The sequence below is a fragment of the Gymnoscopelus microlampas genome (assembly GCF_963454915.1).
Source record: "Gymnoscopelus microlampas genome assembly, chromosome: 24".
Classification (NCBI taxonomy): Eukaryota; Metazoa; Chordata; class Actinopteri; order Myctophiformes; family Myctophidae; genus Gymnoscopelus; species Gymnoscopelus microlampas.
In genome coordinates this window covers 36010297-36154475 of record NC_139961.1, presented here as the reverse complement: position 1 = coordinate 36154475, position 144179 = coordinate 36010297, and the positions used below count along the sequence as shown (strand labels likewise).

At 41.5% G+C, this 144179-nt stretch overlaps 8 protein-coding genes across 8 annotated transcripts in view; 4 read left to right on the top strand and 4 right to left on the bottom strand.

Moving 5' to 3' along the window:
• Window positions 1-10970: 10970 nt before the first annotated feature.
• LOC311040678 (elastase-1-like) lies at window positions 10971-17349 on the bottom strand (the record flags this gene model as incomplete). Its single annotated transcript, XM_084051008.1, has 8 exons — window positions 10971-10982; window positions 11432-11578; window positions 12450-12592; window positions 13379-13521; window positions 13884-14009; window positions 15689-15798; window positions 16888-17033; window positions 17307-17349. 8 exons carry the CDS (start codon window positions 17347-17349, stop codon window positions 10971-10973), a joined length of 870 nt encoding a protein of 289 aa, XP_083907134.1.
• A 15451-nt stretch (window positions 17350-32800) lies between these two features.
• On the top strand, window positions 32801-39089 carry LOC311040677 (uncharacterized protein; the record flags this gene model as incomplete). The annotated part of the gene is made up of 5 exons (XM_084051007.1): window positions 32801-32872; window positions 32922-33005; window positions 33644-33898; window positions 36358-36554; window positions 39051-39089. Exons 2-5 carry the CDS (start codon window positions 32939-32941, stop codon window positions 39087-39089), a joined length of 558 nt encoding a protein of 185 aa, XP_083907133.1. The 5' UTR covers window positions 32801-32872; window positions 32922-32938.
• Window positions 39090-39158: 69 nt separating this feature from the next.
• Window positions 39159-46037, bottom strand: LOC311040676 (E3 ubiquitin-protein ligase TRIM39-like; the record flags this gene model as incomplete). The annotated part of the gene is made up of 2 exons (XM_084051006.1): window positions 39159-40825; window positions 45899-46037. 2 exons carry the CDS (start codon window positions 46035-46037, stop codon window positions 39159-39161), a joined length of 1806 nt encoding a protein of 601 aa, XP_083907132.1.
• A 2092-nt stretch (window positions 46038-48129) lies between these two features.
• LOC311040675 (E3 ubiquitin-protein ligase TRIM39-like) lies at window positions 48130-49794 on the bottom strand (the record flags this gene model as incomplete). Its single annotated transcript, XM_084051005.1, has 1 exon — window positions 48130-49794. One exon carries the CDS (start codon window positions 49792-49794, stop codon window positions 48130-48132), a length of 1665 nt encoding a protein of 554 aa, XP_083907131.1.
• Window positions 49795-72356: 22562 nt separating this feature from the next.
• Window positions 72357-77272, top strand: LOC311040709 (SMH class II histocompatibility antigen, beta-1 chain-like). The gene is made up of 6 exons (XM_084051049.1): window positions 72357-72387; window positions 73284-73503; window positions 74480-74547; window positions 75827-75940; window positions 76019-76078; window positions 76990-77272. The coding sequence occupies exons 2-5, from the start codon at window positions 73346-73348 to the stop codon at window positions 76057-76059; spliced, it is 381 nt and encodes a 126-aa protein (XP_083907175.1). The 5' UTR covers window positions 72357-72387; window positions 73284-73345; the 3' UTR covers window positions 76060-76078; window positions 76990-77272.
• Window positions 77273-102890: 25618 nt separating this feature from the next.
• Window positions 102891-128029, top strand: LOC311040674 (zinc finger protein 513-like; the record flags this gene model as incomplete). Its single annotated transcript, XM_084051004.1, has 9 exons — window positions 102891-103005; window positions 104123-104432; window positions 107587-107709; window positions 110398-110532; window positions 111192-111818; window positions 115653-115897; window positions 117044-117739; window positions 126330-126426; window positions 127986-128029. Exons 2-9 carry the CDS (start codon window positions 104393-104395, stop codon window positions 128027-128029), a joined length of 2007 nt encoding a protein of 668 aa, XP_083907130.1. The 5' UTR covers window positions 102891-103005; window positions 104123-104392.
• A 12-nt stretch (window positions 128030-128041) lies between these two features.
• plaat1l (phospholipase A and acyltransferase 1-like) lies at window positions 128042-133062 on the top strand (the record flags this gene model as incomplete). The annotated part of the gene is made up of 5 exons (XM_084051003.1): window positions 128042-128050; window positions 128716-128848; window positions 129726-129814; window positions 132138-132302; window positions 132844-133062. 5 exons carry the CDS (start codon window positions 128042-128044, stop codon window positions 132907-132909), a joined length of 462 nt encoding a protein of 153 aa, XP_083907129.1. The 3' UTR covers window positions 132910-133062.
• Window positions 133063-143651: 10589 nt separating this feature from the next.
• The window catches only part of LOC311040672 (kelch repeat and BTB domain-containing protein 8-like), a gene marked incomplete at its 3' end in the record, with an annotated part of 1831 nt that continues 1303 nt past the window's right edge, over window positions 143652-144179 (bottom strand). The window contains exon 5 of the mRNA XM_084051002.1: window positions 143652-143702. Coding sequence (XP_083907128.1) covers window positions 143652-143702 — 51 coding nt within the window. The remainder of the gene's footprint in view (window positions 143703-144179) is intronic.

Here is a 144179-nt window from a genome sequence, read left to right as displayed (position 1 = left end):
AGTACAATTTTGAGGTATTTTCACTTTACTTGAGTATTTCCAATTTTCAGTACTTTTACTTCTACTCCACTGCATCTCAGAGGCAAATATTTTACTTTTACTCCACTACAATTATTTTAAAACTTTAGTTACTAGTTACTTTGTCGATTTTTAGTATTATTACAAAACATACAGTAACCACTTCAGCCCTATATATATTTCGGCCCTTTGATATTTCGGCTCACAATGCGTCGCGATGCGACGCATTGTGAGCTTGTACATCGGCTATTTTCCAAAGGTTTTTTATACATTTTATACTTTTGAAAACTTGTGAAATGGGACATTCTGCATAAGGAGTACTTTAAGTGTATTTTGATACCAATACTTTTGAACTTTTACTCAAGTAAATGTTGAATTCTGGACAGTTACTTTTATTTTACTTAAGTAAAAGTATCAATACCACAATGTAGAAGTAGGCTACTCCATTACAAGTAAAAGGCCTGTGTTCAAAATGTTATTTGGGTAAAAGTACAAAAGCATTGGCATCAAAATATACTTAAAGTACCAAAAGTAAAAGTATTAAAATGTTTGAAAATAGCTGCTCTACAAGCTCACAACACGTCGCGGTGCGACGCGTTGTGAGCTTGTAGATCTGCTATTTTCAAATAGCCTATGTATAAAATAGGGCTAAAGTGGTTGATGTGTGTTTTATAATGTAATGATTTCTATCTGCAAAGTAACTAGTAACTAAAGTTTTCAAATAATCGTAGTGTAGTAGAGTAAAAGTGCAATATATGCCTTTGAGATGTAGTGGAGTAGAAGTAAAAGTATTGGAAATTGGAAATAGTCAAGTAATGTACAAATACCTCAACATTTTACTTAAAGGAATAGTTCACCCCCAAAAATTACTTATTTTCTATCAATTACACACCCCATGAAGCCTTGAATTCATGGAGATTTTTTTGTTTTTGTCGCATTCCTAAGCCAATAATTTGATGACCGTGTGTATTTCCGGTAGGAGACACAAAGAGTATCCTTTGAGTATCCTTTGTGTCTCCTACCGCCCGGATACGTTAGCCGGTAGGAGACAGTTATCAAATTATTGGCTAAGGAATGCAACAAAAAAAAAAAATCCACAAATTCAATGCTTCATGGGGTGTGTAATTGATAGAAAATAAGACATTTTTTGGGTGAACTACTCCTTTAAGTACAGTACTTAAGTAAATGTACTTAGTTACTTTCCACCGCTGATGGTAACAAGGTATATACACAGGTACGCGAGGTTGAGAGAAAGAAAGAAAAAAGAGAAGGAATCACGAGACCTGGCCGCTAAAGCCTTAAGCAGTAACTGGATAACCTTTGTGACATGTTGCTATCTATCTGTAACGAAAACCTCAATCACTTGTCATGTAGATAGAATCACACCTGGCTGGCAGTCAGTTTAAACAACACTGAATAATGACAGTGAAACAGAGCCTTGCTCGCAAAGCTATAATACCACAAGTGGAGGAGGAGAAAAAAAGAGGTTTTCAGACCATGGTTGTCTGTTCGGGTCAAATTGTAAGTGTGTGTGTGTGTGTGTGTGTGTGTGTGTGTGTGTGTGTGTGTGTGTGTGTGTGTGTGTGTGTGTGTGTGTGTGTGTGTGTGTGTGTGTGTGTGTGTGTGTGTGTGTGTGTGTGTGTGTGTGTGTGTGTGTGTGTGTGTGTGTGTGTGTGTGTGTGTGTGTGTGTGTGTGGAGGGGGGGGTAGCAATACCAGGCCTGTAGAGCTGCAAGTATAGTCTATATTTAGCCCCCGCAGCGACAGCTGCCCCAAGACACAGATCAGGCAATGAGTGGTTGCAACAGTCTGAAAAACACACGAATGGAGGCCGCAAAACAGCACCGAAAAGGGACACATATAGACCCCCTGAAATCAGGCAACAAGCTGCCAAAAACATCACACGAATAAAACACACGTAACTCTCAATCTGTCCGTCCCTACCTGTTTTTGTGTCCGGTTAAGTCTGTCAGGGCCTTTAGCGAAGAAGGAGGGTTTGTCCGCGTTGACGTCGGTGGCACTGAGACAAGGGACCTAAAGTTAGAGCAGAGCAGCCACCGGCCCGTCACCTACCATGCTCCCCCGCCTCCCACTGACTAGACCCCCACCCCCATATTCCCCGCCCTCATCCCTGCATCCCCACCCACTTTCTGGAAGCCTCCCCCCATGGCAATTTACACCCCTGTGGTGTCAAAAGCTGACTCACGCAAATGTTGTCACCCAACGTTATGACTAGTTTTCTTTATTTTGTGATACTGCCGTTGATCCTTCAGCAGAAATTTGCCTTTTTAAATATGACCTCTGTTAACCACCTTCACTCTGGCGTCCCTATTTTCGGTGAAAAGTGTCAAACAGTGTCAAAAGACTTTCCAAAATAGCTGATCTACAAGCTCGACAAGCTCACAAAGTGTCACAATTTGTACTTTGAAAATGTAAGCGTTCAGTCAATTTAGAATATAGGGCTTAAGTGTTGCTTTATGTGTAGTCACGTACAAAAAAACAACAGTGGAATACTTCCAAGCTAGTATCAAATCTCTCTTTGATGAGACGATGAGCTAAATATGGTGAGCTAGATTTGAAATATCTTATTAAGTTGTATGGAAGGCTTTCTCCAAACAAAAATAAAACAAAAAAGTTTCATGTACACAATGTGATATATGTTATGTGTCCTTAATTGCTCCGTCTCTCTCTCTCAGCTAAGGGGTCCTTGCCTTAAAAACGTTGAAGACCCCTGATTTAATCCAGTTACAGGGCTTAAAGTGTTTAATCGATTTAGATTAGGGATTAAAGGTAGGGTAAGTGATATGTTTTGGTTAAAACAAAAAGTATTTTGTTAAAAGGTTAAAGCACTATATTCTGATAGTAATCATTGCTATAGAGTGTTTGTTCAGTAACATGAGTCTCCCCGTCTCTCCAGCTCTTTAATAAACAGAAAATACATTTTCCGGTAGGTGTCAAAATCTCAGCCAATCAGGAGAAAGTACCAATTTTTAAGCTTCATTTTTATAGTGTTCCAGTTCCAATTTTGCCTGCTCATTTCTTAGTGTCATCACTTCCAATTTCACTTGTTTAATCTATATCCTGATTGAGTTCTGAACTGAAACTGAAACGAAAATGCATTTTCCGTTTTATAAAGAGCTGGAGAGACAAGGAGACTCCTTTTACTGAACAAACACTCTATAGCAATGAGTACTATCAGAATATAGAGCTATTTAATACTTATTTTAACCAAAGAAAATCACTTACCCTACCTTTAAGTGTTTGATAAACACGACGGGACGCGCAATAACCCCACGTTTGCAACTACTTTCGCCTGTGCACTTCACCGGGTATGGACTAGTAATTTTAATACTAGTCATTAAGCTAGTAATATAGACTGAAGCAATTAAAGCGGGCCATGTTTGCATGTTTGGAATTGTAACAGTTGAAATCAATAATATATCAGTATTCCGATATTAACCTGCGAGCCGCATTAAGTGAAGGTGGGGGCCGCATGTGGCCCCCGGGCCGCCAGTTGCCCATGTATGGTCTATACAGAACTCATTTGACATCAAAATGAATTAAAACAATTTGACTTCTGACGGGAGGATTAGGATTTTGACCCATTATCTTAATGACAGATTAAAATGCCATTCCCTGATATAGATTTTTAAACGAACGCCTGATGAAGCCGTGAAACGATGAACGTGTTCAGCAGCCGTGATGAAACGACTGGTCCGCCAACGCCGTGGTTCTCAAGGTGTGGTCCAGGGAACCCTTAGGGGTCCTTGAGGGGGTTCCAGGCGGTCCCCAGCTAAATCAGTCAATACAATATCAAAATCTGTTCAACCACTTTAACCCTATAGATCGACTATTTGAAAATAGCCGATCTACAAGCTCGCAATGCGACGTGTGGTGAGCTTGTAGATCTGCTATTTTCAATGTCCATATCTTTGCCTGCATGTGTGCATCCATGAGCAGATCACACACTCAAGTGAAACTATTGCTAGACACGTATATTTGTAAGATTTTGTTGTTGGACAGTGGTGGAAAAAGTACTCAAATGTTTTACTTACTGTAAGAAAAAGTATCAATACTGCAATGTAGATGTACTCTGTTACAAGTAAAAGTCTGGAATGCAACATTGACTTGAGTAAAAGTACAAAAGTGTTGGTATAAAAATGTACTTAAAGTACCAAAAGTAAAAGCACTACTTTTTCTAATAGCCTAGGTATAACATAGGGCTAAAGTGGTTAATGTATTTATATCTGCAAAGTAACTAGTAACTCAAGTTTTCAAATAATTGTAGTGGAGTAAAAGTACAATATTTGCCTCTGAGATGTAGTGGAGTAGAAGTTAAAAGTACAGAAAATTGGAAATACTCCAGTAAAGTAAAAATACCGCAACATTGTACTTAAGTACAGTACTTGAGTAAATGTACTTAGTTACTTTTCACCACTGGTGGTGTATACCCACCTTTTATCTCCTCAAGGCATCCTGAGGGTCCCCGGACCCCACACTCTGAAGACCACTGACTGGCTGCCCCAAAACAGAGAGGCCTCGCGTCCGTCCTGTGAACTTTGGCGCCCCCCGCAGGGGGGCTCAGACCCCAGGTTGGAAAACACTGACCTACATTATGATCAACACACCAAGTCTCTGTGTGTGTGTGTGTGTGTGTGTGTGTGTGTGTGTGTGTGTGTGTGTGTGTGTGTGTGTGTGTGTGTGTGTGTGTGTGTGTGTGTGTGTGTGTGTGTGTGTGTGTGTGTGAGAAGGAGAGAGAGAGAAAGGGAGGGAGGGAGGGCTGTGAAACATGTGTACACAATGATAGCACAAATTATCTTCAGCTCACAATGGATTTGTCTATTTATAAATAGAGAATGCAGCCACAGGAACACACACACACACACACACACACACACACACACACACACACACACACACACACACACACACACACACACACACACACACACACACACACACACACACACACACACACACAGTGTATTATGCGTTAGCAGCATGCACAGACCGTTACCAAACTGTCAAGTCACTTAGATTCATAAAACCGTGTTTTAAAAAAGTGCCGTAGCCTGCATACCTATACATCTCTATAAGTTGGCAGGTACTGAATACTCAATAATAATAATGATAACTTCTGTAGCAGATAAAACTATTTGTATATCCCTTTTCTGTACACAGTCAACATGCATTAATACACACTGGTGACTGAATAGAAGACAAATTACACATTCCAATTTTGTTTCTTTTAGGAATTCACTTGCAACCTGGAGAATTTCACAAATAAGTGGAGACCCTTTTATCTAATGGAGATTTGTGTAACGATTACCATCCTATTGGACTGCAGAAACTTTTACAAGAGTAAAAAAAAGGATTGTGATGCGTGACACGCTTCTTAAGCCAGATTCAAATTTATTAAATTGTGATTATGAGCTCAGATTAATAAACCTGACTGGTGAATTACTCATTTGAAATATCGTTTTTATTTATGCAGGGACAATTCAGTCATTGTCTGGCCCCCAACATTCGCAAGTTCAGCTACTTTCCAGACTATGTGGACCAGAATCTCGAGCTGTTCAAAGACAGGAAGGTTCTCATGTACTGCACCGGGGGAATCCGCTGTGAGCGTGCCTCAGCTTACCTCCGCTCCAAAGTGAGTTTACCTGTCTCCATTTCACATTGGGTTTACATTCACTACTAGTACAGGGGTCTTCAACAGGGGGTCCGGGACCCCTAGGGGGTCCTCAGTTACTACAGGGGGTCCGCCTAATCTTTGTGTGATAGGATTTTTTCCTTTTACATTAGCCACTTGAACCCTAGCATCCCTTTTCTGAGGAGAACTTTAGCCAAAAATAGCAGATCTACAAGCTCACAACGCATTGTGACGCATTGTGAGCTTGTACAGTAGATCGGCTATTTTCAAATGGCCGAAATGTTTATAGGGCTGAAGTGGTTAATGTATGTTTTGTAATTATAATCCAAATCTACAAAGTACTAACAAGTGACTAAAGTTTTCAAATAATTGTAGTGGAGTAAAAGTACAATATTTGCCTCTCAGATGTAGTGGAGTAGAAGTAAAAGTACTTACATTGGAAATACTCCACAAAAGTAAAAACAAATACCTCAAAATTGTGCTTAAGTACAGTACTTGAGTAAATGTACTTAGTTACTTTACACCACTGATACAAGGCACAACGCGATGAGCCTTCCTCCACTCCACAGCAGAAACAGGAGTGTGAGGACTCTGGGTTCCTCAGGAGGTCATGTGATGCAGTGTCATCATCTCTGAGACCATGTTTGTACAGACTGATTTTTTTCAGCCCTCCGGCTTCCAGTAAAGCATCAATGAAGAGGTTTGCCAATCACTGAAATGATGATATTGTGGAAAAACCATCCCTTTCAATACAGTTCGTACAGGTTTACACACCAACAACAGGTCATAAGTACTACAGTAGGCTACAAGTGTCCACGCTGAATGAAACTGTATCAAAATAAACAATACACCAGCACTCACAGATCAATAGTCTTCTATTTATCGAGGGCAGCAATGGACACGTCTCTTCTGAAAAAGACATCTTCAGTGTAATCAAAACCAGCAGAATGGAGAAAGTGCATTTTTATAGAAAATGCAAGGTCCAAACGCCAATTGGCAAAGAGAATGCATAATACATAATATGGTACATCTATCAATATCAGTCAGCTTATATCTTAAATAAAGACAACTCAGATCAGATGATCTGTGTGCTCTCCTTTGTAATAAATACTCGTAATGAGAAGAGTATATGGGACAGGGATTTATTTTTATATAGCCTACATATTGAAAGAGACGTAATGCAATATTATGACTGACTGTCAGCTGTTGTAAATGCTGCTGTAAATGTCTACAAACTGAAATCTAGAACAGGGGTCTTCAACAGGGGGTCCGGGACCCCTAGGGGGTCCTCAGAGTTACTACAGGGGGTCCGACAAATCTTTGTGTGATAGGATTTTTTATTTTACATGAACCACTTGAACCCTAGCATCCCTTTTCTGATGAGAACTTTAGCCAAAAATAGCAGATCTACAAGCTCTACAAGATCTGCGAGGCGTTGTGAGATCGTTGTGAGTATAGGTGTAGAGGGAAAAAAAGAGCAGACCACGTAAACAAAAAATGTTGAATCTGGAACACAATTTTATACAATATAGAGGGGGTCCCTGCTTCATCTCTCTCTCAGCTAGGGGGTCCTTAGCCTGAAAACGTTGAAGACCCCTGATCTAGAAAACTGATTTATACTGTAGATGTGCTGGTGTACCCATATTATATTCATAATTTTCTTTTGTCCTGTTGAATAAGCTGACAGCTAATAAACACCACAAAGCTTCGTTGGCAAATTCTTTGACAATATAGTCGTGTTTTGAGCTTGTAGATCTACTATTTTTGAAAATAATTAGTGAAAGTGGTTACGTGTATCTGTGGGTTTTATTAATATTGAACCAATGAAACGTATTATCGAGCTTGTAGAGTCTTTGTCCACCGGCCACTGCTGCCGCGACCACACAGAATGTCAGGAAAGTGCCCCATCTTGTGACAAAGCACAGGTACTACACATGTATGGCAGTTACACCGTGTTTATTGTCTCCGCCAGGCCGTAAGGCATGGCGAGAGAGTATGTTTTACCCTCCGTCCGTGTGTCCGTCCGTGTGTCCGTGTGTCCGTCCGTCCGTCCGTGTGTTACCACCAAATCTCCGGCACCGTTGGCCCGGTCGCTGCGAAACTGTGCACACACACTCCCTGGATGCCAATTCAGAACCTCTGCCTCAAATTTTTCACATGGGCCTGTTATAGCGCCACCAGGAGGCCGATTTGTGCAAAACCCATTTTTTCACATTATTCCTACAGTTTTTAACCAAACGTCATGCAAATCGGTACACAGTATCTCTATAGTCATGTGATCAACCCTGATCTGTCCAATTTCCCATATTCCATCCTTATTGGTTAAGGTTGCCATCCAAAGTTTGCAGGATTGGTCCGTTTTGAACAAACTGCCTCAAACCATGAACGCAGCTTGCGATTTCCGTGAAATTTCACACGCACATTCCCACTAGGCCGAGGAAGAAATGCCACCCTTTTCACATTGGCCTGTTATAGCGCCACCAGCAGGTCTAATTTAGCAAAACACATTTTTGGAACAAAATGCTTCAAATCATGAATGCAGTGTCCGATTGCCGTGAACGACCTAAGAATAAATGGCACCCTTTTCACATTGGCCTATTATAGCGCCACCAGGAGGCCACAATAACGTATCTGACCTGGCGGAGACCTGTGCTCCGAGGAGCACTTTATCTAGTTTGACACTGATTCCAACAGAAAAATAACTGCATTCTGCATGTGTTTAATAGAAGAGTGATGACGGGGGGTTGGTTCGCTGCACACCTTATATGTTGTCGCAGTTGTTTCATTGTGGGACATGTATAGCAGCATTGTGTCCACTGTTGCATACTGTAAGATCTCCCGAATTTAGTATGCATTTCACATACTATTGAGTAGCTATTTTACAGTCTATGGTAGCTACTAAGCTTTCCTAAAAGAAAATGTCCCACATACTGATTTGAGATACTAGATAGTATTACGGAATTCTTTCATTAATTAACAATTTCATACTCCATGGGGTTTACACTGAGGATGTTTACATTTGAAAGACCCCTGGGTTCAGAAGGTGTTGCCCATAGACTGCTTGTACGAAAATAGTCCACTCCATAGTTCTCAAAGTGGGGTCTGGGGACCGACCATGGAACCCCCTTAAGGGGCCCTGGGGAGCCCAAAAAAATGTATTAACATCAAGATCAATTTAACCACTTTAACCCTATATACACTGGCTATTTGAAAATAGCCAATCTACAAGCTCAAATTACGCCACGACACAGTGAGCTTGTAGATCGTCAGTTCCCACATTTTTCAGATTAAATTGTGTTATTTTCAGTAAACCATAAAGTATGAATTAGGCTGTGAACTGATTTTGCATGCAGTGTCTCCCATTAAATGTTGGTGCTGAAAGTGATGAAACTCAACTTGACACTCTTCAATTATAAATGGAACATTCAGTGAAAATAGATCTGCAAATGAGCTTGTAGATCTGCTACTTTCTTTATTTGAAAGAGTGGTTAATTCATAATGTACTTTTCCCCCTTTCCAGAAATGTAGTGCAGTCAATTTGACAATTTGAATTTGACAAATGCTTGAGTGAATTCAAATAATAAAACAAAACAAATCTTATTTTAGGTGTATTTATTTTTCAGCCAAGCAGTGCAGTGTCCACTCCATAAACATACAGAAAAAGTACAAAAATACTTCCTGTTATTAGGCCTGTCACAATTATTACATAATCGTCTATTCACAATTATTTGAGATCATCGCAATTATTTTGCGTAATCGTCATAATCGTTTCCATGTTGAAAGATTTTCACACATTTCCAAATATTAAAAAAAAATGAAATGGCAGATCTACAAGCTTACAGCGCGTCACAAAGCTTAGATCGCGTAGATCAGCTATTTCTATGTCTGCTACAGTGTGTAATTATTAAATATATCAATATTATGTAATATGTACCTTGTCTCTGATTGTCATAACCTGGAGAAAGTGGTCAGACAAACATCTAGGACAGTGGTGCTCAAATTGGGGTCAGGGTTCCTTGAGGGGGTTGTAAAATGGACCTTTGCAAGTCTGTATCTCTGAGAGTTGGGGGGGGGTCCTTGAAATGGCTCATGACGTTGTGGGTACTTGGATTTCAGTTACACAACTCTAATCAACCTCTTCTGAGCTGCTTAACTGATGTTAGGGAGGAAATTCATTTATTTTACCTCCTATATATATCATGTACATATACACCAGTATATATATATACTTCCCCTCGAACTTTACGGTATGGTTCTCACTGACTAGTCAAAGGATTAGTTAGGGCTGAAAATCGTGAAGGAACGAATGAATGGCATGTGAAAAATGACACTGAATGAGTATATTTGTCAGAGAGTGAGCCTAACTAGTAGCTTTCTGTCCGTTCTGTGGTTGTTGACGCTGGGCAGTGGATGTCGTCACAAGGGCCGTGCCAGTGGAGGAAACCTGGAGACTTTTCACTGTTTTTAGGAGTCTGGGAAACCCTGTCTTTTCAAGCCTGATTATCAGACTGAAGCAAAGTCTACTTAGTGGAGTGAGCGGGGTCGATGGTCTGGAGCCAGGCTATGTCTTTTCAGCTTTTTGTTGGTTTAGTAAAGACATTTGCTTCTATAACTGTCCTGGTCTTCTGTGTAGAACTGTGACACATTCATCATAATTATTATGGGATCATTGTCCACAAAGGAACAGATTCCATGAGAAAGTACATTGCCAGATATAAAGATTCAAAAATTGCTCTGTTACAAATGACCTAATTCAGAAAAGGCAAGATAGCAGTACAGAAAAACACAGCTGTGCAACACAGTATAACTTCAGTTAGATCATGCGGATGCTAGACTCATTTTATCTTTTACAATGGTTAATATACATTGTAAATTATAAATGTGGGTTTCGAGGGCAGTTTTGAAGGATCGAAGGGCGGGGCCTATTTGATGTGCTTAGGGAGTGCACTCTAAAAACAGCAACTGAAAATGTTTTATCACCTAAGGTTTGGTCCTTGGTCCCCGGGATTTTCAGTTGGTTGCCTGGCATCACCGGCTCTAGCTGAATGAGTGTGTGGGGACATGCTGGCGGAGGGAGTTGGATAGGAGAGTGTGTGTGTGTGCACGCGCGCACGCGTGTGTGTGTGTGTGTGGGGGGGGTGTAGGTGCTGAGGAGAATTCTTTGCTTGACCATAAGTAGATTTCTTTGCTTGACCGGAAGCCAGTGAAGGTCTGGAAGGCCTGGTGTGATGTGATCTCTGAGTTCTGAACATACTGGAGTTGCAGTCGAGCCGGTTTTGGTGATCTGATTCTGCTCCTCCTTAGTTCATGATCTGGAAACAGATGAACAAGAGAAAGACCATATATGTAATAATCCAATAGACCATCATTTATTCCATGACAATTTAAACTGAACACATTGGAAAATGTTGAGACCATGAAAGATGTTTGAGATTTAAGAGGTTACACTGAGTGGCACGGAATGTTTGAGTCCACAAACCATCATGTAGGTTTCAGTACATACAGTATGACCGTGGTTCAACAAAGTGGGGTCCGGGGACCCCCAGGGGTCCTTGAGGGGGTTCCAGGGGGTCCGCAGCAAAATGGGTTAATATAGCATCAAAATCAGTTTAACAACTTTAACCCCCATCGTCTACTAAAAAACAAAATTGGGACAATTGTTTTCAGATGTGGGGTCTGCGGCCAATACATAATACATGAAAACGTTTGAGAACCAGCTGAGATAATTTTTCTATAAATCAGTTATGGGTCTCATACTGACCGAGTTGAACCACTCGATGAGGTCAGAGACACGTGTGTAGACAGTGGGCTTCTTGGGGCTATTGCACCCCCCGCCCTCCCAGCTGACGACACCATGGACGACGTAGATGCCATTCACCTCACAGTTCAGAGGGCTACCGATGTCTCCCTGCATGTAGATAGGCAGAAAGGGAAGATTTGTACTCATTCACAAGGGTCCAATGACTGATAAAGTAACAGCATGTGATTATAAAGCAAGTTTCTGTTATTTTAACTCACAACGCATCGCGATGCGACGCACTGGGAACATGTGAATCGGCTATTTTTTTGTGATTTCTTTTAATAGGCAAGGCAAGGCAATTTTATTTGTGTAGCGCATTTGAACAACAAGGCAATTCAATGTTGTTGAAATAAATAGTGGAAGTGAAAGTGGTTAAGTCTGTCTGTGAGGTTTTATAAATATTTAACCTTGTGACTAAATAATAACACTGGATCCATTGAAATACAGGTTCCTTTTTCTCTCCATGTCCTGAAAAGCAACGGTTTTCCACCCAACACAGCGACGTTATCTCAGTACACTCACCATCCTCAGTGGTGTAAAGTAACTAAGTACATTTACTCAAGTACTGTACTTAAGTACAATTTTGAGATATTTGTACTTTACTTGAGTGTTTCCAATTTCCAATACTTCTACTTCTACTCCACTACATCTCGGAGGCAAATATTGTACTTTCACTCCACTACAATTATTTGAAAAGTTTAGTTACTAGTTACTTTGCAGATATAAATTGTTACATTATAAACCTAGGCTAAAATGTAGTCGCATCGCGACGCGTTGTGAGCTTGTAGATCTGCTATTTTCAAACATGTTTGTACTTTTACTTTTGGAACTTTAAGTACATTTTGATACCAATACATTTGTACTTTTACTCAAGTAAATTTTGAATTCTGGACTTTTACTTGTAACAGAGTACTTCTACATTGCAGTATTGATACTTCTTACTAAAGTAAAACATTTGAGTACTTTTTCCACCACTGACCATCCTGTTCCCCAGTGAACAGTCAACGTCCACACCATTCCCTCCAGCACACATCATGCTGGTCTTCACATAGTGTCCCCTCCAGTCTGGTCTGGAACAGGTCTTATGGTCGACCACGTGATGGAAGGCTTGATGAAGCCTTGCTGAAAAGGGGAAATAGACAGTGGTGTAAAGTAACTAAGTACATTTACTTAAGTATTGTACTTTTGAGGTATTTGTACTTTACTTGAGTATTTCCAATTTCCAATTCTTTTACTTCTACTCCACTACATCTCAGAGGCAAATATTGTACTTTTACTCCACTACAATTATTTGAAAACTTACTAGTTACTTTGCAGATATAAATGATTATTATAAAACACACATTAACCACTTTAGCTCTATTTTATACCTAGGCTATTTGAAAATAGCCGATCTACAAGCTTGCAACGACACATTCCAGTACTTCTACTTTTTGTACTTTAAGTATATTTTGATGCCAATACTTTTGTACTTTTACTCAAGTAAATTTTGAATTCCGGACTTTTACTTGTAACAGAGTACTTCTACATTGCAGTATTGATACTTTTACTTAAGTAAAACATTTGAGTACTTTTTACACCACTGTAAATAGATAGATCGAATATTTGATTGGCAACGATTGGCAACGATTCAATTAAAAGCGGCAAATGGATTGAACACAAAAACATACTACACAACAGACTATTCAAATCACCATACAAAAACGCAATAATAAATACTAGTTAGTACATTTGGGGCAAAAGGTTGATTTATTTTTAGCATGCATTGATTTGATACAGTATATAAAACTTTTAAGACGTTAAAACAATTAACACATGCGCAATCACTAGGAAAATAGGATGGGTAAATGTATCCTTTTCGTTTTATTTCTATCTTTTTGTTTTCCTTCTTTGTTTAATCCAATTTACCAGAAAACCTCTCAAGCTGCCATCCGGTGATCTTGCAGGTGTAGTTGTGAGGCAGAATCTGTCCAGCAGGAGGCAGTGCAGCAGGCTGGACGAACTGGTTCAGAGTGACCTCAGAGTCAAATTCCAGCAGGGCGACGTCATACCTAAAAAAGACAGTTAAGGACATTCATAGGTGTTTGGTTGAGTGTGATAAAGACAACAGACTAATGGCTGCCAGTTTGACTATGTCATGCCTGATTTATAGGTCAAATTTAAGTATAAACCAGGTAAAATGCAACAAATAGACCTTGATACAAAATCTGACAAGCACATGGGCCATCCTGTGTGTGCCAGTGAAAACATTTAATTTGGACATTTTCCTTCTCACATAGGCCTACAGTAGATTCGGCAGCATAACATTTGTTGGTAGCAAAAAACAACAGCAGCAACAACAACAACAACAACCATCAAATAGGCAACAACAACATTAGGACTCTATCTATGATAAATAATATGATCCACCCACCCGTTGGACAGAATCCCATTCCACAGGGGGTGGAAGTGCACCTTAGAGATGTGCACCACCTGCTCTCTGCCACTCTCAATGTTCAAATCGTGTTCCCCGAAAACCGCACGAAATGTCTCTGGGTGTCTTTGTTGTTGTAAAAGATAGACAGAGATATCGTTAGCATCAGATCATGCATTTATGCATTTATGCACTCTTTTTTTCTCCTTCTTCTTTTTTACTGTATGTCATTCACAGCTTGCATTAAATCCGTAAAAATGCAGTCAAAAAGGTTGGCATTGTATTTGACAGTAATAACGTAGTTCAAATGATTAAATCACCAGTCAGTGATAGATGTTTGACATGAACGTTTAGAGTCTAAAAAGATCAAAGTAGCTGCACACTCATAGCTTACGTGCCAACCAGTTTATTTAGGATTAGAGAGAAACAATGTTTCGACAGCTTTATGCTGCCTTCCTCAGGGGGGGAATAATTAATGTTTTGAGTGCCACAGACTCTATGTCGGGTCCGGGGACCACCAGGAGTCTAAATGGACCTATAACTCTGAGAGTGTACAAATGGAACCAAATGGACTGTTACGGGTCCATTTGGTTCCATTTGTAAACTCCCAGAGTTAAATGAACACTGAGGATTTTATAGTATAAATTTGGGTCCCAGGGATAAAAAAGAAGAAGCATTAAATGGGGTCTGTGGTCTAATCTAATGCATATCAAACTGGGGGTCCTTGAAATTACAATAAGTGGAGAACTACTGCTTCAGTCCAGTATGTAGGCTACAAAGTGTTTTATACAGGAATGTGAGACAGCACCTGGTCCCGATTGCTCTTAGCACTGCAGGGACATCTCTCATTAGAACCCGTGTTTCTTGAGATCCATGTGATTGGTTGTATGACTATCTCAGGCACCATAATGTATGTGTGACTTGCGATGTGTTCTGTATACCCTGAAGAAGGCAGATACCTGCCGAAACGTTGTTTTTGTCTCCGCCAGGCCGAAAGGCATGGCGAGAGAGTATGTTTTACCCTCCGTCCGTCCGTCCGTCCGTCCGTCCGTCCGTGTGTGTCCGTGTGTCTGTGTGTGTGTCCGTCTGTGAACAGCTAATCTCTGGCACCGTCTGCCCGGTCGCTGCGAAACTGTGCACACACACACTCCCTGGATGCCAATTCAGAACCTCTGCCTCAAATTTTTCACATGGGCCTGTTATAGCGCCACCTGGAGTTTAGGTTATTTTTTTACATTACTCCTACAGATTTTATCCAAACGTCATGCAAATCGGTACACAGTATCTCTATAGTCATGTGATCAACACGGATCTGTCCGATTTCCCATATTCCATCCTCATTGGCTAAGGTTCGCTTCCACAATTTGCAGGATTGGTCCGTTTTGAACAAAATGCCTCAAATCATGAACGCAGCTTGCGATTTCCGTGAAATTTCACAAACACATTCCCACTAGGCCAAGGAAGAAATGCCACCCTTTTTCACATTGGCCTGTTATAGCGCCACCAGCAGGTCTAATTTAGCAAAACACATTTTTGGAACAAAATGCCTCAAATCATGAATGCAGTGTCCGATTGCCGTGAACGACCTAAGAATAAATGGCACCCTTTTCACATTGGCCTATTATAGCGCCACCAGGAGGCCACAATAACCTACCTGACCTGGCGGAGACCTGTGCTCTGAGGAGCACTTTTTCTAGTTTTTACTCTGCGTCCTAAAATAAAATGTTGGCACTTTGGCTACCAGTGTGTGAGGCCACCTTCTTGTCTCTTGAAGACCACTATTTACATTATTTAGTTTATGTTACCTCCATCTCCTGTCCACACAGTGAGCCGCAGTCATCGCCCAGCGTGTCCCAAGCAGCACTGCTCCACAGTCGTGGTAGTATTCGCCTTGCCACGGATGCTGAAGAGACACCTGACACAAACACAAATATATGTCATTTAAAGGAGAATTTTGGACTATGGTTTTCTTACCTTTTCTATGATGTTATGATATCTTAGGATGAATGGTACAGTAGAACATAGTCATAACTCCAACCCAGGTCCGCCACAGCTTAAAACGTGCGCGGATAGGCCTTGCGTTAGATCGCATAGTCTATTTTATGACGTTCATAGTGACAGAACACTGTCAAAAAACAAAAAAAGGAAAACAAAAAACAGAAGTCTCGCTAGATGAGATTGAAATCTCGAGATTTCAATTTCGTCTAGCGAGACTTAGGTTTTTCTTTTTTCTTTTTCTTTTTTGGTTGGATAATGTTCTGTCAGATCTTACCAAACGTCAGATCTCAAAAAAAAAAAAAAAAGAGTTATGACATTTTTCTACTGTACCATTCATCCTAAGATATCATAACATCATAGAAAAGGTAAGAAAACCTTAGTCCAAAATTCTCCTTTAAGCTTAGTAAATAACGACCTGTCATTAACAGAGCTCCAAAACATCTAGCTGTCGGGCACTGTCTGTGCTGTGTGGCATGGCCAGTATCTATCTTACACATATTTTATGTGTGTGTGTGTGTGTGTGTGCGTGCGTGCGTGCGTGCGTGCGTGCGTGCGTGCGTGCGTGCGTGCGTGGCTGTGCGTGTGTGTTGGGATGGAATGTACACTGTAGCACATTGGTTCTCAAAGTGGGGTCCGGGGACCCCCAGGGGTCCTTGAGGGGGTTCCAGGGGGTACCCAGCAAAATGTGTAAATATAGCATCAGAATAATTATGACCTTTTATACTTTGGCTATTGAAAAATAGCAGATATACAAGCTCATAGTGCGGCACCGAGTGCCGCGCTATGAGCTTGTAGATCTGCTATTTTTAAAAAATCTAGATTTTTGGGGAAATCTTAGAATATATGTTTTTCAAAGCGAACATGTGTAACTCAAATCTTTGCTTCTGGGGTGTCCCTGGAACAAACTATTTTTAGATGGGGGTCCGTTTGAGAACCACTGCTAGCATCATCGGTGATAATCTAACTCAGAGAGTGCACAAATAGAACCAAACTGAAAAAATCTTACCTGCCAAGGCCAGGCGTTGGGTTTGGCCTCCTCCACCCCGACAATGTTCCCTGGAAGAATGTCCTCCGGAAAGATCGTTGGTGCTCCAGTTGGTGGTCCTACAATGGCTGGCACCGAGGTACGAGCACGGCGCAGAAACACCACGGCTAGGATGGTAGTGAAGCCAGCCAGGGTGACACCATAGGGAGTCCATTTGCTACGTGTAAATGGACGGACCCATTTGAACCAGACAGGAGGACCTAGGGAGGGAGGACACACACACACACGCACGCACGCACGCACGCACGCACGCACGCACGCACACACGCACGCACACACACACGCACACACAGTAGTGAAATCAAATATTTTAACCTAAAAGGTTAAAATGTACAGTATATATATATATATGTTTCTGTGATTTTCTTTTAATATCTTACCAGACTGAATGTCTTCAGTCAGTTCTATGCTGCTCTCAGGCATCTTCAGACCTCGAATCCCAATCACTCGCAGAGATCTGCAAGTGCATTAACCCTGCAAGACCCGCTGTTGTAATAATACAACATTTGTATTTTATGAAAAAAAAAGTGTATAAATCCTGTTCTTTTTTCAGCTAGACATCATCATTGGATCCTATTGTTTAGTCTTGCAATGTCATTGGCCAGGATATTTGCATATAAATACCCCCCACAGAGGCAGGAAACGTCAGGAAACTTGAAAATCCTTGTAGGAAGAAAAATCTCTTTTTCACTGGACAGGATTCCTCACAAAAAAGTAAGTAAAATGTCTGTAATATTTGTTTTGGTGATCATTAGAATGTCTAGAACATGTATTATGTTGTTATTGTGAAAGATATCCCCCAAATGTAAATTAGAGCATGCTTTATACTTGTTGTATTTTTACGACATTGGGTCATGGTGGTAGCAGATAGCAATGCACCTGTTCACCTGGCAGAGTGGAGTGGAGTGGAGTCTTATTAGTTTTCACAATACATTTATACAGTTATATGTGTATTTTCCCCACATTGCAGTATATATATATATATATATATATATATATATATATATATATATATATATATATATATACACACACACACACACACACACACACACACACACACACACACACACACACACACACACACACACACATATATACCATTTTGTAACCAATTGTACTCAGAGACAAATATACTGCATTAGCTTATAATATTTCATTGCCTATAATTGCCTATAAACATTTTGGTAATGTTTGTGATTAGCAATCAGTGTATGGTAATTGTTCATATGGGAGTCGCCCAGTTAAGACTCTCTCATCATTGTTCATGTGATGGGTGTTGGGGATTGCCCACTCATCCTCAATCCCTTCGTTAGGCTAAGCACCATCAGAGATGATGGTGCTTAGCCTTTGTGAGGATAAGCAAAGCACAATAGGTTGGCCAGACAGTATTGTGTGTGACTTGTGAAATGTGTACCTGCAGTGAGATGTGCTACTAATGTGCTAAAGGTATGTCTTTATTTTCATTTCAGAATGCCACAAGCAAGGAGAGAGCCTCGCTTCACTGCAAGGGATGTGTTGGATATTGTAATGAATGGAGAGAGTGATGTGGACATCGACTAAAATAAAAAAAAAATCTTAAAAATATGTCTTATTGATGTTATTATTCATAATGTACTGTTCTGAGGCCAAATATTAGTCATAATGTATACTGTTCTGAGCCCAAATAATAAACCATAACCATATAAATGAACCCTCAAGTTGTTTTAGTGAAGTATATAGACATTTGCCATGTTATTCTGACAGTGAGTAAAAATGGCCCATAGGAAATTCTGCTGTAGACCCAATGTTGTAATATTATAACATTTCAATAAAACCTTACGAATTTTTTTTTAAACATATTTTCCTCTCCAAAGAGAGGAGAACATTTTTTTTTTGCAAGTAGAAATATATCCGGGTCTTGCAGGGTTAAATCAGTGATTTTCAACCTTTTGAATTTCACAGACCAGCATTTGATACAATGTTGTTTCTCTGGGACCACAAGCTACACTGTGAATGTGTTTACTTCACTGTGTACAAATGGAACCCAATACTTGGTTCCATTCCATTTGTACACTCCCTATTCTGGGGTGAACATTCTGTGAAAGTAGCCGATCAACAAGCTCACAGTGCATCACATCGGGACGAGTAGTGAGCTTGTAGATCGTCTATTTTCGGCAAAGAGGTTTGGTGTAGAGGGGGGGAAAGGAGGGGGCCTAGTATAGACCCTAGGGGACTCCGGTCAAAGTAGTACAGTATATATGGTTTAAATGGATAATCAGCCACACTTTCCCACAAACTAATTACAGCTCCTTCTCACAAATGAATCACTAATGTGCTCATTATAAGATGACACCCTTTTCTCTGTCTACTTGCTCTGTGCCCTCAGAGGAGGGTTGGGGACAGTTTTCAGAAACCCATGTATGCAAAGACATTATTGATAAGCTAATTGAAACTGGCCTTTCTTTTCCTGTAAAGTTAGCATGCTGAAATAGAAGCCATTATTACTGCATAACAAATAAATAAGGTTTGAAATCAGGTTTCTGTACTAGCCACAACCCACCTCTGAGACACATAAGCACGTAGACAGAAATAATACCATCTTATGCGCATTAGTGAAGAAGACCAATTAAAGATAAGCAGGGATGAGCTGTAGGGGGTGGGGTGCTCAGGGGGTCGGCGACCCCTTAGCTCTGGCGCTATGGGGGCTGGGGGCTGGGGGCTCGCGCGTGCCGATGCATAGGAACCAAATGGACCCTTATGGGTCTGTAACTCTGAGAGTGTACAAATGTGCAACAGTGTACAACAAAATGGTACACTCTCAGAGTTAAATTAACATTGATTTTACAATATGAATTGGGGTCCCAGAGATATAAATGCCATTAAATGGGGGTCCGTGGCCTAGTGCATGTCAAACTGGGGTCCTTGAAATTAAAATGGTTGAGAATCACTGCTAAAGCCGTAAAAAATAATCTTCTCCTATGGGGGTCCCTGGCATATCTTTTCAAATGGGGGTCCGCGGGCTTGTAAGTGTCAATTTGGGTGTCCTTGACATGAAAAAGTTTGAGAACCACTGCCATAGAAGAACCATTCCAGAAAGAACCTATCAGACAAAGGACATGGACATGGAAAAGTTTGAGAACCATGTTTACAACACATCAGACAATATACAATCACAAAGTATGACATCTGTTGATGACTGAAGACACAACATTCCTACACAGCAGTCAAACAATATGCAGCCTTTAACAATAAAGTACTAAAATTATTAAAACAATGGCGTGAGATTTCACCAAGGACAGGGAAGTTAGTATGAAAACTCTCTTTAAAATATTCTAGGTTGTTCTGGGCATCATAGTACAGTGTTACTCAAAGTGGGGTCCCACGGTCCTTGAGGGGGTTCCAGGGGGTCCCCAGCAAGCTCACAACCGATCTACAAGCTCACAACGCCTCGCGCTGCGAGGCGTTGTGAGCTTGTAGATCGGCTATTTTTGGCAAAGAGGTATAGGTGTAGAGGTAAAAGAGAGCAGTACCAAGTAAACAAAAAAAGTTTAATCTGAAACTAAATGTATTACAATATAGAGGGGGTCCCTGCTTCATCTCTCTTTCAGCTAGGGGGTCCTTGGCCTGAAAAGGTTGAAGACCCCTGCCCTAGCTATATAGTGCAACTTACTGAGTGGGTGTTAAAATAATTATTCTTGACTATGCATGCCTTTAATCTATTTAGGACTTTGTGGGTCAGAATATGTGTTTAACCCTGTAATGAAACGTTTCAGGGACAACATTTTGTAGATGTATTGATTGATTGATTTTCAGTGTAGGCACAAGCATTTGATGGACTTATAGCTACAAATCATGTATTGAATATAGGCCTATACTAGACTAGAGGTTCACTTCTGGTCTTGAATGTGATTTATAAAGGGAATGATTATAAAACACTGTTTACAAAACCAAGAGATCATAATTCTCTGTTCTGTTGCACTATAGGTCTTTTTATCCACCTCAAAAATAGTGTGATTGATTCATTCAAAACAAAATCAATCATTATTAAAACACCAGAAGTTCTGAGAGACAGAGCTTAAAGGAGGAGTTCACCCAAAAAATTACTTATTTTCTATCAATTACACACCCCATGAAGCCTTGATTTCATGGATTTATTTTTGTTTTTGAGGCAAGACAATGATTTGATGACCGTGTGTATTTCCGGTAGGAGACACAAATAATCTACTTTGTGTCTCCTACCAGATACATTAGCTGGTAGGAGACAGGAATCAAATTATTAGCTTAGGAATGCGACAAAAACAAAAAAGAATCCATGGATTCAAGGCTTCATAGGGTGTGCAATTGATAGACAATAAGTCATTTTTTGGGTGAACTCCTCCTTTAAGACAGACCGGGAGAATACACTTCAATGGCACTCCATATGACTACTATAGGCTATTATTAGCACATAAACGAATGCACATTCTGTCAATAACATCACAAAACCCAGTATGACATTTAAAAAAAATAATCAATGCAACATGATATTGAACATGTCTAAGTGACTTTGAGATCTGTTTCATCATCTTCATCAGTATGCAATTTGTTGAGCGCCAAAGGGAGATTTTGGAATATCTGATCCACAGAGCAAAGTTATTGAAGATACCACGCCAATATTTGGAGTGTCATACCCAGTGGTGGAAAGTAACTAAGTACATGTACTTAAGTACTGTACTTAAGTACAATTTTGAGGTATTTGTACTTTACTTGAGTATTTCCAATTTCCAAAACTTTTACTTCTACTCCACTACATCTCAGAGGCAAATATTGTACTTTTGCTCCACTGCATTTATTTGAAGACTTTAGTTAATAGGCCTAGTTACTTTTCAGATATAAACTATAATATAATTAAACATACATTAACCACTTTAGCCTTATTTTATACATAGGCTATTTGAAAATAGCCGATCTACAAGCTCACAACGTGTGGCATCGCAACGCATTGTGAGCTTGTAGATCAGCTACTTTCAAATATTTAGTACTTTTACTTTCGGTACTTTAAGTACATTTTGATGCCAATACTTTTGTACTTTTACTCAAGTAAATTTTGAATTCTGGACTTTTACTTGTAACAGAGTATTTTTATATTGCAGTATTGGTACTTTTACTTAAGTAAAGAATTTGAGTAATTTTTCCACCACTGGTCATACCGTTAATCCTAATTAAAACATTTATAGCCTGCCAATATTTAATCAAATGTTCACATCAAAAATAAGTGGCAGCTGGTTTTCCATCATGAGATAATTTAGCTTAGTATATATAGAGCAACATTAAAAATTACAATACAAACTTAAAGCCTATTTATTACCTCTTTTTTTTGCTTCTTAGTTGATGCACACTTCGAAGTCTGTTCTCTGTGCCTTCCATGCAGATCAGGTGTAGTGAACTGAATGGCTTAAGACAGGGCAGTCAGCTGGCCTTATCATCTAGTGTTGCCATGTCCGCTTATTATAAGCCACTTTGGGCTTGCTTTTCTGTAAAGTTGCTTGTAAATATTGGTAGTTGCGGGTTGCAGTTTCTAAAGTGTAGTTGCTTATTTTGGACTTGTTTTCAAATGTTGTTTATGTTTTGGCTCTCAAATATTTGAATGTCAAGGACCCCCAAATTAATATGTATTCGTGCCAGGGACCCCCCTCCTCATACAATCCCAACACCAGAGGGAGCTCCACCCAGATTTGGCTCAAACAAGTGGTTACATTCGTTCTACTGCTATGCCACCAAAATGGGAATGCCCTCAACAGTCATAAAAAAGTGAATAGGCTACCTACCTATTCTTCTTAATTCAAACCCCTAGCACTTACAGGTGGCTGCAATTAGGAACTGACCCCATATATCCATCTTGGGAAAACTATGACAGGTTTTATGCACTAGATGGCACTACAACCCATGCAATGCTTATCTGAGACTCACTTCACTGGTACATAGTGACTGACTGTGCATACATTATTAACCAGATACTCACTGTTGAAGGCCTGTTGACCCCAGCGTTGCCATGTCTGCTTATTATAAGCGACCTTGGGCTTGTTTTTCTGCAAAGTCGCTTGTAAATATTGGTTGTATTTTTGGGGGCCTAAAGAGCAACATCAAATCTGTTAAATTCTTAACAGCAATTCATTGATTAACGATTAATCATTAACATCTCTAATTGGCATTTATAGGCCTATATAGTAGTGGTGTTGTAAAGTAACAAAGTAGGCTAATATAAAAATAATTGTTTTGCAAAAAGCGGCCTCCTGGTGGCGCTATTGAATTTTTTCATTTGTTCCTCACCGCAGTGCGAATATGCGGGCAAAGTTTCACCGCAATCGGACGCTGCGTTCATGATGCAGCATTTTGTTGAAAACGGGACACTAAACAGGTTCAAAACTAGCCACAAAACGGGCCACTGTTCAAAACGGACCAAAAAAACGGGCCAAACGTTTATGTTAATCTTATGGGAAGTATAAGAACGTGTCTCTTCTCTTGTATTGTGTTGTTTCTCTAGCTGACATGCAGTATAACTTTCATACCACAAGAGAGAGTACTTTACCCTTGCCACTGATTTAACACTGCAATCATATACATTGTATTTGTATTTATTATTTGTATTTTTTAAAAGCATGTGTATGCTTTTGAATAATTACGTTTTTTTTAAACGCAAGCAGGCCTACTTGTACTTTAAAAGTACAAACTTTCACTTGTAGCTGAGTAATATATTTGACCAGGACTCAGGAGTACTGGTGTTGAATACTGTGTCCACCACTGGACATACACATGCAACAATGTGCACCACACCAGACATGCACCGCACCATCACCCACACGTTCTGCACAGGGAACATGATCACCACGAAGCTCAGCATTAAAGGCATCAAAACATGGGAATTATAATAATGTGTTGCATACTGTAATTCAACTTACAATAGGCTACATGCTACTGTATGCTGTCTGGCTGTGTCTCATAATTATTGCAAATGTGTGAATGTATTCCCTTGGCGATGACAATGATACAATTAATGTCATAAAGGCATGTAAACAGAGCTATGTCACATTGCAACAACAACAACACTCAGAGTTAAATAAACACTAAAGAACAAAAAAACAAAAAAGCATTTTCCCCAGGATTTTGCAGGCACTTGGTATAAATAACAGGACCACAATGGAAACAAAACAAGACCCTTTTTGTGTTGTCAATCTTTTAAGACACAATAGTAGCCCATTATTAGAAAGAAGTACGTGGTAGGCTAGCCTATCTGTCTCTCAAGCGCTCTGCCACTAAAGGTGTGATCAGGGTGGATGTGGGTGGGGTAGAGTGATAGCAGTGTAGCCAGATAGTGAGAGAAATAAGCGACCACAGGTCTAGGAAAACAAGCCCAAAATAATTAAGCGACCACTTTAAACCTACATACATTGGCTATTTGAAAATAGCAGAGCTATACAGGCTCACATCAGATGCGACGCGTTGCAGATCAGCTATTTTCTAAACATATCTTGACATTCGTTTTGAATATTTTGGAAACATGTTTAACAACACAAATCTTGTATGGATTGATTGATTGAATACTTTTTAGCAGATTCCAAAAAAAGCAGAGGAAAGTAGCCTGCATTTCAATACAAGGTCTGCGAGAGGATTATACCCAAGAAAGCGCTATATGGCTTGTTTTCATTGGGGTACTTTGTACTCAATTCATCGAAACATTATGACAGACAGATATACAATACTTCAAAAACATTAATATTTGAAAATTTGTCAAAGTAATGTAAAGTATGTGAACATACACAGTACATCATTATCAGACTGAAATGTATCCTCCAACTTCTTGTTTATGCCCCAAAATGACTGGATATACAGGTTTTGTAGCAATTTGTAGCAATTAGAAATATTAGACCTTAATTGTCTAGGCCAAAAGAAGTGAATAAAGGCCACATGTAGCCTGACACTGAATTTTCATTTTGTTTCATTCAGGGGGTGGAGCCAGGCTAGGCCACATGAGCACTTTAAACCTATGCATCGGCTATTTGAAAGGCGGCGGGGGGGGGCAATGACTTGGTACAGTAACTGGTTCACTTGTTGTGTAGGCTATGTCAGTGGTTCTCAACCTGTGGGTCAGGGCCCCCCCTTCCCAAATGATTTTTGGGGGGGGGGGGTCCCCAGATGTGAAGTGACAATTTAAGTAACCTTTTTAATACCTAAAAAAAATAAAAGCTAAGAAAAAGACCATTACTGCCTCAAAATTAATCAACAAAAAACTGGTCAAACATTGGCCAAATTGTGAAATAATATAAGAAAGAGGCAACATTTTTGAAAATAGGCAATTTATAAGCTCACAACGCCTCGCGTGTGTGACGTTGTAGATCTGTTATTTTCACAATATTTATCTGTGGATAAATTAGTTCAGATATTGAAGACATGCATTAAAATATGTTATATAATATAAACAGTGGGAACAAGAGGCTCTATGCACAGCAGCCGTTTTGTGAAGACATTCACAGGTGTTACCAATGATACTAATGAAGGCTCTGTTCCATTTAGAGTAGCACAGTGGTTCTCAAATGTTTCAATTTCCACGACCCCCGTAATTCTGAGAGTTTACAAATGGAACCAAATGGACCCTTATGGGTCCATTTGGTTGTGGTTGTACACTCCCAGAGTTACACACCCATAAGGGGCCATTTGGAAACCCCTTAAGGAACCATGAGGGTCCCTGGACCCAAATTTTAATCCCACTGGTGTAGCAGAGTGTTCCCAGTGAGTCAACCCTGACTCTGTTTGCCCAGAATGGAACAGAGCCTTCATTGGTAGCACCTGTGAATGTCTTCACAATATGGCTGCTGTGCATAGGTGATAGAGCCCACTCTACAATGGTTAACACTGTATGCACGACTGATGTATCGTAGAGGATAATAACCCAGACAGTTCTTAAGTTGCTTGATTCAATATTTAGATATTTGATCAGACGCCCCTCCTATATTAGCCTACTGTAAGCCCATTCAACTTCAAATTCCATGCTAACAACGTTAGACTCATTGAAAACACATGTTCCTGCTTCTGGTGAGTGTGACTGATATTGTCCTATAATGAATGGGGTGTTTTTTTACGGGGCCAGAGCTCAGCTCTGGACCTGTTTTGTTATTGGCAGTATTCTGTCACTTCTTCTTCTTTTTCTTCTTCTGCCACTTTTCGCAGTTCTGGCTGAACCGTGCAGTCGCTTTTTACGAAACTCGGCCATCTCACAATCTTTCGTCCAAAGGTGGCGCTATAGCACTCAATTGAAAATGCCAACTTTGAACAGGTACAACTCATGCCCTGTTTGACCTACAGCCATGAAACTTGGATACACATATGCGTCTCCTCATGCTGAACAACTTTCACCCCTGACTTTTGACCTCTGACCTTCAGATCTCCCACCATTTTGAATTATATGAAAAACAGTCATTGGCTCCTAACTTCTGCATTTTTTCACTTATGGAAATTCCGCCGCCTAGAAGTTGTCGGCAGAGGTCCAAAGTTCAAGTGTTAAACGTTTCGTGCAGATTGCTCCAAAATCCTAGGATTCCATAGATTGTAACTATTGCAGTTTTATGAAAATTATTCATCTGCGCCTAAAACATACATGCAGACTCACATTTCTTTGAAACTTTGCAGAAATGTACAGGGTCATTCCAAATATCACTGAAACCAATCTTACTCCAATTGGCCAAAGGGGGGCGCTATAGCAATTTTTAGAAAATGCAGACTTTAAACAGGCATAAGTCATGCCTCGTTTGGCCGAAAGTCGTGAAACTTGCTTACACATGTGCCTTGACTCATGAGGAACACACGTATCGATTTGACCATTAAGCTCCGCCCTTAGATTTTCCGCAATTTTGAGCAGTTTGAAAAATACTTGTTTTTGCCAGTTCTGGCTTAACCGTGCATACGCTTTTTACGAAACTCGGCCATATGGTAGATGCTCATGAAAAACTACCAAGAAATAATTCTCACACTCATTCGTCAAAGGGTGGCGCTATAGCACTCAATTGAAAGTGCCAACTTTGAACAGGTACAACTCATGCCCTGTTTGACCTACAACCATGAAACTTCGATACACACATGCGTCTCTTCATGCCCGACAACTTTTGTGGTCTGACTTTTGACCTCTGACCTTTAGATCGCCCACCATTTTGAATTACATGAAAAACAGCCATTGGCTCCTAACTTCTGCATTTTTTCACTTATGGAAATTCCGCCGCCTAGAAGTTGTCGGCAGAGGTCCAAAGTTCAAGTGTTAAACGTTTCGTGCAGATTGCTCCAAAATCCCAGGATTCCATAGATTTTAACTATTGCAGTTTTATGAAAATTATTCATCTGCCCCTAACACACACATGCAAGACTCACATTTCTTTGAAACGTTGCAGTAATGTAGAGAGTCATTCCAAATATCACTGTAACCAATCTCACTCCAATTGGCCAAAGGGGGGCGCTATAGCAATTTTTTGAAAATGCAAACTTTAAACAGGCAAAAGTCATGCCTCGTTTGGCCGAAAGTCGTGAAACTTGCTTACACTTGTGCCTTGACTCATGAGGAACACATCTATCGCTTTGACCAGTAATCTCCGCCCTTAGATTGTCCGCAATTTTGAGCAGTTTGAAAAACACTTAAACCCAGGATTTTTCAGCTATTTGCGTGAAACTGTATCATCTGTGTGATCTCCTTTTTCACAGTTACTTGTCTGTTGGGCCAATGGCGTCTCCCTTAAATGAATGCCTCACAATCTCAAGGTCGCCAGTTCAAGCCTCACTTGATGCAGACTTAATTTAAGTTGAATTGCAAACAACATGACTGTATCAATGAATACATGTGCAAATGGTAAAGATAACCTGAAATGCTTATTTGAGAGTACGTTTTTTTCAACGTATGACATACTTCATTCTGAAAATAGCTGATCTACAATCTCACAACTTTTCATGGTTTGTGAGCTTGTAGATCGGCTACTTTCACTAGTTTTGGTTCTGAGGAAATGTACAATTTCTTCATTGGTAAATGGTTTGTGAACGAGTGATCTTAGTGTTGGCTTGGTTCATGAAAGAAGGCAAGAGTGTATGATCTTCAACAGACAATATCAGCCTGGACAAAGCTATAGCACTATAGGTAGTGTTGCAGCCTATTAGTCTGAAGGTTGAGAGTTCGAATCCTGTTAATGGCAATAGGTTGAGATGTCCAATCAAACCATTATGTTTCCATCTCTCTCTCTCTCATCAATCTATTGTTTCCATGTCACTCTCTCTCTCTTCAATCTATTCCGTTTCCATGTCTCTCTCTCTCTCTCTCTATTCACTGGCCCCGTATTATCGCTGCTTGCAGCTATATTTTTTAATTGGATTGCTGTGTTTCCTTTCTGCAAAACAAATGTACCTTCAGTTACAAAAAGAAAAGAATCCTTGAACCCTTAAGATAGAGAGTACATTACAGTAGATTACAGTAGAATACAGTAGAGTACAGTAGAGTACAGTAGATTACAGTAAATGACCCCAGTCCATCTTGATAGGCGCGGTCAGGCTCCACCATGCATGTGATCTTCTCTCCTGATCTGTAACACACACACACACACACACACACACACACACACACACACACACACACACCACACACACACACACACACACACACACACACACACACACACACACACACACACACACACACACACACGGTTTTTCTGCTGATGATCCTCTTCAAAAAGCACAGCATGTCTGTGGAGGATGCAGGGGGGACACCACGGTGCCGAGGGGACACCAAAATGAGCCATGCCGCTCATCATAATAACTAAACGATGAATTATATTTAAATGTAAGATTAAAAACACAACTACAATTAGGCACCATAGCACTAGACCGTTATAGGCAATAAGATAAGCTTATACTGATATTTTCTCCACCTAAAATAATCATGACGTGCGTGTGTCCTCAGGTTAAATGTGTCTCCATGTGGATCTGCTCAGAGCTGAAGCGGCCCCTCCTCCCCGCCCGGTCTGGCAGTGAGTGAGCAGCTGTTAATTAGCACTAACATTAGGACAGATTGTGAAAGTAGCCGATCTACACGCTGAAACGTGTCGCGATTCGACACATTGATCGGTTGATCTTTGTTGTTATTTAGTTTTTTGGAGAAAAAAAAATAGTTTGACTATTTTTGTGTAGGAGTGTGAATGCCCCGCTGGGCTCTCCTCCGCTCTAGTGTTTATTGTGTATTCCACTATTCCCTCTCCATTGCAGAAAAAATAGGAAGGCAAGAGGCAGAAGAAACTTAGTAACGAGATATGCACGTTATAGCGTATTCCTTTGTGTGTATTCATGTATACAGTAGCACACTCGCTCGCGGGTCTCTGTGTGCGTTCGTCATACGTGCACGACGACGAGCTTGCTGCGTGGTTGTGTCTGGAGTGGACTGGTGATAAACATGGTCGGGACTCGTGAGGAGGAATCTAGTGTGTGTGTGTGTGTGTGTGTGTGTGTGTGTGTGTGTGTGTGTGTGTGTGTGTGTGTGTGTGTGTGAGTGTGTGAGTGCGTGCGTGCGTGCGTGCGTGCGTGCGTGCGTGTGTGTGTGTGTGTGTGTGTGACTTAATATTAGCCTACCAATTAATGGGCCATTTTCAGCAAGTGAGTAACACTCGTTTTATTTTTAAAGAATATATGTATAGGTGTCTATAAGGTGTGTATTTCTATGTATAGGTGTCTGTTAGGTGTGTACCTGGGTGTGTACTCCAGGTAGGAGTGGTACTGGTAGTACCAGTCTCCATCAGACAGCTCGTCAGTAGAGGAGAGACCAGAGGTCAAAGGTTCTTGACCTATCCACCAGGTCACCAGGATCACTTTAGGATAGAAGTTGTAGCTGAATGGCAGCGGTGGCCTAGTGGTTAGAGGGGCGGCCTTGATACCGGAAGGTCCCTAGTTCGATTCCCCAATTCATCACATCAATCATGAATCACCGCTGAATAGCCCTTGAGCAAGGCTTCCATGCAGGGTCCGGCTGGAAACAAGTTTCGTACTTAGTCCGACACCCTGGGTAAACAACAAACTTTGCTTTGCTTTGCTTTAGCTGCTGCACCTCAGCATTTGAGTGTGTTCACCACGACGAGGGGGAGTCTCTGACTTCAGTGTCACTTTGGGCTCCACTGGAAAAAGAAGATGATGATTATTATTACCCTTATTATTATTATTATTAACCACTTTCTACCTGCTATCCATATTTTGAGCATAGAGGAAAAAATGACATGAATAAAAAAATAGTGAAAACACAAAACACACGTGAGCTTGTATATCAGCTATTTGTGGTTAACATGTGTAGTCGGGCAGAAACCTCTTATCTCCATATTTTGACTGTGTGAGTTTTTTTTGTATATTAATGTCATACTTGATCATGCAGCGTCACCCAAAAACATCAAAAGTAGCAGATCTACAAGCTTGAAACGTGGTGCGAAGCGACGCGTTTTGAGCTCGTAGATCTGCTACTTTTGAATTTGAATCCTGAAAGGTTCTGGACATATGAGGTTTACCACCTGTGTGGTATACACACCTTTAGGCTCTAATGCCATGGCAGCGATTCCCTGGTTCGATTCCCAGACCAGCTCCACCATTGCTCTTTGTCACTCCCCTACTTTCTCCCCCACCTTGACTGTCTCTACACTGACCTTTTGAAATGAAGCAGAAATGCCCGAAAAGATAAACATTTAAATTTGAATGCATTTTACTATCCGGATCCGCAGATCCAGTCCGGGTTTCTTCCTAATAAAAATAGTAAAATCAACAGGAAGTTGACATTTGTAATTAAAAAACAAACAGTACTGGCTTTGATGATGTTCCATATTGTCTGAATCAGCTTTGTTTGTGTTCGTTTACGTGGTAAAAGAGTGACTTTGAGTTGAGAGATGTTTCACCATACGTAAGTCAATGAGGAGCATGTTTTGAAGGATCAATTTCTAATCAATGGAGAATTATTTTTGATTTCTTGTCCACCTTTGGAGTTACATCATGGCAAGGTAACTACACAACCCAAACCTCTACCAAAGTGGTCTTGTCCGTTAAGTGATAGAAGCTTCTAGATCATGTGACAACTGTCTGTCTGTCTGTCTGTCTGCCTGCCTGCCTGCCTGCCTGCCTGCCTGCCTGCCTGCCTGCCTGCCTGCCTGCCTGCCTGCCTGCCTTTCCACCGCAAGAAAAAAGCTCAATAATACTGATGACTGTTTTACTTCATCATTATGTAACAACTTAACACAACTAAAACTGTATTTATAGCACATTTAACCTGCCCATTTCAACCAAAGTGCTGTAAAGACAAAAACAATACAATATAAACAGACATTAGCAAATGTAGCCAGGGCACTTAGGCCCGGAAACAGAATACCAGACTACGCCACCCTGGGAGTTTCACTTGTGTGGACATAAAAAAATTGTTAAATCTGTTTCAACTTTTACATTACATCAGATTTAAAGTGTCCTTATTGAAAGACCAACAAGAGTCAAATAAAACAAACAATAAATAATGTACAGTCTGTCAGGTTGTTGACATCAACATGTCTCTCTTGTTGACATCAACATGTCTCTCTTGTAACTGGTGATGTTTCATAAAAGAATAATTCTGATTGGCTGCTGGGTGAATCAGGAAGTGAAATTCAAGTCAGAAGCTTCAGTGGTCAACCACGCACGCACGCACGTACGCACGCACGCACGCACGCGCGCGCGCACACACACACACACACACACACACACACACACACACACACACACACACACACACACTTACACACACACTCCGGTCGTGGGTTCCGGTCGCCTGATGACGTAAAGTTATTTCCACTCCAGACCGGACCAGAAACCTGAAAATGGTATTTGATCCCAGGCTACCTTTAACCACTCTGATGCTCCAACATGTCACCTTTGACCAAGAAGATGTGGTTGAGTTAGGAGGTCAAATGTGACTCCTTTGTGTAAGAATGTAGAACACCTTAGTTTATAAATTATTAAAAGTAAATTAATAGACTAAATAGACTTTTACTGCACAGCCTTCCAATCCAACGGTCTCTGAGTTCTGTCTATATGAAGTGTTAAACACTGTGTAACACTGCTGTAGAACCATATGTGTGACATTCAGTTTATTTGGTGGGACTATTCTCTTACCAGACCTGAACAGTGTTTCTGTAAAGTTTGGTGTGGATTAAAACCCCCCACCCGTTGCCCTCCAACAGAAACTACATGGGAAACATTATTTATTTTATTCATATTTTAAATAATCTGTAATCACTTCAATCTGAAGTTATTAACTTTAACCTTTAGCCTCCCATCATGTCTCATCTGAAAGCTTTTAATTAATTACAACATTTTACTTTCTTTCTTTCTTTTGTTTCTCTTCAACAGAATCAGAATCATCTTTATTGTCACATCACAGGTTAAAGGTGTAAAGAAGTGGGTGAAACTATAAGAGAGGAGACATAAGGTGCATAAGGTACAGTATGTACATGAGGAGATACAGTATAAGGTGCATAAGGTACAGTATGCACATGAGGTTAGACATAAGGTGCATAAGGTACAGTATTACATGTGGAGATATAAGGTGCATAAGGTACAGTATGTACATGATGTTAGACATAAGGTGCATAATGTACAGTATGTACATGAGGAGACAAGGTGCATAAGGTACAGTATGTACATGAGGTTAGACATAAGGTGCATAAGATACAGTATGTACATGAGGTTAGACATAAGGTGCATAAGGTACAGTATGTACATGAGGAGACATAAGGTGCATAAGCAGCAGCTAGATACCATACATGATTATGTGCAATAATCAAGACTGTCGTCTTCTTGGAAACAAATGATGTAACATCATATCTTTAATCTGATTGGCTGATTCTTCTGAACTACAGAACGAGTCCTCCTTCATTCTCTTTCAGACTCCAGAACTTTTCTTTCAGTAAACATCTCTTTATTCTGATCTGTTTATTCTCATCTATTAAATTCAGTTCAGTTTTGATCAGTGATGATGAAGATTACAGGCACCCTCCTCATCCTCTCCTCTGTACTTCATGTCAAAGCGATCCCAGGAAGTAAGTACATTATATTTATATTATTATATAATAAATACATGTATATCTACTGTTATTATATAAAACCAAATATGAACAATGCACAATACAAACAAATTACACGCACGCACGCGCATGCACACGCGCGCACACACACACACACACACACACACACACACACACACACACACACACACACACGCGCGCGCAAACACACACACACGCTCGCGCGCGCAAACACACACACACACACACACACACACACACACACACACACACACACACACACACACACACACACACACACACACACACACACACACGCACACCCTCCTTTTACTACCTTTATGTACAATATTGAATCTTGAATATTGGTCCAAATACATAAACATTAAAACAGATGTTAGGAACTGTTGTTGTTGTGACATCATGCAATGTTTTTTTCCCGTATGAATTACTTTCATAATAAAAATATAAATGCATAAAAACATTTGAATGTGTTTCAGTGTGAATAAAACGTTTGACAGGAAGCTACTTTTAATATCCAACCTTTCACTTCATATAAGAACCAAACATGATTGTTTAATGATGATTATGTCTTATTGTCACTGTGAAGAAGTTTGTTGTTGAATTTAATGTCATCTTTGTTTTTTTTCCAGTGTTCCATGAGACGATTCAACTCCTTGGCTGTTCAGACACAGTTAAAAACTCATCTAAAGAGTGGATGTTAGGACTGGATGGTGAAGTGGTGTTCTACGCAGACTACAACAAAGGGAAGGCGGTGGAGCCTCAGCGTCCGTTTGTAGATCATATGACCTTCCCAGGAGCTTATGATGCAGCTTTGGGTCTGCAGCACGTCTGCAAAGCCAACCTGGACAACTTTCGCACTGCCTTGAAGAAACCACCAGTGAAAGGTACATACTATTAACAAAATAGTTATTAAAGACGGGGTGCCGTGATTTTCAGTGATCCCCCCCCCCCCCCTATAATCATCAGGTATTATGGTTATACTAGGAGGAAGCGCCTCCAGTTCATTAAAGGGTAAGACCACTTTGGTAGAGGTTTGGGTTGTGTAGTTACTTTGCCATGATGTAACTCCAAAAGTGGGCAAGAAATCAATAATAATTGATCCATTGATTAGAAATTGATAATTCAAAATATGCTCCTCATTGACTTACATTGTACGGTAAAACAGCTCTCAAGGCCACTCTTTTAGCACATAAATGAACCCAAACATAGCTGATTCAGACAATATAGAGCATCACCAAACCCAATACTGTTTGTTTTTTTAATAAAAATGTCAACTTCCTGTTGATTTTACTATTTGAAGATCTGGATCCGGATCCGCCGATCCAGTCCGGGTTTTCTACTTATTAAAAATGGCAAAATCAACAGGAAGTTGACATTTTTATCAACAAAAAAAACAGTACTGGGTTTGGTGATGTTCTATATTGTCTGAATCAACTTTGTTTGCGTTTATTTTCGTGCTAAAAGAGTGACTTTGAGAGCAGTTTTACCGTACAATGTAAGTCAATGAGGAGCATATTTTGAATTATCAATTTCTAATCAATTGAGCAATTATTTTTTATTTCTTGCCAACCTTTGGAGTTACATCATGGCAAGGTAACTATAAAACCCAAACCTCTACCAAAGTGGTCTTGCCCTTTAAGGGCGGATTCACACTATGGTCCCGGGTGCGCACCCTGGACCACTTGGCTGATGTTGTGATAGTGTGAACGTTGCGTATCGTTCCCCGAAACGGATCCCCGAGAACGCCTCCGGAGGTAGTCTCGGATCCAGATCATGCGTATTCGGGTACGGAACGATGCAATGTGAAGCCATCCGTACCAACAGGAGGAAGTGGACTGCTAATCATATCATTTATATATTTTTATAATGACACATTATTTTAGCTGAGTTATACCTTCTCATAGTTCTACTTGAATGTTGACAAGAAATAATAATCCCGCTAGTGTTTGAGTAGCGCGAGCCGTGAAAAATAATAAACAAAAAACACATGTGTAGCGAACGCGTATATAAGGATAGGATAAATATACTAAGGATTAGTCTGTGACGTCACTGCTAAAATACCAAGGATGCGTCCGTGACGCCAATATCATACTAACAGAGACGACGTTACATTTCGAGGTTTCAAAGACCAGTGCACACACTTCTTTGGTTGTGTATTGTTGATCTGTTGTTATTATAACTCAAGACAATGTCAGGAACACAGTCAAACTTTATTATTCACTCTAGACTCTGACAAGTGACTTTTCTACTGTGAATGACATTCTCTCTCCCAAAGCCCCATAGTCCACAGCGCCCCCATGAGGCACATATTTACCATTACTGTTAAATGAAATGGTCTCGAGCGCGGAAGAATCTTGGCCAATACTCGGGAACGGTTTGAATCAATCGGACCCAGTCTGAATCCGCCCTAAGTAAACCTGGTTCTCACCTTAGCACCTCCTCCACCACCTTAGCACCACCCACCTGTCCTAGTCCCTCCTCCTCCTCATGCCCCCCCCTGTTGTGTTATGATAATGAGGGGGAGGGTATATTTTTACTGTGTCATTAAAGCGCTGTTTTTGTATTGGCACGTTTGACCCTCAAGGTTTCAGCCTCCAGGAAGAAACTCCAAATAGTCAGAGAAGACATAAAACACCATAAAGACACCACCAGGGGGCTTAATGAAGTTCTATCAACCTCATAGACACATGAAAAACAGAAAAAGTGCAAAACAATGGCACCACCTCTTTAACTAAAACAGTTGAAAACACACAAACACACACGCACACGCACGCACGCACACACACACACACACACACACACACACACACACACACACACACACACACACACACACACACACACACACACACACACACACACACACACACACACAATGTATTCATATTGTAAACTCAAAATGTATTCATATTGTGAGGCATGTCGCTCTCAAAATAACAACCTTTATGCTATGCTACTGTTATCTCTGTTATCCTGGAAATACATGATGGGGTCTGACAAACAGACAGACAGACAGACAGACAGACAGACAGACAGACAGACAGACAGACAGACAGACAGACAGACACTAGACAGATAGACAGACAGACAGACAGACAGACAGACAGACAGACAGACAGAGTCCTTGTTTACTCAGCCGTGCTAGACATCTGGACACATAGAGAGACAAAACTTAACTGCTAGTCAATCTCATAGTATTTAAGATATTCAATATGCATTCAAAACATTTTAGACTTTATGTAGTGACATGTTTGGCTGATGGGGGACAGTTAGCCTAGTGTTGATATTATACAGATGATAATAAAACTGAACATTAATGATATTTTTAATTGTCTATTTCCAGATGGATATGTGTACTATCAGGCTAGCCGCTGTGTGTTTAACTCCAGTGAGCTGAAGGACATACAGTACATACAGTCAGCTAATTTCGATGGTGATGAGTACCTCAGGTGGGACAGTAGAGTAGATCAGTTTTTTGGATACACTGAGTATGGTGTGAAGAACGCAGAGCGCATGAATAAAGATCCTACAGAACTGGCTGTGATGAGAGCAAACCGAGAGAGATTCTGCAAATACAACATCCCACATAGCAAAAAAGACCTGGCAAAGTTATGGCCCGGATCATGCTGTTTGTCATGGCCCACTTGGAGCAATGGTCTATACCCCCTGCTCTGGCGCCAGATCGGTTTGCCAGAAGCTCAGACATACATGAACCGTATATGGGCCAGCTGTAAAGGGCCACACTGTGCTGACCCAGTGATGAGCCAGAACATAGCAAAAATGACCTGGCAAAGTTATGGCCCGGATCATGCTCTTTGTCATGGCCCACTCGGAGCAATGGTCTATACCCCCTGGTCTGGCGCCAGATCGGTTTGCCAGAAGCTCAGACATACATGAACCGTGCATGGGCCAGCTGTAAAGGGCCACACTGTGCTGACCCAGTGATGAGCCAGAACAGTGTTTCCACAGCTGGCCCAGACATGGGTCACCAGCACAGGGCCTGAATAGTGTTTCCACAGCTGGCTCAGACATGGTTGGCCAGCACAGGGCCAGAGCACTGTGTCCATACTTGGCCTAGGCATGGTTGGCCAGAACTAGCCCAGAACAATGTGTCCATAATTGGCCCAGATATGGGTCACCAGCATAGGGCCAGAACACTGTGCCCACAGCTGGCCCATACATTTGCCAGGACAGGGCCAGCTGTGGACATAATGTTCTGGCCCAAAGCTGTCAATCCTTAAAGGAGAGATCCTGACTACCAGCCCCCCCCCCCCCCCCCCAAATTAGACCTTTGTCACACCCCATATTAACTTCTACAGTTGACTTTTCATAGATGCTCCTGTTCTGAGATCTTGCCATACCTTCAACCCTAAAATGAGACAATTGCCATCAGCTATTGTGCCTATTTCTCTTTCTCCAAACTTATTTTTTTCTTCACAGATCATTTATTTACCACCTGCTGACATGTCAGGATCCGTTTTTGTCCCAACTGAACTGCCATTGATGCAGAATGGATCAGTAGAATAATCGGTGATTGAAGAAGGATCGCCCTGTAGAAAGCAGCAAATACTGATCCATTCTGCATCAATGGCAGGTATGAAGGGCCAAAAAAACAGATCCTAACATGTCAGTAAGTGGTAAATAGATGATCCATGAAGGAAAAAAAAAAAGAGATCGAGAATTAAGCACACACACTAGCGGAGGGCAAATGCCCCATTTTAGGGGTGAAGGTGTGGCAAGATCTCAGAACAGGAGCACCTATGAAAAAAGTCAACTGTAGAAGTTAAGATGGGGTGTGACAAAGGTCTTATTTAGGGGGGGTTGTGCTTTAGTCAGGCTCTCTCCTTTAATCAAGCCATACTAAATGCCATACACAGGCTATAATTGACTAAGATAAAATAAAAACAAGCATAAAAGTTTTCTGCTTTTTTATAGGATATATATTGTGCATTTCTCACAATAGCCAGCAGAGGGCAGCCAAAGCCCATCTATGCTCCATGAGTCCCCCGCACCAGAGTTGAGGGACAGGTACTTGGAATTAATTCAAGCACTTGTCTGTTTAAACTATTTCTATTTTTGATGAGAGGAATTATTATTCATATTATTATTATTAATAACATAGAGCGTGACCCAGTGATTTACTAGCATTGAGAAGCATTTTAAAGTATAATATTTGGTTCCAATATATTTTAGATTGTGTTGGTAGGACTGTCACGATTACACATTTAAGTTGACGATTAATTGTCGCTCAAATAATTGCGATTAATGATTTAATTGTGTGTTTGGCCTTTGAACATTGGAACATTATGAAGCTTTTCAAGGTTTCGTAATAAAAAATTACACAGGGCAGGTATGACACATAACTGAAATATACAAAGAAACATAATTCTATGTACAAAAAAAGCAGAAACAGCAGATTTACGAGCTTACAACGCGTCACAAAGTGACGCGTTGTAAGCTTGTAGATCTGCTGTTTCTGTTTGTTTTTTTATATTTGAAAATGTGTGGGAAAAAAAATCGAAATGGAAACGATTAAATGACGATTATGCAAAAATAATTGTGATTATTTGTTGGGTAATGTAAACTTTAAGGTAATGAATATGTCATTTTATAGAAATGGACTCAAAACCAGATGTTTTTGTATCAACGCAGTATCTTCACCGTCTGTCCTCGGCTCAGTTTAATCCATAGAACAATCATTTAATTTGAACCTCGATGCTCCAACGTTTTGATCAAATGAAGACACACAACAAGCAAAGAGAGCAGACGTTATCATTTGCATTTTTTTATTTTTATTATTAAAACAAAAAAAATAAACATGTTAAGTGTCTTGTGAAGCCTGAAAAGGGGGGGGGGGGGGGGGGGGTGGGGGTAATCACTGAACATTTATAGAAGCAATGAATGAAAACAAGACAGGATCGGCAAAAAGCATCCTATGTTTCTTCAGCTGTTTTTTTTTTTTTTTTTTTTTTTAATGTTATATTGCCCTCTTATATAAATATAATTCTATGTGTAAATACTTTACTCTTTCTGTAGATTTTAGCAGAGATGAGAGGAGGATCCTGGGGCCAATAAAGCAGGGATTCCACAGGGCCCTGGTAGATGATTGTAGATAAAGCAACTTTTTTCAACAAGACAAAGCCACTAACTTCCACCAACAGTCCTGATGATTAGAGGAGCAGGATTTACACCATCAGTATCACAGTTGGACCAGAACATTGGGTAGAGTGTCTGCTCAAATATGCCGCCTGTAAAACACTGGAGAAGAGCCTTGTTATCAACATCATAAAAAGAAACCTGGCCTCCTTTGTAATCCACAAACACCCCAATCGTCTGTGGCTCCATGCTCAGGGAGAGAGGGGTTGTTGTTTGTGTAATACAGGTATATTGGGTGTGGTTCCACTCTTCGTTTGTGTGGCATGAGTAGTTTCCTTCCTTTTCCAGCTGCAGCACGCAGTATACCGGATGATGCCTGTCACGTTTGAAGGACTCCTCAATCACTCCTAACTTCCACTCTGTGTTTCCTCTAACCTCAACCTCATAATAGATCTTAGATGAGTTGAAGCCCTTTTTGCTCAAGACACAGCGTTCCCCAAATGGGTTATCGGTCCTGGATGTTACCCTTCTGGCCCATACTCGTTTTCCATCTTCAGAGAGGATGAGACCAGACTTTGCTGTAGCAGGGTCAAGGGTCACGTCTAGTGCAAAGCGTTGTTTAGCACTCTTCAGCTTGGCTTTAGGAATCACCTCCATTTTGTCATGTAGCATCTCTTCCAGCTGAGCGACCACTGTCCACACGGTCTTCAGACTCTGAAAACCTTGGGTCTTGACCTTATTCAAATCAAGGACTTGTGGAATACTGGAAATTGACAGGAATGTCTGAAGGAGGTGGTGGTGGTCCTCAGTGTGTGAAGACAGCTCCAGCTCGGTACTTTTCCTCTGAAGCACAGTGATGTCCCGCTCCAGCTGTTTGATGAAGCTTTGAGCTTTCTCCTCAGCTGTTCTCCGCCTCTCCTCTATCTCCTCAATGAGCATAACCTGGTTGCTTTGAACAGCTGCCACCAGAGCACTGAACACCTTGATGGCGTCTCCTTTGTCTTTTGCCGCTTCTGCATTGTTCTCATCTAAGAACTGTTTGAGTTGATAAACTCTGCTCTGTCGTTGCTTTATCATCTGCTGTGCATCAGACCTGATTTTGTCAATTTTAGCTTGCTTCGTTTTGTACTCTTCCTCTAGTAGGACGGTGTCATGAGCCTTATGTTCCGTCTTCAGACATGTGACACAAATGCATTCCTGGTCGTTTCTGCAGAAGATCTCCAGCAGCTTGCCGTGGTTCTTACACATCCTCGCCTCCAGGTTCACCACAGGGTCAATCAGTTTGTGCTTCTTGCAGGTTGCAACTCTGCGATGAGGCTCCAGGTGGGGTTCACAGAACGAGGCTTGACAGACCAGGCAGGACTTCAGGGCCGTGCACTTAGCAGCATCAGGGCAGATGTCACAGGGTACCTCCCCTGGACTGACTTTGCGTTTCTGGGATCTCCCACTGACGGAAGGTTTTCTCTCCGGTGATCTCTTGTACAGGGCAGCCATCGAAGAGATCATAGTATTGACCCAGAGATCTGGTCTCCGACCATAAGGGTTTTTACACAAGGGACAGTCACAGGTGACATTGCTGTCCCAGCATTTAGTGATACAGACTTTGCAGAAGGTGTGTCCACATGGAATAGTTACAGGCTCAGTAAAAACATCCGAACAGATTGAACAGAGGACGTGTTCTTCAGGCATCATGACACCACTGACCGAGGCCATAGCTGCAGGAGAGGAGAGGTGGACAGTTAGGGAGGTGTAAGGAGACAGTCACTTTATATTATGCCACAGCCGCAAGCAACTCTTACATCCTATTTTTAATATCTGGAATCTAGAGTTGCAATAGCAATACATCCAAACAGAAAAGTCCTATCTGATTATCGAAAACGAGCGCTTCCAAACTCCAACACTTAGAAAAATAATCACCTGCACAGAATTTATTGACAGAAAGTAGCTCATATATGATGGATTTTTATGAAACAAAGAGGACAATCCAAGCTTTCCATACAGCTGCAACGTTGGTGAGTTCAACGTCATTTAATACAATCAGATCGGACTTCTCGGTTTGGATGTATGAGCTGTCAAGGGTTGGTATTGCAACTCTAGATTCCAGATGGTAAAAATAGTATCTAAAGAGTTGCTTATGGCCACATACTCTAGCCTGGCATTGCCAGATTGATCACGTGGGATCACAAACATTCACATGTTCAGTCTGGCAATGCCAGGCTATGTATCTCTTACTCCATATTCTCTTTTGATATCTTTGCATGGATCAAATTATGATTAGTTGCAACATTTTGAAAAGGTTTTTCATAAAAGGGAAAAGTGTTAGTGTGAGTGCATGGACACAGGAACAGACATAGTTACACATTTGCCATCCAATGGCATTGCTAGAATAAATCCTAAACCTAATCCACTGATTATGTGGTCAGAAAAAGGGGGATCTGATATTCATTTTCAAATAGCTAAAAGTGAGGGGCCTACAGTGCTAAGAAATTACTTTACCTCTGAGCTACTTGTAATCTGTCCCCCCCCCCTAAATAAACCATGATCAAGTTTCCATAGCTGATTGAAGACTAAATGTAAAATGTCAACAAAATACATGTTATTTTCAATAAGTCACATCATTCTACGAATCATCTAGACATTTACAGTATAATGTTAGTATAGCTAACCAGCATAAAGTTAAGTTTGTGGATACAATTACATTGACTGAACTCACCAGCAGTGGATGGTATCTCTGCTAAGTCTTGTTTATGTATGAAACTCGTAGTTATGATGTTTCAACAGAGCTAGTAGGTATATCTGCAGAAGAGACTTACTTTAGTTTCTTTTGAAAAGATGGCACTGCATTGGGCCACCTCTTCCTTCCTTCAAAGGTGTTACCAATTATACTAATTAACAGGGGTGTAAAGTATCTAAGTACATGTACTCAAGTACAATTTTGAGGTATTTGCACTTTACTGGAGTATTTCTTATTTCCAATACTTGTATTCCTTTTATGCTTAGAATAGAAGGTTGAAAACTGTAGTTTCATGCCATATTTAGCCGCGGACCCCCATCTGAAAATGTATTGTGCCAGGACCCCCATAAGCAAAGATTTGAGTGAAAAATTATCGCTTTAAAAATATGTATATACAAAGATTTGCACACATTTTCAAGATTTTTTTCAAAAATAGCAGATCTACAAGCTCTATGAGCTTGTAGATCTGCTATTTTTGAATAAGTGGTTAAAATGATTGTGTTAACTAATTTCGCTGGGGACCCCAAGGACCACTGGTGGTCCCCGGACCACTGGTTGAGAACCACTGGCTTAGAGTCTGTGCTACTGTAGTAGACTTTGGTCCACTGTTTTCTCATTATCTCCTTTTCTCTTCTATTTTCAAATAGCCTGTTTATAAAACAGGGCTAAAGTGGTTAATGTATGTTTTATGATATTAATGTATATCTGCAAAGTAACTAGTAACTTAAAGTTTCCAAATAACTGTAGTGGAGTAAAAGTACAATATTTGCCTCTTGAGATGCAGTGGAGTAGCCTGGATGTAAAAGCACTGAAAATTGGAAATACTCCAGTAAAGTAAAAGTACCTCAAAATTGTACTTAAGTAGCCTACAGCACTTGAGTAAATGTACTTAGTTGCTTTACACAACTGGTCAAGAGTGGAGATACATATATCTATTTTATGAAATCCATCATGTATTTCAGCATCGTTGTGCATTTCTCACAATAACCAGCAGAGGGCAGCCAAAGCCCATCTATGCTCCATGAGTCCCCCGCACCAGAGTTGAGGGACAGGTACTTGGAATTCAAGCACTTGTCTGTTTAAACTATTTATATTTTTGATGATAGGAATTATTATTCATATTATTATTATTATTATTATTATTATTATTATTATTATTATTATTTTTTTTTATTTTTTTTATCGACAATGAAAAATAAAATGAAGTTCCTTTTTAAGTAAATGGATATGAATTATTATTAAAAACTGAGCAAATTGTACCAGGATTCATATTAATGTGTAAATCTTTGTTGGAGTTCCAGAGGAGCACAGGAGGCGTAAGATGTTAAAATGCACACCTTACCTCTGTTGTGACCCCTCTGAAATCCACTGACCTCTGATCCCAATACGGTCTTAGGTCACCCAAAAAAATCTTTACATCAGTAATTTGGATCTGAATGGATCTCGGCTGCCTTCGGGGTACCGGTGATGCTATGAGGCATAAGAGCAGAGTAGACATGGAAAAGGTGTTATAGCAAATACTATAGGGTGGAATTTTAACATGAGGTCAAAAATGATGGTTGATCAAAGAAACAAAAGGTGGGATTCCGTTTATGCCAGAAACAATTTCCCCGTCGCCATAAATAGAATCCCCTCAGCTACCAAAACAAAATAAATACTAAACTATCCGCTAACGAGAAAGAAAAACATGAAACAGGTTTAACTTAAGACCAGACCATCAGAAACTGAACTAATGAATGTCAACTAATCAAATGGAATTAATACGCTGGGGTGCTCTGGGTGTCGTGGAGATGCAGGTGCCAAGTCCTAGTCACACATTAGGCACAGCAGAGAAGGAGAGGACAGCCGGCGCACTCCCAGCGTCATAGGGGTCATAGGTGGGTGTCTAGCCAATACCAGGGCCCCAAAACCAGCAGGGAGGAGAGACAGTAAACACAAACAAAGCAACATTAGTGAACAAAATCAACAGTGGTATGGGGTGTGCAGTGGTATGGGGTGTGCGAGCACATAATCATCAAGGACTAATTCCTTTTAAGTGTTTTTAAAAGTTACAATAGAATATAAAGTTAATTTTCTGTTAACAATTGAAAGTGGGACCCATATGAATGGGAACAAGACAACCAATGTGAGAGATTACTACTAAATGGGTTAACAATCTGAATCGTCTTTAATATAAATGTAACAGGTATGTATATGGACACATATGAACCTCTAATTTGAATTTCATGAAGTGAGTGGGCTAGGGTAGATGATTCCTGTCGCTAGTGGTGAAGGCCCAGCAGTGTAACCCGGGTGTGTTATATTACCTTGATTTAGTCGGCTTGGCCCGTGATCGTGGCGTTGTGAATTGGGTGTTACCTGTTGTTCTGGAGTGGTCACAGCCTGTGTGACAATAACTTTCAGGTCTGGCTCGGCCATGTATGAAGTAACTGTAGCTATGAGATTCCCCATGATGTGAAGTTGAACTGATAATAATACAAAATACTGTATTATACTATATTGAAACAGGAATGAAATCAAAATGTTAAAGTTTTTAAATGGAAAACAATTGAATGGTGTATCTGGATTATATGATACTATACTAATTCCCCTCTGATTGGCACATACTGAATGTATCTGTGTGTGTCAAGGTTTAAATGATCTACAAAATTAAAGTAACAGCAACTCTAAGGGAAAAATAATACAAATGTCCGATAAGTACGGGTAATGATAAAGTTAATGCAGTGTAAACTATCCCTCCTTTTTGATTTGACACAATGCAACAGAGTGTCAATCAATCACCCAAAGTAGTAAAGTGAAGTGCAGCGGGGAGAATAATCTCGGCGGGGGGGAAAAAAATAGGCCACAGAGGCTGCAGTTTACTCCAAGGTCAATTTGATAAGACCCGGGTGATGGGTGTAGTTGGATGGAGAGAGAGAGAGAGTTTATATGCACAGAACAGCTGTAATGGCACAATGTAACTCACAATTCAAGGCATAGGCCTACACACTAAAAAATAAAATGTACTCGTAGAGTAAATAACAGTAATCAATCAAAAACATAAGCTGTCAACGCAGGACCCTATACCGGAGTGTCCGCTTTGGAACCTTATGCTGTAATTGAAATTAAGATAGCCTGGCATCTATCGTGGGAACCCGCAATTTCGCTGTGTTCCATATATCAAATATAAGTGTGCAGACCCTCGCACGTCAAACAAAGCCCTCTCAAGTTGAGTATAGGGAGGTGTAGGAGGTGAGGGACACAAATATATTAATATATCATGTATAACCAGCAGCGCTACCGGTGTATACGGCCAGAATTAAAGGCTAATGGTGTGAACGTATTATACAAACACCCCTGTTCAAACACCAAGACCTCGGAGCAAAAACCCACAGGGTGAGCCACGGGGAAATGATGAAACAAATATATTTGTATAAATAAAGTATGGGTCCAGTATATGCGTGCAGGCCACACGGCAGACCAAGCCCCCACAGTTGGGGCCGAGTATGCGGTGGTGGCATGAACATATACAGAGCGGAGCATACTCTCTGTGTGCAGCACACCAAAAGCAATCAAGTACTAACTAAAACAACAAAAACAAAGACAAACAAAACATATAACAAGTACTATACTATAGCCTCCCGTGTGAGCAATACAGAACTTTCACATACCCAAAGTGTCTGGTTTCAGGGTGGCTGGTAAGAACCGTCTCACCTTGTGTAGAGAACAGATCGGCCCTCTGGAGTGTCGACTGGAGCAAGGACCCACATAGCAAAAAAGACCTGGCAAAGTTATGGCCCGGATCATGCTGTTTGTCATGGCCCACTCGGAGCAATGGTCTATACCCCCTGCTCTGGCGCCAGATCGGTTTGCCAGAAGCTCAGACATACATGAACCGTATATGGGCCAGCTGTAAAGGGCCACACTGTGCTGACCCAGTGATGAGCCAGAACATAGCAAAAAAGACCTGGCAAAGTTATGGCCCGGATCATGCTCTTTGTCATGGCCCACTCGGAGCAATGGTCTATACCCCCTGGTCTGGCGCCAGATCGGTTTGCCAGAAGCTCAGACATACATGAACCGTGCATGGGCCAGCTGTAAAGGGCCACACTGTGCTGACCCAGTGATGAGCCAGAACAGTGTTTCCACAGCTGGCCCAGACATGGGTCACCAGCACAGGGCCTGAATAGTGTTTCCACAGCTGGCTCAGACATGGTTGGCCAGCACAGGGCCAGAGCACTGTGTCCATACTTGGCCTAGGCATGGTTGGCCAGAACTAGCCCAGAACAATGTGTCCATAATTGGCCCAGATATGGGTCACCAGCATAGGGCCAGAACACTGTGCCCACAGCTGGCCCATACATTTGCCAGGACAGGGCCAGCTGTGGACATAATGTTCTGGCCCAAAGCTGTCAATCCTTAAAGGAGAGATCCTGACTACCAGCCCCCCCCCCCCCCAAATTAGACCTTTGTCACACCCCATATTAACTTCTACAGTTGACTTTTCATAGATGCTCCTGTTCTGAGATCTTGCCATACCTTCAACCCTAAAATGAGACAATTGCCATCAGCTATTGTGCCTATTTCTCTTTCTCCAAACTTATTTTTTTCTTCACAGATCATTTATTTACCACCTGCTGACATGTCAGGATCCGTTTTTGTCCCAACTGAACTGCCATTGATGCAGAATGGATCAGTAGAATAATCGGTGATTGAAGAAGGATCGCCCTGTAGAAAGCAGCAAATACTGATCCATTCTGCATCAATGGCAGGTATGAAGGGCCAAAAAAACAGATCCTAACATGTCAGTAAGTGGTAAATAGATGATCCATGAAGGAAAAAAAAAAAGAGATCGAGAATTAAGCACACACACTAGCGGAGGGCAAATGCCCCATTTTAGGGGTGAAGGTGTGGCAAGATCTCAGAACAGGAGCACCTATGAAAAAAGTCAACTGTAGAAGTTAAGATGGGGTGTGACAAAGGTCTTATTTAGGGGGGGTTGTGCTTTAGTCAGGCTCTCTCCTTTAATCAAGCCATACTAAATGCCATACACAGGCTATAATTGACTAAGATAAAATAAAAACAAGCATAAAAGTTTTCTGCTTTTTTATAGGATATATATTGTGCATTTCTCACAATAGCCAGCAGAGGGCAGCCAAAGCCCATCTATGCTCCATGAGTCCCCCGCACCAGAGTTGAGGGACAGGTACTTGGAATTAATTCAAGCACTTGTCTGTTTAAACTATTTCTATTTTTGATGAGAGGAATTATTATTCATATTATTATTATTAATAACATAGAGCGTGACCCAGTGATTTACTAGCATTGAGAAGCATTTTAAAGTATAATATTTGGTTCCAATATATTTTAGATTGTGTTGGTAGGACTGTCACGATTACACATTTAAGTTGACGATTAATTGTCGCTCAAATAATTGCGATTAATGATTTAATTGTGTGTTTGGCCTTTGAACATTGGAACATTATGAAGCTTTTCAAGGTTTCGTAATAAAAAATTGCACAGGGCAGATATGACACATAACTGAAATATACAAAGAAACATAATTCTATGTACAAAAAAAGCAGAAACAGCAGATTTACAAGCTTACAACGCGTCACAAAGTGACGCGTTGTAAGCTTGTAGATCTGCTGTTTCTGTTTGTTTTTTTATATTTGAAAATGTGTGGGAAAAAAAATCGAAATGGAAACGATTAAATGACGATTATGCAAAAATAATTGTGATTATTTGTTGGGTAATGTAAACTTTAAGGTAATGAATATGTCATTTTATAGAAATGGACTCAAAACCAGATGTTTTTGTATCAACGCAGTATCTTCACCGTCTGTCCTCGGCTCAGTTTAATCCATAGAACAATCATTTAATTTGAACCTCGATGCTCCAACGTTTTGATCAAATGAAGACACACAACAAGCAAAGAGAGCAGACGTTATCATTTGCATCTTTTTATTTTTATTATTAAAACAAAAAAAATAAACATGTTAAGTGTCTTGTGAAGCCTGAAAAGGGGGGGGGGGGGGGTGGGGGTAATCACTGAACATTTATAGAAGCAATGAATGAAAACAAGACAGGATCGGCAAAAAGCATCCTATGTTTCTTCAGCTGTTTTTTTTTTTTAATGTTATATTGCCCTCTTATATAAATATAATTCTATGTGTAAATACTTTACTCTTTCTGTAGATTTTAGCAGAGATGAGAGGAGGATCCTGGGGCCAATAAAGCAGGGATTCCACAGGGCCCTGGTAGATGATTGTAGATAAAGCAACTTTTTTCAACAAGACAAAGCCACTAACTTCCACCAACAGTCCTGATGATTAGAGGAGCAGGATTTACACCATCAGTATCACAGTTGGACCAGAACATTGGGTAGAGTGTCTGCTCAAATATGCCGCCTGTAAAACACTGGAGAAGAGCCTTGTTATCAACATCATAAAAAGAAACCTGGCCTCCTTTGTAATCCACAAACACCCCAATCGTCTGTGGCTCCATGCTCAGGGAGAGAGGGGTTGTTGTTTGTGTAATACAGGTATATTGGGTGTGGTTCCACTCTTCGTTTGTGTGGCATGAGTAGTTTCCTTCCTTTTCCAGCTGCAGCACGCAGTATACCGGATGATGCCTGTCACGTTTGAAGGACTCCTCAATCACTCCTAACTTCCACTCTGTGTTTCCTCTAACCTCAACCTCATAATAGATCTTAGATGAGTTGAAGCCCTTTTTGCTCAAGACACAGCGTTCCCCAAATGGGTTATCGGTCCTGGATGTTACCCTTCTGGCCCATACTCGTTTTCCATCTTCAGAGAGGATGAGACCAGACTTTGCTGTAGCAGGGTCAAGGGTCACGTCTAGTGCAAAGCGTTGTTTAGCACTCTTCAGCTTGGCTTTAGGAATCACCTCCATTTTGTCATGTAGCATCTCTTCCAGCTGAGCGACCGCTGTCCACACGGTCTTCAGACTCTGAAAACCTTGGGTCTTGACCTTATTCAAATCAAGGACTTGTGGAATACTGGAAATTGACAGGAATGTCTGAAGGAGGTGGTGGTGGTCCTCAGTGTGTGAAGACAGCTCCAGCTCGGTACTTTTCCTCTGAAGCACAGTGATGTCCCGCTCCAGCTGTTTGATGAAGCTTTGAGCTTTCTCCTCAGCTGTTCTCCGCCTCTCCTCTATCTCCTCAATGAGCATAACCTGGTTGCTTTGAACAGCTGCCACCAGAGCACTGAACACCTTGATGGCGTCTCCTTTGTCTTTTGCCGCTTCTGCATTGTTCTCATCTAAGAACTGTTTGAGTTGATAAACTCTGCTCTGTCGTTGCTTTATCATCTGCTGTGCATCAGACCTGATTTTGTCAATTTTAGCTTGCTTCGTTTTGTACTCTTCCTCTAGTAGGACGGTGTCATGAGCCTTATGTTCCGTCTTCAGACATGTGACACAAATGCATTCCTGGTCGTTTCTGCAGAAGATCTCCAGCAGCTTGCCGTGGTTCTTACACATCCTCGCCTCCAGGTTCACCACAGGGTCAATCAGTTTGTGCTTCTTGCAGGTTGCAACTCTGCGATGAGGCTCCAGGTGGGGTTCACAGAACGAGGCTTGACAGACCAGGCAGGACTTCAGGGCCGTGCACTTAGCAGCATCAGGGCAGATGTCACAGGGTACCTCCCCTGGACTGACTTTGCGTTTCTGGGATCTCCCACTGACGGAAGGTTTTCTCTCCGGTGATCTCTTGTACAGGGCAGCCATCGAAGAGATCATAGTATTGACCCAGAGATCTGGTCTCCGACCATAAGGGTTTTTACACAAGGGACAGTCACAGGTGACATTGCTGTCCCAGCATTTAGTGATACAGACTTTGCAGAAGGTGTGTCCACATGGAATAGTTACAGGCTCAGTAAAAACATCCGAACAGATTGAACAGAGGACGTGTTCTTCAGGCATCATGACACCACTGACCGAGGCCATAGCTGCAGGAGAGGAGAGGTGGACAGTTAGGGAGGTGTAAGGAGACAGTCACTTTATATTATGCCACAGCCGCAAGCAACTCTTACATCCTATTTTTAATATCTGGAATCTAGAGTTGCAATAGCAATACATCCAAACAGAAAAGTCCTATCTGATTATCGAAAACGAGCGCTTCCAAACTCCAACACTTAGAAAAATAATCACCTGCACAGAATTTATTGACAGAAAGTAGCTCATATATGATGGATTTTTATGAAACAAAGAGGACAATCCAAGCTTTCCATACAGCTGCAACGTTGGTGAGTTCAACGTCATTTAATACAATCAGATCGGACTTCTCGGTTTGGATGTATGAGCTGTCAAGGGTTGGTATTGCAACTCTAGATTCCAGATGGTAAAAATAGTATCTAAAGAGTTGCTTATGGCCACATACTCTAGCCTGGCATTGCCAGATTGATCACGTGGGATCACAAACATTCACATGTTCAGTCTGGCAATGCCAGGCTATGTATCTCTTACTCCATATTCTCTTTTGATATCTTTGCATGGATCAAATTATGATTAGTTGCAACATTTTGAAAAGGTTTTTCATAAAAGGGAAAAGTGTTAGTGTGAGTGCATGGACACAGGAACAGACATAGTTACACATTTGCCATCCAATGGCATTGCTAGAATAAATCCTAAACCTAATCCACTGATTATGTGGTCAGAAAAAGGGGGATCTGATATTCATTTTCAAATAGCTAAAAGTGAGGGGCCTACAGTGCTAAGAAATTACTTTACCTCTGAGCTACTTGTAATCTGTCCCCCCCCCCTAAATAAACCATGATCAAGTTTCCATAGCTGATTGAAGACTAAATGTAAAATGTCAACAAAATACATGTTATTTTCAATAAGTCACATCATTCTACGAATCATCTAGACATTTACAGTATAATGTTAGTATAGCTAACCAGCATAAAGTTAAGTTTGTGGATACAATTACATTGACTGAACTCACCAGCAGTGGATGGTATCTCTGCTAAGTCTTGTTTATGTATGAAACTCGTAGTTATGATGTTTCAACAGAGCTAGTAGGTATATCTGCAGAAGAGACTTACTTTAGTTTCTTTTGAAAAGATGGCACTGCATTGGGCCACCTCTTCCTTCCTTCAAAGGTGTTACCAATTATACTAATTAACAGGGGTGTAAAGTATCTAAGTACATGTACTCAAGTACAATTTTGAGGTATTTGCACTTTACTGGAGTATTTCTTATTTCCAATACTTGTATTCCTTTTATGCTTAGAATAGAAGGTTGAAAACTGTAGTTTCATGCCATATTTAGCCGCGGACCCCCATCTGAAAATGTATTGTGCCAGGACCCCCATAAGCAAAGATTTGAGTGAAAAATTATCGCTTTAAAAATATGTATATACAAAGATTTGCACACATTTTCAAGATTTTTTTCAAAAATAGCAGATCTACAAGCTCTATGAGCTTGTAGATCTGCTATTTTTGAATAAGTGGTTAAAATGATTGTGTTAACTAATTTCGCTGGGGACCCCAAGGACCACTGGTGGTCCCCGGACCACTGGTTGAGAACCACTGGCTTAGAGTCTGTGCTACTGTAGTAGACTTTGGTCCACTGTTTTCTCATTATCTCCTTTTCTCTTCTATTTTCAAATAGCCTGTTTATAAAACAGGGCTAAAGTGGTTAATGTATGTTTTATGATATTAATGTATATCTGCAAAGTAACTAGTAACTTAAAGTTTCCAAATAACTGTAGTGGAGTAAAAGTACAATATTTGCCTCTTGAGATGCAGTGGAGTAGCCTGGATGTAAAAGCACTGAAAATTGGAAATACTCCAGTAAAGTAAAAGTACCTCAAAATTGTACTTAAGTAGCCTACAGCACTTGAGTAAATGTACTTAGTTGCTTTACACAACTGGTCAAGAGTGGAGATACATATATCTATTTTATGAAATCCATCATGTATTTCAGCATCGTTGTGCATTTCTCACAATAACCAGCAGAGGGCAGCCAAAGCCCATCTATGCTCCATGAGTCCCCCGCACCAGAGTTGAGGGACAGGTACTTGGAATTCAAGCACTTGTCTGTTTAAACTATTTATATTTTTGATGATAGGAATTATTATTCATATTATTCATATTATTCATATTATTCATATTATTATTATTATTATTATTATTATTATTATTATTATTATTATTATTATTATTATTATTTTATTTTTTTTGGTTAAAAAGGTTAAAGTACAATATTATTATTTTTTTATTTAAATTTTTATCCCACGATTTTGTAACCCTTATTTTTTACACCCAGTGCCAATTGTCTACAGTATGTAATCCTGGGCACTACCTTCCCTCTGCCAACCTAGGGAGGCCAGGGCCGAGCTCATGCCTCCTTCAATGCATGAGAGCCAACTGACCTTCTTTATCACCTGACAGGGGAGAGTTTCCCTGGTTGGACGTAGTGCGTGGAAGGAACACGTTATTCCAACCAGTTCCTTTCCCCTCCATCAGGCGCCCCGGCTGGCCAGGGGGAGGCAGTATAGTGACCAGGATTACTGCATGTTTTTGTGAGGGTACCTACCCTAGGAGACACGGGGAGAACATGCAAACTCCACACAGAAAGGCCCTTTTGCCAACCCCACCTAGGGTATGAAAGTACAATATTCTGATAGTAATCATTGCTACAGAGTGTTTGTTCGGTCACAGGGGTCTCTCCAGCTCTTTAGTAAACAGAATATAGTACATTTTTAGGTAGGTGACACATTTTAAGCTAATCAGGAGATGGCACTGAAAATGCATGTTCGGTTTAATAAAGAGCTGGAGAGACTTGGGAGAATCCTTTAACTGAACAAACACTCTATAGCAATGAGTACTATCAGAATATAGAGCTATTTAACACTTATTTTGACATGACCGGTTGTGATTCATTTCTTGTGTACATTCATTTTGAAGCAATGCATTATATAGGTGTTGCCTGTCTTGTCTTGCGACTATATGCTGATCTTGTTTGTTCATCTGTGAACAAGCCTATATCAGTGTTGAATCCTAACTCTATTTTTTTCCCTCACATTTTTAGAGAAATACAAAACCTCAACAAGAAGTTGGATGACCTGTCAGAAAACCTGAACAACAAGATCGATGTGCTCATGGAGAAGCTCGATGCAATGGACCATGCAGCTCCTACTAATACCAAAATACCATCAGAGTTGTCGGTATGTACTTAAACTTTTTTTCTTTTCAGGCTAAGGACCTGTTATTTGAGACGGATGAAGCAGGGACTCCCACTACATATTGTATAAAATGGTGTTGCAGATTAAACTTCATAGACTTGTTTGGCAGCACCATCATCAGTGTTTGCATTGTAGGCATTACATTTAGGTTGACTCTTTTCCTCTTGTGAAATAGCCGATCTACAAGCTCAACGGCTCACAGTCGAGCTTGTAGATCGGCTATTTTTGCAACGTTTGCCGCTTTCTTAATATTTGGCCAATTTCATATTAAAAAGGTTTTGAAAGTCATTAAACTGCCACTGATAGATATGTTTTGTGGACCAGATTGATATGATCTAGAAATATCGATCTAACCAGTCAAATTAATATAGTGATGTCTTTTTGGGCCTGTACTTCAGTCTTTCAAACATGCCTTTTGTAACTCTACTATACTTTCTCTACCAAGGCCATGTAGCTGGCTCCATATTTGCTATCTGGTGCCGGCTCCATAGGTTTCCAATCAGTAAAAATATGTCTTGGTCAACACTTTGTGATTAAATGCCAGATGACCTGTATCTGTATAAGATTATCTGTATGACCGGGATATTGTCACTAATTTACTCTGTCAGCTGTCACCCTGTCACAGATAAACCTGCCACATGTCCTATGATATCGAAGGAATACGGAACTTGTTTATGTACCAAAAGTTGTACACAAGGACACTATAAGATGAACAACATCTTATTATGATGACACCCTGATGCCTGACAGCTCATCATATGATCTGACGTCTGAGGGTCTTAAAGCCAATCATAAGGATGCACCTATGTCTGATGTCATTGAAGTCCAACTGTGTATAAATACCGTTGTTTGTTAGTACAACTTTAGTGTGTGTTTGTGCGTGCAAGTGCTTGTTGTCTTATGTGTGTGTGTGTGTGTGATTGATATTCTTGTCTGTAACTTGTACTGTCTCCTGTGTGCACACTCGGGCAACTATCTACAGATAGATCATTTTTGGACGTACCAGGTGTCTGACTCTCATTTCTTTGGGTGTTGACTGGACGGGTATTGGGGGGTCTTAGTACCAAACCATCTTTTCATCTTTCTTGGGCTCATGCCTTATTCATAGGGTCCAAATTTAACCCTATCAATGGTCCTTCGATAAACGGTTAAACATTCACCCGAAATTATAATTTTTATAATTTTCTCTCGACCGGTGTGTTTAGAATCAGCTTTCAAATTGTTCTGAGTCTGGTTTTTCTTTGTCGCCTTGTATACATACTTATGTGATGTTTCGCCCTGCATAAGTATCTATAGATATGGTTGATAAGGAAAAATAACAGTCTTTATTTTTGCATTCCTTCTGGGTGACGATTCAGCGGTGAATTCAGATTCAGTTTTTTTTTTTTTATATATATACTTTTCTTTTTTTTTTTTTTTTTGGACCCCCACCTCCTTGCTCCAGTCGACACTCCAGAGGGCCGATCTGTTCTCTACACAAGGTGAGACGGTTCTTACCAGCCACCCTGAAACCAGACACTTTGGGTATGTGAAAGTTCTGTATTGCTCACACGGGAGGCTATAGTATAGTACTTGTTATATGTTTTGTTTGTCTTTGTTTTTGTTGTTTTAGTTAGTACTTGATTGCTTTTGGTGTGCTGCACACAGAGAGTATGCTCCGCTCTGTATATGTTCATGCCACCACCGCATACTCGGCCCCAACTGTGGGGGCTTGGTCTGCCGTGTGGCCTGCACGCATATACTGGACCCATACTTTATTTATACAAATATATTTGTTTCATCATTTCCCCGTGGCTCACCCTGTGGGTTTTTGCTCCGAGGTCTTGGTGTTTGAACAGGGGTGTTTGTATAATACGTTCACACCATTAGCCTTTAATTCTGGCCGTATACACCGGTAGCGCTGCTGGTTATACATGATATATTAATATATTTGTGTCCCTCACCTCCTACACCTCCCTATACTCAACTTGAGAGGGCTTTGTTTGACGTGCGAGGGTCTGCACACTTATATTTGATATATGGAACACAGCGAAATTGCGGGTTCCCACGATAGATGCCAGGCTATCTTAATTTCAATTACAGCATAAGGTTCCAAAGCGGACACTCCGGTATAGGGTCCTGCGTTGACAGCTTATGTTTTTGATTGATTACTGTTATTTACTCTACGAGTACATTTTATTTTTTAGTGTGTAGGCCTATGCCTTGAATTGTGAGTTACATTGTGCCATTACAGCTGTTCTGTGCATATAAACTCTCTCTCTCTCTCCATCCAACTACACCCATCACCCGGGTCTTATCAAATTGACCTTGGAGTAAACTGCAGCCTCTGTGGCCTATTTTTTTCCCCCCCGCCGAGATTATTCTCCCCGCTGCACTTCACTTTACTACTTTGGGTGATTGATTGACACTCTGTTGCATTGTGTCAAATCAAAAAGGAGGGATAGTTTACACTGCATTAACTTTATCATTACCCGTACTTATCGGACATTTGTATTATTTTTCCCTTAGAGTTGCTGTTACTTTAATTTTGTAGATCATTTAAACCTTGACACACACAGATACATTCAGTATGTGCCAATCAGAGGGGAATTAGTATAGTATCATATAATCCAGATACACCATTCAATTGTTTTCCATTTAAAAACTTTAACATTTTGATTTCATTCCTGTTTCAATATAGTATAATACAGTATTTTGTATTATTATCAGTTCAACTTCACATCATGGGGAATCTCATAGCTACAGTTACTTCATACATGGCCGAGCCAGACCTGAAAGTTATTGTCACACAGGCTGTGACCACTCCAGAACAACAGGTAACACCCAATTCACAACGCCACGATCACGGGCCAAGCCGACTAAATCAAGGTAATATAACACACCCGGGTTACACTGCTGGGCCTTCACCACTAGCGACAGGAATCATCTACCCTAGCCCACTCACTTCATGAAATTCAAATTAGAGGTTCATATGTGTCCATATACATACCTGTTACATTTATATTAAAGACGATTCAGATTGTTAACCCATTTAGTAGTAATCTCTCACATTGGTTGTCTTGTTCCCATTCATATGGGTCCCACTTTCAATTGTTAACAGAAAATTAACTTTATATTCTATTGTAACTTTTAAAAACACTTAAAAGGAATTAGTCCTTGATGATTATGTGCTCGCACACCCCATACCACTGCACACCCCATACCACTGTTGATTTTGTTCACTAATGTTGCTTTGTTTGTGTTTACTGTCTCTCCTCCCTGCTGGTTTTGGGGCCCTGGTATTGGCTAGACACCCACCTATGACCCCTATGACGCTGGGAGTGCGCCGGCTGTCCTCTCCTTCTCTGCTGTGCCTAATGTGTGACTAGGACTTGGCACCTGCATCTCCACGACACCCAGAGCACCCCAGCGTATTAATTCCATTTGATTAGTTGACATTCATTAGTTCAGTTTCTGATGGTCTGGTCTTAAGTTAAACCTGTTTCATGTTTTTCTTTCTCGTTAGCGGATAGTTTAGTATTTATTTTGTTTTGGTAGCTGAGGGGATTCTATTTATGGCGACGGGGAAATTGTTTCTGGCATAAACGGAATCCCACCTTTTGTTTCTTTGATCAACCATCATTTTTGACCTCATGTTAAAATTCCACCCTATAGTATTTGCTATAACACCTTTTCCATGTCTACTCTGCTCTTATGCCTCATAGCATCACCGGTACCCCGAAGGCAGCCGAGATCCATTCAGATCCAAATTACTGATGTAAAGATTTTTTTGGGTGACCTAAGACCGTATTGGGATCAGAGGTCAGTGGATTTCAGAGGGGTCACAACAGAGGTAAGGTGTGCATTTTAACATCTTACGCCTCCTGTGCTCCTCTGGAACTCCAACAAAGATTTACACATTAATATGAATCCTGGTACAATTTGCTCAGTTTTTAATAATAATTCATATCCATTTACTTAAAAAGGAACTTCATTTTATTTTTCATTGTCGATAAAAAAAATAAAAAATAATAATAATAATAATAATAATAATAATAATAATAATAATAATAATAATATGAATAATAATTCCTATCATCAAAAATATAAATAGTTTAAACAGACAAGTGCTTGAATTCCAAGTACCTGTCCCTCAACTCTGGTGCGGGGGACTCATGGAGCATAGATGGGCTTTGGCTGCCCTCTGCTGGTTATTGTGAGAAATGCACAACGATGCTGAAATACATGATGGATTTCATAAAATAGATATATGTATCTCCACTCTTGACCAGTTGTGTAAAGCAACTAAGTACATTTACTCAAGTGCTGTAGGCTACTTAAGTACAATTTTGAGGTACTTTTACTTTACTGGAGTATTTCCAATTTTCAGTGCTTTTACATCCAGGCTACTCCACTGCATCTCAAGAGGCAAATATTGTACTTTTACTCCACTACAGTTATTTGGAAACTTTAAGTTACTAGTTACTTTGCAGATATACATTAATATCATAAAACATACATTAACCACTTTAGCCCTGTTTTATAAACAGGCTATTTGAAAATAGAAGAGAAAAGGAGATAATGAGAAAACAGTGGACCAAAGTCTACTACAGTAGCACAGACTCTAAGCCAGTGGTTCTCAACCAGTGGTCCGGGGACCACCAGTGGTCCTTGGGGTCCCCAGCGAAATTAGTTAACACAATCATTTTAACCACTTATTCAAAAATAGCAGATCTACAAGCTCATAGAGCTTGTAGATCTGCTATTTTTGAAAAAAATCTTGAAAATGTGTGCAAATCTTTGTATATACATATTTTTAAAGCGATAATTTTTCACTCAAATCTTTGCTTATGGGGGTCCTGGCACAATACATTTTCAGATGGGGGTCCGCGGCTAAATATGGCATGAAACTACAGTTTTCAACCTTCTATTCTAAGCATAAAAGGAATACAAGTATTGGAAATAAGAAATACTCCAGTAAAGTGCAAATACCTCAAAATTGTACTTGAGTACATGTACTTAGATACTTTACACCCCTGTTAATTAGTATAATTGGTAACACCTTTGAAGGAAGGAAGAGGTGGCCCAATGCAGTGCCATCTTTTCAAAAGAAACTAAAGTAAGTCTCTTCTGCAGATATACCTACTAGCTCTGTTGAAACATCATAACTACGAGTTTCATACATAAACAAGACTTAGCAGAGATACCATCCACTGCTGGTGAGTTCAGTCAATGTAATTGTATCCACAAACTTAACTTTATGCTGGTTAGCTATACTAACATTATACTGTAAATGTCTAGATGATTCGTAGAATGATGTGACTTATTGAAAATAACATGTATTTTGTTGACATTTTACATTTAGTCTTCAATCAGCTATGGAAACTTGATCATGGTTTATTTAGGGGGGGGGGACAGATTACAAGTAGCTCAGAGGTAAAGTAATTTCTTAGCACTGTAGGCCCCTCACTTTTAGCTATTTGAAAATGAATATCAGATCCCCCTTTTTCTGACCACATAATCAGTGGATTAGGTTTAGGATTTATTCTAGCAATGCCATTGGATGGCAAATGTGTAACTATGTCTGTTCCTGTGTCCATGCACTCACACTAACACTTTTCCCTTTTATGAAAAACCTTTTCAAAATGTTGCAACTAATCATAATTTGATCCATGCAAAGATATCAAAAGAGAATATGGAGTAAGAGATACATAGCCTGGCATTGCCAGACTGAACATGTGAATGTTTGTGATCCCACGTGATCAATCTGGCAATGCCAGGCTAGAGTATGTGGCCATAAGCAACTCTTTAGATACTATTTTTACCATCTGGAATCTAGAGTTGCAATACCAACCCTTGACAGCTCATACATCCAAACCGAGAAGTCCGATCTGATTGTATTAAATGACGTTGAACTCACCAACGTTGCAGCTGTATGGAAAGCTTGGATTGTCCTCTTTGTTTCATAAAAATCCATCATATATGAGCTACTTTCTGTCAATAAATTCTGTGCAGGTGATTATTTTTCTAAGTGTTGGAGTTTGGAAGCGCTCGTTTTCGATAATCAGATAGGACTTTTCTGTTTGGATGTATTGCTATTGCAACTCTAGATTCCAGATATTAAAAATAGGATGTAAGAGTTGCTTGCGGCTGTGGCATAATATAAAGTGACTGTCTCCTTACACCTCCCTAACTGTCCACCTCTCCTCTCCTGCAGCTATGGCCTCGGTCAGTGGTGTCATGATGCCTGAAGAACACGTCCTCTGTTCAATCTGTTCGGATGTTTTTACTGAGCCTGTAACTATTCCATGTGGACACACCTTCTGCAAAGTCTGTATCACTAAATGCTGGGACAGCAATGTCACCTGTGACTGTCCCTTGTGTAAAAACCCTTATGGTCGGAGACCAGATCTCTGGGTCAATACTATGATCTCTTCGATGGCTGCCCTGTACAAGAGATCACCGGAGAGAAAACCTTCCGTCAGTGGGAGATCCCAGAAACGCAAAGTCAGTCCAGGGGAGGTACCCTGTGACATCTGCCCTGATGCTGCTAAGTGCACGGCCCTGAAGTCCTGCCTGGTCTGTCAAGCCTCGTTCTGTGAACCCCACCTGGAGCCTCATCGCAGAGTTGCAACCTGCAAGAAGCACAAACTGATTGACCCTGTGGTGAACCTGGAGGCGAGGATGTGTAAGAACCACGGCAAGCTGCTGGAGATCTTCTGCAGAAACGACCAGGAATGCATTTGTGTCACATGTCTGAAGACGGAACATAAGGCTCATGACACCGTCCTACTAGAGGAAGAGTACAAAACGAAGCAAGCTAAAATTGACAAAATCAGGTCTGATGCACAGCAGATGATAAAGCAACGACAGAGCAGAGTTTATCAACTCAAACAGTTCTTAGATGAGAACAATGCAGAAGCGGCAAAAGACAAAGGAGACGCCATCAAGGTGTTCAGTGCTCTGGTGGCAGCTGTTCAAAGCAACCAGGTTATGCTCATTGAGGAGATAGAGGAGAGGCGGAGAACAGCTGAGGAGAAAGCTCAAAGCTTCATCAAACAGCTGGAGCGGGACATCACTGTGCTTCAGAGGAAAAGTACCGAGCTGGAGCTGTCTTCACACACTGAGGACCACCACCACCTCCTTCAGACATTCCTGTCAATTTCCAGTATTCCACAAGTCCTTGATTTGAATAAGGTCAAGACCCAAGGTTTTCAGAGTCTGAAGACCGTGTGGACAGTGGTCGCTCAGCTGGAAGAGATGCTACATGACAAAATGGAGGTGATTCCTAAAGCCAAGCTGAAGAGTGCTAAACAACGCTTTGCACTAGACGTGACCCTTGACCCTGCTACAGCAAAGTCTGGTCTCATCCTCTCTGAAGATGGAAAACGAGTATGGGCCAGAAGGGTAACATCCAGGACCGATAACCCATTTGGGGAACGCTGTGTCTTGAGCAAAAAGGGCTTCAACTCATCTAAGATCTATTATGAGGTTGAGGTTAGAGGAAACACAGAGTGGAAGTTAGGAGTGATTGAGGAGTCCTTCAAACGTGACAGGCATCATCCGGTATACTGCGTGCTGCAGCTGGAAAAGGAAGGAAACTACTCATGCCACACAAACGAAGAGTGGAACCACACCCAATATACCTGTATTACACAAACAACAACCCCTCTCTCCCTGAGCATGGAGCCACAGACGATTGGGGTGTTTGTGGATTACAAAGGAGGCCAGGTTTCTTTTTATGATGTTGATAACAAGGCTCTTCTCCAGTGTTTTACAGGCGGCATATTTGAGCAGACACTCTACCCAATGTTCTGGTCCAACTGTGATACTGATGGTGTAAATCCTGCTCCTCTAATCATCAGGACTGTTGGTGGAAGTTAGTGGCTTTGTCTTGTTGAAAAAAGTTGCTTTATCTACAATCATCTACCAGGGCCCTGTGGAATCCCTGCTTTATTGGCCCCAGGATCCTCCTCTCATCTCTGCTAAAATCTACAGAAAGAGTAAAGTATTTACACATAGAATTATATTTATATAAGAGGGCAATATAACATTAAAAAAAAAAAAAAAAAAAAAAACAGCTGAAGAAACATAGGATGCTTTTTGCCGATCCTGTCTTGTTTTCATTCATTGCTTCTATAAATGTTCAGTGATTACCCCCACCCCCCCCCCCCCCCCCCCCTTTTCAGGCTTCACAAGACACTTAACATGTTTATTTTTTTTGTTTTAATAATAAAAATAAAAAAATGCAAATGATAACGTCTGCTCTCTTTGCTTGTTGTGTGTCTTCATTTGATCAAAACGTTGGAGCATCGAGGTTCAAATTAAATGATTGTTCTATGGATTAAACTGAGCCGAGGACAGACGGTGAAGATACTGCGTTGATACAAAAACATCTGGTTTTGAGTCCATTTCTATAAAATGACATATTCATTACCTTAAAGTTTACATTACCCAACAAATAATCACAATTATTTTTGCATAATCGTCATTTAATCGTTTCCATTTCGATTTTTTTTCCCACACATTTTCAAATATAAAAAAACAAACAGAAACAGCAGATCTACAAGCTTACAACGCGTCACTTTGTGACGCGTTGTAAGCTCGTAAATCTGCTGTTTCTGCTTTTTTTGTACATAGAATTATGTTTCTTTGTATATTTCAGTTATGTGTCATACCTGCCCTGTGTAATTTTTTATTACGAAACCTTGAAAAGCTTCATAATGTTCCAATGTTCAAAGGCCAAACACACAATTAAATCATTAATCGCAATTATTTGAGCGACAATTAATCGTCAACTTAAATGTGTAATCGTGACAGTCCTACCAACACAATCTAAAATATATTGGAACCAAATATTATACTTTAAAATGCTTCTCAATGCTAGTAAATCACTGGGTCACGCTCTATGTTATTAATAATAATAATATGAATAATAATTCCTCTCATCAAAAATAGAAATAGTTTAAACAGACAAGTGCTTGAATTAATTCCAAGTACCTGTCCCTCAACTCTGGTGCGGGGGACTCATGGAGCATAGATGGGCTTTGGCTGCCCTCTGCTGGCTATTGTGAGAAATGCACAATATATATCCTATAAAAAAGCAGAAAACTTTTATGCTTGTTTTTATTTTATCTTAGTCAATTATAGCCTGTGTATGGCATTTAGTATGGCTTGATTAAAGGAGAGAGCCTGACTAAAGCACAACCCCCCCTAAATAAGACCTTTGTCACACCCCATCTTAACTTCTACAGTTGACTTTTTTCATAGGTGCTCCTGTTCTGAGATCTTGCCACACCTTCACCCCTAAAATGGGGCATTTGCCCTCCGCTAGTGTGTGTGCTTAATTCTCGATCTCTTTTTTTTTTTCCTTCATGGATCATCTATTTACCACTTACTGACATGTTAGGATCTGTTTTTTTGGCCCTTCATACCTGCCATTGATGCAGAATGGATCAGTATTTGCTGCTTTCTACAGGGCGATCCTTCTTCAATCACCGATTATTCTACTGATCCATTCTGCATCAATGGCAGTTCAGTTGGGACAAAAACGGATCCTGACATGTCAGCAGGTGGTAAATAAATGATCTGTGAAGAAAAAAATAAGTTTGGAGAAAGAGAAATAGGCACAATAGCTGATGGCAATTGTCTCATTTTAGGGTTGAAGGTATGGCAAGATCTCAGAACAGGAGCATCTATGAAAAGTCAACTGTAGAAGTTAATATGGGGTGTGACAAAGGTCTAATTTGGGGGGGGGGGGGGGGGGCTGGTAGTCAGGATCTCTCCTTTAAGGATTGACAGCTTTGGGCCAGAACATTATGTCCACAGCTGGCCCTGTCCTGGCAAATGTATGGGCCAGCTGTGGGCACAGTGTTCTGGCCCTATGCTGGTGACCCATATCTGGGCCAATTATGGACACATTGTTCTGGGCTAGTTCTGGCCAACCATGCCTAGGCCAAGTATGGACACAGTGCTCTGGCCCTGTGCTGGCCAACCATGTCTGAGCCAGCTGTGGAAACACTATTCAGGCCCTGTGCTGGTGACCCATGTCTGGGCCAGCTGTGGAAACACTGTTCTGGCTCATCACTGGGTCAGCACAGTGTGGCCCTTTACAGCTGGCCCATGCACGGTTCATGTATGTCTGAGCTTCTGGCAAACCGATCTGGCGCCAGACCAGGGGGTATAGACCATTGCTCCGAGTGGGCCATGACAAAGAGCATGATCCGGGCCATAACTTTGCCAGGTCATTTTTGCTATGTTCTGGCTCATCACTGGGTCAGCACAGTGTGGCCCTTTACAGCTGGCCCATATACGGTTCATGTATGTCTGAGCTTCTGGCAAACCGATCTGGCGCCAGAGCAGGGGGTATAGACCATTGCTCCAAGTGGGCCATGACAAACAGCATGATCCGGGCCATAACTTTGCCAGGTCTTTTTTGCTATGTGGGGAGGTGGGGGTCCAAAAAAAAAAAAAAAAAGAAAAGTATATATATAAAAAAAAAAAAACTGAATCTGAATTCACCGCTGAATCGTCACCCAGAAGGAATGCAAAAATAAAGACTGTTATTTTTCCTTATCAACCATATCTATAGATACTTATGCAGGGCGAAACATCACATAAGTATGTATACAAGGCGACAAAGAAAAACCAGACTCAGAACAATTTGAAAGCTGATTCTAAACACACCGGTCGAGAGAAAATTATAAAAATTATAATTTCGGGTGAATGTTTAACCGTTTATCGAAGGACCATTGATAGGGTTAAATTTGGACCCTATGAATAAGGCATGAGCCCAAGAAAGATGAAAAGATGGTTTGGTACTAAGACCCCCCAATACCCGTCCAGTCAACACCCAAAGAAATGAGAGTCAGACACCTGGTACGTCCAAAAATGATCTATCTGTAGATAGTTGCCCGAGTGTGCACACAGGAGACAGTACAAGTTACAGACAAGAATATCAATCACACACACACACACACATAAGACAACAAGCACTTGCACGCACAAACACACACTAAAGTTGTACTAACAAACAACGGTATTTATACACAGTTGGACTTCAATGACATCAGACATAGGTGCATCCTTATGATTGGCTTTAAGACCCTCAGACGTCAGATCATATGATGAGCTGTCAGGCATCAGGGTGTCATCATAATAAGATGTTGTTCATCTTATAGTGTCCTTGTGTACAACTTTTGGTACATAAACAAGTTCCGTATTCCTTCGATATCATAGGACATGTGGCAGGTTTATCTGTGACAGGGTGACAGCTGACAGAGTAAATTAGTGACAATATCCCGGTCATACAGATAATCTTATACAGATACAGGTCATCTGGCATTTAATCACAAAGTGTTGACCAAGACATATTTTTACTGATTGGAAACCTATGGAGCCGGCACCAGATAGCAAATATGGAGCCAGCTACATGGCCTTGGTAGAGAAAGTATAGTAGAGTTACAAAAGGCATGTTTGAAAGACTGAAGTACAGGCCCAAAAAGACATCACTATATTAATTTGACTGGTTAGATCGATATTTCTAGATCATATCAATCTGGTCCACAAAACATATCTATCAGTGGCAGTTTAATGACTTTCAAAACCTTTTTAATATGAAATTGGCCAAATATTAAGAAAGCGGCAAACGTTGCAAAAATAGCCGATCTACAAGCTCGACTGTGAGCCGTTGAGCTTGTAGATCGGCTATTTCACAAGAGGAAAAGAGTCAACCTAAATGTAATGCCTACAATGCAAACACTGATGATGGTGCTGCCAAACAAGTCTATGAAGTTTAATCTGCAACACCATTTTATACAATATGTAGTGGGAGTCCCTGCTTCATCCGTCTCAAATAACAGGTCCTTAGCCTGAAAAGAAAAAAAGTTTAAGTACATACCGACAACTCTGATGGTATTTTGGTATTAGTAGGAGCTGCATGGTCCATTGCATCGAGCTTCTCCATGAGCACATCGATCTTGTTGTTCAGGTTTTCTGACAGGTCATCCAACTTCTTGTTGAGGTTTTGTATTTCTCTAAAAATGTGAGGGAAAAAAATAGAGTTAGGATTCAACACTGATATAGGCTTGTTCACAGATGAACAAACAAGATCAGCATATAGTCGCAAGACAAGACAGGCAACACCTATATAATGCATTGCTTCAAAATGAATGTACACAAGAAATGAATCACAACCGGTCATGTCAAAATAAGTGTTAAATAGCTCTATATTCTGATAGTACTCATTGCTATAGAGTGTTTGTTCAGTTAAAGGATTCTCCCAAGTCTCTCCAGCTCTTTATTAAACCGAACATGCATTTTCAGTGCCATCTCCTGATTAGCTTAAAATGTGTCACCTACCTAAAAATGTACTATATTCTGTTTACTAAAGAGCTGGAGAGACCCCTGTGACCGAACAAACACTCTGTAGCAATGATTACTATCAGAATATTGTACTTTCATACCCTAGGTGGGGTTGGCAAAAGGGCCTTTCTGTGTGGAGTTTGCATGTTCTCCCCGTGTCTCCTAGGGTAGGTACCCTCACAAAAACATGCAGTAATCCTGGTCACTATACTGCCTCCCCCTGGCCAGCCGGGGCGCCTGATGGAGGGGAAAGGAACTGGTTGGAATAACGTGTTCCTTCCACGCACTACGTCCAACCAGGGAAACTCTCCCCTGTCAGGTGATAAAGAAGGTCAGTTGGCTCTCATGCATTGAAGGAGGCATGAGCTCGGCCCTGGCCTCCCTAGGTTGGCAGAGGGAAGGTAGTGCCCAGGATTACATACTGTAGACAATTGGCACTGGGTGTAAAAAATAAGGGTTACAAAATCGTGGGATAAAAATTTAAATAAAAAAATAATAATATTGTACTTTAACCTTTTTAACCAAAAAAAATAAAATAATAATAATAATAATAATAATAATAATAATAATAATAATAATAATAATAATAATAATATGAATAATATGAATAATATGAATAATATGAATAATAATTCCTATCATCAAAAATATAAATAGTTTAAACAGACAAGTGCTTGAATTCCAAGTACCTGTCCCTCAACTCTGGTGCGGGGGACTCATGGAGCATAGATGGGCTTTGGCTGCCCTCTGCTGGTTATTGTGAGAAATGCACAACGATGCTGAAATACATGATGGATTTCATAAAATAGATATATGTATCTCCACTCTTGACCAGTTGTGTAAAGCAACTAAGTACATTTACTCAAGTGCTGTAGGCTACTTAAGTACAATTTTGAGGTACTTTTACTTTACTGGAGTATTTCCAATTTTCAGTGCTTTTACATCCAGGCTACTCCACTGCATCTCAAGAGGCAAATATTGTACTTTTACTCCACTACAGTTATTTGGAAACTTTAAGTTACTAGTTACTTTGCAGATATACATTAATATCATAAAACATACATTAACCACTTTAGCCCTGTTTTATAAACAGGCTATTTGAAAATAGAAGAGAAAAGGAGATAATGAGAAAACAGTGGACCAAAGTCTACTACAGTAGCACAGACTCTAAGCCAGTGGTTCTCAACCAGTGGTCCGGGGACCACCAGTGGTCCTTGGGGTCCCCAGCGAAATTAGTTAACACAATCATTTTAACCACTTATTCAAAAATAGCAGATCTACAAGCTCATAGAGCTTGTAGATCTGCTATTTTTGAAAAAAATCTTGAAAATGTGTGCAAATCTTTGTATATACATATTTTTAAAGCGATAATTTTTCACTCAAATCTTTGCTTATGGGGGTCCTGGCACAATACATTTTCAGATGGGGGTCCGCGGCTAAATATGGCATGAAACTACAGTTTTCAACCTTCTATTCTAAGCATAAAAGGAATACAAGTATTGGAAATAAGAAATACTCCAGTAAAGTGCAAATACCTCAAAATTGTACTTGAGTACATGTACTTAGATACTTTACACCCCTGTTAATTAGTATAATTGGTAACACCTTTGAAGGAAGGAAGAGGTGGCCCAATGCAGTGCCATCTTTTCAAAAGAAACTAAAGTAAGTCTCTTCTGCAGATATACCTACTAGCTCTGTTGAAACATCATAACTACGAGTTTCATACATAAACAAGACTTAGCAGAGATACCATCCACTGCTGGTGAGTTCAGTCAATGTAATTGTATCCACAAACTTAACTTTATGCTGGTTAGCTATACTAACATTATACTGTAAATGTCTAGATGATTCGTAGAATGATGTGACTTATTGAAAATAACATGTATTTTGTTGACATTTTACATTTAGTCTTCAATCAGCTATGGAAACTTGATCATGGTTTATTTAGGGGGGGGGGACAGATTACAAGTAGCTCAGAGGTAAAGTAATTTCTTAGCACTGTAGGCCCCTCACTTTTAGCTATTTGAAAATGAATATCAGATCCCCCTTTTTCTGACCACATAATCAGTGGATTAGGTTTAGGATTTATTCTAGCAATGCCATTGGATGGCAAATGTGTAACTATGTCTGTTCCTGTGTCCATGCACTCACACTAACACTTTTCCCTTTTATGAAAAACCTTTTCAAAATGTTGCAACTAATCATAATTTGATCCATGCAAAGATATCAAAAGAGAATATGGAGTAAGAGATACATAGCCTGGCATTGCCAGACTGAACATGTGAATGTTTGTGATCCCACGTGATCAATCTGGCAATGCCAGGCTAGAGTATGTGGCCATAAGCAACTCTTTAGATACTATTTTTACCATCTGGAATCTAGAGTTGCAATACCAACCCTTGACAGCTCATACATCCAAACCGAGAAGTCCGATCTGATTGTATTAAATGACGTTGAACTCACCAACGTTGCAGCTGTATGGAAAGCTTGGATTGTCCTCTTTGTTTCATAAAAATCCATCATATATGAGCTACTTTCTGTCAATAAATTCTGTGCAGGTGATTATTTTTCTAAGTGTTGGAGTTTGGAAGCGCTCGTTTTCGATAATCAGATAGGACTTTTCTGTTTGGATGTATTGCTATTGCAACTCTAGATTCCAGATATTAAAAATAGGATGTAAGAGTTGCTTGCGGCTGTGGCATAATATAAAGTGACTGTCTCCTTACACCTCCCTAACTGTCCACCTCTCCTCTCCTGCAGCTATGGCCTCGGTCAGTGGTGTCATGATGCCTGAAGAACACGTCCTCTGTTCAATCTGTTCGGATGTTTTTACTGAGCCTGTAACTATTCCATGTGGACACACCTTCTGCAAAGTCTGTATCACTAAATGCTGGGACAGCAATGTCACCTGTGACTGTCCCTTGTGTAAAAACCCTTATGGTCGGAGACCAGATCTCTGGGTCAATACTATGATCTCTTCGATGGCTGCCCTGTACAAGAGATCACCGGAGAGAAAACCTTCCGTCAGTGGGAGATCCCAGAAACGCAAAGTCAGTCCAGGGGAGGTACCCTGTGACATCTGCCCTGATGCTGCTAAGTGCACGGCCCTGAAGTCCTGCCTGGTCTGTCAAGCCTCGTTCTGTGAACCCCACCTGGAGCCTCATCGCAGAGTTGCAACCTGCAAGAAGCACAAACTGATTGACCCTGTGGTGAACCTGGAGGCGAGGATGTGTAAGAACCACGGCAAGCTGCTGGAGATCTTCTGCAGAAACGACCAGGAATGCATTTGTGTCACATGTCTGAAGACGGAACATAAGGCTCATGACACCGTCCTACTAGAGGAAGAGTACAAAACGAAGCAAGCTAAAATTGACAAAATCAGGTCTGATGCACAGCAGATGATAAAGCAACGACAGAGCAGAGTTTATCAACTCAAACAGTTCTTAGATGAGAACAATGCAGAAGCGGCAAAAGACAAAGGAGACGCCATCAAGGTGTTCAGTGCTCTGGTGGCAGCTGTTCAAAGCAACCAGGTTATGCTCATTGAGGAGATAGAGGAGAGGCGGAGAACAGCTGAGGAGAAAGCTCAAAGCTTCATCAAACAGCTGGAGCGGGACATCACTGTGCTTCAGAGGAAAAGTACCGAGCTGGAGCTGTCTTCACACACTGAGGACCACCACCACCTCCTTCAGACATTCCTGTCAATTTCCAGTATTCCACAAGTCCTTGATTTGAATAAGGTCAAGACCCAAGGTTTTCAGAGTCTGAAGACCGTGTGGACAGCGGTCGCTCAGCTGGAAGAGATGCTACATGACAAAATGGAGGTGATTCCTAAAGCCAAGCTGAAGAGTGCTAAACAACGCTTTGCACTAGACGTGACCCTTGACCCTGCTACAGCAAAGTCTGGTCTCATCCTCTCTGAAGATGGAAAACGAGTATGGGCCAGAAGGGTAACATCCAGGACCGATAACCCATTTGGGGAACGCTGTGTCTTGAGCAAAAAGGGCTTCAACTCATCTAAGATCTATTATGAGGTTGAGGTTAGAGGAAACACAGAGTGGAAGTTAGGAGTGATTGAGGAGTCCTTCAAACGTGACAGGCATCATCCGGTATACTGCGTGCTGCAGCTGGAAAAGGAAGGAAACTACTCATGCCACACAAACGAAGAGTGGAACCACACCCAATATACCTGTATTACACAAACAACAACCCCTCTCTCCCTGAGCATGGAGCCACAGACGATTGGGGTGTTTGTGGATTACAAAGGAGGCCAGGTTTCTTTTTATGATGTTGATAACAAGGCTCTTCTCCAGTGTTTTACAGGCGGCATATTTGAGCAGACACTCTACCCAATGTTCTGGTCCAACTGTGATACTGATGGTGTAAATCCTGCTCCTCTAATCATCAGGACTGTTGGTGGAAGTTAGTGGCTTTGTCTTGTTGAAAAAAGTTGCTTTATCTACAATCATCTACCAGGGCCCTGTGGAATCCCTGCTTTATTGGCCCCAGGATCCTCCTCTCATCTCTGCTAAAATCTACAGAAAGAGTAAAGTATTTACACATAGAATTATATTTATATAAGAGGGCAATATAACATTAAAAAAAAAAAACAGCTGAAGAAACATAGGATGCTTTTTGCCGATCCTGTCTTGTTTTCATTCATTGCTTCTATAAATGTTCAGTGATTACCCCCACCCCCCCCCCCCCCCTTTTCAGGCTTCACAAGACACTTAACATGTTTATTTTTTTTGTTTTAATAATAAAAATAAAAAGATGCAAATGATAACGTCTGCTCTCTTTGCTTGTTGTGTGTCTTCATTTGATCAAAACGTTGGAGCATCGAGGTTCAAATTAAATGATTGTTCTATGGATTAAACTGAGCCGAGGACAGACGGTGAAGATACTGCGTTGATACAAAAACATCTGGTTTTGAGTCCATTTCTATAAAATGACATATTCATTACCTTAAAGTTTACATTACCCAACAAATAATCACAATTATTTTTGCATAATCGTCATTTAATCGTTTCCATTTCGATTTTTTTTCCCACACATTTTCAAATATAAAAAAACAAACAGAAACAGCAGATCTACAAGCTTACAACGCGTCACTTTGTGACGCGTTGTAAGCTTGTAAATCTGCTGTTTCTGCTTTTTTTGTACATAGAATTATGTTTCTTTGTATATTTCAGTTATGTGTCATATCTGCCCTGTGCAATTTTTTATTACGAAACCTTGAAAAGCTTCATAATGTTCCAATGTTCAAAGGCCAAACACACAATTAAATCATTAATCGCAATTATTTGAGCGACAATTAATCGTCAACTTAAATGTGTAATCGTGACAGTCCTACCAACACAATCTAAAATATATTGGAACCAAATATTATACTTTAAAATGCTTCTCAATGCTAGTAAATCACTGGGTCACGCTCTATGTTATTAATAATAATAATATGAATAATAATTCCTCTCATCAAAAATAGAAATAGTTTAAACAGACAAGTGCTTGAATTAATTCCAAGTACCTGTCCCTCAACTCTGGTGCGGGGGACTCATGGAGCATAGATGGGCTTTGGCTGCCCTCTGCTGGCTATTGTGAGAAATGCACAATATATATCCTATAAAAAAGCAGAAAACTTTTATGCTTGTTTTTATTTTATCTTAGTCAATTATAGCCTGTGTATGGCATTTAGTATGGCTTGATTAAAGGAGAGAGCCTGACTAAAGCACAACCCCCCCTAAATAAGACCTTTGTCACACCCCATCTTAACTTCTACAGTTGACTTTTTTCATAGGTGCTCCTGTTCTGAGATCTTGCCACACCTTCACCCCTAAAATGGGGCATTTGCCCTCCGCTAGTGTGTGTGCTTAATTCTCGATCTCTTTTTTTTTTTCCTTCATGGATCATCTATTTACCACTTACTGACATGTTAGGATCTGTTTTTTTGGCCCTTCATACCTGCCATTGATGCAGAATGGATCAGTATTTGCTGCTTTCTACAGGGCGATCCTTCTTCAATCACCGATTATTCTACTGATCCATTCTGCATCAATGGCAGTTCAGTTGGGACAAAAACGGATCCTGACATGTCAGCAGGTGGTAAATAAATGATCTGTGAAGAAAAAAATAAGTTTGGAGAAAGAGAAATAGGCACAATAGCTGATGGCAATTGTCTCATTTTAGGGTTGAAGGTATGGCAAGATCTCAGAACAGGAGCATCTATGAAAAGTCAACTGTAGAAGTTAATATGGGGTGTGACAAAGGTCTAATTTGGGGGGGGGGGGGGCTGGTAGTCAGGATCTCTCCTTTAAGGATTGACAGCTTTGGGCCAGAACATTATGTCCACAGCTGGCCCTGTCCTGGCAAATGTATGGGCCAGCTGTGGGCACAGTGTTCTGGCCCTATGCTGGTGACCCATATCTGGGCCAATTATGGACACATTGTTCTGGGCTAGTTCTGGCCAACCATGCCTAGGCCAAGTATGGACACAGTGCTCTGGCCCTGTGCTGGCCAACCATGTCTGAGCCAGCTGTGGAAACACTATTCAGGCCCTGTGCTGGTGACCCATGTCTGGGCCAGCTGTGGAAACACTGTTCTGGCTCATCACTGGGTCAGCACAGTGTGGCCCTTTACAGCTGGCCCATGCACGGTTCATGTATGTCTGAGCTTCTGGCAAACCGATCTGGCGCCAGACCAGGGGGTATAGACCATTGCTCCGAGTGGGCCATGACAAAGAGCATGATCCGGGCCATAACTTTGCCAGGTCTTTTTTGCTATGTTCTGGCTCATCACTGGGTCAGCACAGTGTGGCCCTTTACAGCTGGCCCATATACGGTTCATGTATGTCTGAGCTTCTGGCAAACCGATCTGGCGCCAGAGCAGGGGGTATAGACCATTGCTCCGAGTGGGCCATGACAAACAGCATGATCCGGGCCATAACTTTGCCAGGTCTTTTTTGCTATGTGGGATTGAGATCTTCTACTCCAATGTTCTGAACAAGAGAGGTGAGCTGATCTCAGAGCAGCACTCAACACTCATCACCTCATAAACTATAACAAGACATCACATGATTCTATTCAGAGATGATTAATGGTGTTAATATTGATCATATAATAAGATAAGTATTACATATTTCTTTATCTGCTGAGAAACATTTCAGATCCTCTTGATTTATACTGTATCCTAACAGGCTGTCACTCAGTGGAAATAGCAGATCTACAAGCTCACAACATGTCGTGTCACCATCATACACCGAGTATAAATGAAACATATAGATCTATTTCTGAGTCTTTTCACCATCATATAATGACCTGCCTAAAACAGAGACACCAGGATTAATGATTTTAAATTAACTTTAAAAAGAACCATGCAGGCTAAAACACACATCTATACACTTCATTTCACCACCTGATTTTATATTTTAATTTTTGTCTTTACTAATTTGTTTTGTATGTTTTTAATCACTTTATTAATATTTTACAGGATTATGTGTATTGTTTTGTTTGTTTCTGCTCTTATTCATTTGAGCTATTTTCAGGGTGTTTTAGAGAAGGGAGAAGAGTCTAGGACGTGTGGAGGGTGAGGGGTTGTAGGGTTGGATCAGGTTTGAAGATATGGGGATGTCATACCTTTGGTTGCTTTGTAGACCAACATCAGTGTTTTGTACTCTGTGAGGGCAGCAACTGGGAGCCAATGGAGGGAGAGGAGAACGGGGGAGAGCCGGGAAACGTGAACATTCTGGCTGGTTGAGTGTGTGTTGCAGATCATTTGGATCTCATTTGGATGATATACAATTAATAATGATAATGAAATGTTCCTATTACAATGTGTTATATAATAAGGATAATAATAATAATAATAATAATAAGGGTAATAATAATAATAATAATCTTTTTTTTAGGAGTGGAGCCCAAAGTGAGACTGAAGTCAGAGACTCCCCCTCGTCGTGGTGAACACACTCACATGCTGAGGTGCAGCAGCTACGACTTCTATCCTAAAGTGATCCTGGTGACCTGGTGGATAGGTCAAGAACCTTTGACCTCTGGTCTCTCCTCTACTGACGAGCTGTCTGATGGAGACTGGTACTACCAGTACCACTCCTACCTGGAGTACACACCCAGGTACACACCTAACAGACACCTATACATAAAAATACACACCTTATAGACACCTATACATATATTCTTTGAAAATAAAACAAGTGTTACTCACTTGCTGAAAATGGCCCATTAATTGGTAGGCTAATATTAAGTCACACACACACACACACACACACACACACACACACACACACACACACACACACACACACACACACACACACACACACACACACACACACACACACACACACACACACACACACACACACACACAAACACACACACACGAGTCTCCCGAGTCCCATGTTTATCACCAGTCTACTCCAGACACAACTACGCAGCAAGGTCGTCGTCGTGCAAGCATGACGAACGCACACAGAGACCCGCGAGCGAGTGTGTTATACATGAATACACACACAGGAATACGCTATAACGTGCGTATCTCGTTACTAAGTTTCTTCTGCCTCTTGCCTTCGTATTTTTTCTGCAATGGGGAGGGAATAATGGAATACACAATAAACACTAGAGCGGAGGAGAGCCCAGCGGGGCATTCACGCTCCTACACAAAAATAGTCAAACCTTTTTTTTTCTCCAAAAACTAAATAATAACAAAGATCAACGGATCAATGTGTTGAATCGCGGCGCGTTTCAGCGTGTAGATGGGCTACTTTCAAAATCTGTCCTAATGTTAGTGCTAATTAACAGCTGCTCACTCACTGCCAGACCGGGCGGGGAGGAGGGGCCACTTCAGCTCTGAGCAGATACACATGGACGCGCATTCAACTTGAGGACGCACGCACGTCATGATTATTTTAGGTGGAGAAAATATCAGTATAAGCTTATCTTATTGCCTATAACGGTCTAATGCTATGGTGACTAATTGTAGTTGGTGTGTGCGTGTGTGTGTGTGTGTGTGTGTGTGTGTGTGTGTGTGTGTGTGTGTGTGTGTGTGTGTGTGTGTGTGTGTGTGTGTGTGTGTGTGTGTGTGTTACAGATCAGGAGAGAAGATCACATGCATGGTGGAACATCCCAGCCTGACCGCGCCTATCAAGATGGACTGGGGTCAGTTACTGTAATCTATTGCATTCTACTGCATTCTACTGTGCTCTACTGTAATCTACTGTAATGTGTTAGACTACACTCTATTTTAAGGGTTCAAGGATTCTTCTCTTTTTGTAACTGAAGGTACATGCAGAAAGGACAGCAATCCAATTAAAAACAAGACACAATAATAATACAGACACCAGAAATAAAAATCAATACAAATACATTAAATCATCCTAAAAAAGTTACCATTCTAATAAGAAGGTCATGACAGGAGCCTCACCTACTTAAAGTGTCTTCTCTAGATGAGGTACATCATCTTAGTTTACCAATGGCTGCAGATACAAAGACATTTATAGAATTTATAGAATTTCTACCTCAGGGTCAGAAGCTGCTGGAGTGAACAGTCCTGAGAGATGGAACTAGTCTTATATAAATGCTGAATTAATATAATCAATAATAATCAATGGTAATGGTCTAGTGGTTAGAGTGTCTGCCCTAAGATTGAGAGATTGGGGTTTGATCCCCGGCCGGGTCATACCAAAGACTATCAAAGTGGGACCCAATGCCTCCCTGCTTGGCACTCAGCATCAAGGGTTGGGTTGGGGGGGTAAGTCTCTGTGACTAGAGTCACATCAAGGGTTGGGTTGGGGTGGTAAGTCTCTGTGACTAGAGTCACATCAAGGGTTGGGTTGGGGGGGTAAGTCTCGGTGACTAGAGTCACATCAAGGGTTGGGTTGGGTTGGGGGTAAGTCTCTGTGACTAGAGTCACATCAAGGGTTGGGTTGGGGGGGGGTAAGTCTCTGTGACTAGAGTCACATCAAGCCGCCTCACGCTACAGAATGAGGAGATAGGCTCCTCCCCCTATGGGCAACATGGCTCGGCAAGGCTTACTTACTTAACCCATTCAATCCAGGAACACATCTGTGTCATTTTAGATTTGAGCTATAACCATTATTTTATACTTTGGGATATTCAAAAATAGCAGATCTCCAAGCTCATAGTGCGGCACCGAGATCTACAAGCTACGAGCTTGTAGATCTGCTATTTCTGAAAAATGTTTGCAAATCTTTTAATATATATATATCTAAAACGAACATTTGTAACTGTCAAATGTCTCAACAAATGTCTCTGTTTAAAAAATAGCAGATCTGCTATTTTTGAAGAGCCTAAGTTTAAAATAATAGTTATAGCTCAAATCTAAAATGACACAGAGGATTCCATGCCAGAGTCAGTGAAGAAAAAGGTGTTTTAATCTACTGTAATAATATAATTAATATAATATTTGTATTGTCAGATGACTCCATGCCAGAGACAGTGAAGAACAAGGTGGCCATGGGAGCATCAGGTCTGGTTCTGGGTCTGGTCTTGTTCCTGTCTGGATTCATCTACTTCCAGTGGAAGAAACGAGGTGATTAACATGTTTAATTAACACGTTTAATTAACATGCAACATGTTGTTTTAACTGTCTCTCTTCTTCTTCTATCAGGTCGTATTCTGGTGTCGACAACCAATGATGAGAATCTTTAGACTCCTCCCACACACACAGGTTCACTTACTCTTTCTTTTTACTAAACTTTTTTATACATACATTCATACAGTTTTAATGTATAAAAGAGTATACAACTAGAAAACATACACAAAACAACGTGCTTGTGTAAGAAGTGAAACAACTAGCCTGGTAAACCATCCCGGTCGTGTGAATTCTGCTTAATTTCTTATAATAATGAATCTAATATTCAAATTTAATAATCAAATGATTTGTTGTATCAGACAACACTGATGTCAATGTGGTCAGATGGAGGGGGGGGGGGCCCTCTTGGTGAACTGTGTAGTTTGGAGTGGACCATTCATCATCAATTAAATATAAACATGTTTTACATGACGCAGGAGTTTAGATCCCATAGCCTGAGAGGACGTTCAGGTGATTCAGTCAGGAAGTGAAGAGACGACACAATGCAGCCAAACTCTGAACCAATCATTTGAACACAACATTTCAGTGAACTGTACCAATGATTCAGTACATTTAAAACACTGATCATTCCATCACTAGCAGGATCAAAGACAGAACCTTGTGGTCCAAAGGAGAGTGTTTTACCAACTGAGCTGCCCTTCCTACTAAGATACACTATTGACAAAGTATTGGTCAAATGTTGTTTGAATGGACTGAGTTGTTTCTACTTTGATGGTTACTAGTTGCAGGGAAGGTGCTGGGAGGTTAGATGTTTTAGTAGTTTACTAATAACTTGTTCATGATCTATTAACTATTTATAGCATAGTTTTATAAATAATTGTTAAAGCATTAACCATTAACACACATTTAACAAGTTAAAAATAACACATTAACTAATAATTTGGGAATGATTAATTTAATATCATAAGGGAAGGTTATTCTAAAGTGTTAACATGTTCACACGGTTAATACATTCTGATTCTTATTGGTTTATTGTCTTTTCACAGAACACCTGGGTGTGTTTTCAGAGAAGCAGAGAGGCATCGCTGCCCCTGGTGGAGAGAGGAGTAAATATATGTGTGTCCATTCAGCTTTTAAATACTAATAACAGCAGCACAATGATGACATCATCAACCTTTTCCACAAATGTGTCCTTTGCTTTAAACAATTAAAAATGCTAATTAGCTAGCCAAGGCTAACGATAATTAGTGTGCGGACTCTGTCTTTTCCCGGTGTTTCGCCCAGTTCGACGTGGTTTTGAGGTTAGATTATGGTTAAGGTTAGGTTTATAAACATTATTATAATATTTCAGTTCTACACTATATTGAAATATTATATTTAATATTATATTAAATAAATGATCACACACACAATCAGAGTTCTTCATAACATTAATATTAATATCCATCTAAATGGAAGTCAGTCAGCCATGTTTGGTTTGGTTTGGTTTGGTTTTATTATTTTATAATTGACCATAAGTCATTTATTATGCAATCATTTAATTAATGTGTTAAGATCATTATGACATCACTGTTTCCCTGTGATGGGTGGACCTGAACCCTATAGGCTGGTCTGGGGTGATGGGTCCACCCAAATTAGACAACATCGGGCCACCACAGTCTATGAAATGAATGGGAAACACTGATGTCATGTGCCTCATATTGTGTGTTTTTTAACCCTCTGAGTGTTGTCAGTGCCCCGTTTGGTAATTGGAGGGTGGAGTGGAGATTGGAGGAGTGGCGTGGTGTCTGGAGACACACCTGGGCTTCATCCTCAATCAGCCCAGCCAGCATAAAAGCCTGGGAGAAGCTTCTTTTCAGTCATGTTACCCTCCGTCACCTCCATGTGCAGAACCCTTTCTGTTAGTTAGTTGGTGTTTACTACTGTAGGTCTATATAGGCTGTGTGCCATATACCTTTTTCTGTATAGTGTGTAAAGGTAACTTTGATACTGTTTGTTTAAAGTGCAGACACTTATTAGATAGGAAACTTCACTTCATTATGTTCCAAACCTTCACCTAAGTGTAATAGAGAAGGGAAGCTTGGTAGGGGTGTGCCGCCATTTGTTTTGTTCCCCGTTTTGAGCCTGTTTTGTTTAGTTAGGGAGCCTAGACTAGTGGTTCTCAAACTTTTTCATGGCAAGGACCCCCAAAATGATATGTATTTGACCGCGGACCCCTATCTCGAAATATTTTGTTCCAGGGACCCCCGGAAGCCAAGATTTGTGTTAAAATGTTTCGCTTTGAAAATATATATATTCAAAGATGTTCCACTCATTTTCATGTTTTTTTCAAAAATAGCAGATCTACAAGCTCATAGCACAGAGTGCCGCGCTATGTAGATCTATGTAGCGCTTTGTAGATCTGCTTTTTTTTGAATGGCCAAAGTATAAAAGGTTGAAGTGATTAAAATGACTGTGATGCTATATTAACACATTTTGCTGGGGACCCCCTGGAACCCCTCCAAGGACCCCGCATGTGGCCCGGGGGCCACATGCGGCCCCCACCTTTACTTAATGCGGCCCGCAGGTTAATATTGGAATACTGATATATTATTTATTTCAGCTGTTACAATTCCAAACATGCAAACATGACCCGCTTTGATTACTTCAGTCTGTAGCTTTATGACTAGCATTACAATTCCATTGTCATTTTTTATGTCCAATGTATTTGTATTTAAGTTAATAACTTTAACATAAATGTAACTAAATGGATTTGAAATTAAATAAAAATTCCAATAAAAATAGCAAAAATACCAGATCTACAAGCTCAAAACGCGACCCGTTTTGAGCTTGTAGATCGGCTATATTTGCTACTTTTGTGTGACATAGAATGGCCCCACAGTATATGCAACGTGGCCCTCTGGAGTGAGTGTGGAGATATAGTGGCCCTCTCCATCATCAAAGTTGCATCACCCCTGGCCTAGACTGTAACTCTTGTTTTGGTGTAATTTAGGTTTTCTTTTCACGTAGGGTTGGAGTATTTTGGCTTTGGCCACCCTGAAGTTTTGTGCTTTCCCTAATCTGTTTAATAATCCATTGTAAATTTAAGTTTGATCCTATTAATGAATTGTAAACTTTTTCCGTTCCTCTGGTTTGTGATATATATTTTTAGATATGTTACCCCTTTATAGCCTCTAGACCATATAAGGTCGTAACACTACTGTTCATTTATATGACACTTATGTGTCAAGTAGGGGTCGGTCTCTGTCTGTCTGTCTCCCTCTCTGTCTGTCTCTGTCTCTCTGTCTGTCTGTCTGTCTCTCTCTCTCTATCTGTACATCTGTTTCCTGTATATTGTCAATGGCCGGGTTTCCCAAACGAATTTAAAGCTCATGCGTATTCTAGAACCTGCGTGCAGCTGCGCAGTAGCAACCCCGCAGCACCCTATCTTCGTTAGTATCAGCTGTGTGTACCCAACGTGCCGTCTAAACTGGCTTCTGGAGACAGCATCGTCGCAGGTTCTCAAGCGCACGGTGTTAACGTCTGTGCTAAAACTACACTCCGGAGGCAGCATGCACGTAAAGAGCTCCTGGACGTAAGCCTACGTCAACAACGTAGTGCTGTCCTACTATAGTTTAAACACCCTTTGCATACATATATATATATATATACAGAATTTTGCAAATATACAAAGATAAAGTCGCACCTTTATCTAAATGACCTTTATATGTATTGGACACTTACATTTGTTTAGGTACATTCTGTAATGTATTAAAATGCATTTTAAGGTGACATTTCAATGATTTTAAATGAACACGGCGGCCATTGTTCGCCGTTCAAAAAAATTCAGAGGATAGAGGGGGCGCCCCCCTGCATGATTGACAGCTTTTAGCACCAATGGGGGGAATTTACTTTTAGGAAAGTTTAGGAATATATATATATATCTATATATATAGATACAGATATATAGATATATATATATAACGGCGCGTAACGGGCGACGCCTCCCCAAAAAAACAGACATACATCCAACAAACACACTGCGACATGCCGTGTTGATATAACTTGCAGATCTGTTATTTTGGGGCGAGCGGGTGTTGCTCCCACAGTCAAATTAGCGAGAAGCGGCGTGCAAAAGACCCAACTATCGGGCTCAGTCTTATTGGCATGACTGGTAACGCGTTGGGCTGGCGAGTGGGAACTTCGGGTTCGATCCCAACTCACTGCTTCCACTACATTCATGAACCTCGCGTTGATAAATTATAGCATGATCCGATAAAAAGGCTGTCGGTGACAGAGCCAATTGTCAGATGTCGTGAAGCAGTCCACTGTAAATACAACGTTTGAATAATATATTTATGCATTAAATTACATCTACAAGCTTATGAGGCGTTGTGAGCTTGTAGATCTGCTATTTTCAAAAGATTTTTTAACCATTCACAGCTGTCACTTTGTGAGAGAAACTGCACTTTCATCATAACGTTTAACTATAAAACTTCGAAATTAAGGAAACATATTTAGCTCAGCATCATTTATATATCTTTAGTTAACTTGGCATATGCTTAATATTTTTATTAGATGATCGGATCATCCGTGAGAGTACAATTTGTAAACTTCGGGTTCATGCATAGAGGACGAAGCACTGCAGCCGCTCGCCCTACCCAAAAGAACAGATCTGCAAGCTATCGACACGGCATGTCGCAGTCCGTTGACAGCTTGTATGTCTGTTTTTTTTGGGGGGGACGTTACGCATCGGCCCGGCCGTAATTTATATATATATATATATATATATATATATAAAAATGACGGCCGTGTGTGTGTGTGTGTGTGTGTGTGTGTGTGTGTGTGTGTGTGTGTGTGTGTGTGTGTGTATGTATATATATATATATATATATATATATATATATATATATATATATATATATATATATATCTGTCTGTCTGTCTGTCTGTCTGTATGTATGTATACATATATATGTATATGTACATATTCATATACGTATACATACATATATATATATATATATATATATATATATATATATATATATATATATATATATATATATATATATACATACACACGTGTGTGTGTGTGTGTGTGTGTGTGTGTGTGTGTGTGTGTGTGTGTGTGTGTGTGTGTGTGTGTGTGTGTGTGTCGGTCTTTTCATAGATCTATTTCGCTACGATGGGTGTTACAAGCGGCCCAGGGCGCTCGTTACAAACTGCTGCGTTGAACAGCACTCGAGGCTACGTCTCTCCCAGAAGTAGGCGGGGAGTCGGCTGCGTGCGTGCTGATGGCAGAATGTAGTTTTAGCACACACGTAACTCCGTGCACTGGAGAACGACTATGGTGTCTCGTGAAGCCAGTTTAGATGGCACGTTGCCAGGTTACAACCACCTGCTACTAATGAGGGAGCGTAGGTTTGCTGTGTAGGAGGCCCTTACGCAAACTGAGTAGGCTGCGCATGACCTGAAATCTACGTGGCTGCTGAGGGCATGACCTGAAATCTACGTGCCTGCTAACGCCTGTGACGACACACGTTAGACCCGTCGCAGGACCTGCGCAGCATCTCTACGAAGCATCTCTACGAAGCTGTTTGGGAAACCCGGCCTATGTCTTTCTCAGGTTTTTATCAGTTACTGTGCTTAGGTAGTCTGCCACAGTATACCGTCTGTTTAGGGTCAAATATGTTTCTACTTTGTGTTGTTATCGTGTAAGTTCATTCCAATAAGTGATGTATTTATCTTTTTATTTAGTTATAATGTGGTTAGGTCTAATCTTTAGTTATAATGTGGTTAGGTCTAATCTTTAGTTATAATGTGGTTAGGTCTAATCTTTAGTTATAATGTGGTTAGGTCTAATCTTTAGTTATAATGTGTTTAGGTCTAATCTTTAGTTATAATGTGGTTAGGTCTAATCTGTAGTTATAATGTGGTTAGGTCTAATTACGGGGCCAGGCTTCCAGCATGGACCCGTTTTGTTATTGGCATTATTCCATTTCTTCTTCTTCTTCTGCCGTTTTTGCCAGTTCTGGCTGAACCGTGCATACGCTTTTTATGAAACTCGGCCATATGATAGATGGTCATGAAAAACGATCAAGAAATAAATCTCACAATCTTTCGTCAAAAGGTGGCGCTATAGCACTCAGTTGAAAATGCCAACTTTGAACAGGTACAACTCATGCCCTGTTTGACCTACAGCCATAAAACTTCAATACACACATGCGTCTCCTCATGCTGAACAACTTTCACACTCTGACTTTTGACCTCTGACCTTTAGATCTCCCACCATTTCGAATTATATGAAAAGCAGTAAAAAGCAGTTAAAACCTATCTCCTCCTGGGATTTTTGAGTAATCTGCACGAAACGTTTTACACATGAACTTTGGACCTATGCCGACGAAACGCTGCAAGCGGATTTTTTCTAAGTGAAAAAATGAAGCTTTAATGAGCCAATGAATATTGCAGTTTTATGACAATTATATTCATCTGCCCCTAACACATACATGCAGACTTACCATTCTTTGAAACTTTGCAGAAATGTAAAGGGCCATTCCAAATATCACTGAAACCAATCTTACTCCAATTGGTCAAACGGGGGCGCTATAGCAATTTTTTGAAAATGCAAACTTTAAACAGGCAAAAGTCATGCCTCGTTTGGCCGACAGCCATTAGACCTGCTTACATATGTGGCTTGACTAATGAGGAACACATCTATCACGTTGACCAGTAAGCACCGCCCTTAGATTGTCCGCAATCTTGAGCAGTTTGAAAAACACTTAAACCCAGGATTTTTCAGCTATTTGCGTGAAACTGTATCATCAGTGTGATCTCTTTTTTCAGAGGTTTGTCTGTTGGTCCAATAGCTTCCCGCTTAAGTGTATGTCTCACAACCTCAAGGTCACATCTAAGTTGCATTTCACACAACATGACTATCAATGAATACATCTGCATTTGTTAAAGATAACATGAAATACTTAATTGAGTGTTTTTTACATACTTAATTGTGAAAATAGCTGATCTACAATCTCACAACTTTTCAGAGAGCAATGAGAGTATGTTTTTTCAATGTATAACATACTTCATTGTGAAAATAGCCGATGTACAATCTGACAACTTTTAATGGTTTGTGAGCTTGTAGATCGGCTACTTTCACTAGTTTTGGTTCTGAGGAGATGTACAATTTCTTCATTGGTAAATGGTTTGTGAACGAGTGATCTTAGTGTTAGTGAAACAGGGGCTTGGGTCATGACAGAAGGCAAGAGTTTGTGATCCTCAACAGACAGTATCAGCCTGGACAAAGCTATAGCACTATAGGTAGTGTTGCAGCTACCTAAGAGTGTCTCACGACCGCAAGGTTGCCGGTTCAAGCCTCACTTGATGCAGACTCATTTAAGTTGAATTGCAAAAAACATGACTCAATATATTCTGTTGCCATGGCTCTCTCTCTCTTCAATCTATTCCGTTTCCATGTCTTTCTCTTCGATCTATTCCGTTTCCATGTCTCTCTCTCTGTCTCTTCAATCTATTCCGTTTCTCTCTCTCTCTCTTTCTTTGTCCCTGAGCAAGACTCTTAAACCCTAATTGCTCACAGGCCCTCATTGGAAACAAGACCGCAAGGACTTTCATGAACTGACCGGTTAAAGGAATTATCATTTCTCTTTCTCTCTCCTGGCCCCGTATTATCGCTGCTTGCAGCTATATTTTTTTTTTTTTTTTTTTTTTTTACCAAATTACATTTTAAAAAGTGAACAAATAAAAATCAAAAAGAGTAATTGAAGATTGAAGGTCCCTTAATGCATTAGAATCCAGGGGTCGGCAACTTTTTTGTGATATTTTTACTTTACTGTATAGTATTTTCAATTTTCAATACGTTTACTTCTACTCCACTACATCTCAGAGGCTAATATTGTACTTTTACTCCACTACAAGTATTTGAAAAATGTTGCTTGCTAGTTATTTTCAGATATAAATGATCATATTATGAAACATACATTAACCACTTTAGCCCTATTTTATACATAGGCTATTTGAAAATAACCGATCTACAAGCTCACAACGCGTCACATCGCTACAAGCTCACAACGTGTCACATCGTGACACGTTGTGAGCTTGTAGATCTGCTATTTTCAAACATTTAGTACTTTTACTTTTGGTACATTAAGTATATTTTGATGCCAATACTTTTGCACTTTTACTAGTAGTAAGTTCTGAATTCCGAACTTTTACTTGTAACAGAGTAGCCTATTTCTGCAATGCAGTATTGATACTTTTACTTCTTAATTTTTTATCCCACGATTTTTGTAACTCTTTTTTCACCCGGTGCCAATTTTCTAAGTGATCCTGGGCGCTACACTCCCCCCACAGCCTAGGGAGCCCAGGGCCAAGCTCATGCCTCCTTCAATGCATGAGAGCCAATTGACCTTCTTGTCACCGGACAGGGGAGAGTTTCCCCGGTAGGATGTAGCACGTGGAAGGAACACGTTATTCCAACCGGTTCCCTTCCCCTCCATCAGGCACCCCGGCTGTCATGGGGGAGGTGGTATAGCGACCAGGATTACTACATGTTTTTGTGAAGGTATTAACTACCCTAGGAGACACGGGGAGAACATGCAAACTCCACACAGAGTAGGCCCTTTCGCCAACCCCACCCAGTGTATGGGCGCTGATGACTCGGAGGAGAAGACACGTCCCCAGCGTCCCCGGCGGCAATCGAACCCAGGACCTTCTGTTGATACTTTTACTTAAGTAAGAAATGTGAGTACTTTTTCCACCACTGGCCAGTAGTTACCCTCCCCTGTGCCAATGTTGGCCCCCGTGCCTGAGGTTGCCTATACCCCTGAAGAACCTCAGAAGTGTAATATGAAATGGCCCTTTAACATTGAAAAAACTTGATATAATATCTCTATAATTATTGTGCCGTTATGCAGTGTTGATTTCGTCAACAAAAACTATGACGAAAATGTTCGTTGACTACCTTTTTTTCACTGACGAAAACTAAATAAAAACAATGCTATGATGACTAAAACTAAGACTAAATATATTGACAATTTCGTCAACAAATAAAAAATAGACTAAAATGTTTAGTAGGAACTAGGGGAGAAGAGATCCAGCAGAACTAAAGACAAGACATTTTAAGCTTGGTTGCGCTCGAGTGTCGCGCTCTGAAAATAGCAGATCTACAAGCTCCCAACGCGTCACGCTGCGACGCGTTGTGAGCTTGTAGACCGGCTATCTTCAGCATGCAACCAAGTGTAAAATCGGCCATTACGACGCCATCAAGGCACCGCCAAAACACATTTTAGTGTCGACTAAATCAACTGTAGATTTAGTCGACTAATCTTATGATATTTAGTCGACTAAAACTAGACAAAAACTAAAACATTTCAGATGACTAAAACTAAATGGAATTTTATTCAAAAGACTATGACTAAACCTAAATTAAAAAAAAAGTCAAAATCAACACTGGCGTTATGACATCATGGAAATGCCAGTGAGTCTCAGACACACACACAGCACTAGCTTAATGTGAAGCTTTACATTGCAAAGAGGGATAAACATGTGTAGAATGTTAATCTACAATGTTGCGCAAATCTTGACAGAGATCTCCTTTCATTCTGATATGTATTTATATGGTGATTGATGCAAGTTTTGTTTTAATTGTCTTCCAGGATCTGGGGTTATTGCCATTCTCACAGACAGACAGACAGACAGACAGGCACGTAGCCACACACACACACACACACACACACACACACACACACACACACACACACACACACACACACACACACACACACACAGTCAGAGGTCTCCAGTAAAGGCAAGAGTTTACACCTGACAGATTAAAGTATTACAAAGTTACACGTTTGTTTTCTCTCTCTCTCTCTCTCTCTGAAAATGAGGCCTATACAGCTACCGGACCATGGATTAAAACATGACATGTACCACATACTATGTCGTCTAGTACAGTAAAACATATAGTTTGTGAGGTGGGCACATTAATTTCATCACACCGACCAATGGTTTCAATCAGGACAGGGCTGAGGTCAAGTGCAGTTAAAACACCTCCCATCCAACGTGAACCTTTTGCTTAGGAGATTCTAGTGAACAGGGATCAGCTCAACACTTCACTCCTTGTGCACGTGATTATCCAATCCAAGCAGTCGTGGACAGAAGTTTTACACCGTTTTCTTTCATTGCGGCCCGGGGGGAGAACCATGTCTTCGTGGTGGAGCACCAGAGGCGTGTTGGACGGCTTGGACCTGGAGGAGAACTCCATAGTGGCGCGAGTGATCCAAGCGGTCGGCCTCTTCGGAGACATCCTCTCAACGGAGGACACTTTAGGCTCCTCTGATGAGGAGGACGGAGTCTCTGGATCTTCTGATGAGGAAGAAGAGGACTCCGCAACCGATTGCGTGCCAGACTCTGTGCCGGACCGCGAGCCGGATTCTTCTGAGAGAACGGCGACAGGTGGTCTGGCGGCAGAGGAGAAGAGCAGAGAGGACAAGGAAACCGGTGTGTTGGCGCCAGAGACGGAGAACACGGACGATGCTCCAAAGAGCCGTGAGCGAAAGAATCCTGAGGTGAGGACAGAGGGGGAGCAACGGGGACACGTGTACAAAGCGGATGAAGACTCCGAGATGCCGAGAGGGAAGAGCAAAGAGGTGAGGACGGAGGAAGAGAGAGAGGAATACGTGGAGAAAGGCGGAGATGAGAAGGTGTATGGAGGCCAAATGGCAAGAGCAGAGGAAGAAGAGGTGGAACAAGCAGAGAACGGACAGGAGGAGAAGTCGAAAGAGGAGGTAGAGGAGGAAGGGGGAGAAAGAGGGGAGAAAGGAGAAGAGAGTGTATGTCGGGGAGTGAATGAGAGTTGGAATAAGGAAGCGGAGAGGGGGACAGAGATGGAGAGAAACTCAGAGGAGGTAGTGGGGCAAGAGGGCCAAGACGGAGAGATGGTGAATGAGAGCAAGTCAGAGGGAGGGAGAACACGAGAAGATCAAGCTGAGCTTAAAGAAGAAGTAGGAGAAGATGGGATGGGAGGGGATGGAAGAGAGAAGGAGATACAAATGGAGAGAAAGGAAGAAGGAGAGGAAAGAGGAGCAGGGAAGGAGAGGGGATCGGGGAGAGGAGGAGACGAGGTGAGGAGAGAGGAAGGAGGGGTAGAGGAGGAGGAGGAGGAAGAAGGCAGAGAGGGAGCAGAACAGGTTGAACTGACAAAAGAAAGCGGGTCTGGGGAGGAGGAGGACGGTACCCACGCAGAGATCTCTTGTTGCCCAGAGATCTCTCCCCCTGGGGGAGAGATCTCTTGTTGCCCAGAGATCTCTTCTTGTTGCCCAGAGACCTCTCCCCCTGGGGGAGAAAAGACGGAGAGAAAGGAAAAACAAGTGGAGAAAAGGGAAGTAATAATCGTGGGGAGGGAAGAAGGAGAGGAGGTAGAGGAAGAAGCAGGTCAGGTGGAGAAGGACTGCAAAGGGGGAGAGAGGGAACAAGAATCGAAGGCCACCAAGGCGATCACGGAAATGCCCTCAGGAGAAGGGACGATGGAGGAACGGAGAGAGGACAAGGAGGGCGAGAGGGAACGAGGGAAGACGGCAGGGGAGGAGGTGAACCCTGCGGTCGAGCGCGCCGACTCCGATTCATGCCAATCTTCCTCCATGATGCAGCAGCGTGACAGTGACACAGAGTCCTCTGGGGTCAGCAATGAAGCCAGCGACTGTACCACGGGACAGGGGAGCGAGGTCACCCGGGGTCCATGTCCCAAAAACGTTGGCACCGCTGCCAACATTCACAGTGGCACGGGGGTTTGCCCCGCATCACCGAGCAACGACAATAAGAGAGAGGACACTCTGTCCGGTGGTGGAGATTCGGAGCTTGACACGCCGGCACCACCGACGCACACTCAGCAGGCCGCCGGTACGGAGAGTCACGGAGAGACGACAGTTTCTCCTCAGTCAGCTGCTCGTCTCGATCCAAGCGAATCTGCCCAAGCGGTGGTACCGTCGCATGGATCGGGGGACGCCGAACCGGACACGCAACCATCTGTGGCCCCGGGCGAGCTCGAGACACGACTTGAAGGAAACCAGCAAGAGGCTGCAGAACACCCGGGTGTCACAGACCTGAGCCAACAGCCAGCCGAACCGCCAGGTGAAACCACGGCATCTCTTGAAGACCAGGCCAAAGATATTCCACCCGAAAAAACTGTTCACCAAGAAGAAGGTAACAAAAAGTGATGTACTGTGAAGAATAATATGTATGTATTTGTGTTAGCTGATTGTGTATGTTAACTTTTAATTGGAGCTTAAAACTTCATTCTATCCATTCATTCTTCATTTTATTTTAGACCGTAACATTCATCAGACGTGCTCTGGCAATGCAAATATGTTATGTAACCATAACCGTGAATGCTACAGGAACATACTGTGTCGAGAAATCAGGCATGTGAGATAATTCACTCATTAAAAACCAATTAAAATTCCACAGTCAATGCTCAGTCAACACTGCCAAGAATAAGTAGCCCCATGTGATTACCATGCAAGATGCACAACACAATTAAACAGCCTCATTAATGCATTAAGAACATAGGGACGCATCTGTGTCATTTTCATATTTATATGGCTATTCAAAAAATAGCAGATCTACAAGCTCATAGCGCGGCACCGAGTGCCGCGCTATGAGCTTGTAGATCTGCTATTTTTGAAATATCTTGAAAGTTTGCGCAAATATCTTTGAATATATATTTTTTAAAGAGAACATTTGTAACCTGAATCTTTGCATCTGGGGATTCGACAAATGTCTTCTAAATCCTACTTTTTGAAAAAACGTATGTTGCTATAATATCAGTGGTTCTCATGTCAAGGAACCCCAAAATTATATATTTGGCCGTGGACCCCCATCTCAAAATATTTTGTTCCAGGGACCCCCCAGAAGCAAAGATTTTAGTTAAAAATGTTCACTTTAAAAAATGGATATATTCAAAGATTTGCACATCACGATTTTTCAAAAATAGCAGATCTACAAGCTTCATAGCACGGCACTCGGTGCCGCACTATGAGCTTGAGCTATTTTTATCACACCATTTATATCACAAATGGTGTCTCTTATTATTGTTTTATCCAGCGTCGTCAGACTCTACTTCAACTCCGCTAGATGAGAAAGTGACACCGATGGATGCCACCGGTCAATCCGGTACGGGGACGGGGCAAGGGGACAAGCAGGCGAGGCCAGCACAGAATTCAACCGGCCAGAACCCACCAGAACCCAACGGAAGCGCCGCGGCGGAAGAGGAACAGGCCTCAGGCTCTCATGAGCTTGAGAATGGTGAGACCGCTGCGGCGGATGATGATGATGACATGAAAGACGGAAGCCAGCCAACTTGCAAGTACAAAACGGTGTCATACCGAAGGATCCGGAAAGGCAACACCAAGCAGAGGATCGATGAGTTTGAGTCGTTCATGCCCTCCTGAGTGTTGATGATCGCTGGTCGGTAATGTTTAACCATGTAAATCAGGGGTCTTCAACGTTTTTCAGGCCAAGGACCCCTTAGCTGAGAGAGAGAGGGATGAAGCAGGGACCCGCCACTACACATTTTATACAATTGTGTTGCAGATTAAACTTTTTCATAGATTTCTTAGACAGCTTCATAGACTTGTTTGACAGCACTGTCATCAGTGGATGTTGGATTCATGTGTATTCTCAGACATTTCACCACTTGAACCGTCTATACTTTTTTCCCCTCTACACCAAACCTCTTTGCCTGTAGATCTGCTATTTTGGCTAATGTTCCACTCAGAAACGAGATGCTATAGGGTTCAAGTGGTTAAGGTAAAACCTATTATTAACCTATCGCACAAAGATTTGGTGGCTCCCCTGTAGTAACTCTGAGGACCCCCTAGGGGGTCCCGGACCCCCTGTTGAAGACCCCTGACTTAAACCCTATACTGTGCTACATTGACCCGAGTCCTCCATGGGTCTACGCAGGCACCCTCCTTTGTTTCCCTCTACACCAAATGTCTTCACAGAAAATAGCTGATCTCACAGGCTCACAACGCCTCATAACGTGGCGCGTTGTGAGCTTGTAGATCTGCTGTTGTCGCTGGTTTTGTCCCTTTGCGACCAGTGTTGCCAGATCTGCTTATTATAATTTCCCCCCAAGATTTTATTTGAAAATAGCCGATCTACAAGCACACAACGCGTCGCATCGTGACGCGTTGTGTGCTTGTAGATCTGCTATTTTCAAATAGCTGATGTATATGTTAAAGTGCTCATGTGGCTTCTAGTCGCTTATTTTGGGCTTGTTTTCCTAGACCTGGTCGCTTGTTTCTCTCACAGAATCTGGCAACACTGCTTGCGACAGCCATGCGCCCTGTCTGCTGTTGAGCAAAACCCTGACTGTCACTGAACCCTTATCTACTGACTTGTAAATCAGTCTGGATAAGAGTATTAGCTAAATCTCTTTGTGTAAATACCTGTTCCCATGAGATAGCATACAGATTAGGGACCCTGTAGTGTCTGGAATGAGAAGTAGGCGTACTCCTTTTTGGTCTTAGATGAAATAGCATATACTTTGATCTTTAACTGTAATGCTGTAATAGCATGCTTCCATGCTATTACAGTATGTAGAAAATATTGTAACTGTCGACCAGTGGTGGAAAAAGTACTCCAATGTTTTACTTAAGTAGAAGTATCAATACTGTAATGTAGAGATACTCTGTTACAAGTAAAAGTCCGGAATTCAACATTTACTTGAGTAAAAGTACAAAAGTATTGGTATCAAAATGTACTTAAAGTACACATTATGCAGAATGTCCCATTTACAAGTTTTCAAATCTATAAAATGTATAAAAATCTTTTGAAAATAGCCGTTCCGGTTGTAGATCGGCTATTTTCAAATTGCCGTAATGCATATAGGGCTGGTTAATGGTTAGTTAATGTTTTGTAACAATAATCAAAATCTACAAAGTAACTAAAGTTTTCAAATAATTGCTGGTGGAGTAAAAATACAATATTTGCCTCTGAGATCGAGTGGAGTAGAAATAAAAGTACCGAAAAGTAAAAGTACATCAAAATTGTACTTAGGTACTTTCCACCACTGCTGTCGACACTGCGGAACACACGGTCAGACAATGGCCCAAACATTTGACAAACTTAAAACGTTATCTTGTTTGTTTCATTGTTGTGCTATCAATCATTTTGTAACAGCAGGTGTCCCTTCTGTGTGTGCATGTGTATGTGTTTTTTTTTATTTTTTTTATTTAGCGAATCGATATATAACTCAATTTAGAACCAGACTCCCATTGGGACCAATACCTGCATTACTGGGCAAGAGAGTTTGTGTGCAGTTTGTCTATATAATATGTGTAACTTACAAACAGGGTTTCCACGGTCATGATATTCCTGGAAATATTTTGAAATTAGAAAAACAGATCTATCGTCTACGTCGGGTGGAAACCTCATTTGTCGAAAACTGTTACTTTTCAGGATTCAAATTCTAAAATCGAAAAAAGTAGCAGATCTACAAGCTTTTAGAGCTTGTAGATCTGCTACTTTTGATGCTTTTGTGTGACCCTGGATGATTTACAAAAAAACCACAATAAGTTAAAATACGGAGATAAGAGGTTTCTGCCGGACTTTGCATGTTTTCCCGATGTCCCCTAGGGTAAGTACCCTCACAAAAAAACATGCGGTAATCCTGGTCTCTATACTGCCTCCCCCTGGTCAGCCGGGGCGCCTGATGGAGGGGAAAGGAAATGGTTGGAATAACGTGTTCCTTCGTCCTACCGGGGAAACTCCCCCCCGTCAGGTGATAAGAAGCGGCCTCCTCACTCCTCATGCGTTGAAGGAAGCATGAGCTGAGTTCGGGGCTCTCCCAAGGCTAGCAGAGGCAGAGTAACGCCCAGGATTACACACTGGGTAAAAATTAGGGGTTACAAAATCGTGGGATAAAAATTTGAGAAGAAAAAGAGGTTTCTGTCCGACAGCAACAAAACACATTGTTGTTGTCTAACATTACGTGAAAGATGGGTAAAATGTGGTAAAATGCAGTGCTACTTACGTTGTTAGCTTGTAGATCTGTTGTTTTTGTCACGTGACACCTTCGCTCGAGTCTGTCTCGGGGCATTGATGACATACTGGTTTAAGAGTCTCATTATTGCACTCTATGATTTCTATAGTCCTGGAAATGGAGTGAAATGCTTTGGAAAAGTTATGGAAATGTTTTGGGAAAAGATATGTGGGAACCCTGTACAAATCACCATAGTGGTGTTGTGTAGAGTAGACCATGGTTGTGTGATGAGGTATTCTAATAGGCTACTGATGCACTGACTAATCTGCTAAACTAAATTTACTTTAATCTCCCATGCCCTTAAGTTTTCATACAGGCAGTTATAAAGCCTTCATTATTCACATAGAGGATATTTAGAAAACTAATACAGCATTTAATGAAGTTCTGAAGATGCCCATATTATTTTACTGATCTTACAATACTGTATACTTAATACTTAAATAAGACTAATTCATTTAAATAATATGAACAAAATATATTTTCTGCTGTATATTTTCACCCCTCTTTTATGAAAAAGGAATTAATTAATCTATTACAATTGAATTATTACTATTAAAAAGTTAATTGCACGTGGCCGCTGACAGACACTTTTTTTGTGTAAAGGAGTATAGTTTTTTTGTGTACTTAGTTACTTTCCAGCACTGACTATTATAACCTAGCCTACTATTGTCCTTAGGCTACATACATTTGAATGGCTCATGGTAATGGTAAAATCCTGCATGTTTACCATCCATGTCAACGCTTTGGAAAATGCCCAGGAGCCATAATGGCAGAACATCAAACGATATGACTAAACATTCTATTGAATTGTATACTTGGTTTATGTTTGTAATGTCGGCTTAATAAAATGCTCCTGCAAGACATTATAAAGTCTCATATTGAATAAATGCACTGTATGTGTAACGCCTGGGATAGAGAGACATGGAGACTCCTGTTACTGAACAAATGATTACTATCAGAATATAGATATATTTAACACATATTTTAACCAAAGAAAATCACTTACCCTACCTTCAAGACAAACATTTAGAAAGATACATTTGAGAAAGAGATGTCGCCCATTGGCCAGATAGTGAGTCTCAGAAATGAAATATTGTTTTTCCTGGATTCCTTTGAAAAACAACATTTTCAACACTACCAATTGTCTGGATAATTATTGGACAAGCTTGAGATAAACTGACATAGGCATAAATCTTTAATAAGTCAACAACCGTTGGCAATTTCCAGTGGTGTAAAGTAATTAAGTACATTTACTCAAGCACTGTACTCAAGTGTGACGGTGGCCAGGCTGTCACATGTAACTTTGCCACTTCTTTTCAGAATGCTGACCTTTTCCAATAAGTAATTTATCATCCACATTTAAGCTCACAACAATAAAATATAGAGTGCACAATAAAGTGCGGGGTGCGTAATTATTGTGAGGATAATAATGGTGATTCTACTGCAAGACTACGCCACCCTTTTATTTAAGAGGTAGGGTCCTCTATAACAATGTCTTAGGCTATTCACAGGTTCAGTTTTGCCCAGGTAAGAACAACACTTTGCAACATCCCACAAGAGAATTGGACGGACACAGGTTTGTATAAAAAGGTAACGGATTTTATTAAGCTAAAACATTGGCATCTATAAGCCTTAAAACTGAAAAACATAAACACAATATAACACTACACTAAAACCCTCAACCTCCTAATGCGCCCACTAACTAACTAAAATACAGGAATACAGACAATCACAAAATACTTAAAACAAACAGGGCTTGTGCAACCTATAGCAAATAAATAATGAATTTAGCGTTAAAGTGCCAACTATTACTGAAGCAGTAAAGTGCCAAGTGCCAATTCAAATGCTATATCATATACTCATCACGGTTCAATGCAAAAGGTGGGAATGTCCTTGTATGGGGTTTAGGCCAAGAATCACTGTCTCTTCTTGTCTTCGTGCGTATTGCCTGCAATCATAGAAACTAGAACCAGTTCATCTGTTCAGGTATATTTCACATATGGGGTTTAGGACCGTGGGTTTGTAAAGGTAACGTTGCATAGAAGAACACTTACTCGCAAGCCAGACAGGTGTCTGGCTATGAGTGTATGAAGCGCGCAACGTTATCGCCAACTGGACCTCTCCTCCGTTCCTGGGTTCGTCTGTCTGTCCTCCCCGTCTCTGCTGCTACTGCGCCGTCTGCTCACCGTCCGCTGCTGGTGGCTTGGTACGTGCCGCGATCGCTGTATTCTCCACCTCTGCTCCGTGGTATGTCTGCTCCTCCTGTGCACAACCGTCCCTTCTGGCTGTCACTTCCACACTGCCCCTGTGTGCCTGTCTCTCTCCTGTTCGAATGGCCCGCGCCTACTTTTGTATTTGTGGCGGCCACACCCTACTCCGCCCTCATTTGCTCTGCCACCAGCGTGACCTGGGGACATTGGCCGTCTGGAGTCACAAGGTCAATGTCACGCAGCCTATAGGGGAGTCCAATGTCAAGTGGCTCGGGGACCGGGGGGAAATACATTGTCAACCATAAAACATGCAGTGCAGAAATACATTTAAGAGAATGATGTTTTTAAGTGCATAATACAGGTTTTTCATCATCAATAAAAAATGTTACAAAATGGTTTCACCCCCTGCTTTGACCCTGTCACATCCCCCCCCACTTTTCCGTTGCCAGTCCCTGCAACTGTCCCTAATCATGTCCATACCTCTGGGGTGGCTGGCCTATATTTGCTCTTCCCGAGCGCCGTGGCTCGTCTGGTGCTCTCGGGACGGAGAAAAACCCATAGTACTGCGGCGTTGTTGCTTCTACCTGCTCGGGCTGCACTACAGCTGGGGGGTCCTCGTGGGGCGACCTGGGGGCTACACACACTTTCAACGCATTTCTATGTATGGTCTTTTCTCGCCCCCCCTTCTCGGGTCTAACTCGGTACACCAACCCCGTAGCTCCCACCTGTTCCATCACTGCGTAAGGCTCGGGGTCCCACCACGTACTCAATTTCCCCTGCCCGTCCCTCTTCCGATTCCTAATCCACACTCGTTCTCCTGGTAATAACGGCGTAATACCGGCCCTACGGTCATAAACCTGTTTTCTCCTCGTCGCTGCTTCCTCCATCCTCTCCCCTGCTGTCCTATAGGCGGTCGCCATTCGCTGCTGGTGGTCCCGTACCCAACCACCCACCTCCATGCGATTTTGCGCCGTCTGCACCCCTAACTGGACATCTACAGGGCGCCTCAAGTGTCGGCCAAACATCAAATAAGCGGGGGCATAACCCGTAGCGCTGTGGATCGTGTTGTTATATGCGTGAACTAGTTCGGGCAAGTGCTCATTCCATCTTCCCTGTTTATCAGTGTCTAGCGAGCGTAACATGTTCAATAACGTCTGATTAAACCGTTCCACCGCACCGTTCCCAGCCGGGTGGTACGGAGTGGTGCGACTTTTTGCAATACCATAAGTCTGACATAAATGGTGCATTAACTCGGACTCGAAGTTGGGGCCTCGATCCGAGTGGAACCGGGCCGGGCACCCGAACGGCTGGATGATGTGCGTCCATAACGCGCGGACAGTGGTTTGCGCAGTCTGGTCACGGGTGGCAATAGCCCAACTAAACCGGGTGAATAAGTCAGTAGCCACCAGAATATTCTGCCACGCATCAGCAGGCCTACCTAGTGTGAGGAAATCAATAGCTATTACTTCTAAGGGATATGAGACTTCAAAGGGTTGTAAGGGGGCCCGGGGCTCTGACCTGTTCCTCTGCAGGCTGCAGGCGACACAACCCTGTTGTAACTGACGCACCGCTCCCTCCATGCCTGGCCAATAGAACCGACGCCGCAGCTGGGCCAAGGTCCTCTCCAACCCAGCATGCGCCGCGGCCGCGTGGATCCCTTTCCACACCTCCTCTCTGCGTGAACCTGGACAAATGATCTGTGAGTATTGTTCTTTGGTATAGGGATCGGTCACTTTCCTATATAACACATGATTTTGTATGATCAATTTGTTCCACTGGCGTAACAGTTGCCGCGCTCCTCTAGTCCAATTCTTCCTCTCCACCATATTAGGAGCTCTCCCTCGTTCCACACACCTCTTCACTACGCGCACATCTGGATCCCGATCCTGCGTCTCTCTCCACTCATCCTCCCTCGCTGCTGGTGTCAGCTGTACAGCCGCCACGTCTACAGGCTGTATTGGGAACCGCGATAGGGCGTCAGCGTTTGCGTTGTTTTTGCCCGGTCGGTACTTAATGTCGAACGTGAAGGACGCAAGCTGAGCAGCCCACCGTTGTTCCACAGCTCCCAATCTAGCCGTTTGGAGATGCGCAACGGGGTTATTATCCGTGAATATAGTGAACTGCGCGCCAGTGAGGTAATCTTTAAACTTCTCGGTCACGGCCCACTTAAGGGCCAAAAGCTCCAGTTTGAAGGAGCTGTAGTTCGCATCGTTTTGCTCAGTTGGGTGTAAACTACGGCTCGCATACGCTATTACACGTTCATGACCATCTTGGACCTGCGCTAAAACCGCCCCCAATCCACGGCCACTTGCATCGGTGTAAACCACGAAAGGCTTGGTATAATCGGCATAGGCTAACACCGGAGCTTGTGTGAGGGCACTCTTTAACGCATCAAACGCCCGCTGGCACTCTAAAGTCCACTCTACTTTACACTGGTGTGATTTTACATCGTTCTGGATTCCTATCAATAGGTTGTTTAAGGGCCGTGCCATGGCGGCAAAAGAGGACACGAAACGCCTATAGTAGCCCGCTAAACCTAGAAAAGCGCGGACCTCGCGGACCGTAGAGGGGGGTGTCCAGTCTCGCACCGCTGCCACTTTCTCCGGATCAGGTCGCACTCCCTCTTGGTCTACTACATGGCCCAGGAACTTCACTTCCCTCCGCAGAAGTTTGCATTTGTCTAACCGCAGCTTCAGTCCATGTCTCCACAGGCGCTGGAATACGAGCTCGAGGTGCTGTAGGTGAGAAGAGAAGTCAGGTGAATATACTATAATGTCATCAAGATACACTAGCAAGGATTCCGTCACCTGACCACTCAAACACTGCTGCATCAGTCTCTGAAAGGTCGCGGGGGCATTACACAGCCCAAACGGCATACGCTGAAATTCGAATAGCCCCAGGGGGGTCGTAAAGGCGGTCTTCTCCCGGTCCCGGGGATCCATTCCTACTTGCCAGTAGCCACTGGCCAGGTCCAACGTGGAGAACCACTGCGCTTTCGTCAGGCTGGTGAGCGTCTCTTCTATTCGGGGTAGGGGGAAGGCATCCTTGTGCGTCACGGCGTTCAGCTTTCTGTAGTCAACACAGAACCTCCAGCTGCCATCCTTCTTCTTAACCAGTACTATAGGTGCTGCCCACGGACTGCAACTCTCCTTGATGACTCCCTTCTCCAACATCTCGTTCAGCAGGGTCTTCATCTCCCGGTACATGGAGGGCGGCAGCGGCCGGTGCCTCTCTCGTATGGGCGCAGCGTCTCCGGTCGGTATCTGGTGCTGCACGGCATCCGTCTGTCCGAAGTCTTCATCATGGATGGCGAACACCTTCTTCCACCTGCATAACATCTCGTGCAGCTCCTTTTTCTGCGCCTCCGGCAGGTCATCACGCTCCGTCAACACCTCCATCTCTTCTGGCAGGGTCTTCGGTGGTCCATCATCCTCCACACTAATTACGGCCACTTCCACCTCTCCGTCGGTCCCCAGGGACAGGCTCAGGTCCCTGCCGCCTCGGACATCGGCTTCTTCTACTGGGTACAGCCTCCCCAGTTTCTGGTGGCGGTCCAGGACCAGACTATAGGCGTGTGGATTACATACTCGTATGGGAACGCGTCCGTGGCGCACCGTGACGAGGGCACGGGCCACTCCCAAATCCTTTCCATCTGGCAAGGCTTCCATCAAGGCCTCGTAGTCCGCTCCTTTTGGTCCTCTCCAAGCGCGGCCCCAGATCATCACTTCACTCTGCGCGGGGATTCGAATCCTCCGCCGGCCGACAGGCCATACGTAACCTATGGACCCATCTCCATTCGTCACTGCCTCCACCCTCCTACAGGTGGCGAATGCGTCCTTCCACAGCGTCCTTCCCTGCTGACATGAGGACACAGGCCTCCCAGGCCGTTTAAAGAGGGCATGCCATACAGCGTTCACGACATTCATCCCAATAATCAGTGGCTGCGTACAATGTTCATCTTTAACAATTACGACCCCTCTCCCTGGTATCTTCCTTCCTTCCAGTTCTAGGTCCAATATGGCATAGCCAGTATAAGGTAAGTCAAGACCGTTAGCGGCGCGTAATTTAAATACAAGGGGTTCGTTCCCCAATGTCAGGTGCGAGAATCTTTCCTCAAATAAGCTCTGCTGCATTAAAGTAACTTGTGACCCAGTATCCAGTAACCCCCTTAATTGGACTCCTCCCATGGTGATCCCAATTGTCGGACAATCTCCGATAAATACATCATTAGCCCTTGATCTGGCGAGTGTGCGCTGTACCCCTGTCCCCCGGACCTCGGCGACAGGGTGTGCTAGTTTAAATGGTTGGAGTCGGATTTACAAAACCGGGCAATGTGCCCGGACTGCCTACAGTTCCTACATATCGGCCTACCTCCCTCATCCCACTCGTTGCGTTGGTAAGGCGCCCGGCGTCGTTCAGGTGGGGGTGAAGCGCGGGTTCGTGGATCGGTGGTGTCGGGTCGAAGGAGCGGTCGAATCTCCTTCATCAGCTCCTGCGTAAACCCCTGCATTTGTGATTTGACGTCCGCCATAATCTCCTGTTTCAGTTTTTCTCTCCATTCAGGTTCCTGTGAGGTGTGTGGGATAGAGACAGGTTTAACAGCATGGCACAAGATGTCAGTAGCTCCTTCTCGTCTATGTTCGGTGTCTAGTAGGAAGGCCTCGTCTTTTAGAGCTGCGAAGTCTTCGGTGGGGTTTCGACGGGCATATATTCTCAAGGCTTGGCCCAGAGGGCCTTCAGACAGCCCCACAAGCAACTGCTCTCGCAGAATGGCATCGGAGGGAGCGGTGTCTGGGTCGAGCCGCCGCAGCCCGCAGAACAACTCCCTAAGCCTCAGAATATAAGCCTGCACATTTTCGCCTGCGCGCTGCGCACAGCCATAAAACAAGGCACGAGCTTGGGAAGCAGAGATGGATGATTTATATAGGTTATCTAGACATTTGAAAACTTTAGCCACTGTGTTTCGGTCTTCCCTGTCAATCACACTAATTTGTCGTTTAGCTTCTTCCGTAAGGGTTTGCACTACAAAAGCAACTTTTTTCTCTTCCGTCAATTCTTGAGTGCCCAATAATCCTTTAATCTGTTCTTTCCAATCTCTATATTTCTCCTCACCTTCTGTGCCCGAAAATTTGGGTAACCACGGGGCCCCTGGATACACTGGCATCATCATCATTACTTTTCCCAAAAACAAAAACAAAAAGCAGCAAAACAGCAAAATATCAGTACAATTTCTCTTAGGGATTTGTTTGTGTTGTTCTCTACCCAGTCCTGCCGCGCTACGCCAAATATGTGACGGTGGCCAGGCTGTCACATGTAACTTTGCCACTTCTTTTCAGAATGCTGACCTTTTCCAATAAGTAATTTATCATCCACATTTAAGCTCACAACAATAAAATATAGAGTGCACAATAAAGTGCGGGGTGCGTAATTATTGTGAGGATAATAATGGTGATTCTACTGCAAGACTACGCCACCCTTTTATTTAAGAGGTAGGGTCCTCTATAACAATGTCTTAGGCTATTCACAGGTTCAGTTTTGCCCAGGTAAGAACAACACTTTGCAACATCCCACAAGAGAATTGGACGGACACAGGTTTGTATAAAAAGGTAACGGATTTTATTAAGCTAAAACATTGGCATCTATAAGCCTTAAAACTGAAAAACATAAACACAATATAACACTACACTAAAACCCTCAACCTCCTAATGCGCCCACTAACTAACTAAAATACAGGAATACAGACAATCACAAAATACTTAAAACAAACAGGGCTTGTGCAACCTATAGCAAATAAATAATGAATTTAGCGTTAAAGTGCCAACTATTACTGAAGCAGTAAAGTGCCAAGTGCCAATTCAAATGCTATATCATATACTCATCACGGTTCAATGCAAAAGGTGGGAATGTCCTTGTATGGGGTTTAGGCCAAGAATCACTGTCTCTTCTTGTCTTCGTGCGTATTGCCTGCAATCATAGAAACTAGAACCAGTTCATCTGTTCAGGTATATTTCACATATGGGGTTTAGGACCGTGGGTTTGTAAAGGTAACGTTGCATAGAAGAACACTTACTCGCAAGCCAGACAGGTGTCTGGCTATGAGTGTATGAAGCGCGCAACGTTATCGCCAACTGGACCTCTCCTCCGTTCCTGGGTTCGTCTGTCTGTCCTCCCCGTCTCTGCTGCTACTGCGCCGTCTGCTCACCGTCCGCTGCTGGTGGCTTGGTACGTGCCGCGATCGCTGTATTCTCCACCTCTGCTCCGTGGTATGTCTGCTCCTCCTGTGCACAACCGTCCCTTCTGGCTGTCACTTCCACACTGCCCCTGTGTGCCTGTCTCTCTCCTGTTCGAATGGCCCGCGCCTACTTTTGTATTTGTGGCGGCCACACCCTACTCCGCCCTCATTTGCTCTGCCACCAGCGTGACCTGGGGACATTGGCCGTCTGGAGTCACAAGGTCAATGTCACGCAGCCTATAGGGGAGTCCAATGTCAAGTGGCTCGGGGACCGGGGGGAAATACATTGTCAACCATAAAACATGCAGTGCAGAAATACATTTAAGAGAATGATGTTTTTAAGTGCATAATACAGGTTTTTCATCATCAATAAAAAATGTTACAAAATGGTTTCACCCCCTGCTTTGACCCTGTCACACAAGTACAATGTTGAGGTACTTTTACTTTACTGGAGTATTTCCAATTTTCAGTACTTTTACTTCTACTCCACTACATCTCAGAGGCAAATATTGTACTTTTACTCCACTACAATTATTTGAAAAACTTTAGTTACTTTGCCGATATAATTATTACATCATAAAACATACATTAACCAATCGCGACACGTTGTGAGCTTGTATATCTGCTATTTTCAAACATTTTTGTATTTTTGGTACTTTAAGTACATTTTGATACCAATACTTTTGTACTTTTACTCAAGTACATTTTGAATTCCAGACTCAGAGTATTTCTACATTGCAGTATTGATACTTTTACTTAAGTAAAAAACACCATTTACTGAATACCTAACAGTAGCCTACGTAAAACATGTCCTGGAAGTTTAATTGAATAAATCGACCACTAGGGGGTGCAACACATACACACAATGAGAAGCTATGAAATGCATATCAAGGACGTGCACTGCACACCAACCAGTCAAAGAAATAGGGGACAGAAAATAACAAGTCACAGGAGAAGTAGTGCCTTGTTATATTTGGTTCCTCAAGCTGATTGAACTATATTGACAAAAAAAAGCATGTGCATAAACATGTTTGTTTGTGCATTATCTGTAAAAAGAATAGAACACAATAAAGTTCCAGAACTTATTTCCAGTGTGGTCCTTCATCTTTATCTTCTTCGTCATATTCTGAGCTTTGACCCTGTTAATTGCCACTTGTGGAATTGTTGTTGTTGTTGTTGTTGTTATTAATCTTGGTTTGGTTGACTTCTCTACCCAGTGGTGGAAAGTAACTAAGTACATTTATTTATACTGTACTTAAGTACAATTTTGGAGGTATTTGTACTTCACTTGAGTATTTCCAATGTCCAATAGTTCTACTTCTACTCCACTATACATCTTGGATCCAAATATTGTACTTTTACTCCACTACAATTATTTGAACGCTTAATTACTAGTTACTTTGTAGATTTTGATTATTATTACAAAACATTAACCACTCAGCCCTATATACATTTTGTCCATTTGAAAATAGCAGATCTAAGCTCACAATGTGTCACAATGCACGCATTGTGAGCTTGTAGATCTGCTATTTTCAAAAACAAAATTGTATACATTTGAAAACTTGAAATGGGACATTCTGCATAATGAGTACTTTTACTTTTAGTACTTTAAGTCAATTTTTACTCTTACTCAAGTACATTTTTACTTAAAGTAAAAAATGTAGTTCTTTTCCCACCACTGACGCTCGGACACCGGTTTTTATTTAGGACTACAATACCCACCACACACCTCGAAGTGACGTGACGTCACTCCAGGAAGTGTGCAGCCAGCCAGCAGCAGCAGAGCTCGAGCTCCGTTCCGTAAACAACTATAGGACATCCGGTTCTGGAGCTAGCAAATATACGGTTTCCGGTTGCCTTCAAAATAAGATAATCGTATTTTATGTTTTTTAAAAGACATACGTTCCAATGAACAGCATTTATCCATTTAGATAAATTATGAATGTTATTAAAACCGTTTATGTTACACAGAAACACAATTTGTGTTGTATAGCTTCGTTTAAATGCTTAATTTATAGTTTTATGTGAAAATGAACAGTTTTTCAATTGCTTATTTTTTACTCTAGAGCAGGGGTTTTCAACCAGTGGTCCGGGGACCACCAGTGGTCCTTGAGGGAGTTCCAGAGGGTCCCCAGCCAAATGAATAGTTAGCAACCAAATTGACCCTATGTCTGTAACTCTGAGAGTGTACAAATGGAACCAAATGAACCCGTAAGGGTTAAATGAACACTGATGTGATACAGTGTAGATTGGGACCCCCAAAAAATCTAAATGGTTGAGTCCCTGGCATATCTTTTCAAATGGGGGTCCCTGGTGGGCCAGTGGGCTAATATTTGTCAATTTGGGGGTCCTTGACGCGAAAAAGGTTGAAAACCTCTGCTCTAGAGGATACTCTTATTGTGAAGAGATCGTCCACCGGAAGTCTTATATTTGTTAAGCTATGGTTGCTTACGGAACGCAGTTCAACAGCAGCAGCTAGTGTGCGTTTGGCTCTTTGGCAACAAAAGGCTCTCCAGTTGGAGTTTGATCACAATCTGTGGAAGTTCTGGACATTTTCCTGTAACGACAGGCCAGGGTGAGTCTGACAGCGTGGATCGGCCGCTCACACGCGTGTCCCACACCACACCACAGCGCTGGGAAAAACTACAACTTTAACATCCTAAAAAACTGCCTTGGAGAACTCCTCCAAAAGCTATACCTATATAACCAACATGGCTCCGTCTATTATTCGCCGTGGGAACAATAACAAAGAATGAGTCACCCGGTCACCACGTTAATACGAGACAGAAATGTCGTTTGTGTTCATTCAATGTTCGATTTGAGTGAGAGGTGTGTTGGCCTTTTAGATCAAGACTATCGTATGTATTTGATCGAGTCTTGACTTTTACTTTCGGTCCGTATTTACGAGAGTCTTGGCGACCACCCCCCCAGTTTGCCCTGGAATGTCGCCAGTAAAGCCCGTATTTCTCCGAACATGTACAAATGCAAAATATAAGGTGCTTACCCGCTTGCCCCAAATGTGAACTAGGCGTACGGCGTGTTTGTGCAATGTATTAGTCCATATTTCTCAGTAAAGAAGTGTTTTAATCCCGTCTGTGGGCGAATCTGTCGGAAGTTCCTAATGGTCGGTAGTTACGGGGCGCATCTGTTTAAAGTCGGAATTACACTCAATGTAAACAGGAAGTAAACGAGGGGGGAAATGGCGTTCAGGCACGGATGGGATTAAAACACTTCTTTATTGAAAGATATGGACTAATACATTGCAAAAAAATACCCCGGACACCTGGTTAACATTTGGGGCAAGCGGGTAAGCATCTTATATTTTGTATTTGTACTTGTTTGGAGAAATACTGGCTTTCCTGGCGACATTGCAGGTCAAACTCTGGTGGGGGGGAGGGTCTAAGAGGTATGTTAAACTACAGCAGTGGGAGAAGCTGTAGGATCTGTGGATCAAACTTGGTCTTAATAATTCCTCTTTTTCAGGGTGTAGCCATGGCCCCATAATGGTATAATAACAATGTTATAAACTGGTGTAATGTTTACTTTTTTTCAGGGTGTAGCCATGCTCCCAGAATGGTGTAATAAACTGTTATAAACTGGTGTAATAATTCCTTTTTTCAGGGTGTAGCTATGGCCCCCAGAATGGTCTAATAACAATGTTATAAACTGGTGTAATAATTCGTTTTTTTCAGGGTGTAGCCATGGCCCCAGAATGGTGATGATGACACCGATGCTGCTCGTTGGAGGAAGAGGAAGAGGAGGGTGATGATGATGATGATGACATGCTCAGTTAGGCCGTTGGCTGGTTGACTGACTGACTGCCGTCACGACCACAGGATCCGTGTGTGTGTGTGTGTGTGTGTGTGTGTGTGTGTGTGTGTGTGTGTGTGTGTGTGTGTGTGAGTGTGTGAGTGTGTGAGTGAGTGAGTGAGAAAGAAAGTGAGGCAGAGGAAGAGAGGAAGATGCCGAGGAGGAAGCAGTCGAACCCACAGCCGGTGAAATGTGAGTTGGTTTGTTGTTATTTAAATGAGATCATCTGATCATCAGTGGTGTAAAAAGTACTCACATTTTTTACTTTAGTAAAAGTATCAATACCGCAATATAGAAATGCTCAGTGAGTCCGTTACAAGCAAAAGTCTGGAATTCAAAATGCACTTGAGTACAAAAGTATTGGCATCAAAATGTACTTAAAGTACCAAAAGTAAAGTACTCATTATGCAGAATGTCCCATTTTCAAATGTATAAAAATCTTTAGAAAATAGCAGATCTAAGCTTGTAGATTGGCTATTTTCAAATGGTCGAAATGTTTATAGGGCTGAAGTGGTTAATGTATGTTTTCCAATCTGGGGGTAAGCAGTGGTGTAAAGTAACTAAGTACATTTACTCTAGTTACTTAAGTCCAATTTTGAGGCATTTTGACTTTACTGGAGCATTTCCAATTTTCAGTACTTTTACTTCTACTCCACTACATCTCAGAGGCAAATATTGTACTTTTACGCCACTACAATTATTTGACAGCTTTAGTTACTTTGCAGATATACATTATATTACATTATAAAACACACATTAACCACTTTAGCCCTATTTTATACATAGACTATTTGAAAATAGCATTGTGAGCTTGTATCTGCTATTTTCAAACAATTCAGTACTTTTACTTTTGGTACTTTCGGTATATTTTGATGCCAATACTTAGGTACTTTTACTCAATTAACATTTTGAACTCGGGCCTTTTACTTGTGACAGAGTATTTTTATATTGTGGTATTGCTACTTTTACTTAGTAAAATATCTGAGTACTTTTTCCACCCCTGGGGGTAAGACGTGATCGTTAGAAAGTGTGGCTTTAACCCATTAAGACCTGGAACGCATCTGAGTCATTTTTTTTATTTGAGCTAAGAAGCATTATTTTACACTTAGGCAATTAAAAAACAAGCCTTATGTTGGGTTTGCGTTAAATCTATACGTTCTCTCCATCAAAGGCTGATGTCTGTATGTCAGACGGGCAGTGAGACAATATTGCAGACATTCTGTCCACGTGTGTGTGTGTGTGTGTGTGTGTGTGCGGTGGTGTAAAGTAACTAAGTACATTTACTCAAGTACTGTACTTGTGTGTGTGAGGATTTTCTTTTACTTTACTGGAGAATTTCCCATTTTCAATACTTTTACTTCCACTCCACTACATCTCAGAGGCAATTATTGTACTTTTACTCCACTACACTTATTTGAAAACTTAAGTTTCTAGTTACTTTGCAGATATAAATTATTAAAATAATTTTATAATATTATAATATTTATGATATTGTTTTATATATTATTTATAATATTATTATAAAACACACATTAACCACTTTAGCCCCATTTCATACATAGGCTATTAGAAAATAGCCGATGACGCGTTGTGAGCTTGTAGATTAGATATTTTTCAACCATTTTAATACTTTTACTTTTGGTACTTTAAGCATATTTTGATGTCAATACTTTTGTACTTTTAATCAAGTAACATGTTGAGCTCGCGCACACGCTAGTTATCTCATCATGAACGTCCTGGCCCACTCGGACTCCCGTTTCCTCTCTCTTCCTCATCTCTCCCTGCTTCCTGTCTCCCTACTTCCTGTACACGGAGTCCTAGCCGATCACCCCTGCCCGACCTCTGACCCCGGTCCTCCTCCCTTCTGCCCCGCTTCGCTGTTCGTCTCCTCCTTCCTTCCCTCCCTCCCTCCCTGCTCCCCTCCTCTCTCTTGTCCTTCCTGTGTCTGAGTCCATTCCTGTCCTCATTATCTCCCCCTCCCTCTGTTCTGTTTTTAATTTCATCCATTCCCTGTGTTTCGCCACTCCGTCACCACCAGCGTTGCCAGATTTCGCGAGAGAAACAAACAACAGTTGAATTATTGTTTTTGGGGTAGTAGATTTTTTTTTCTTTTTTTTTCCTAGTCTGGAGAGGGCATTTTTTTTACCAATGGGTAAAAGGGCAGGGGCTCAAGCCCCCTTTCATGTCTATGTGTGCACGTGCCTGGCCCTTGACACAAAACTGTTTGAGAACCACTGGTTTAAACGACATTTAGGAAACGAGCCCAAATAAGCAACTACACTTTAAAAAAAAAAGCCCAAAGTCGCTTATATAATATAATAAGCATGACATGACAACACTGGTCACCACCTCCTAATCTCCTGCTGTCTTCTCCTGTTCGCTCTCTCGCTCGCTCGGGGCCTCCTCTCGACTCCTCCCCATCCTCCTCCACACTTATCTCGTCCAAACCAACTTCCTTTGCTTGTCTGACGGCGCGGTGCTCTCCCTCTCTCGTTTCCTCTTGTCCTCTCTCCACTTCCTCTATTTTCCCTTCGCACTTCCCCGCAGACCCCCTGGTGCTTCTGAACTTCTACATTTCAGCCGCTGATGAGTCGATTCGTCGGCTCGTTATCGTCGTTGATCCGTTATCTCTCATATGGTACCAACATCAACACAGCATGGAATTGTGGACAAAATGCTTATCCAACGATAACACAATATTTGAAGTTTTGGGTCTGAGAGGCTAAATCTCATCAAATGGTGGTTCCGTGCCTCAAATGCCGGATAAATAATGGACCTTGATATGAAAAAGGTTGAAAACCACTGTACTAGTCCATGGGTTCCCAAACTTTTCAGCCCGCGACCCCAAATGCGGCCATTGACTCGCGGCCCCACCTAACCCTGGAGGTAATTTATGCACATAAACTTGCAAGTTCGGTGCGCATTTGTAATGTATTTTAGTATGCCTTTTGACTGTAGGCCTACTACTTGTACTGTTAATAATCTTGTTAATATAGAATCCAATCAATCACATTTACAGTACCTAATGAGATGGGTAAAATGTACTATTTGTAATCATTTTTAGTTTGTATTAGATTATCATTATGGGTTTTTTTTTTTTTTGTAAAATATTTTTTATGACCAAAAATATCTTCGCGACCCCAACTTTGGGAACCCATGTACTAGTCAATGGAGAAGGTCTCTGTGACTAAGTTATGCTAATATTTGTGTGTGTGTGTGTGTGTGTGTGTGTGTGTGTGTGTGTGTGTGTGTGTGTGTGTGTGTGTGTGTGTGTGTGTGTGTGTGTGTGTGTGTGTGTGTGTGTGTGTGTGTGTGTGTGTGTGTGTGTGTGTGTGTGTGTGTCTAGTTGAGACGGAAGATGGGGCAGTGGTGTGCGAGCCAGGCTGTCTGGTTCTGGAGCGTGACTTCCTTCTGAGTGGAGAGCTGGAGTTTGGAGACTCTGAGATCATGGGCCTGGACCGAGATGCAGGTCAGTCTCACACACATTATTACATTACATTACAGTCATTTAGCAGACGCTTTTATCCAAAGCGACTTACAATAAGTGCAATCAACATAGGTAGGGAACGAAAACTACTAATCACCAGAGGTTTTAAGTGCATTTTCTGCAAAAACAAGCAACCAAGAGTATACCTAGCGCTAAGGTAAAAGTGCAATATATCAGCTACCTATTTCCTTAAACAGATGAGACAAAATAGCTAAATCAAATGAGCAGGAGCTAAGACAAATAATTGTATTGACTAAACAAGATCCAATAAACAATACAACAATAAAACAAGCATTCATACAACTAGTTAACAACAAGTAGGCCAGGCAAAGAGGAAGGGTAGTGTTTCCTGAAGAGGTGGGTTTTCAGCCTGCGGCGAAAGATGGGCAGTGACTCTGCTGTCCTGACATCAGTGGGAAGTTCATTCCACCACTGTGGGGCCAGAACAGAAAAAAGTTGTGACCGTGTGGATCGCCCAGAAGGACCCTTGAGTGACGAGGCAGTCAGTTGCACCGATGTGGCAGACCGAAGTGGTCGGGCAGGGGTGTAGGCATCGACCATAACCCGGAGGTAAGAAGGAGCTGTTCCTTTCACTGCCCTATAGGCTAATACCAGGGTTTTAAACTGAATGCGAGCCGCTACGGGGAGCCAGTGTAGAGCCAAGGATAGTTGTGTGGGAGAACTTGGGGCGGTTGAACACCAGACGAGCCGCAGCTTTCTGAACAAGCTCCAGAGGTCTGATGGCAGATGCCGGAGCACCAGCAAGGAGGGAGTTGCAGTAGTCCAGGCGGGATATGACAAGAGCCTGGATGAGCACCTGGGCTGCACACACACACACACACACACACACACACACACACACACACACACACACACACACACACACACACACACACACACACACACACACACACACACACACACACACACACACACACACACACACACACACACACACACACACACACACACACTCTCTCTGTTACGGCCACTACACTTGGCTCGAACACCAGTGACCATAACACACACACACACACACACTCTCTGTTACGGCCACTACACTTGGCTCGAACACCAGTGACCATAACATAATAATAGGACAAAAATCAGGTCTCAATTGCAATGAAATGTATTTTATATTCAGAAAAAACATGTGCAAAGGGTTCTTGTGAGCAACCATGTCAATAAATATACCAGGAGGGTAGAGGTATAAAACATTAACCAAAACAAAGACCTAAATAAATGTCCTAACCAAACAAAAGTAGTAATGGGCTGGCCAAACTAAAAAGTGGGGAGTCTGGTGAGGCAGGCACTATGTGCCCGTCGCCTCACCAGACTCCCATAAACTACCAAAACATATACTAAAACTAAACTAACCAGTAACGAAAATCATAACAAACAATACTTACAACCAGCCCATTGGAACTGAAATAAAGAACTACAAATAAACAAATGCAAGAGATCAAATATACAGGTGTGCTCTGCTGGGGTGCTGGGGAGATAATGTGAGCTGGCAACAGCTCCTCTTATAGCCTACGCCCTAATCACACATGAAGCACAGCTGGGAAAAGGGAGGGGCAGCCAGAGCACTCCCAGGTGAGTGACAGGTGAGGTGTCTAGCCAGTCCAGTGCAGCAAAGCCAGCAAGGCAGGGTAGACACTACAGTACACACACGACAAATAAGCATTAGTGAACACATAAACAAAGAAAGACTATAAACTGAGGCGTGAATATGTGCTAGCACATAACACACACACACACACACACACACACACGTGTTCATTTTGACAGCAAATTTCGATTCAGTTTTAGTCATAGTCTTTTGAATAAAATTCCATTTAGTTTTAGTCATATTTTAGTCATCTGAAATGTTTTAGTTTTTGTCTAGTTTTAGTCGACCAAATATCATAAGATTTTAGTCGACTAAATCTTCAGTTGATTTAGTCGACTAAAATGTATTTTGGCGGTGCCTTGATGGTGTCGTAATGGCTGATTTCACACTTGGTTTCATGCTGAAAATCTAGAGCAGATCTACAAGATCTGCTATTTTCAGAGCGCAACACCCGAGTGCAACCAAGCATGAAATGGCATGTCCTAGTTCTACCAGATCTCTTCTCCACTCACCCCTTACTAACATTTTAGTCTAGTTTTTATTTGTTGACGAAATTGTCAACATATTTAGTCTTAGTTTTAGTCATCGTGGCTTAGTTTTTATTTCGTTTTTATTTAGTTTTTGTCAGTGAAAAAAGATATTCAACGAACATTTTTCTTCATAGTTTTTTTCCGATGAAATCAACACACACACACACACACACCCACTTAAACGTTGTTCTTCTCTCTCTCTCGCTCTCGCTCTCGCTCTCGCTCTCTCTCTTGCCCTCCACTCTAGTTTGAAAAACTGTACTTTTGATCAGAGTTATGTACAGTATACAGTGTGGTATTTATTTATTTAGTTTATTATTTTGGTGTCAGCATGTTGGCACTGGAAAAACTGTTTTAAATTGTGTTTGAATAATTCCGTAAGGGATGGGCTACAGCTCTAAACACATCAACGTAAACGGTAAGAAGCGCTTACCGTGGCACTAGATGTACCCTGTTTTAAAAAAAACTCTGCCACTAAATGTGTCATAAGTACAATTTTGAGGTATTTTTGTACTACTTTTTTTCCAGGCATGACGGTCTTCTCTCTCAGCGTGGAGGAGGACCCCTCCGCCAGCACGGACTCCACCTTCCCGGCGTTCCTGTCCTGCAAGGGGTGTGGCCAGCTCCTGGGGGACACGCCTTTAGGGGCGGGCTTAGATCTCGGTACGGTTTTGTCGTCGTCATGTCATCGTAGTCGAGTTGCTCTCTTTTATAGGTTTTTTTCCCCCCCTGTGTTTGCACTAAGGCAAAAGTCGTTGCTGTCGGGTAGAAAAACCTCTCGTCTCCGGTGGCGTAAAGTAACTAAGTACATTTACTCAAGTACTGTACTTAAGTACAATTTTGAGGTACTTTTACTTTACCGGAGTATTTCCAATTGTCTATACTTCTACTCCACTACATCTCAGAGGAAAATATTGTACTTTTTCTCCACAATTTCTTTTTGAAAACTTAAGTTACTTTGCAGATACAAATGTATTGCATTGTAAAACATACATTAACCACTTTAGCCCTATTTTATACCCAGGCTATTTGAAAATAGCCGATGCGACGCGTTGTGAGCTTGCAGATCTGCTATTTTCAAACATTTCAGTACTTTTACTTTTGGTACTCAACGTCCATTTTGATACCGATACTTTTGTACTTTTCACTCAAGTAAATTTTGAATTTCCGGACTTTTACTTGTAACAGAGTACTTCTACATTGCAGTATCGATACTTTTACTCAAGTAAAACATTTGAGTGCTTTTTTTAATCTCCACCACAGCTGTTGCTATTATCATTATTCATTTATCTACCACTCTTTTACCTTCTTTTCCGGAAAAGGGGCGGGCCTGGACTTGGGCGCGGGCCTCTACTGTCTGACGTGCGGAGAGGGCATCCACGCGGATCACCGCGCGCTCGGCGGCGGCGGCGGCCTGTCGCCGTCGTCCTACTACGGGCCAAACTCCGTCGTCGTCGCCGCTCTCCCCGGCTGCGGGGCCGGGCCGGGCGGAAAGGGCCGGCGGGGCGGAGGCGGCGGCAAGGCGACGGCCCTGGTCAACGGCTCCTCGCCGACGGCCTCCTCGCCGCCCCCCGGCGCCGCCAAGCTGTACACGTGCTCCCTGTGCGCCTTCTCCTCGCGCTACTCCAACCACCTGAAGCGGCACATGCGCACGCACGACGGCGAGAAGCCGTACCGCTGCGCCGTGTGCCCGTACGCCTCGGCGCAGCGCGTCAACCTGCAGCGGCACGCGCGCACGCACACGGGCGAGAAGCCCTACCGCTGCCCGCAGTGCAGCTACGCCTGCAGCTCCCTGGGCAACCTGCGGAGGCACCAGCGCATGCACACCGTCGCCGCCGCGGCGCAGGAGAGGAGGCCGTCACAGCAGCAGCAGCGCCGCAGCGCGCGAGAGAAGAAGAGGAGGACGACGACGAGGAGGAAAAAGGCGACCGGCGCCGAAGGAGACGAAGGTAAATGGACAGTCATACCCGCCAGTGGTGTAAAGTCAACTACTGTACTTAAGTGGTACTTTTTTACTTTACTGGAGTATTTCCAATTGTCTATACTTTTACTTCTACTCCACCACATCTCAGAGGCAAATATTGTACTTTCACTCCACTGCAATTATTTGAAAACTTTTGTTACTAGTTACTTTGCAGATATAAATTATGATATTTTAAACATTGGCTATTTGACGCGTTGTGAGCTTGTAGATCTGCCATTTTCAAAGATTTTAGTACTTTTGCTTTTGGTACTTTTAAGTATTAATGCCAATACTTTTGTACCTTTTACATTTTTTATTTGGGACTTTTACTTGTAACAGAGTATTTCTACATTGCAGTATATTGCTGCACAGACACACACTAATGTATCCCCTAAATCGGTAGTTTTCAATCCTTTTTCATGCCAAGGACCCCTAAATTGATACATTTGGCCACGGGCCCCCATCTGAAAATTTGTGCCAGGGACCCCCCAGAAGCAAAGATTTGAGTTAAAAATGTTTGCTTTAAAAAATATATATATATATTCAAAGATATGCACACATTTTCAAGATTTTTCTAAAATAGCAGATCTACAAGCTCATTGCGCGGCACTCGGTGCCGCGCTATGAGCTTGTAGATCTGTAGAGCTTGTAGGTGACTAATTACGCTGGGGACCCCCTGGCAACCCCCTCAAGGACCACTGGTGGTCCCCGGAGCACTGGTTGAGAACCACCGCCCTGAATGATAGCTGTGACACCAGTGTGTGTTTTATGGAAATGAGGGCCTTTCCAAAGCAGGTAATCACCAGCCTTGTGATTTTGTCAAACGGTCAAACATTCTGGCAAACGTCCCAGTCCGTCTTTAAAGGGATAGTTCACCCCCAAATGGACTTTTTTCTCCTATCGATAAGTCACCCCATGGAGACTTGAATTCTTGGATATGTTTTTGTTTTTGTCGTATTCCTAAGCCAATAATTTGCCTACCTGTCCGCTGGTCATCAAATTATTGGCTTAGGAATACAAAAAATAATAAAAAATACATGAATTCATGTCTCCATGGGGTGACTAATTGATAGGGAAAAAAGTTATGTTTTTGGGTGAACTATCCCTTTAAGTTCAGCTGCTTCACCGTCACCCATCTTGGCAGGCATCATTTCGAAGAGCCTCATTTGCATATGCAAATAAGTTGAGGGAGTTCGTTGACTCGCGTGACTTAGTTTGAAAGTCTAGTGAGTTCAATGGAATTTACATAAACAAAGGATCATAATCAGACCTCGAGGAGAACTCGAGTAATAGTGTAAAAATGTTTTAAATATAAGCACAGACCACTAAGAAGCAGTGGTGTAAAGTAACTATAGAGCATTTCCAATTTGCAATACTTTTACTTCTACTCCACTACATCTCAGAGGCAAATATTGTACTTTTACTCCACTACAATTACTTGAAAAAAACTATTATAGAACATACATTAACCACTTTAGCCTATTTTATACATAGGCTCAAATAGCCCATATATAGCCGATCTACAAGCTCACAACATGCGACGCGTTGTGAGCTTGCAGATCTTCAAACATTTTAGTACTTTTACTTTTGGTACTTTTAAGTATATTTTGATGCCAATACTTTTGTACTTTTACTCAAGTAACATTTTGAACACAGGCCTTTTTACTTGTAACAGAGTGTTTGTATATTGTGGTATTGCTACTTTATTTTATTTTATAACTTTTGTCTTTATTGAAGTTTCACATTGAGGTGATTGCACCTGACATAATACAAAAATCAACAATAAAAGACGCGCATTTATAAACACAGACAGAATTGAGAGACAAACAAAACCAAAAATACGAAAAGAAAAAAAAATACATATTTATAAGCTTTTTTTTATGGGGGTGCACATTTAACCTTTTCTCTTAGTTCTATAGCTTCACATCTCTCCTTTTTTTTGGAAATATATACATTAACCATTTTTACCAACTCTTTTTTTAAAGAGATCTTCCCTTATGTTCGGTACCGCTATTTTTACTCAAGTACAAATAGCTGAGTACTTCTTCTTCCTCCACCACCGCATGGTGAGAGTACTCAGTACAGTCCAGCTTTCATCTCTGAACCGAGGAGCGGAAGGTTAAAAAAAGGGGAAGCGAAGAGGGGGAGCGTCACGAAACTGAACGGCTGTGAAAAGAGGAAGAGAAATGCTGCCTTTGCGGTCGACTGCTTATCAAACCCAGGCAGGCCACGGTTCACTGCTTCTACACGTACAGTGAAATCCTTCAGTTCTAACCCATTACTCATTTTCTAGATTTCTTTGGCTATTCAAAAATAGCAGATATACAAGCTCATAGCGTGGCACCGAGTGCCACTCTATGAGCTTGTAGATCGTAGTACTTTTTCCACCACTCCTCAAAAAATATGTATATATATATATTCAAAGATTTGCACAAATCTTCATGATTTTCTCCAAAAAGTAAAATTTTGAGGGATTTGTACTTTACTATTTCCAATTTCCAATACTTTTACTTCTATTCCACTACATCTCAGAGGCAAATATTGTACTTTTACTCCACTACAATTAGTTGAAAACTGTAGTTATTAGTTACTTTGCAGTTATAAATTATTACATTATGAAACACACATTAACCACTTTAGCCCTATTTTATACATAGGCTATTTGAAAATAGCCGATCTACAAGCTCACAACGCGTTGCATCGTGACGCGTTGTGAGCTTGTAGATCTGCTCTGTTCAAACATTTTAGTACTTTTTACTTTTGGTACTTTAAGTACATTTTGATACCAATACTTTTGTACTTTTACTGGACTTAATTCCAGACTTTTACTTGTAATGGAGTACATCTACATTGCAGTATTGATACTTTTACTTAACACATTGGGTGCCAGCATTTTATAATAACAGATTACGGTCGGTGCCAGAAATCTCACCGTTAAGCTGCGCGGCGCTGTTTAAGCTGTAGACTCTAAGATGTGAAACAAAGCATGCGTTCATTTTGCACGATGGTCCTGGCTAACGCCTGGAACGATAACATCTCTCACGCGAGTAACAATGGCGGAGCGATCGTGCATACAAAATGAGTCGTTTTCCACAGCGTAAAAAGTTTCGGAGTTATAGGGGTTTTAGAGAAGGAGATAGAACGGAAGCGGATGGGGAGCCATGTTTTTTGACACGGTGATCCATCTGTCCTTTCCTTCTCAGAATCACCACGGGTGATTCCAGAGCCGTGTGGAAAAAAACAAAAAGACTGAAAACACGGTTCAGACCGTGTCCGGCACCAAAGCGCTACTCTGTGAAAACACGGTTCAGACCGTTGTGTAGCCCCTGTTAAAGGGGCTACACCATGAATTAAAAAAATATATATAATATATAAATATTGCCCCCTAATACGTTTTAAACAGGTTGTAAGCCTAAAAAACATCCAGATATTTTTTCTCACAATCTGACTGTCTGTCATTCCAAGCTTTTTCAGCTGCAATACCAAAACGTCCTATTGGGCAGGGGGGAGCTACTGAGCAATTCTGTCTGGCCATCATCAATGCAAAATCAGGGCAAGTGACATCACTTGCCCTGCCATTCTGAAATGGCCTGTTCAGACACGCCCATTCAGGAAATCCATGAAATGAGCATGAATGACTGGATGTTAAAAAATATATATTTTTTGGGGTACAAGAGACACTGGGGAGCCCAAAAAATACTAAAAACCTAAAAAAAAATGAAATTCATGGTGTAGCCCCTTTAAGTAAAACATTTGAGTACTTTTTCCACCACTCCTCATTGTGCGGTTGTGTGTGTGTGTGTGTGTGTGTGTTTTTCAGGGACCAGCCAGGGAAAGGGGCGGAGTCGAATCCTAAGCATGGACGACGACGCGGTGGTGTCGGACCTGACGCTGCGCGTGTCCCAGGACTCCTCCGCCTACCTCCACACGCTGGGGGGCCTGGGCTCCCCCTCAGCCCCGCTGCCGGACCTCCTGTTCCCCCTGTGCTGCCGCCTCTGTGGCCTCACCCTGGAGGAGGAGCCGGTCCTCCTGGAGGAGAAGGGCGAGGAGGCGGACGGCGGACAGGTGCGTCGATCAGTGTTGATTTCGTCGACTAAAACTATGACGAAAAATGTTCGTCCTTTTTTTCACTGACGAAAACTAAATAAAAACTAAGCTAGGATGACTAAAACTAAGACTAAACATATTGACAGTTTTCTTCAACAAAAACTAGACTAAAATGTTAGGGACGGGGAGGGACGAGTGGAGACGAGATCCAGTATCCACTAAAAGACAAAAGTAATATTATGTTTGGTTGCGCTCGTGTGTTGAAAATAGCCGATCTACAAGCTCACAACGCGTCGCAGCGCGACGCGTTGTGAGCTTGTAGATCTGCTATTTTCAGCACGCAACCAAGTGTAAAATCAGCCATTACGACGCCATCAAGGCTCCGCCAAGATACATTATTGTCGTCTAAATCATCTGTGGATTTAGTCGACTATAATCCTATGATATTTAGTCGACTAAAACTAGACAAAAACTAAAACATTTCAGATGACTAAAATATGACAAAAACTCAAAAGACTATGACTAAGACGAAATCAAAATTTGCTGTCAAAATCAACACTGCATGTGTTGTTGTTGGGGGGGGGGTTAAATATATTTTTAGGGCTTTTCTGTCTTTATTTATCCCATTAACTCTTTCACTGTCAGACTTATTTCTGGCTGCGTGCACCCACTGCCAGTGATTTTTCGATTTTCTTACCTTTTGAAGTAGTCACAGAATATTTATCTCCAGTATGATCGATCCCCTGATGGGAGGGGTTCACTGTGCTTCCGCGAAAATAAAATAAAAATCATCGCGACCTCCCGTTTTTATCACTTTTATACGCCTTTGAAAATAGCATGTCTCGGCCAAAAATACATAGTAAAAAGAAAAAGTACACAGGAGCCGCTCATAGCGTGGCACCGAGTGCCGCGTTATGAGCTTGTAGAGCTGCCCGTCCCGGCTCGGGGGGGCACCAAACCGTGTCCACGCTGCACCAATACGCTTTAACCCATTGATACCTGGAACGCATCTGTGTCACTTTAGATGTCTTTGCCGCGCTATGAGCTTGTAGATCTGCTATTTTTGAAAAATCGTGAAAAAAAACAAACTGTTAGGATTTAGATTTTTTTAAAGAATCGCCTCAGGTCTTAATGGGTTAACAAATCTACACGTGCATCTTGCAGGTGTGCCGCGGTTGCTCCGCCGACCTCCTCAACAAAGACTCGGCAGACGGCGCCCCCTGCAGCCCGGAGCCGCCTTCTCCGCAGCAGACCAGGCGGCGGCGTGGTGGCGGCCGCCGCCGGCGCCGCCGGGCGGCGGGGGAGGAGGAGGAGGAGGGCGCCGGCGTCGCGCCGCCCCCCACCGACAAGATCTACCGCTGCCCGCACTGCCCCTTCCTCTCGCACTACCCCAACCACCTGGCGCGCCACGCGCACACCCACTCGGGCGAGAAGCCCCACCGCTGCCCGCACTGCGCGTACACGTCGGCGCACCTGGACAACCTCAAGCGCCACCTGCGCGTGCACACGGGCGAGAAGCCCTACCGGTGCCCGTCGTGCGCCTACGCCTGCGGCAACCTGGCCAACCTGCGGCGGCACGAGCGCATCCACTCGGGCGCCAAGCCCTTCCAGTGCGCCGCGTGCGGCTACTCGTGCAACCAGAGCATGAACCTGAAGCGCCACATGCTGCGGCACACGGGCGAGAAGCCGTACCTGTGCGGCGAGTGCCCGTACACCACGGGACACTGGGACAACTACAAGAGGCACCAGCGCAAGCACGGGCACAACACGGACGGCTGGGACAAGCACGGCTGGGGCGGGGGAGGGGGAGGGGGGCAGGCGCCGTCGTGCGGCGGGCCGGAGGCCGAGGAGGAGCCGCTGGCGGAGGAGGAGGAGGAGGAGGAGGAGGGACAGAAGCAGGTGGAAGGGGCGGTGTAATGATTATGCATGTGAGTGAGTGAGTGGAACGTACGTATGTCAGGGTTCCTACTGCGGTCGCGTTTTTTGCGGTAGTGTGTGTGTGTGTGTGTACACACACAAACAGATCTGAAAAGCTACCTAGTTGGCCTTTAAAATCTTTAGTGTCTTCTTGGCAATTATTTGGGGGCCCACTTGCAATAACCCTCACGGCCCCACAGGTTGGTAAATAGCTGCTCTTATCGTACAGATTGGTCTCAAAATGATCTGGGGAAGGGAAGAAAAAAAACGTTGACCCTGGGAGTCATCGGCCGCGTATTTTAGGGACCCTGATGTACACGTGTTGTCCTGCTGTGGTTGAGTGTGTGTGTGTTTGTGTGTGAATATACACTGGTTGACCCTCTGCTGTGGTGAATGTGTGTGAATTTACTCTGGTGCATTGGTTCTCAGTCTAAGTGGGGTCCAGGGACCCCCAGGGCTAATATAGCATCACAATCATTTTAACCTTTTATACTTTGGCTATTAAAAAATTGCAGATATACGAGCTTGTAGATCTGCTATTTTTTAGAAAATTTGTGCAAACCTTTTGAACATATCATTTTTTTTCAAGCGAATATTTGTAACTCAAATCTTCGATTCTAGGCGGGGGGTGGGGTCCCTGGAATAATAACACTTTTTTTTTTTTAGATGGGGGGTCCACGGCCAAATACGTATCGTTTTGGGTGGTCCTTGACATGGAAATAGTTTGAGAACCACTGCACTGGTGACCCTCTGCTGAGAGTCGGAAGCTTAACTCAGGTGCCTTTCGACGGGCCAGGGACTGACTGACTGACTGACTGACCAACTGACTGACTGAATATAACGCTGCACTGCACTGTAAACCAGTGGTGGAAAAAGTACTCAAATTCTTTACTTAAGTAAAAGTACCAATATACTCTGTTACAAGTAAAAGTCCAGAATTCAAAATTAACTTGAGTAAAAGTACAAAAGTATCGGCATCAAAATGTACTTAAAGTACCAAAAATAAAAGTACTAAAATGTTTAAAATAGCAGATCTACAAGCTCACAACGGGTTGCGATGCGACGCGTTGTGAGCTTGTAGATCTGCTATTTTCAAATAGCCGAGGTATAAAATAGGGCTAAAGTGGTTAATGTATGTTTTTATAATATCATAATTTATATCTGAAAAGTAACTTGTAACTAAAGTTTTCAAATAATTGCAGTGGAGTAAAAGTACAATATTTGCCTCTGAGATGTAGTGGAGTAGAAGTAAAAAATATTGGAGATTGGAAATACTCAAGTAAAGTACAGATACCTCAAAATTGTACTTAAGTACAGTACTTAAGTAAATGTACTTAGTTACTTTCCACCACTGCTGTAAACTGTGGGCATTAAAAAGAAAAACACCAGAAAGAGACCGTAAAAATATGGTGTGGATGTTGAGAATGGCCATCGGTCTCATTCTCTGACCTATAGAGTAACCGAAGTCCTGACCGTCGTCACTCGTTCGTCCACCTGGGTCACGGAGGTCATTTCTCTATGGAGAATACCATTTTTGTCTCCGCCAGGAGACTATGTTTTCGTTCTCGTCCTTCCGTGTGTCCACCAAGCTAACATTGGTCAAGCTTCACGCGACACGTGACAATATGTTGAAAGGGTGTGCTTTGATTGGCTAGCGAGACGCATGATGAAATAGAGACCTATAAATAGGTGTGTCACTTCAAAAGATCATTTATATATTTTGAAGTGAGGTAAGACGGGATTAATCAGGAACAGTACTGGCGGAGACCTGTGCTCAGAGGAGCACATTTTCTAGTTTTTTCTTTTTTTTAAATGACCCTAGAGGGCGCTCTACCCTAATCTATGAATGATCCCTTTGACTCTGAGAGAATCATAGAAGCAGAGATGACGTCATCCCCAAAAAAACAGTCAAGTCCATCCACTCCCATGTTATGAGATCATGTAGAAAAACACATCTGGCTCGGATTTTTTATTTTATTTTAAATATATATAATCAAAGATTTGCACCAATTTTCCACGATTTTCCCCAAAATAGCAGATCTGCAAGCTCATAGCGCGGCACCGAGTGCGCTATGAGCTTGCAGATCTGCTATTTTTGAATAGCCCAGAGAAATCGATAAAGTGTACATTCCATGGGAATTCAGAATGGGGAGACAAAGAAACGTGACCCAGGTCGGATGCGTAAATGACGCTTGACTTCGGTGCTCTGTGAAAAACAAAAACAAACAAATGCAGTGCTCAACATCGATATTTCAACGAGCCAAATCAGGTGAGCGTCTGGAGTCAAACCACTGTTCTTTTTGTAAGCTAACTGTCATGAAGCAGATCTGAGGAATTCAGATGTTTATTTTTTCAAACAGATTTATATTTTGTGAGTGTGTTTGGGTGGAAGACTTCTATGTATTTTTGGGGGTATTTTGTTGTTGTTGTTGTTGTTGTTGCCTAGAATACCAGAATGTACCACATCTTCAGAAATTGTTATTCTATTAGCCAAGGTGCGTTAATACTGTACACAACTTTACGGCAAAGAGTTATTTTCAGACAACTTTTACAGAAATTGCTTAACAAGCTTAAACTGTATTTTTTAAAGTGCTGGTAATTGTTTTTCTTTTTTCTAAAATCTCAGTGTGTGGTGTCAAGGGACAGAGAAGCTAGCATTTGACCTCAGTTAATCATGATTGGTAATTATTGAATCCCAACATATTGATCTCTCTCGCTCTTTAATCAATTAAGACCAGGAAATCATCTGTCATTTTAGATTGTAACCACTTTAATCATTATTTTATACTTTGGCTATTCAAAAATAGCAGATAATACAAGCTCATAGCGCAGCACCGAGTGCCGTGCCATGAGCTTGTAGATTAAAAAATCGTGAAAATGTGTGCAAATATTTAATTTGAATATATATAAATATATATTTCTAAAGCTAACTTTTTTAACTCCAATATTTGCTTCTTGGGGGGGTCCCTGGAACAACATATTTTGAGATGGGGGTCCGCGGCCATATACATATCATTTTGGGGGTCCTTGACGTGAAAAAAGTTAAAAAAAACATTTGTAGAATCCCCAGAAGCAAAGATTTGAGTTAAAAAATGTTTGCTTTAAAAACAAATCTAAAATAGCAGATCTACAAGCGGTACGCGCCGCGCTACGCGCCTATAGATCTGCTATTTTTGAATAGCCAAAGAAATCTGAAAATGACACACGGATGCGTTCCCGGTCCTTATTGGGTCAAAAAGAAAGGTGTCATTTTCAAACGTGTCTGGTATGCACTGCTGCTCAACGGGTGGTAGAGGGCACATCATGGGACAGCTGGATTAAAAAAAAGAACCGTCAAATATGTCATGGTTTTATTCTTACATGAAATAACCTGTGAGATTTTTTTGCAACTACTTTTAAAACTGTCGTCCCTATTTTTGGGCAAAGCCGCAGTGAAAATGGCCAATCGTACGTGCTTGCGCAAGCTTGTTATTTTTGCTGTCAATTTTACAGTTAGGATGCAGTCATGCCGAACTTTGATTATGCCTTTTGATTATGTGGCGGATTCTGCCGATGCTTCTCAATTGCAACGGAGCGGTTTATCGCCATTCGTGGATCTTCGGAGAAAAAAAAAATCAAAGTTTGGTGTGACTGCACCCTTAACCTGGGGTGGTACTCTGTAACATTCTGAGTGTTCGGTTAACTATGAAAGTGCACAAAATGACAAATGACATTTGTGCACGTTCAGAGTTGGAAATAGATGAACCCAGAGGATTTTACTTTGTAGTTGCTGATGATGATACATCATCATGTACTCTCCCACAAATGGACAACACTGAGGAGTTAACTATATAATAGCTGATCTACTGTCTGTATTAGTCCAAAAAAAAGGTTGATCTGCGTACCGGTTTATCCGTAAGCACTGGATACAGTGTTTACATCGAGTTTAGCCGCAAATTGTGAAGCTGTTATAACAATGAGCCTGTACTGTGCCCACTGAGCATTTTCCGTGCTATTAGACGTCTGAAATACGTCTAACTGCTAGGCTGAAACCGGGTTATAAGTAACTGGTCTAAAAGTGAACGCTTTTTCAACGTCTATTGTTAGCCTAGACGTTGATTAGCTGTTTTTTAAACGTCTATATACTGTATAGACCGTCTATATTGTAGCTGTTGAAATAACATCTATAATATAGACGTCTATATTTAGATACTTAAAAAACAGCTAATCTTAGAAAAAAAAACACTTTCAGTTACTGTATAACTGGGTTTTTGACGGAGGTCGCTAATTAGATCACTAATATCTGACACAGTGGTGCGATTTGTTGGTCAAGTTTCGACAACTGTAACGGACATGGAGCATGTGCTCGGGTGCATGACAAATGTCTGCATAAAGAAACCAATCAAGTCTACACGCTGCTAAGGTAATCCCACTGTGTGTTGCAAGTTCTCCAGAACTTGTGGGAGAGAAAGCAGATCTACAAGCTCGTAGTGCCGCGCCACGAGCTTGTAGATCTGCTATTTTTGAAAAATTGTGTGCAAATCTTAATATCTTAATATATATAGTATTTTAAAGCGAACATTTTTAACTGCAATCTTTGCTCCTGGGGGGGGGGGGATATGTATATTCTTTTCAAAGTGAATATTTGCAACTCAAAGCTTTGCTTCTGGGGGTCCCTGGAACAAAATATTTTGAGATGGGGGGGGGGGGGGTCCGCGGCGAAATACATAGAATTTTCGGGGTCCTTGACATGAAAAAGAACCACTGATATAGAAACCATAGTTTTCCTGAAAAAATAAGACATTTGTTGAGACAATTGACACTTACAAATTTTCGCTTTAAAATATACATATTCAATGATTTGCACACATTTTCACTATTTTTCCAAAATAGTGCCGTGCTATGAGCTTGTAGATCTGCTATTTTTGAATAGCCAAAGTGTAAAATAATGCTTTTTTTTTTAGCTCAAATGACACAGATGCGTCTCAGGTCTTAATGGGTTAAACTTAGTGGTTCCTGACTCCTTGTGTTTTTAACTTTTTTGTCCTACTGCCAATAGTGAATTAATGTTCACCTGGTGTCCTGGACTCTAAATGAGGCCATGTTTAGATGGCTAGAATGACGAATGTATTCTAAACCTGTGATTCTCGACCTTTTTCAGGCCGCGACCCCCCCACAATAATCATACTTGAACTAGTGGAGACCCCTCACCCTGACAATCACTTGGATTTGTAAGAGTTGAGGCATAACATTTTCTCGGTTCCACAGATGAATGCTGCCCCCCCCCCCCCCAAATCATGACCCAACCCACAGGTTGAGAACCACTAAACGGAACCACTAAACAGGGCCCCCCCAGACATGGAATGGAGGTATTTGTGCTTTTCTGGAGTATATTTCCAATACTTTTACTCCTACTCCACTACATCTCGGACCCAATTATTGTACTTTTACTCCACTACATTTATTTGAAAACTTTAGTTACTAGTTACTTTGTAGATTTTGATTATAATTACAAAACATACATTAACCACTTCAGCCCTACATACATTTCGGCCATTTGAAAATAGCCGATCTACAAGCTCACAATGCATCGCGCTGTGACGCATTGTGAGCTTGTAGATCAGCTATTTTCAAAATATTTTTATATATTTGAAAACTTGTAATGGGACATTCTGCATAATGAGTACTTTCTACTTTTGGTACTTTAAGTACATTTTGATACCAGTACTTATACTCAAGTACATTTTGAATTCCGGACTTTTACTTGTAACACAGAGTATTTCTGCATTGCAGTATTGATACTTTTTACTTAAGTAAAACAAAACAATTGTAGGAGTCTGGTTCTTGAGAATGTTTGACATGGTTTCAATGCGTTCCAGACGGTGTTAATTGTTTTGACTAAGACTAAAAGACTAAGGTTTTGATATTTAGTCGACTAAGACTAGACTAAGATCAAACAATTTCAGAAGCCAAAAACGGGACTAAAACTAAATGGTGTGTGTGTTATTCAAAACATTGGTTCTCAAAGTGGGGTCCGGGGACTCCCAGGGGTACTTGAGTGGGTTCCAGGGGGTTCCCAGCAAAATGTGTAAATATAGCATCAGAATAATTATGACCTTTTATACTTTGGCTATTCAAAAATAGCAGATATACAAGCTCGTAGCGCGGCACCGAGTGCCGCGCTACGAGCTTGTAGATCGCTATTTTTGAAAATTCGTGAAAATGTGTGCAAATCTTTGTATATATATATTTTTAAAGCGAACATTTTTAACTAAAATCTTTGCTTCTGGGGGTCGCTGGAACAACTTATTTTGATGGGGGTCCGCGGCCAAATACATATAATTTTGGGGGTCCTTGACATGAAAAAGATTGAGCACCATATAGAAACATACGTTTTTCAGAAAACTGTTGGGATTTAGGAGACGTGTAGAATCGGCTTCAGGTCTTAATGGGTTAAACAATTTCAGAAGACTAAAATGGGACTAAAGCTAAATGGTGTGTTATTCAAAAGACTAAGTTTAAATCAGAATTTGCTTTCATTTGCTTTGCGGGTTTTTCACTCTATGAGTCAAACAGGTCAGTGGTTGATTTCACTTGTTACAGTACTTCCCCTTCTCTCTGGTTTCACCACTTTCAACCATGGTGTCCCTATTTTGGGCATGTTCACAGTTTTAGAAGTTTTAGCGTAAATAGCAGATCTACAAGCTCAGATCGAAAAAAAAATGTATGTTGCTATTAATCAGCCATGTCAAGTCCTGTACTTGCCCGACGGGCTAAAAAAAATGTTTTCTAGATCCTCACGCTTTTGAAAAAATACATATATATTCAAAGATTTGCACAAATTTTCACGATTTTACAAAAATAGCAGATCTACAAGCTCGTAGCGCGGCACTCGGTGCCGCGCTATGAGCTTGTATATCTGCTATTTTTGAATAGCCTAAAGAAATCTAAAAATGACACGGATGCGTTCCCGGTCTTAATGGGTTAAGTAAAAGTCCAGAATTCAAGATTTACTTGAGTAAAAGTACAAAAGCAGTGGTATCAAAATTTACTTTAAGTACTAAAAGTAAAAGCACTAAAATATTTCAAAATAGACGATCTACAAGCTCACAACGTGTCGCGATGCGACGCGTTGTGAGCTTGTAGATTCGGCTATTTTCAAATAGCCTTTGTATAAAATAGGCCTAAAGTGGTTAATGCATGTTCCTTAATATACTTTATACCTGAAAAGTAACTAGTAACTAACGTTTTCAAATAATTGTAGTGGAGTAAAAGTACAATATTTGCCTCCGAGATGTAGTGGATTAGAAATAAAAGTATTGGAAATTGTACTCAAAATTGTACTTAAGTACAGTATTGTACTAAGTTACTTTCCACCACTGCAAGCGAGTCAGTTCCATCTGTTTTATCGAATGCAGTACACCTACAGTATTTACAGAAGGAGCTTGGTGATACATAATTATGAAACTGATGGATGTACACACAGCCTATTGTTGATGGACTCTCAGAAACGTATAAAAGGATAGTTTTCACAGACTACGAATGAGAGATTACATCACATGTGGTGTCAGCCTTTGTGTCTGTAACCTACATGTTCACAGTGCCTTGATTAATGGCTGTAATAAAAGTGACTTTTGAATCGAGGCCCCTCTTGTGTTTGAGTTAATTCCAAAACACAAAAAAAAAACAATACTCAGTTACAGTGGTGGAAAGTAACTAAGTACATTTACTTACGTACTGTACTCAAGTACAATTGTGAGGCATTTTGTACTTTACTTGAGTATTTCCAATTTCCACTACTCCACTACATATCGGATCCAAATATTGTACTTTTACTCCACTACATTTCTTTGAAAACTTTACTTTGTAGATTTTGATTGTTATTACAATAAGGAAAACATCACATGGATGCACCTGGGACGTATCATCAGTGTTGTAGCCTGGGGTCATAGGGTGTTTCGGGTCACGCAACAACATACACCCTCGCCCAGGTGACCCAGCCGGGGTTGATCAAGCCCCGACTTACTTCCCAGTAGCTAGTAGGGAGGGGGGGATCTGCTATTTTTGAAAAATGTAGAACATTTTTTTTGTTAGGATTTAGAAAACGTTTTTAAGAATCGCCTCAGGTCTTAATGGGTTAAATACATTTGCTTCCATTTGCACACTCTCAGAGTTTTGTTTTTTTACACACTGGTATCTGATCGGTCAGTATCGAAATAGCCGATCTACAAGCTCACAACGCCTCGCAGCGCGAGCCGTTGTGAGCTTGTAGATCTGCTATTTTTGGCTAAAGTTCTCTTCAGAAAAGGGATGCTAGGGTTCAAGTGGTTAAGGTAAAAAAAAACATCATATCGCACAAAGTTTTGTCGGACCCCCTGTAGTAACCCTGAGGACGCCTTAGGGGTCCCGGACCCCCTGTTGAAGACCCCTGATATAGAGGTCATCTGGCTGATTTCATCAGAGGTCACATTTTAGAAGGCGATCGAAACTTGCGCACTTATTATTTTCCCCCCATGTTTCTCTGAGATGCACATTCGTGCACATGTTTCATCAGAAGGGCATCAAAGGGCCACCAGACCGCACCCCTCCACAACCCCATATCAACTTCCTCTTTCTGTTTTTAGGAAACCCCATAATTTTTACCCACCCAGGTGGGTGGCAGCGAGAAGAACCCCTCACACTCAAAGAAACTCCCACACCAATTTTAGATCTATAGCTCATAAGTTCAGTGACGTCTCCCCAGTGTTGATTTCGTCGACTAAAACCATAACGAAAAATGTTTCTTCGACTACCTTTATTCACTGATGAAAACAAAATAAAAACTAAGCTATGATGACTAAAATTAAGGCTACATGTACTGACAAATTTGTCAACAAATAAAAACTAGACTAAAATATTAGTGAGGGACTAGTGGAGAAGAGATCCAGTAGAACTAAAAGACAAGTCATTTTATGTTTGGTTGCGCTCGGGTGTTGTGCTCTGAAAATAGACGATCTACAAGCTCACAACGCGTCGCGCTGCGACGCGTTGTGAGCTTGTATATTGTCTATTTTCAGCATGCAACCAAGTGTAAAATCAGCCATTACGTGCCATCAAGGCACCGCCAAAATACATTTTAGTCGACTAAATCATTTTGATATTTAGATGACTAAAACTAGACAAAAACTAAAAGGCATTTTATTCAAAAGACTATCCTAAAGCATAAATACAAATTTGCTGTCAAAATCAACACTGCGGCCGCACATATAACACCCCATATAACCACACCAGCACATGCAAATCTTATCGGAGTATTAGAATAGTGGTTCTCAAAGTTGGGGGGGCGTGCATAGCATAGCATTAAAATCACTTAAACATTTTAACACTATATATATTTCAGAACCATCTTGAAAAAATCTAAACGTTTGGGAATATTTTTGGAACATTTTAGCAACACAAATCGTGTATGGGGTTTAAGAATACACTGTTTTAGAATATCCTACTCTAGTGTAAGTACTTAGGCAGACCCTAGGCTCTAGGGTGGGGGCCTTCTGCCTCGACCGTGTCGGGGGGGAAAAGAAGAGAGAGAGGGGGAGACCGAGGAGAGACAAGAGAGAGATACAAGTAGTAACAATAACAATAGTAGCAAATATAATAGTGTAAGATAGTATATGATAATATAGTACAATAATAATGTGTATACAGTATATAATGGCTTTTATTTGTTTCAACTGTAGCGGGGTACCAGGATTTTATTGAAAGGAGGCATATATAAGAGAGAGGCCTATATTTCTTTTTTTTTTTTTTAAAAGGCATGTATTATATTATTATTGTATTGTACAAAAAGAGGCTTGTATTAGAAGAGACGCTTTTAATCGCTTGTTTCAACAACGCCCCCGGTCATTAATAGAGACCCGTTTTTTAATTGAATAGAGGTCATTTTAGAGGATTTACATATCTCAACTATCAATCCGTCTCTAAGACACTGACGCTCTGCGTCGAGTGGTGGGCATCTTTTCTATCAGTCATTTTATAAACTCTAGTAAACTCTCAAAGATAGATTTTTTTCAATTAAAGGAGATTCAAAGCAAACTTGAATTGAGTGTAAAAGGCAGAACCCAAAGTCGGTCTGCCGTGACGACAGTGTGTGCAACCGTATTATTATTATCATCTCCACACACCCATATGTAAATTGGATAAAGTCCCATGTGTGTTGTGTGCATGTGTTCAGAGTACAGCCTTGAAGTCTACAGAGTTAGAGTAAATAATAACTGAACGTTCTTATCCATGGGTCAGGTGAGTTTGGTTTTAAAAGTCAATCTGCATTTATTATGTACTTAATTGTGATCAATATCTCATATACTACTTCAGCTGCTGCAAAACCCATTAAGACCTGGAACGCATCTGGGTCACTTTAGATTTCTTTGGCTATTCAAAAATAGCAGATATACAAGCTCATAGCGCGGCACCGAGTGCCGCGCTATGAGCTTGTAGATCTGCTATTTTTGAAAAATCTTGGGAAAAAAATGTTTTGTTGTTTTTTTTTTTCAAAAAACTGTTAGGATTTAGAAAACATTTTTAAGAATCGCCTCAGGTCTTAATGGGTTAACTACTTACACAGTAAGTTTAACTCCGAGAGTGTAGCTTACAAATGCATTCCATTTGTACACTTTGGAATGGATAAATGAACACTTGTACTGTACTGTCATTCATCATAAATAATATTGCCAAGTTCAGAATATTATTTGTACTATTGTTATTGTTATCATTTTCCATAAAAAACATTAGAATGGAAACATGCATGGAATGTAATACATAGCAATATAATGATAAATCGCAATTGTTTGGTATGTTTGATACATGGAATTCATTTCAAAGTGCTTTATAAGCATGTGCATATGTAAGGAGAGTAGGAAACTAGTGTTTATGTTGTTGTTGTTGTGTGTGTTCTCTCCGCATAGAAAAGCTCCCGTCCTAAAAAGATGTTCCCGGGGGACATCTTGGAGTATCCCCGAAATAAGTACTTCTCCCATTTTGGAGTGTACTACGGAGAGAGGGACGGGGTCCATTACGTGGCACACCTGACCTGCAGAGGTATGGGCCGAAGGCCTGCTTATATATAGACTTATTAAGCAGTGGTTCTCAAACTTTTTTCATGCCAAGGACCCCACTTTGAGAACCAATGTTATGAAGTATACACTGTAAAATCCCTGAGTGTTCATTTAACTCTGAGAGGGTCAAATGGATCTGTAACTCAGAGTTCAAAGAGTAGTTCACCCAAAACATGACTTATTTTCTATCAATTACACACCCCATGAAGTCTTCAATTCATGGATGTTTTTCAGTTTTTGTCGCATTCCTAAGCCAATTATTGGATGATAATAATGATTGGCTTAGGAATGCCACAAAAACTGTGTACAGCTCCACTAGCTCATACTTTAATATGACTGTGTCGCGACGCTCGCTGTAAACAACAGATTCTTAAAGGGCCACTTCACCCATTTTGAGCCAAATCTTGAGCTTGTAGATCTGCTATTTTCAAATAGCCTTGGTATAAAATAGGGCTAAAGTGGTAAATGTATGTTTCTTTATAATGTAATAACTAGTAGTGGAGTAAAAGTACAATATTTGCCTCTGAGATGTAGTGGAGTAGAAGTAAAAGTATTGAACATTGGAAATACTCCATTAAAGTAAGAGTAGCTCAAAATTGTATTCAAGTACAGTACTTGAGTACATGTACTTAGTTACTTTACACCACTGGTCCTGGGTCAGCGTATACTGGGTTTAAGTTATGAGTCGGTTCATTTCAGTGAGCAATGTGGTCATAACTAAGAGTGTGTGTGTGTGTGTGTGTGTGTGTGTGTGTGTGTGTGTGTGTGTGTGTGTGTGTGTGTGTGTGTGTGTGTGTGTGTGTGTGTGTGTGTGTGTGTGTGTGTGTGTGTGTGTGTGTGTGTGTGTGTGTGTGTGTCAGACTCGGAGTCCAAACTCCTTCTCTTTGGCAGAGCTTTGCGGTCGGAGGTCAAGCTGGACCCTGTGGAGGTGGTGGGAACGAAATACAAGGTAAGAGATGCTACACACACACACACACACACACACACACACACACACACACACACACACACACACACACACACACACACACACACACACACTCAAATGTTTTACTTAACCCATTAAGACCTGAGGCGATTCTTAAAATGTTTTCTAAATCCTAACAGTTTTTTGAAAAAAATCTAAAATTGTTTTCAAGATTTTTCAAAAATAGCAGATATACAAGCTCATAGCGCGGCAAAGACATCTAAAAATGACACAGATGCGTTCCCGGTCTTAGTGGGTTAAGTAAAAGTATCAATACTGCAATGTAGAAGTACTCTGTTACAAGTAAAAGTCCGGAATTAAAAATTAGCTTGAGTAAAAGTTCAAAAGTATTGGTATCAAAATGTACTTAAAGTACCAAAAGTAAAAGTACTAAAATGTTTGAAAATAGCAGATCTACTAGCTCACAACGCGTCGCAAGCTTGTAGTTCAGCTATTTTCAAATAGCCTATGTATAATATAGGACTAAAGTGGTTAATGTGTATTTTATAATGTCATAATTTATATCTGCAAAGTAACTAGTAACTAAAGTTTTCAAATAATTGTAGTGGAGTAAAAGTACAATATTTGCCTCTGAGATGTAGTGGTAGTGAACCAAATGGACCCTTTTACGGGGCCATTTGGTTCCATATGTACACTCTCAGAGTCATGGGGGGGGGTCCTGAAATGAAAACGTTTGAGAATTGCTGGTCTGCAGGGATACAAGAAGAGTGGGCACTATAAGGAAGAGTGGGCACCTTGATCTAACATTTTGTCCAAAATGTTCAAATATAAAATATTTGAAAAATGGTCTGAAGTAATGTAAAGTATACATGATGTGAACATGCACGGTACATCATTATCAGACCTAAATGTATCCTTCAACTTCTTGTTTATGCCTTTAATATTTGAATTAACAACAAAGTGTAGCAGTTTGTCGCAATTGTAGAAATATTAGGCCTCAATTGGCGAATGTTCAAGCATGTTCTAATCATGTATAGTTTACATTACTGAAGACCATTTTCCAAATATTAAATTTTTCAACATGTTGGGAAAAAATTGACAATTTTACATGGAGGTGCCCACTTTTCTTAGTGCCCACTCTTCCTGTTACCGTCTACAGTCTACAGCATACATGGGCAACTGGCGGCCCCCACCTTCACTTAATGCGGCCCGCAGGTTAATATCGGAAAACTGATATATTATTGATTTCAGCTGTTCCAATTCCAAACATGCAAACATGACCCGCTTGAATACTTCAGTCTATATTAGTAGTAGGTTAATGACTAGTATTACAATTCTATTGCCTTTTTTATGTCCAATGTATTTGTATTTAAGTTCATAAAGTTGACATAAGTACAACTAAATGCATTTGAAATTAAATTGAAATGTTACTTTTCAGGATTCCAATTCAAAAATAGCACCAAAAAAATCTCAATTGCAATTAAAAAAAGCAGATCTACAAGCTTAAAGGGTAAGACCACTTTGGTAGAGGTTTGGGTTGTGTAGTTACCTTGCCATGATGTAACTCCAAAGGTGGGCAAGAAATAAAAAATAATTGCTCCATTGATTAGAAATTGATAATTCAAAATATGCTCCTCATTGACTTACATTGTACGGTAAAACTGCTCTCAAAGTCACTCTTTTAGGACAAAAACGAACGCAAACAAAGTTGATTCAGACAATATAGAACATCACAAAACCCAGTACTGTTTTTTTTTTAAATAAAAATGTCCACTTCATGTTGATTTTGCCATTTTTAATAATTAGAAAACCCGGACTGGATCAGCGGATCCGGATCCAGATCTTCAAATAGTAAAATCAACAGGAAGTTGACATTTTTATTAAAAAAACAAACAGTACTGGGTTTGGTGATGCTCTATATTGTCTGAATCAGCTATGTTTGGGTTAATTTCTGTGCTAAAAGAGTGACTTTGAGAGCTGTTTTACCGTACAATGTAAGTCAATGAGGAGCATATTTTGAATTATCAATTTCTAATCAATGGAGCAATTATTTTTTATTTCTTGCCCACCTTTGGAGTTACATCATGGCAAGGTAACTACACAACCCAAACCTCTACCAAAGTGGTCTTACCCTTTAAAACGCGTCGCTCTGTAACGCATTTTGAACTTAAGTAGATCTGCTATTTTTGCTACTTTTGTGTGACATGGCCCGACTGTATATGCAATGTGGCCCTCTGGAGTCAGTTTGGAAATATAGTGGCCCTCTCCATCATCACAGTTACTCACCCCTGACAGTAATAATGTCCATTTTACCACAAAACTCTACTTTGTGACTTTGCTGCAGGTGAACAACATGCTGGACGACTCCTTCTCTGCCAGGGACTTCCATGGCGTGGTGAAGGGGACCATAGATGACCTGCTGGGCAGAGAGATCACCTTCGACGTCCTGTTCCACAACAGCGAACACCAGGCCACACTCTTCCGATACGGAGTCAAGAAGTCCCAGCAGGTCAGTAAAAAGACTGCGAAAAGGGCCTTTCTGTGTGTAGTTTGCATGTTCGATCTCCCCGTGTTCCCTAGGGTAGGTACCCTCACAAAAACATGCAGTAATCCTGGTCTCTAGACTGCCTCCCCCTGGTCAGCCGGGGCGCCTGATGGAGGAGAAAGGAACTGGTTGGAATAATGTGTTCCTTCCACACGCTACGTCCTACCGGGGGAACCCCCCCCCCCTGTCAGGTGATAAGCAGCGACCTGCTCACTCCTCATGTGTTGAAGGAGGCATGAGCTCAGTTCGGGGCTTTCCCCAGGCTGGCAGAGGGAGAGTAGCGCCCAAGATTACAAGCTTAGGCAATTGGCACTGGGTGAAAAATTGGGTTACAAAATCGTGGGATAAAAATTTAAATAAAGAAAAACGTTTTTAAAAAAAGACTGATTTATACTTCACCGTAGGTCGTAGGACATGATGCCAACTACATTATTTAGTATTTACATTTTGGATGCAGGTCTTTTACTTAAACTATACACACACTGTACTGTACTGTGTGTTGCAGATAGAGACAATCTATGAGCACATCATGCCAGCCTGGAAGAAACTCATGGAGAAGAAGCAGTTGTGAAGATGCCTCACATTCTCCCAGGATCCTCCCACTTATAGCCAGGATCCTCCCACTTATAGCCACTTTGTAAATATGTTAACCACATCCTATATGCTATATGTTAATCCATGAAGACCGGGAACTGTGAGTCATTTTTAGATTTCTTTGGCTTTTCAAAAAATAGCAGATCTACAAGCTCATAGCACTAGGAGCTTGTAGATCTGCTATTTTTGAAAACTTGTGAAAATGTGTGCAAATCTTTGAATATATATATATTTTTATATATATATACATTTTTAATTCAAATCTTTGCTTCTGGGGGGTCCCTGGAACAACATATTTTGAGATGGGGGTCCACGGTCATTTTGGGGGGTCCTTGACATGAAAAATGTTTGAGAACCACTGATATAGCGACATGCGTTTTTTTTTTAACTGTTAAGATGTAGAAGACATTTGTAGAATCGCCCAGAAGCAAAGATTTGAGTTAAAAATGTTCGCTTTAAAAAACATATACATTCAAAGATAATAAAAAAAAAAAAGCAGATATACAAGCTCATAGCACGGCACTCGGTGCCTCGCTATGAGCTTGTAGATCTGCTATTTTTGAATAGCTCAAAGTATAAAATAATGATTATAGCAAAAAAATTAACTCTTAAGATGGCACAGTATGCGTTCCTTCCTATTGATGTGCTATGTTAATTGAATACATAAGACCACAATAGAAACAAGTCCCAGGACTTTTTTTGGGTTATCATTTTAGCTTTAATGTCTTCTTGACTCTTTACTGTATTTCTTACTAATAAAGTATTCAATATCAATCCATCAAACCACTAGAGGGCAGCATTGTTCCATGTTGAAGTTTGCTGCAGCCTTTCTCACTTTGTGGGGCTTTTTGTGTGCAGTGATGTAAAGTAACCAAGTACATTTACTCAAGTACTGTGTTGAAGTAACATTTTGAGGTACTTTTACTTTACTGGAGTATTTCCAATTGTCTGTACTTTTACTTCTACTCCACTACATCTCAAGGGCAAATATTGTATTTTTACTCCACTACAATTATTTAAAAACTTTAGTTACTTTGCAGATATAAATGATTACATTACAAAATAAACATGAACCACTTTAGCCCCATTTTATACCTCAGCTATTTGAAAATAGCCGATCTACAAGCTCACAACACGTCGCATCTCAACGCGTTGTGAGCTTGTAGATCTGCCATTTTCAAACATTTTTGGATTTTTACTTTTGGTACTTTAAGTATATTTTGATGCCAATACTTTTGTACTTTTACTCAAGTAACATTTTGAACACAGGCCTTTCACTTGTAACAGAGTATTTTTATATTGTGGTATTGCTACTTTTACTTCAGTAAAATATCCGAGTACTTCTTCCACCACTGTGAGTGAGTGAGTGAGTGTGAATGAATGAATAACATTTTTATTTTCAGTCTCCTGCAGCAGACCATGCATGTCTCTCACTCTGTGTTCACAATGTTTGCTAGATGAGCGCATTGTTGTCTTTACTTTGAAAGTGAGATTGTAGGTTTTCAATTTAATCTCTCCATCTAGTTTCCAGGTAATCATGCTCCTCACTGTATACAATACGTCATGGTCAAAAACAATAGAGCACTAAAGTCTGACGTAATTTACACAACCTACCTGGTTCGCGGTTTTCCACCGACCGTTCTGAATCCCCATAAATGTCTTTAATATCACGTCAAACAAGAACTGTGTTCCAAAAATAAACAAATGACCCCGGCAGTTTTACTCTTATGGATATGAAGCATCAACGGTGAGAAAACGCTAATGTTACTTCCACCGAATTAGTTACATTTTCGCCAGAAACAGACTGTATCACATATAAGTGACTGACTATCATAAACGATACAGAACCTCCTCCCTGACAATATCGCCGAGACAGTTTGTTTATTTTTGGACCACAATTCTTATGAGACGATTCTAAGATGACCCAATGTTATTCTCCATAGAGAAATTACTTTACGAACCAGGGGATGAACGAGTGACGTCAGGACTTCTGTACTCTATAGCTGAAACCATGTATGTCCCAAGTCTTAATTGATGATTGCCATTAGAGCCTCTACAGAAGTCAGGGCTGCCAACCCTCCTGGATTCTGCACAAGTCTCCTTGATTTCAACCACATCTCCTCGAGGACTCCTTGATTGTCATTTCTCCTTGATTTGGTATCAAACTCCCACAATTCACCAGAACACAGAAAATGACATGTTAAAGGGATAGTTCACCCAATAAATTACTTATTTTCTATCAATTAGACACCCCATGATTGCCATGAAGCCTTGAATTCATGTTTTTTTTTTTTTTTTTTTTTGTCGCATTCCTAAGACAATCATTTGATGACTGGCGGTGGCTCCGGTAGGAGATAGAAAGAGTCTCCTTTGAGTCTCCTACCGGAGCCACCGCCAGTCATCAAATGATTGTCTTAGGAATGAGACAAAAACTAAAAAATATCTATGAATTCAAGTCTCCATGGGGTGTGTAATCCATAGAAAAAAAAGTCATTTTTGGGGTGAACTATCCCTTTAAAACGTTTCTGGGGGACGACCCCCCCTGCTTCGGGGGTTGTGGTCAGTGCATGGAATCATACAGAGATATTCACTTTTAAGAAATGAATGGTTATGTTAAAGATGGGTCTTACATTATATCAGTCATCAAATACATTTCTGTTATATTTTATACAATGTTGGTTACATCCGACACACCTAATATGGGATTGCTTCCCTAATGGTTAAAACCTTTCAGTAGACAAACCTAATATGGGGTTTTCTTCCTAACGGTTAAAACTTGAACCCTAGAATTCCTTTTCTGAGGGGAACATTAGCCGAAAATAGGTGTAGAGGGGGAAAAAAGAGCAGACAAAGTAACAAAAAAAAAGTTTAATCTGAAACACAATTTTATACAATATAGAGTAGGGGGTCCCCGCTTCATCTCTCTCTCAGCTAGGGGGTCCTTGGCCTGAAAACGAGTTAAAACATTTCAGCTGTTGCCATGGCAATTTGGTCATGTGAGCAAAACGTAGAGTTTGCTTAGCGAGTCATTGCGTAAGAGGAAGTTGTGGGGGCCAGGGAGTCAGGGAGCAGAGATGGTGTCGGCAGCAGGAGGTCGACTTCCCTTCCAACGCCCGCCGCGCATGCTCCTCTTCTTCTGCAGAGTGCATTGCTCGGCATGGTCACCTCACCCGGCTGCCCCGGGTCATCAAAGGCCGGGGAATGACTAGGCCTATACTTAAGCCTAACCATGTCAAGTATGACAGTAGTTCAACAAAGTGGGGGTCCTTGAGGGGGTTCCAGGGGGTCCCCAGCAAAATTAGTTAATATAGCATAGCATCAAAATCAGTTTAACAACTTTAACCACCATCGTCTATTTTAAAAATAAATGGGTACAATCCTTATCCTTATCCTTACAATTGTTGTCAGATGTGGGGTCTGCGGTCAAATACATAATACGTGAAAACGTTTCAGAACAAGTGCTTTGTGACAGCGGTTTTCAACCAGTGGTCGGGGGACCACCAGTGGTCCTTGAGGGAGTACCAGGGGGTCCCCAGCAAAATTAGTTAATAGCATCACAATCATTTTTAACCACTTAGCTTTGGCTATTCAAAAATAGCAGACATACAAGCTCATAGCGCGGCATGAGCTTGTAGATCTGCTATTTTTGAAAAACCTTGAAAAAGTGTGCATATCTTTGAATATTTATATTATAAATTACTAGAGGGTCGGGGCGCTGCGCGCCCCTCCCCCCTATCCGCTGCGCGGTGCTTTGTGTTTGTTGGTCTCTATAATATATAAAGCCATAATAGGAGATGTTCCCAATGGAGCTATGCCCAAATATGGAGTGTGTTGTCTGACCTCACTTGGGTCTCGTTGGGCGGTGGTCGGCGATGACGCTAAGGAACAACATGGCCGACTGTAATGTTGTGAGTTTGTGTTGGCCGCAATTAATTATGCTGCGAGGGGGCAGATGTGTGCTGAGCAGTATGAAGGGGCCTACAGACTGCGCGTAGTAATTCTGCACGTTGTGGCGTGTCTTGTTAGTGACATTGATATGTTGTTTTTGTGTTTAGTCCCACACAGTGGCAGTTTTTTTTGGGGGGTTTTGGGTTTAGAAATGTATTATAGGATATAAATTATATTTTAAAGCGAAAATTAACTGATATATTTGCTTCTGGGGGTCCCTGGCACAAAACATTTTCAAATGGGGGTCCGCGGCCAAATGTTTATCAATTTAGGGGTCCTTGGCATGAAAAAGGTTGAAAAGCACTGCTTTATGAGATCACTTTTCTATAAATCCAACCCGGTCTCCCCCCAAACACGTACAAATAGCACGGATTCACCAAAATAAATCCGTGCATAGATTACTAGAAACTCCGAAACTCCGTGCATAGGAGACCCATTATCCCCTCCATTCACTTCAATGCGAGGCGGAGACAGTCACGTGACTCTTTACGCTCTCCCCACCACGTATAAATAACACGGATTCAATTCCGTAAATACACAACTATAAACCCCCACATGCCCGCTGGCGTAGCGGTCCGGGCACCTAAGCTCCAAAGCAGCCTGTCAGCGTTTGTGAACGGTGCTCTCTCACAAATGCAAAATATAAGCTTGCCCCAAATATTAACTAGGTGTCCAAAGTATTTGTGCAATATATTAGTCCACGTTTTTCAATAAAGAAGTGTTTTAATCCCGTCTGTGGCCGAACGCCATTTCCCCCCCTCGTTTACTTTCTGTTTACATTGAGTGTAATTTCGGCGTTCACCGGATGCGCCCCGTCTCAGAATCGGCCACAGACGGGATTAAAACACTTCTTGATTGAAAAATATGGATTTAGACATTGCACAAATTCTCCGGACACCTAGATAACATTTGGGGCAAGCGGTTAAGCACCTTATATTTTGCATTTGTACATGTTTGGAGAATTACGGGCTTTACTGGTGACATTGCTCTCCCCATCACGGTGAAATAACACGGATTTCAATTCCGTAAATACACGACTAGAAACCCCCACATGCCCGGGTCGCTGGCGTAGCGGTCCGGGCACCTAGGCAGCTAGGCTCCAAAGCAGCCTGACAACGTTTGTGAACGGTGCTTTCTCACAAATGAAAAATATAAGCTTGCCCCAAATATGAACTAGGTGTCCGAAGTATTTGTGCAATATATTAGTCCACGTTTTCCAATAAAGAAGTGTTTTAATCCCGTCTGTGGCCGAACGCCATTTCCCCCCCTCGTTTACTTTCTGTTTACATTGAGTGTAATTTAGGCTTTCACCGGATGCGCCCCGTCTCAGAATCGGCCACAGACGGGATTAAAACACTTCTTAATTGAAAAATATGGATTTAGACATTGCACAAATTCTCCGGACACCTAGATAACATTTGGGGCAAGCGGGTAAGCACCTTATATTTTACATTTGTACATGTTTGGAGAATTACGGGCTTTACTGGTGACATTACAGGGCAAACACTTGCTATCCATAATGCATCATGTCTATGATGCATTATAAACATACTTATAGTGTATTAGAATCTGTATTCTAACACTGTATAATTGTAGTTATAAGAAGTCATTAATGCTCATAATGCTTTATAAAAATAATCATAATACACTATAAAGCATTCTATAATGACTTATACGGTCAACTATTATAATTTTGTCTAATGTTTTAAAGCAACAAATGACCACTTAGAGCTACTTATGACAGTATAATATATTATAACAGTGATTCAAATGCATTTTAGTGGTGATTATAAAGTATGACAACATGATTATAATGTCTTACAACTATCAAAATGAACATAGAAAGTGTCATTATAAACTGGTTTGTAATGTATTATGATTTCATTATGACTACTTATGAGTGCTTATAACTGTAATTATAGTGTTATATGCATATCACAGTGCATTTATACTTGACCTTTTCACTCATGATTATCGTTATAAAGAATTATGAATATTTCTCTAATTATACAGTGTTATAAGCAGACTATAATGTATTATAACTATGTTTATATGGTATTATAGACATTGTATGCATAGCAAGTGTTAGCCTGCAGGTTGCAGACCCCTGGGTTAGGCCTATACAGTGGCCAAATATGTTCAATATATTGATTTTTGCCGTATACACAGTCATAGAATTCAATTAAAACAATAGACCCAGTGTTGTCAGTGAATGCAAAATGGATGCACCCGCGCCGTCACGCTCCCAAGTGCGTATGAAGAGAGTGTTCTCTGTGTCAGAGAAACCAGCAGGGGTGCAATGCTCAGTGGACGGGGTTGCACGTCGAGCAACCACTTATTTGGTCAGGGGGACGCGCAGGCACACGCATAGATTTAAAACTACTTTAAATTCACCCTTCATCAAAGTTTACAAAGGCTCCCGACTCACGCCAGGTACATTAACATAGGAATTAGCCTATATGCATATCAATTGTCCATTGTGTGACCTGTACTGTAGGTGTTAAATGACCCTGTCGTCACCTGTTGCCATGTTGCAAATCCCCAGTATAAGTAGTGTTGTCAGTGAATGCAAAACGGATGCACCCACGCCGTTGCACTCCCAAGTGCGCATCAAGAGATGCAGGAAAGGCGTCCTGACTGATCTGACGCCATTCGAGCTTGATGACCTTAACGAGATGAAGCAGGGACCCCTAGCTGAGAGATGAAGCAGGGACCCCTTAGCTGAGACAGATGAAGCAGGGACCCCTTAGCTGAGACAGATGAAGCAGGGACCCTTAGCTGAGAGATGACGCAGGGACCCCTTAGCTGAGAGAGAGATGAAGCAGGGAATGTAGTTCATCTTCAGGAATGTAATTACTTTACTTAAAACACCCAATGACCACTTATGATTGATAATCACACTATAACAAGGATGTGTTTGCATCATCGATGAGGAATCCAAGCTAATAGAAACTGCAGGCTTTCTATTCCTGGAAAGTTGCAATGCAATAATAGAAGCCATTGTTCTCGCGTTAATAAAAATCTAAATAATAAACTTGAAATCTTGTTGGGAAAAAAAAATCCTGCCTAATGATGATGTCACTGGTAGACGGTTTCTGGACTGTCCACAGCCCTCCTCTGAGACACAGACCAAGTAGAAAAAAATGGTACCATTTTATCATGAGTATTAGTGAGGACCAATTATATGAAGATAGGTTGAAAAGTGGTGAAGTCGTCCTTTAAGAATGGCTGGGTAGACGAGATACGACTCGATGCCTTTTTGCCACAATTTGGTGCGTATTTCTTTGAACGCACGGCGATCCTTCGTCGTACCAGGGCTGTAGTCGGCAAAAAACAGCAGTTTGACTCCCCCAGGTAGAGTCGGCTTGGCTTTCCGTGCTCCCTCCAGGATCGCCTGTCGGTCGGGGAAGTGTAGCAGCCTGAAGATCATCGTCTTTGGTCCCGATGTCTTGTTGGAGAAGATCCTATGTGCCTTGTCGACGGTCACCACCGCATTACGCAAGCTCTTCATGGTTGGGATCCATTTAGGTAACATCTTTTGGAGATAACCCCTCGGATCGTCTCCTTCAGCACCAGTCGGCTGACGTTATTAATCCTGGCCCGATCCTCCAGCTTGTTCAGCTTCTTCTGGACCCTAATCAATTCAGCAAGGCAGGAATCATTGACCCCCTCGCCCGTGCGCACGTCAGCTTGCAGGCTATCTATCCGGTTGGACATCGTGTCAAACTTTTCAGCGTGGGCCACTAGTTGCCCTTTCAGGGACTTAAGAATATCGCCATTCTCCGCCAAACCTTTCTGTATAGGGTCCATAGCTTGGCCAATTGCGTCTTTTACGATGGAAGCTACTAGTCCTTGCCAGGTTCCCATCTGCGATGGGTCGGGTTGTCCATCCATAATGGTGAAGTTAAATCTTAAATTGTATCAACGTTGAAAAAATTTTGGAAAAAAAGTAGTCTGAGTCAAAAAATATATATAAAAAGAGGAAACTTTGTCAGCGCTCAGTGCCGTGCGGCCATCTTGCTTCGTGCCTCACGTGACCGCCATTCTTTACTATTTTTAAAAATCATTTTCAAATAGTTCAAATAGCCAATCTACAAGCTGTAAAAAAATTTAATACTAAAAAATGGCAAAGAAGTTTAGGGATAATGGGTAAGTCACCGGCGAAAATAGGGCCCATTGGCTTTTCTTCCCGTTTTGCTGCCAATTTAATTAAATTCAAACTTTATTCCAGACACACAGGGGGTCCACAGAGTACATGCAAAATCAACATCACACAACAAATTAAACAATAAAAATAAAACATAAAATCATAAATAGAGCCTGACTCTCCAGTGTTTACGCAGCCTGGACGAGTAGCGGAGACAGCTCTTCCCAGGATTGATTATATCCTCAATAATACTGTTCCGGAACTCATCCAGGTGAGACATGAATCCATACATAGAGTGCCTTAATAGAGCCTCACGTGTGGATTCCACACGTTACACACAAGTGACTGGCACTATGCCATCTAGGGAGCTTAAGTAGTATCCTCAGGGCATCATTGTAGGCCACTTTAAGCGTCCACATGCTACCTTTCTTGTATGTGCACCACAGCTATATATACACATGATTATATATAAGTACATATATATGAGTATGGGAATGCAGAATGCTTTAAAAAGTGCACATTTGACAGGACCTGAACATATACTGAACCTGCGAAGCAGCACATTAGCCTGGGCATAAAGTTTGCGGCACTGTCTAGAGATATCTCTATCATCATGGTACCACAGTACTTGATTTCCTGGCACACAGAGAGATGACTGTCACATAAGTGAAAGGCTGGGAAGGCCAATTTCTTGTCCTCATGGCTTCTCACTATCATGATACTACTCTTTTTTTTGCATTATAAATGATGTCATGATGATCGTTGCCATAATTTCAGCACACTTTCAATAACTGCTGTAACCCTCCACTGTATGGACTCAGAACGACCAGGGGCCTGTTCCTCAAAAGGTGAATAAACTAAGCCTGGACTTAAGCCAAATCCAGACTTGACAAAGTCCGGTCCATATAAGCCTCGTTTATTCCGTTCCTCAAAGCAAAGCCAGGCTGAAAAGGAGCGACTTTGTCGAGCTAGGCTTTGTCAAGCCAGGCTGTGTCGAGCCAGGATAATGAAGCCAAGCTTCAGGTATTTCTATAAAAGACCATGAAAGTCGATAGCAGAATCCTTGAACTTGACCAATCATGGAGTCCAAAACCAGAGCGGCGTTCCTCTCTGTGGCTGAACAGCAGCATTGCAGCAGCTCATGAAATCATACAAGGAAGTAAAATCTAAAATGTATTATAAGCGAGAAAACGCGCGGCCGCGACCGCAATAAATAGATCCAGGGAGAAAGCGTGGCAAAGTATTGCAAGCACACACAGAGTGTGTGTGTGTGTGTGTGTGTGTGTGTGTGTGTGTGTGTGTGTGTGTGTGTGTGTGTGTGTGTGTGTGTGTGTGTGTGTGTGTGTGTGTGTGTGTGTGTGTGCGTGCGTGCGCGTGCGCGCGCGACGGGACGGCACGGCACGGCACGGCAACGGGACGCACGGGACGGGACGCCGGGGGGGTTGACCGCGACTGGGGGCCGCGACGGGATGAGCGGGGGACAGGGGGACGGGGGGGGGGGGGGGGGGGGGGGGCGAGACACGCAATAACCCCACATTTGCAAGACCACTTTGGTAGAGGTTTGGGTTGTGTAGTTACCTTGCCATCATGATGTAACTCCAAAGGTGGACAAGAAATAAAAAATAATTTCTCCATTGACTAGAAATTGATAATTTAAAATATGCTCCTCATTGACTTACATTCAGTGAAAAAAAAAATCTGTTATATATTATCAAACATCTAACAACAATATGAACTATAGTGTTAACAGAGTGACAATGACATCCCATGAGTCATTGTGAAACAATTATGATTCATGGTCACACACTATTTCAGTAATATAATTAATTTGATTATATCTGATTGTATTTATTTCATTTTATTTGAATGCAAGGTCATTAAAATGAGTCCATATTCAAACACATGTGTTGAATTAACTGTGGAAAAACTTGAAGAACAAGGCACTGGATTAAGTAAGCTTGGCTGTTAGCCTGCTCCTGACCAGGCTAACTTCACAGCTAAATTGCCATGGTAACTAAGGTAGGATTGCTTCAATTCTCTTTTGAGGAATCGGCTCATGGCTAAACTTAGCCCGGGTGAACTGGCTAAACTAATCTTCAAGCTAATTCAGCTTTTGAGGAACCGATTCAGCCCTAATCCTGGCTAAATTAAGCCAGGATAGGTGTTAAAGCCAGGCTTAAGCTTTAATTCTCTTTTGAGGAACAGGCCTCAGGTCATCAGCGTACATAAGGTGATTGATGATATCGTTACCTATAAGACAGCCTGTATTGCACTTATTTAATTCACTACATAGATCATCCATGTAAACGTTGAATAGCAGATGTAGCATTACCCCATTTAATCTGCATTTTCTGTTTTGCGTACCAAAACACCAGTATACGCACAATGTGCTTAGGTATGCCTCTATCAAGCAGCGTCTGAAACAGTTTGTAATGGTCAATCATTTCTTTAACTGTGCCGTGTTTCTTTTTAAATCCAATCTGGTTATCTGCAGTCAAGACATTTCAAGACGTACTAACATGATTCTTTCCAATACTTTGGAGAGGATGCTGGTCAGAGCGATAGGTCTATTAGTTAGTTATCAATGCTGTTTAGTTTACCTGCCTTGTCTTTAAGGACAGGCACTAATTGTACAGAGGTGATTGATTCTGGAGGGACACCATGAACCAACATACCTGTAAAACACATGGCCAGTAGAGGGCAAATGTTATGGCTTGCATATTTGAGGTGTTCAGCTGTGATGTGATCAATGCCACATGCCTTGTTGTTATCTAGCATCATAATGGCATCAACCACATCATCAGACCTGATCAGTACATTTTCAGTGGCGGTGAAATTGTCCTTTTAGGCAGTTTACAGCAAAATAGTAAAAATGGTATGGTGCATTTATATAACACTTTCCTCCAAAGACTGTACAGTGTACATTACATTCACAGTACTGGACAGATATGGAACTCAGACATGGAACCCTTACCTGCTCCGGTTCCATGTCTTGCTCAATCAAGGACACCTCGGGCCAGCCAGGAGGAGCCGGCGATCGAACTGGGAACCTTCCGATTCCAAGACGGCCGCTCTACCTCCTGAACCAGTGCCACCCTGGCAATCTTGCCAATTGTGACTTCATAATATTATGAATCAGGTTGATGTAATGG

Excerpts from the sequence above, each read along its gene's own strand:
- LOC311040709 (XM_084051049.1), top strand. The coding sequence starts at position 73,346 with ATGCTGAGGTGCAGCAGCTACGACTTCTATCCTAAAGTGATCCTGGTG. Across the intron at positions 73,504-74,479 it reads TACCTGGAGTACACACCCAG|ATCAGGAGAGAAGATCACAT; the intron begins GTACACACCTAA and ends TGTGTGTTACAG. Across the intron at positions 74,548-75,826 it reads GCCTATCAAGATGGACTGGG|ATGACTCCATGCCAGAGACA; the intron begins GTCAGTTACTGT and ends TTGTATTGTCAG.